This window comes from Helicoverpa armigera, chromosome 28, assembly GCF_030705265.1.
Source record: "Helicoverpa armigera isolate CAAS_96S chromosome 28, ASM3070526v1, whole genome shotgun sequence".
NCBI lineage: Eukaryota > Metazoa > Arthropoda > Insecta > Lepidoptera > Noctuidae > Helicoverpa > Helicoverpa armigera.
The window spans coordinates 4,135,097-4,279,275 of NC_087147.1; the positions used below are offsets into that span (position 1 = coordinate 4,135,097).

At 35.9% G+C, this 144,179-nt stretch overlaps 5 protein-coding genes and 2 long non-coding RNA genes across 13 annotated transcripts in view; 3 read left to right on the forward strand and 4 right to left on the reverse strand.

The window, feature by feature from the left end:
- Nucleotides 1-23,414: 23,414 nt before the first annotated feature.
- Nucleotides 23,415-27,376, forward strand: LOC110381371 (uncharacterized). Its single transcript, XM_021341677.3, has 3 exons — nucleotides 23,415-23,525; nucleotides 25,742-26,634; nucleotides 27,247-27,376. The coding sequence occupies exons 2-3, from the start codon at nucleotides 25,742-25,744 to the stop codon at nucleotides 27,341-27,343; spliced, it is 990 nt and encodes a 329-aa protein (XP_021197352.3). The 5' UTR covers nucleotides 23,415-23,525; the 3' UTR covers nucleotides 27,344-27,376.
- A 937-nt stretch (nucleotides 27,377-28,313) lies between these two features.
- Nucleotides 28,314-103,389, forward strand: LOC110381365 (E3 ubiquitin-protein ligase CBL). 4 transcript variants are annotated; one of them, XM_064042298.1, is made up of 13 exons: nucleotides 28,314-29,109; nucleotides 84,665-84,811; nucleotides 85,804-85,947; nucleotides 87,093-87,218; nucleotides 87,710-87,825; nucleotides 88,269-88,375; nucleotides 88,864-88,973; nucleotides 89,727-89,803; nucleotides 90,142-90,233; nucleotides 95,086-95,329; nucleotides 97,187-97,305; nucleotides 97,594-98,380; nucleotides 98,720-103,389. In XM_064042298.1, exons 1-13 carry the CDS (start codon nucleotides 28,568-28,570, stop codon nucleotides 98,935-98,937), a joined length of 2,829 nt encoding a protein of 942 aa, XP_063898368.1. In that variant the 5' UTR covers nucleotides 28,314-28,567; the 3' UTR covers nucleotides 98,938-103,389. The 4 variants fall into 4 exon arrangements, with proteins under 4 accessions (XP_063898368.1, XP_063898371.1, XP_063898370.1 ...); XM_064042301.1 differs by lacking the exons at nucleotides 97,187-97,305; nucleotides 97,594-98,380; nucleotides 98,720-103,389 and having other exon boundaries at nucleotides 28,315-29,109; nucleotides 90,126-90,233; nucleotides 95,086-95,223; XM_064042300.1 differs by lacking the exons at nucleotides 95,086-95,329; nucleotides 97,187-97,305; nucleotides 97,594-98,380; nucleotides 98,720-103,389 and adding an exon at nucleotides 91,647-93,647 and having other exon boundaries at nucleotides 28,315-29,109; nucleotides 90,126-90,233.
- LOC126056901 (uncharacterized) lies at nucleotides 36,509-45,633 on the reverse strand. Its single transcript, XR_007512334.2, has 2 exons — nucleotides 45,396-45,633; nucleotides 36,509-36,990 (listed from the first exon to the last, which is right to left on the reverse strand). It is a non-coding gene; the product is annotated as an uncharacterized LOC126056901 (long non-coding RNA).
- A 460-nt stretch (nucleotides 103,390-103,849) lies between the features above and the next one.
- On the forward strand, nucleotides 103,850-104,811 carry LOC135119022 (uncharacterized). Its single transcript, XM_064042281.1, has 2 exons — nucleotides 103,850-103,943; nucleotides 104,078-104,811. The coding sequence occupies exons 1-2, from the start codon at nucleotides 103,908-103,910 to the stop codon at nucleotides 104,753-104,755; spliced, it is 714 nt and encodes a 237-aa protein (XP_063898351.1). The 5' UTR covers nucleotides 103,850-103,907; the 3' UTR covers nucleotides 104,756-104,811.
- A 3,624-nt stretch (nucleotides 104,812-108,435) lies between these two features.
- On the reverse strand, nucleotides 108,436-110,273 carry LOC110381366 (uncharacterized). The gene is made up of 2 exons (XR_002429884.3): nucleotides 109,676-110,273; nucleotides 108,436-108,933 (listed from the first exon to the last, which is right to left on the reverse strand). It is a non-coding gene; the product is annotated as an uncharacterized LOC110381366 (long non-coding RNA).
- Nucleotides 110,274-112,260: 1,987 nt separating this feature from the next.
- Nucleotides 112,261-132,378, reverse strand: LOC110381372 (uncharacterized). Of its 4 annotated transcripts, XM_049851479.2 has the most exons (29): nucleotides 130,570-132,378; nucleotides 129,418-129,560; nucleotides 128,172-128,333; nucleotides 127,668-127,866; nucleotides 124,787-126,967; nucleotides 124,258-124,398; nucleotides 123,999-124,139; nucleotides 123,795-123,928; nucleotides 123,564-123,634; nucleotides 122,168-122,259; nucleotides 121,781-122,041; nucleotides 121,181-121,369; nucleotides 120,749-120,873; nucleotides 119,623-119,784; nucleotides 119,402-119,488; nucleotides 119,123-119,321; nucleotides 118,854-118,979; nucleotides 118,345-118,473; nucleotides 117,888-118,097; nucleotides 117,511-117,717; nucleotides 117,122-117,215; nucleotides 116,804-116,896; nucleotides 116,390-116,538; nucleotides 115,786-116,026; nucleotides 115,313-115,480; nucleotides 115,097-115,184; nucleotides 113,615-113,720; nucleotides 113,195-113,316; nucleotides 112,263-112,719 (listed from the first exon to the last, which is right to left on the reverse strand). In XM_049851479.2, exons 1-29 carry the CDS (start codon nucleotides 130,771-130,773, stop codon nucleotides 112,683-112,685), a joined length of 6,261 nt encoding a protein of 2,086 aa, XP_049707436.2. In that variant the 5' UTR covers nucleotides 130,774-132,378; the 3' UTR covers nucleotides 112,263-112,682. The 4 variants fall into 4 exon arrangements, with proteins under 4 accessions (XP_049707439.2, XP_049707436.2, XP_049707440.2 ...); XM_049851482.2 differs by lacking the exon at nucleotides 123,999-124,139 and having other exon boundaries at nucleotides 112,261-112,719; nucleotides 124,201-124,398; XM_049851483.2 differs by lacking the exon at nucleotides 129,418-129,560.
- Nucleotides 132,379-140,755: 8,377 nt separating this feature from the next.
- The window catches only part of LOC135116572 (uncharacterized), a 24,036-nt gene continuing 20,612 nt past the window's right edge, over nucleotides 140,756-144,179 (reverse strand). The window contains exons 24-29 of the mRNA XM_049851481.2: nucleotides 143,905-144,145; nucleotides 143,453-143,620; nucleotides 142,966-143,053; nucleotides 142,197-142,302; nucleotides 141,794-141,915; nucleotides 140,756-140,973 (exon numbers count right to left, since the gene is read on the reverse strand). Of these exons, the coding sequence (XP_049707438.2) occupies nucleotides 140,937-140,973; nucleotides 141,794-141,915; nucleotides 142,197-142,302; nucleotides 142,966-143,053; nucleotides 143,453-143,620; nucleotides 143,905-144,145 (762 nt within the window). The 3' untranslated portion in view covers nucleotides 140,756-140,936. The remainder of the gene's footprint in view (nucleotides 140,974-141,793; nucleotides 141,916-142,196; nucleotides 142,303-142,965; nucleotides 143,054-143,452; nucleotides 143,621-143,904; nucleotides 144,146-144,179) is intronic.

Genomic DNA, 144,179 nt, shown 5'->3' on the forward strand with positions numbered 1-144,179 from the left:
AGGTATACATTGGTCGATAGCACTTTAACCAAAAGCTAAGTTGATATACTAGATATACTACGACGGTGGACTGGTCGTAGAGACGCGAGTGGTTTGCGGTATCCAGCTCTATGCTAAGTCTACATTCATTCCAAAATTACGTACGTTTAAGGAGAATACTCGACGGGAATAGGAGATACGGGCGTGGCTGTTAAACAAGCGGGAATTCCTTTATCTATACTAATATTATAAAGCTGAAGAGTTTGTTTGTTTGAACGCGCTAATCTCAGGAACTACTGGTCCGATTTGAACAATTCTTTCGGTGTTAGATAGCGCATTCATCGAGGAAGGCTATAGGCTACTTTTTATTCGGGTTCGTGCAGAGGTTCCCATGGGATGCGGGTGAAACCGCTGGCAGAAGCTAGTGATTAGATAAGCTTTTTTATGAAATGACGATACGATGGTACGACACTGTGACTCTCACAAATGTTTCTTCTGGGGCCCGATTCTCCTAAGTTAATAATGTCAGAATAGAAATTGAATCGCAATAGCAGATTTAACCATATCGGGCATTCTGCTACTAATATAAGACCAATCGTGTTCCAACGACATTCGATTGGTTTGCTCTCTTATATACTCTCTTATGTACTCCTCTTACGTACTCTCTTATGTACTTTCTTAAGTACGCTCTTATATACTCTCTTATGTACTCACTTATGTACTCTCTTATATACTCTCTTATGTATATAGTCGTGGTGGCCTAGTGGGTAAAGGACCAACCTCTCAAGTATAAGGGCGCGGGTTCGATCCCAGGTCAGGCAAGTACCAATGCAACTTTTCTAAGTTTGTATGTACTTTCTAAGTATACCATTGACTGTGTTTCGGATGGCACGTTAAACTGTAGGTCCCGTCTGTCATTGAACATCCTTGGCAGTCGTTACGGGTAGTCAGAAGCCAGTAAGTCTGACACCAGTCTAACCAAGGGGTATCGGGTTGCCCAGGCAACTGGGTTGAGGAGGTCAGATAGGCAGTCGCTTCTTGTAAAGCACTGGTACTCAGCTGAATCCGGTTAGACTGGAAGCCGACCCCAACATGATTGGGAAAAGGCTCGGAGGATGATGATGTACTCTCTTAATTTATGTTCTCTTTTCCGACCATCAAAAAGTTACTTGAGAAATTGATTGAGAAGTGTTGAAGCATGTTTATCTTTTGGAATTCACTTTGGTGGTATCCCACCATTTAGTGGGCCCCCATTATATCGCTGTTTTAGTGGCCACACATAAAGTTTACTCAGTCACTATGTTAGTCTGATTACGTTATCGAAGTCGGTAGATTCGCACTGGCAAATATTATTTGGACTAAATGTGTGTGTTAGAAAGGATATGATTCACTGCTTTATTCTATTACTAGATGTGCCACGCGGTTTTACCCGCATCCCGGAAGACCTACTTCCCGCACCAGGATAAAGAGCGGTTCGAAATGTTTGGCATCAAAGTACAAATAATAATCAGGCTGAGTTACTTTTATATTCGTTTTTTTGCCATATGACGGTTGACAACGACAGATATTAGAGTCGGTACCTGCCCGGAGAAATACACGGGGCACTCGATTTTCCAAGAAATAATGGCAAAGACGAAATCCCGTTAAGACCTAATGCTGAACGTAATGAAAACTTTAAGACCCAGCCTGATGCTTCGACAAATTAAACTGCATAGTTAACATAAACTACAGACGTTTATTGCACTAGATGTCGCCACAAGCAAGACACGACCTAAAAACATAGATGGCGACACTTTAGACCGTTAAACTCAATTACAACATGGCTGAACACTTCAAAATTTGTGTCGGCTTTGTCTAATTTTATCACGCAGTTGTAGACTATGAGAAAGTCAGGACAGTGTTAAAGATAACTTCATCACCTACGGATAAGTAGTGGTTAACTTATTTTGCAAATATTTTTGTGGGAATGGTTTTGGTATGGAATTAGATCAATAGTTGAGGTCATCCCTTGTCAATTAATTCTTCTTATATGGTAACAGGTTTGCCAAGGTTTTTTTGAGGTGGGAAATTATGAGATCATTCTATCATCCCGAGGGAGTGTCAGACTTTTGATGACTAAACTCTCCTAGATTTCTTCTGGAGCCCATTGTGCACCAGGGCTTCATCGCAGATCACAGTTTACGAAAAATAGTTTTCAGCTGTAGAACTTATTCGATGGAATTAAGTTCATGTAGATTCTCTCAAAGAATAAATATTTACATACTACTTTAATATACACCACCTCATATTTATCTAAATATAGAGAGATATCTGTATTTAAGATTATATATTCAAAATTCACGCCATTCTCTGTAAGGCTTAGCCTGTAACAGGGCATAAAGCTTAACACTGTAGATTTAAACTAAAACTTAGTTAAACTTTGCTATAATACCAGGAATTGTATTGACTAACCGCTGATCTGAGTGAGTTCCCAGAATTCAGTTCAAGTCCAACTTGTTCTACTGATTGATTGAAAGGCAACTGACAAATAGTGATTTAGTTAACTTGACTTGTTCTAGAAACTGTTTCCTCGTACCTACTTGTTGTTGGTTTATCTGTGAGGTATAATTTCTTGAATCTAATAGTATCTACTTTTGTGTATTTTATTTGTCACAAGCTGTTTCCCCGCGGTTTCACCCGCGTGCCTCAGGAACTATTGCCCGTGCCCGGACAAAATATGGTCTATGTTACTAGGGGATAATGTAGCTTCCTATAAGTGATTTTTTTTTTTAATCGGCCCAGTAGTTTCGGAGCCTTTAGGATATAAACAATCAAACGAAACATATTTCCTCTTTATTAAAGTACCTATGGAAAAGTATAGATATCTTAACACTCAAAGGGATGGCAAAATTTTGATGCTGTCGCCTTAGGTGTTTTCTCTGCTTATTTCTCCAAGAAACTAAGTTCGATTTCCTTAAAAAATAAATTAATACTCTAATGATTTATGACAATAACTATTTTGATATGGTTATTCTTTAATAGTGGATGAAATAATAAAAACAAAACCAGCCACCTTGATGCACTTTCATACTTGTTTGGTTAAGAAGACAGATCAATAAGACCGAAGCTTGCTAGTGTGATAGTTAAATCAATTGAACGCATTACAGTAATGGCGTCGTATTCCGATGCTCGTAATACCCACCAGATTAGTACTTTAGATTTTGTGGAGTAACTGTCGAGCTGGAGCGAGAAACAAATGAGAAAATGCAGTTCTATTTCTGACATTAAGTATCTGCCTAAATTCATAGGTAAAGCAGACCCGTGAATTTAGGCCGGAGTAGGACAGCATTGGGCACATCTGTGTAAGACTGTGTCAGCCCGCCCGTTTAGACAGTTGCCGCTGAGCTCATTCTTGCTGGCAGATAGCTATTATATAACAAAAAAATAATTCCTGCTACTTTAGTTTTTACTCGATACCTATATCATTATCCGGATGCAGGAAGGAGTTCCCTCTGGACCTGGAACCCCCCTTGAATCCCTCTGGAACTGAAATCGAGGGGAATAGCTAGTTCATAAAAGGAGTACAAAGGTGTTTTTGCTTTCTTTGAAAAAGAATGGATGAAAGAACTGTGGATTTTAATAATAATTTAATTAATTAGAAATCTTTTACGGATAGTGAACACAAATATTACTCTCTGAAACAGATTATCTATCTCAGCATACTAATAGCTTAACTAAGCTTTGAAACAGACTTAAGAGCGTGTACGCTCGGCGCGCGATGTCAACTTTAGGTAATTCAACGCAAAAAACCGCGCAGACTAGCGTCGCGGCTGTGTGCGTGCCTATCATACTTCCCGTATAGTCACACAAACCATTTTGATCCTTTCGAGTGAAATTGGTAGAACAAAAAATATATTATTTAGTAAATAGTTGATAGCGGGAAAATAGTGTAAGTCTATGGATGTCTAAAATATAAAAGCATGAAAATAAGTCGTTAATACTTACACTCTTTTGCAAAAAAATCGGGCACCTACGAAAACCTTGGTTTTGAGGACTTTCTTTATATTACATACAATTGTCAACAGTACTAAATAGTCGACTGATGATTAATGACAATGTTAAGAGTTTCTGTATTTTAACCGATTTCAAAAAAAGAAAGGAGGAGGTTTCAATTAGATTGTTTTGTGATTGTTCTCAATTTGATTGTTCTCGATTTCTCAAAGACGCCTGGACCGATTTGAAAAATGAAAAAAAAGAAAATATAGCTCGATTGGTAACAGACATCTGCAATAAGTGATTTCTAGCCTAAGGAGTCCGCCATATTGGATTTAGACTCGCGACACATTTTTTTTCGAGTTATTCATAGCAAGCCCTTTCATTTGATACCCATATCGTAGGAATGCATTAAAAACATTTTTTTCTCCATCTTGGGTATACCGCCATATTGGATATAGAATCATACATTGTCATTAAAACTGAACATTCAAACAAAATTTCAACTCAATCGATAAAAAAAATATGCTTCAAAATTGAGCTTTAAATAAAATAGTAAAGGTGTCTACACACCAAAGCCGCTGATGCCGGCGGCACAGCCCGGCGGCCCAACCCGCCGGCCGTATTTTGTACAATCATGCCGCCGGCTTTCATAGAGTATTTGACAATTACTAGAACACCACATGCCGCGGCAGTCGTGCCGCCGGGCTGTGCCGCCGGGTCAGCGGCTTTGGTGTGTAGATCCCTTAATGTATCAAGATTTGTTGGTCGCGCTTGAAATGTACTCTATTCTCGGTATCCACGGCAGAGGTTATTCACCCTACGCGATGTGACGGAGCGACACGTCCTCTCTCTGTGAAGCCTTGCGGCGGTCTGGTTTGAGTTGACTCGCGTGCAGCGTTTTATAGTAGTTTTAAATAATTTATAAAAAATAAAACGAGAGATTAAATTATAATATAAAGTTTATGTTTTAAAGAAAGAGTTATATTACTATAGTAAATAATTGTTATATTAAATTAAGTAAGATAGATAGGTAAAAAAAGCATTTGAAATTCACAATTTTTCACATTGTTAAAATATTTTTTTCTGAAAGATAGAGACCTAAATCAAAAAATGTTTTCAACTAACTATAGGCATGGGGATTTCGTCTATGAGTAAAAAAATAAATATGATTAGATTTGCCACAGTTTTCACATGAATTTAAGCTTCGAAATAGACGCTGAACGGGAATTTTATAAAACATCTGTTACGTTATAGGGGTTTTAAGTATTTAAACTACACAAATTGAAATTTATGTTCTATTAACTATATAGACAGTGAAATTACCTTGCGTTATTAAAAAATAACATAGTTATAGGATAAGTAGTTACTGAGAAACAGTGGTTTGAAAAGTACCATTTTACGCCAAATGGCGCGCGGTTGACGTACACGCTCTTAATGGCTTAGTAAAAAGATCTTAGGATTTGTTACCCTAAGAACCATCCCAAAACTAAATAAATCGCGTGCACCTCAAATTTGTACCACACAAACTCTGATTACCCGCCCCAGGTACAACTGACGCTAAGTATTATCTATACCACTATACTATACATTGCTCTTCCCACATACCACTTTACCATTACGACCGGTTACTACAACGCAATGTATTCAAAAATTATTAACGATCAATGTTTATAAGTCGTATATTTTTCTTTTTTTTAAAGGTAAAATTGTTAGTGTGTTGTGTTCGCATTTTTGCACGTTTCTGGGTAAGTAGGGTGGAATTATTTTTATCTGGTATTCTTAGTTTTTGATTGTTTGTCTTTGTATGAACTGAGGGAACAGTGATTATTTTTTTTGAATTAACAGATTAAACTTTCTTATCGAAGTCGTAGTTTTAGTGTTATTAAACTGCTTTTCTTTGTATGATTTGATTTCTATTGTATGTCACTAAATGTTTTTCCCGAGTAGCTGTTGTTGTGAACTAATTTCCGAACCGGGATAAACCATGGCCGATGTACTTTTTCTGTAACTTTCTTCTTTAAATATGAGTAAGGATACAATTTGTGAATTAATATCAGACCTTCCTAAAGATAAAAATCAATTTCTGGCTATTTATTTCATAAGATCAGAAGATAAGGTAGGCAATATTCTTTTTCTTTTATATAATTTATTTTGATAAATCGGAAATTACTATAGAAATTGACATTTACAAGTTACGTAAGATAAATTGATCTGATCCCGTCAGATATCCACTTCATTTTATCGAGAGAGAAAAAAATATACTTAATTTGAAATTTCAATCAAATCGGTTCATTGCTCCGCGAGAAAATTGCTTTTACAAATAGGTATACCTTACTTATAATTATAGTGATTTCCTTTAAGATATACAAGAAGCTATAGTATAAGCTACCTGTTCCTCACCGTTCCCGCTGCGATCTATGGTCATTAGGATGCTCTCCAGCAAATGGTGGCCTATGGCCCTTCTTTCAGTTTCTAGATTATCTGTGTACCAAACATTGAAAGCGATTCAGATACATACTGCACCGATTTGAATGTTTTAATGCTAAACAAATAGTTATTCTATATAGTGTTATTCTCATTTATAGTGGTAATAACTTAATTCGATAAGATTTTAGCGGATTAGCCACCGTGTCTTAATCAATAAATGAAAAAATACTGTGTCCCTCACCAGCCGATGATTAATGAAGAAGATGCCCGATGCTAGGCCCAGTTTTGACCCCGATTGAACTTACTTTAGTGGAAATAATGTAAGTAGATATAATTATACGGCAGGCTTGTCAGGCCAGCTAAACAATACCACTATGTAATAGTACACCAGCTACAGCGAGACGAGACACGACGAAATGTACGAGATGCAGAAAATTGAGGGAAAATGTATCACATTACGAGTAGTTTTTATGTCATACTATTTATCATTGGAATTTATACTATTTACGTAACACTTGTTAATCCAAAAAATTTTTGTCGTTTTGTCGATATGGTTTATCGGAAGAGGCATAATCCTTATTAATATGAATTTGAAATTAATTCTTTCTGTCGCGTTTTGTGCCCAAGACTACTAAATCAATTTAAATATTTGACACAGACAGTCTGTACTTTTTATCCGGGTGCAGGAAAAAGTTCCCTCGTGAAGAATCGCGGGTTGCATGTAGTCTCATAATTGAAGCTTTTCGGAACAAATGCCTCGTTTTGTTTATTTACAATTTCTTCGTATTATCTCAATCTGAGAAAATTATGTTATTCAAAAATAAATTGAAATAAAACTACCTTGCTATCGTTACTTCTTAAAGAATAAAAAAACCTAGTGCAAGGAAGAAAAGTTCCCGGTTTTTCTGTATTTTGTGCAAGAAGCCTGCGAGCTTAATCATGCACAAGATAAGCAGGTCGTTTTAGGGCTGTCGCGAGGTATTTCAAATAATGACAATTTTAAAGTTATAAAGTGATAGGATAATAGGACTGACCAAATCAAAATGCTTATATAGTGCTCTATATACTTAATCAATATTGCTGTTAGGTTTCGTTCAATCAATTCAGTGGTTCTTGTGTAAAAGTGTAACCAAAATTCATCTATACTACCTTACATATTTTCGCGTTTATAATATTAGCAATATTTTTATAGTCTTTGGTAGTACCTTAATACCCCTTCAATTTTTTGCAATATAGTCACTCATATTTGTAGTATGACATTTAAATTGCATGGAGTGCATTCACGAATTCAATAAAATGGTTAGAAAAGTTACCTAAGATTCACAATTATGTAAGTGCCTACCTGCTAACACAATGAACACAATCTACATTTCTACGTTTAATTATGGCGTCTTTTTTCATTCAAATGAACAAACATTTTACACCCAAAAACAGCCAACCCTACCAAAAAATTTCGGACGCTACTTACGAAACCGGAGCGAACCTTTTGTGAGAACCAATTCAATTTAGTGATAAGGGGGCAGAAATACTTTCGATAAACACTAAGACAAATAAAGTGGCTATCGATTGAAACAAGAGGTCAGGGCGTTAAGGAAAAATGGTGCTCGTGAGCCGAATAGAAAGTGCTTCATCTAATACTGAGAATTAATGACTGCTAGGCGTTTGGGATTGGTTAGATACAAATCTAGATAGTATTGATTAAGGTTGTGTAACGAATATTGAAAAAGAGCTGTTAGTTATCTGAGGCAGAACTTATAGTGGTCAGGCCATCAAATAAGAAATGTTTGGTGCGATCTGTTTGTGGGTGGGTGAATAAAGAGTTCCTCCGTATTTTGAAAACTCCGACATTAATTTGTTCATCTTTGGCGTGGCATTTGAGAAGTCAGAAGCTAGAAAGTCTGACCACCAGTTTATCTAGGGGTATTGTGCTGCATGGTTGAGGAGGTCAGATGGGCAGTGACTCCATATAAAATACGGTCAACTGCATCTTATCACACTTCAAACCGACCCCAACAAATTAAAATTGATGTACCTAATCAATTAAAAGAGAACAAACCAACTCTTCCTAAAGAATATTAGTATCTACAAATTTGACTTGCTGCAAATCTTTGCAGCAAGATTTTGGGTATCTACCCAAAATCACACATAACGCTAAATCTAGCTGAAAAAATATTTGTTACACTGTACATAAACATAAGAATGAACAACAAAGAAGAAAAATAAATAAAATACATTTCGATTGAAATAAAAGAAAGGTCAGTATTATATAACGGATCGTGCTTAGAATGGCAACACTGCTTATTAATGTCCCAGTGTTGCTATATCTTTGCGAATAACTTATTGGCTTTACGATTGTTCTTTTATCTTTACGCCTACCCTCTTTTGGGGTTCGCAGGATTCTCAAAGAAATTGTTATCCGTCCGATCGTGCAATATTTTGAGGAAAATTCAGTTATTTCATGTCCTTGTAACACAGGGTAAGGAAATATGAGCGGAGATGCCTTAATGCAGGTAGATCAGACGCCTTCTACTAGATCAAATAGGTGGGCATGACCAAAAAGATCAGTTTCTAGTGCAGTGACGAGACGTCTGTCAACGATTTTTCGTATTACAAAAATTGTTGGGTCCATCGCATTTTGGCGCGCTACAGTCTTACATTTTCCATTATGACATCTTCGAAAGTCTTTTGTTCTCCATGCCTTGTACCATTTCTAGCTAGTATACATGGTCTGGGCATGAAGGCAGAAAATGATTTCAATCTTAAGACATGCTACTAAAACAATGCATTCATTTAAATTATTACATGGCCAAATAGGTCTCGATAAACCCAGAATCAACACAGCAAAATATCAAATATCCTTAATTATTCACTACAAAACTGCCGCTAATTTCCAAATAAAATAATTGATGAATGCCATTATTTTATTACGTACAAAATAACCAACAAACAATAGAAATCAGTGGCCAACATTTTGCGAAACTCATTAATTAAACAAAATTCGGATGCGACTAAACGTATCCGATTAAAATCGAGTTATCAGGACAAATGTGCGACAATCGAAATGATCGAATGACCCATTTGAATCGACTAAATACCGATTCGATATCATTGAATAGTATCGAGTTTAATACCGATTGTTTATCGTGAACATGGATCGGTATTGTAGGCCAGTCGACGATGAATAATGGGATTCGAGTACCACTGATAGTCTAAAATCGAATTATGATATTATCGCGGTAATATGCGTTGTAAGGGAAATGTGTTTGGTTACAAGTGCCATATTTGTTTTCTGATTTTTAGAGTGATGTATTTATTTTCGAATTAGATATTTATGTGTCTGACAAATCTATACTTACTAATATTATAAATCTAAAGATTGTTAGTTTGTGTATGTCAGGCAGCAATGGTCAGTTTTTTAAATAATGTTTTAGTGTTAGATATCCATGACCATTTTTATTGATAAAAACTCATAATCCTGTAGCTTGTAGTAATTGTGTAAGATAACTCAAAATACAATTACAAAAAAAACAAGGATTAATTGAAACTGAAACAAGAAAGTTATCTCGACATTAAGCGAGCCAGATTTTCAAAAAAATGTCGTACATTATATACTTAATTAAATTAGTTTTTTAAGTCTATTTTTTAACAGATCTTCCACTAGCAAAGGTGCAGACAAAAGTCGCGTTTCAAAACTAGTGTAAGTTATTTACGTCCGGGACAGACTTACGTTTTTTTTACCGTCTCGTAACTGATAGTTAAGATCCGTAGCCGGCGGATAATCGCCGGATGTTCGACCGAAAATCGCGTCGTTAGTGTGCGCCCGGTCTTAAGAAGAGATATGGTAGTGTGGAGAAGCATATACTTGAGTATTATTGTCTACTTTTATACATAATATAAAGAACGTAGGGGGAAATTGTTATTCAATAGGTATCTATGTAGTTTAAAAATCATAATGCACCTCATAATAAAGTCAATAGTGAACATAGCAATGAAAATTAATATGTAAATATTTATTTAAATACTTTCAGCTGATATACCAACTTCATTAATTATCACCTTATATAAATTCAATAGCGTATTTACCATCTGGCCACTTATGTACAATCATATTATAGCGTCAATAGTTTGCTTTTTACATTTCTATTTCGCCCATCACCAACTTCTAACGTTTAGATTTTTTTCGAATCTATTAATAATTTGATTAAGAAAAAATCTAAATAATATTAAACCTTCTCCATACAACAGAACCATAATTTACTTAGACGAAGCTACCATACGCATCTAAAACAGTGACAGCACAAAAAAACTAAAAAAATTTGACTACAATTTGTAATGAAAGGCCTCGTTTTTGATACACAGACGAACAAACGGACGTACGTAGTTACTAGACGATGTTCCACCAAATTTGAGGAGCGTGAGGGATCGAAAATTTTTGGACTACGTAATAAGTATATTTGTTTTCTTTTACTCTCAAATATCTAATTATGAATTGTTTTGTTTAATTGTGTTGTGTTTGTGTATGTAAAACTTTGTGTTTTCCCACGGTATCTACGTATTTTGTTTGTCAATGTAGTTAATCATCAAAAATGATACAAAAGAGATACTTCGTGATGCAAGGAACGGGACTGTGGAAAGGAATAAAAAATTAAAACCTGAGCAAAAATAAATTTAAACCAAATCTAGAGCTCAACCTATAAAACAATTTTGGCAAGCATTTTCTCAAACTTTAGATCATCATCATCCTCCGAGCCTTTTCCCAATCATGTTGGGGTCGGCTTCCAGTCTAACCAGATTCAGCTGAGTACCAGTGCTTTACAAGAAGCGACTGCCTATCTGACCTCCTCAACCCAGTTACCCGGGCAACCCGATACCCCTTGGTTAGACTGGTGTCAGACTGACTGGCTTCTGACTACCCGTAACGACTGCCAAGGATGTTCAATGACAGCCGGGACCTACAGTTTAACGTGCCATCCGAAACACAGCCAATGGTGTCTAAGATATACTTAGAAAGTACATACAAACTTAGAAAAGTTGCATTGGTACTTGCCTGACCTGGGATCGAACCCGCGCCCTCATACTTGAGAGGTTGGTCCTTTACCCACTGGGCCACCACGACTTTTTCTTTACTTTTCTTAAACTTTTCTTAAACTTTAGATCATAATTATAAATATTGAAAACTTTTAAGCTTGATACACTTTTATTATTTTTTAGTTACTCAAGATTTTTTGTTTACCATATTACAACTTTCTAGACAGTTTTTCTACAACAAAACTTTATAAACAAAGAACCAAATAATGAAAACAAAATAGAATTAAAAATAATAGTGTAAATACAGCAGTTTTGTAGTGCTAACAAAGTATTGAGCTCGATTCGCTACAGTACACTGAATTGAACACTGCCAAAATGGAACACTTTTATTAGTTTTAATTTCATTGGAAAAACCTTTATTGGTTTGCATATTGATTTTAGAGTGAAATTTAAACTTTTTGGAGGTGCTGTTTTTATGTCGGTGGACTTTAACATACTCAGTTTTTTTTTTTGCTTAGCCTTAGACTCTTATCCTTTTGTAAAGCTAGCGGAATTCAATGTCAGAATTTACAAGTTTGATTCAAATGGTGTTAATTATGATCTATACGTAGTAACTATTAAGTAACCTGTGCTATTACAAACAAAGGATGATTGATAACAAAGTATTTTATTTAATGAAATACATGCCAAAGACATTGCACATTGCAAACACTTGCAAGAGATGAGTCTGAGTGCGTTTAAGTTATAAAACCGACATTAATTTATTTGCGTAAAAATTGAAAAATGGGACGGATAAAAATGTATGAAGCTTTTTGAATAAATGTTGATTTAGCATTTGGTGGTGCTTTGTAATGAGCAAAGATAAGCGCTGTTTTAAGTGTGTCAATGTCATTGCAAAACACGGTTCAGTTACGAATAATTATTATTAGGTACACCAATGGAGTTTCAGAATCCCTTAATTTTAAAATACTTAGTTCAATTATAGAGTTCGGACTTTCGGAAATCAAGATTTCCAGGTAGGTTTGTATTCTTGATCAGGCTTTAACGGGTAGTATATGGAACAAAACCAACAGAAATTAGGACCGATAAATTAAGTCTTGATCTGCGTATAGACTTCAAAGTGTACCTAGTATGTAACGTGGAATAAAGCTAACATAACAGCACAGAACAAAGTTAACACCGATAAATTAATTATTCTATGAATATTGCAAATGATAACAAACCATAACCTTTACTATAACATAAATTAAGTAGCAAAAAGTTTTAACTACAGCAACAATAATGAGCGTTATCAAATTAACTTGTATGCTGATTAAATAAATACTCTTATCAATTCTGCTAGTTATTTTAAAAGCAGTCTAACTAATGTTATTGTAAAAACCACACGCATTGATATTAACCAAAAACTGACCAATGTCAGATTTTATACAGTTAACGCAAAACTAATAAAGTATTAAAATGTAACCAGTGCCAATTTTAACGTAAGTGAAAAATTTGATGTGGAAAGTTTCAGTGAAAAACTAACTACTAATAAAAAGGATATTGACAAAATGACAGAAAAAGAAATAAGGGACGTTACAACAGAAACATGGAACTATACAACAGAAACTTGGAAGGTCACGACAGAACAAGAATATACTTTATACGAAGATGTGGTAAACGAAACAATGAACGAAGAGGAATATGATTACCATGGAATGAATATAACACTTCCAGCTGAAGTCACATTCATATATCCTTGGTGTTTCACAGCTTTATCCATTTGCATAGCTTCCCTGTTCATATACACGGCAGTATTCTCAAAATTCCCAGAAGAATTGTTTCGAAAACTCTCTCTGCAACATATAGTATCAGGATACTACCACGTACTATGCCTAACTTTCGCCAACTCAGCTTTGACTCAAGACATACCATTTTTGAGTTCTGTGCTAGAAGAAACATACTCTTCTTTGGATCTGGTTATAACATTCACAACAGGCTGTTTATCTTGGATTGTGTTTTTAAGGGTATTTTTATTCAGAAATGGTGAGAAATTATACACTATGAAACAAATCATGTTGTTTTCTACACTTTCCTTAACAGTTATCGAGATTTACGAATTCCTGATGGGAATTGTAAATGTATCAGGGAAATTACTTTCTGCTTTAAGATTGACTTCCATTTTGTTAATAATGAGTGTTCCTATTATAGTTGTGTTGTTGTTAGTAAAATCTTTACTGTCAAGTAATACTGAAGTGCCTAAATTTCAGGCGTTGTTCTTTATAGGTTATCTGTCTCTGTTTATTTCGTGCGATATATTTTTACTAAGATTTAATTTGTATTGTGAATCGAGTTTTGTGTTGCTCTGGAGTATATTTTTGTATGTCAGGTTGTTCGTTGAGACCATTTTCTATGTAATTTTCGATCGATGTCTGTCACATTTTTTTGTGCAATAACTCTCAATTACATGCGTGTGTATTCTCTTTGTTTTGGTTTTATTTACTTTCCATAAGCTGACATTTTTACCAACATTACCGTTAATGCTATTTTAAACAACACACTCTCTAGCTATACACATACATATTCCATTACAAACCAAAGATTCTTCCGCTAAACTTAACAAACAAACGTACAGTCGTAAACGAAATACCTTTACCCCATACATCAGAGAGCAAAGGCTCAAATGTTAACAGTTTACATACAACACAGACTAAGAATGTCGGGCTTGTAATTCTTCAGGGCACATTACATTAACGACCCCGCTAAAAGTTCCGCCGCAACGCAAACTCTATGGTGAAAGTTTACAAGTCAAGTTCTTCGGGTGTCGGCCGAAACGATTTATCGATCCTGTTTAAAATGGTTGAAAATCGGAGAGTTTCGGGAGATTGTCGACGAATTTTATCATTGAATCTCTTTAGGTGTTTAATTGTGAAATTAAGCTTTGATATCTGGGAAGTTTTATTCTTATTTGTTTAATAATCAATTCTATGGCACATCTAAAGTTAGAGCTGCCGCACACTGTTCTCCAATGGTTGGTTGATAGTTTATTTTTATTGGTAATCGTGATTCCAATTAAAGTTTTTAGCGACTTAAATACCGGCCGCAAACCCGGTCGTTGTAATAATTGTATGCTTAGAACAAAGATCAAACTAGCTAGGACTAAAAGTTTGCTCTTAAAACTAACGAAGGTGGTCACTTTTTAACATATAAATCGATACAGTGAAAGCATGGTTAGTTTAAAAATGAAATAGACAATACGGAAATAAAAGCGCCCTTTGATCACCACGTAGCGTAAAGGAAAAGACAAGGAACCCGAACGCCTCATTAGTTCTAGTAACTGATTACGCCTTCCGAACGTTACTTTGACCTACAAGAAGGCGCCTGACCTACCTTCCTGATGGCATCTCTGCTATCTTTCCTTCTTCGGTGGATAAAACAAATTGATTGACCAACAAACCCTAAAGTCAGAAATAATGAAACTGTGAACTGCAGCTCAATATTAATCTGCTAGAACTGATATAGCTTAATAATCGTTCTGTCATAGTTAATGCCGTGGCTATCGTCAAATTTGTGGCTTTGCGTTCCCATTGATGGTAATTCGATTATTATTTTATTTGTTCCAGTAGAATTGGATTACTGTTGACCGGTTTTATAATTTGGTGTAGCTTTAGTTAATTTGTTGGTTTATTAGGGCGTAGTAATAAGCGTTTGTATGGCAAGATGGGGTGATGATGTGTAAATTTTTTTAAGAAAAAAAAAGCGTTAATCTAAGGATCCAGTCATACATACATACTACATTATTCATACATACTTAGTAAAAGTAAGTGTGGTTATGTAGGTGAATAAAATGATAGGTATTATACAGGCTGATCCTGATAGAATTTAAATGTCATTTTAAGGGTTTGAAAATTCTCTAGTTACTGAATAATTCTAAAAATAAATAAAAGCTCTTGAAAGGGTAGTCAACAAAATGATGATATTGGCCCGTGCAAGATGACTGACACTCAAAAAAACTTAAAAGTTATAAAGCTTCCAAAGTAAGGTCACTGAAAAACATTATCATTGAAGATAACTTATTTTGAATCGATTCATTATGATTATGTTACTGTTACAGCCTTTTTATCGTCCCACTGCTGGGCACAGGCCTCCTCTCACACGGAGAAGGATTGAGCATTAATCACCACGCTTGCTCAATGCGGGTGATGATTATGGAAAACTTTAATTTATTATGACACATAAGCAAAACTGATCGACTGATCACGGTTATCGGGGCTACCGTGATTAATCATAGGTTTTATGCAATTATTCATGGTTTTCATTCGCTGATTATCGCTTGTGTTTTATAGTAGATTTAAATTAAGGGGCCCGATTCTGCTTAGTTAATAATGTGAAAATTGAATAACAATTGAATCGAAATAGCAGTTTTAACCTTAGTGGGCATTCTGCTACTAATATAAGACCAATCGTATTCCAATGACATTCGATTGGTTTGTCATTGGTCTACCATTAGGTCTATAGGGTAGTCTGCTCTACAATCATGTTGAAATCGTAAATCATTTGCAGATAATATGACCCATCATTGAATCACAGAAACGGATAAAAACTTTTTAACATTTTAAAGAAAAAAATGCGGAATGCCACATACGCTTCAATCGTCATTGAGTCGTGATTGGATCTCAGTTGGATGTGAATCGTATGTCGCTTACGTAAAATTAGTAGAATCGCCCCCAGTTTCTTAGTGGTCATTGAATTTTGCAACTTTAATTGAATAACTTTATTGTGAGAATAGGTCTGTTATGTGGTACCGTAGGCTCAATGTAATATAGTAAGTGCTGAGGTAGTTATACTTTAAAGTTTATAATAGAACTGTCTCTCAAGAACGAGTGGATTCGATTCTAGGTCAGGCAAGTATCAATATGTAACTTTTATAAGCTTCCTTTCTAAGTATATGTCCTAAAAACTCTAAGGGCTTTCACTCCAATGACTGAGTAAAAATAATAACTACTTTCTCTTATACTTGATTTCAGCTGTAACCTACATATAAATCTATAATTAATATTTTTCGACACCTATTTGACTAGGTAGTCAAATTAAACAGTAAAGAACTAACAACTGAGAGGTTAAGTTGACCTCACAATAGTTCAAATAATAATATATAACATAGTGTATACGTTGGCGCGACTCGTAACACAGATTTGGCCTTATTTGGCGACACCTACGCAAATTCTACTAGATTTTTTGTTGGTTTCTCGTCTAGTTTAGTGTGGATATGCGGTGATTTTTAATTATGGAGATGTTTCGTATTGTTAGGTATTAAAATGGTTATAATTTTAGAAGAAACAAAGGTGTTCCAGAATTTCCAAAAAAAGGAAAAAGTATTTCTTTATTTAAGTGCAGTTACAAAACATTATTGTTAGATATTTAAATGGTTGTAATAGGTACCTACATTCAGGAGACACAAAAATATCCCAGGATAATTTCTAGAGGAAAAAAGGAGTCAAACATAAAATAAAGTCCTAGCAATCGTATGTCTGGTAAACACTCTATAGCAGAATATAAAAAAAGATGTTGGGATGTCACATACGCCTGCTCAAGGATTTTCGAGCCTTATCCTTATCTACTATTCAACTTACTATTCTAATCTAATTTTAATTTTTCATATTTTAACAACAATGTCCCATAAATTAACAATCCAAAAATACCCAATAAGAAATAAGAAAAAAAAACAGATTTAAGTCAAAATATCTAATCCATATTAAACCGTTCGTATCCGCTTGCGCTCGCGCCGTTTGGCGCCAGAAAGTCGCGGCTACATCGCAAACACACCGTTACGGAGTCGCAAACACGAGACATAGGAGGCAGCGGAAGCGGGTATATGTATAGATTGATGGTCTTAGATTCTATGTAGATATTGATATTAAGGTCAGGATGTGAAAGTCATGTTGGATGAGATGGATTAAATATGTCGAAGAAGAAAGCAAAAGTAGCTTAACTTTGTAGTTAAAAAAAAGCATCCCATTTACGAAGTTCTTTCTCAAGTAATAATTACATGTAAACGTTTACAGAAAGCAACAAACTAGAATTAAAAAAGATTCCAGTACTACTAGAAGTCACTACTAGAAAACCTCTAACACTCGGGCTATTACAAAACCTATTAACCCTAATAAACCTGGTACGCTAGTCTAAACTGATCGTCTATCATAATCAAACCTGATTTAGAGCGAACAACCAACAAAAGTGTATGTTAAACATTAATTGAACTACTAACTAGACATGAGAACAAACACTAACAAATAGTGCATTAAACATTATTTGAACTGAAATTACATTTAGGAAAAAAACAATTTTGTGCACCAGACTTACGAAATACCTGTATTATTTTGTAATTTAACCTATATTTATTTATATCCATCCATCCTCCGGGCCTTTTCCCAATCATGTTGGGGTCGGCTTCCAGTCTCACTGGATTCAGCTGGGTACTTTACAAGAAGCGACTATCTGACCTCCTCAACCCAGTTACCCGGGCAACCCGATACCCCTTGGTTAGACTGGTGTCAGACTTACTGGCTTCTGACTACCCGTAACGACCGCCAAGGATGTTCAATGACAGCCAGGACCTACAGTTTAACCTATATTTATTTATAAACACCGCCTTAGTCACTTGATCTACAAAACAATCTAGCTAAACAGATCTTAAAATCTCTCACTTTAACTCAACAAACTCCGTCATCTTCAAGATTCCTATCTCTATCAACAAAACAAAAGCTAAACTTATAAGAACTAAAAACTATTCTATCTAACCTCGTTCTAGTTCAAAAGTTCATAACTTGTTCCGTCCACTATGGTCGATGATTTGTAGTATATTACCAACTTATGTTGTCTTATGCAAGAATTTTGGAATAATTGAATATACTTAAGATTGATTGAAAACGGTGTCAATAAGCTGAGGTAAAGTTTGCTCATGTAAATTTAATTTTGCTGTAGTAGAAGCCAATTAGTTAAGGATGCATTAGTATATAAGTAGGTAGGTACATATGTTATTAAATCAGTATTGTTATAATTGCTGTAAAAATGTCGGCAGGTTGGTTAACCGCAAAAGTTGATGTTGGTAGTTGTTGCTGTAATTGGTAAATGACATTAATAATTTTTAATTTTTAGTACCTAGTGGTCGACAAGTTTGAATCGTGTTAGTAACCCAGTGACATAAGTCACAGACTAACTTACCTATACCTAAGAAATTATATCGATCTTGCAAAAATGCCTACCTAATGATGTACTTCATTAGGTTCTCACTATTATAATCAATGTTACAGTATTGCCTACTATTGTACAACTATTACCTACTATTCAAACCTTAAGAATTCGACTTAATATGACCTTTCAATTTAACAAAAACCAACCTATATATACACCCAAAACAAATCAACGCCAGCAAAACTTACAACTTCCATCAATGCAGCCGCAAAAATAACTTCAACCCACTCTTTACAAAACTACCCCCATTTTGCAAAACTTGACGAATACATACAAATACATTTCCCCCTTCCCCCATTCGAAACAAATCCGATGTACGCAGCAATTCCCCATTCCCGGGACAAATAAATAAAACTTATATTTTTCCATTCAAATCCTGCAATGGCGAAATTTAATCTAAACTTGTGGAATATTCAAATAGTATTTTTCTATTTTGTTTCACTTCGTATGGAGGAAATCAAGTTTCTGATTTCGTCGGGGAATTATATTGAATGAGGTTTTCAATAAAAGGGGAGATGAAGATTAAGCTAATGTTGTTTTTTCTTAAGATTTTGATGTTCTTTCGATAATCTCGACTACTCCAATTTCCAGTTTGGTTCATGTGTGGTTGTCTGTGGCACTCTTTCTTTTTAAACGATTTAGATGCTGTTTTAGCTTAAAACTGATTTGCTTTTCGTAAAAATGGATTTAACTGTTTTAAAGTTATTAGCTGTTTTGTTATGTTGCTGTATAGTATGTAGAATAGCTACTTAAAAGGTAGCCATATAACAAAGACATTAAATAAATATGCTTGAAATGTAAAACATCAGGGATTTTTTTTTTTCAAACTGAACCTAGAAGAATCACGATGTTTTAATCTTACTCAAACTCAGAGTTTATGTCGAAATAGACCTTACGATCAACTTAAGCACAGACTTACTTTTTATTGATTCCATGGCCGTTCAGTATACCTACTCCTATTAATCCGGCGCCAGTAGTTAACTTACTAATAATACCAAAAGTGACAGAATTAAGGAAATTCGTGTCGAAAATATAAGTACCGTGTCTCAAGACCATTGGGTGTACAGAGTATATTTAGATCGTAATATCAAGGTGATTGTAAGCTTAGACGCCCACGTGGGATTGGTAACGTATTGCATTGTTATCATTTCTCATTGTCAGTGTTCCTGCCAATTGGGTGTTTGAAATGTTTGTGAATCGCGGTGGTTCAGTTAAAGAACCTGCCTCTCAAGTAAGAGGGGGCACGTAAAAGTCATGCAAGCATTAATGTCACTTTTCTAAGTTTCTGCGTCATACATCAATTATTACTGAAGAAATACACTATGATAAAAAATGGTTTTAAAAATCATAATTCGTCAACTTTTATTGAACGAGCACAATGCAGCAAGAAAACTAAAGAGTTTTATGGATATGAAATTGTGTTGTCTTTAGGTAGGTACTGAAGTATTGATAATTATGGGAAAGTGACAGTCAAATACAAATCAGATTTTAATGATCATCCATGTCAGAGGTCGTCGCCAGGCGAATTAGATGAGTTAGGTTAATAAACCAGTCCGGATCGGTTTAACCCTTTTACCATGAGGTTCCTAAGAAACAGATATGATTTCCGTGAAATTCTGAAAGTTTTTGGTCCCACCCAGTTCAGTTACCAAGGTAACTGTAGATAGGTATTCTTTAGGTAAGTATCTAAAAAAAGAACAAACATCTTGACACACAAGCTCATAAGTAAACTCAAGCACAAAACCTCAAGATTTTTTTGTTCTCCAAACTTACTTACCGCAGTCCCACATGTGTGTGCAGTTTCCTCGAAGTTTCTAGAACCCGACCAACATAATATTACTGTTTAAACAAAAACAGGCCTCTGTCAAAGGCTTCTAACATTATTATGTAATCGCATTAGGTTTTTGTGTTCGCGTAAGGAATTTCAGATTAGAACGTAAGTTCGTTAACATATTGTGGTGGAAAGGAGTACAGTTTAGAATTCCTTGGTAAGGTTTTTATTATTATGCCTGCTGTGTAAAATTTTCGCTTCATTTTACCTGAAAATCTTTAAAGTTCCTACGTTCCAACTTAGGTAAACATTTTTTGTCAAGCTAAAGGAAAATGTACATAAGAAACGAAGCATTATAGTAGTAGAAGATACTTAAATATAACAACCGTATGCTATTTTCTTATGTATACTATGTGCATGGAGGATATCTAGATTTAAATGAAGAATTGTGTACCCTAGCCAACGATTAAATATAAAAAACGGGAACCTTTAAAAATAAAGTGGATGAGAAATGATGAGAAAAAAAGGTAACTAACACATTAAGACTAAGAAATTAATTATTGAACAGCTATCTCAAGTGAGAAACGTCTATTGACGAACATGGACCAGCAGACTTTCGGAAAACATCTTTTGAACATAACACAATTTTCCGACCACCAATCTTGTAAGACCCGTCTGACCTTCAAGATGTTTTAAAAACTCAAAGTTGATCTACTACTTTGGCAGGTCTAAGTATGCTAGACAACATAACATTATAGAAACATATAGGTGCTGTGCTACATAAAATTCACCCTTGTGCACTTGGAAATAAGATTGATTTTCAGTTGGGAGGGTACATGGATTGAGATCCATTCATTAGGTACCTGACATGGCCTGATGAAAAATGATGTCCCCTAAACCTTACTAAGATGATGAAAAGAACAGTTTATGCGAGATGTAACCATAAAATGAATGAGCCGACATTTTTCTTAAAATACTGTTATAAGTTTTTGTCACATTGAAAATGTTCGCGATGGAAATTTCGTTTTATTTGATGGCTTATTTTTCATTGTAGGAAGAAGGCTTTTAGTTAGTTATAATAAGGGATGAAGTAAGTTAAGTCCGGGATAATACTTTATATCATATCTTACTTAACTTTTCGCAGTGTTTCTTGGACCATTTCTAAGTGTCTCTTGGATTACAAAAACTGAGTAAAGGTCAAGGAAAACCTCTAGGTACTTTAAAGTTGGAAATTAATAACACGCCTTGAGCAAACGTGGTGATTAACGTTCATTCCTTCTCTGTATGAAAAGAGGCATGTGCCTTGCAGTGGGACAACGAGAAGGCTGGTAATGATGGATGATAAACCTGGGCTATCTACCCTAGTCTCAATAAAACGAGAAATCATTATATCAAAGACTAGCTGTTGCCCGCGGCTTCGCTCCCGTCAACTGACTTCTCTACTTTAACCTATTTTTTCATAAGAATGTTCTCCTGACAATAACAAACACAACAAAAAAAGAATTAGCCAAATTGGTCCAGGCGTTGTTGAGTTATGCGCTTACCAACACATTTTGCGATTCATTTTATATTATAGATTAAGAACACGTCTTTACAAACTCTCTTAAACTAGGTAACTACTCCGCAAATACTAAGTTATAATAAGTTACGTCAGTTTATGCTAAGTTACGGCAACTTATATGCCTACCTGCTAAACTACCCTATTGTTGGTAATTCTCGAAGTTAGGGGCTCCTTATTGATGAAACCTGGCCTCGGCTGACAAATACATGATTAAAGTTAGCTTGGCTTGGAACGTAACATCCATTTATCATGAATTTGCGTCGATACTTAGATTATTATTGAGGGTTAATGTTAAATGGATATGAAACGGAAAAGAAAAATGGGAGTTCTTTCTACTTATATTTTTGGGGTTGTATTTCCAAAGGGTAGAAACTGGACCTACCTTGTCACTAAGACAATCTGTCCATCCGACTGTCACCAAGCAAAATTCTTATGCACTGTTATTGCTTACAATTTTCGCATTTGCTAAAAGCCCTTTTCGCTATTGATTATGATCTCCTTTTATGCATAGTTCTATAATCCTTCCTATTCACATAAAGACTAAAATTGAACTATATCACTTTTTAACCGATGCAAATCGTATCTCCCTACCAAATTGCTACTTAGTATTGTTACACACTTCCACTACTCTACAGATAAGCAACCAACTAAAATGATTTCACCAAAAGATAGCTCACATAATAATTCAGCAAAACAATAAACAATATTAAGTAACTGTCAAAGTATTTCCTCTACAGATTGACTAATCACGAACATAATCGTTGAAATATGTTCTGCTACTGAGATCATTGAACCAACTGGATATAGGTACCTCTGTCAGAGATTCGAGATCGCTGCCGGTAAAACTTCTACCCGTACCCGGATAAAATATAGCCTGTGTTACTCGGGGATAGTCTGGCCAAAAACTGAAAGAATTTTTTAAATCGATCCTGTAGTTTCGGAGGCTTTAATACAAACAAACAATCCAAAATGTTTCTTCTTTATTATGTAGGTTCTTCAAGTTTATGCTTGTGTTCGTCAATTTTCAGTCGTATCATCGTCCCATTGCCGAGCACAGTGAGCTCAGACCTTCTATCACACAGCGAAGCACAGATTGCGAACTTAAGGTGGTTAGTGATAGCAGACTTTATCGTGCAGATTTTCTCGAGATATTTTCCTTCACCTTTAATCCGTCATTTAGGAAGTACATACAAACTCAGAATAGTTACATTGCCTGATCTGGAGTCGAAACCACACTCTCTATGCTAGAGAGGTTGATCTTTTACCCACTAGGCCACCACAACCACGTGCTAGTGCAACGATATGATAGAAAACATAAGTGACAGCTATCACTATTGATTTGTTGTAAGTGCTCGTGGCGGCTCCAGCCAGTTACATGCTCTGCGCTCTGTTATTGTTTTACTTAAACGTTTATACAATGTATGATAACAAAATAATTATTTAGTTATATATAAGGAGATATGAATGTTCGCTGGTAGTTCACAGTGAAATGTGTGAGTGATACAGTTGTGAACTGTGTTTCTATAACGGGATTTTTGGCTGTAAACAAAGGTTGGTTATAGTTAATTTTGCTGTAAATAATAATCTGGAAGAGAGGACACTTGATGTGACAGTGATTTCCAATTTGAAGATACCTTTTATGTTATTAAAGTGTAAATTAGAGTCAACTTGAGTAAGTTTATTGAGACAGTTTAAAAAATAAATAGGCACTGAATTTCAATTATATTTTAAACTAGCCTTTTTCCCGCGGTTTCACCCGCGTCCCGTGGGAGCTACTGCCCGCACCGGGATTAAATATAGCCTATGTTACTCGCAGATAATATAGCTCTCTAATGGTAAAAGAATATTTAAAATCGGTCCAGTAGTTTTTGAGTTTATCCATTTCAACCAAACAAACAAACAAAGCTTTCTTCTTTATAATATTGGTATAGAGTTACTGTCACGTAAATAAATTCATGAGTTTGGTAAGAATTCAGCAAACAAAAGGTTAAAGGTTCAAGTAAGGTAAAATACCCACCCACCTTCAACATTTAGGTTTTGTAAATACGTGTTTACATACATATATACTTAGTTACCTATGTACTTAATAGCAATCGCATTATTTTTATCAATTTCGATCGCGTATGTTCAAAGAAAACATCATAAACAATGTCTTCAGCTTATTAAAAACATACAAACATTACCTGTAGCCAAAGTAGGTTCCTTTAAAAGAAAGTACATGCCTATTATTATTTAGGAAAATATCAACTTTAAGTATATTTTATGTATACTTAAGCTTCTTGCCTCTTCGCAAAGATCACAAAAAAGGAATCTATTAAAATATAATTCAGTTCTTGTACTTACGTAGGTAAAGATGGTTTTACATTTATCAAAGATCTTGTTCCAATGTAGGTACATATTGAGTACCTACTTTATAAATGCATTGGACCACATGAAGATATTCATCTCATGAAGAAAATCAAAGTCTATAACAAAAATATGTAGTTGATAATATCAATGACTAAATCTACATTACCTCTAGAAGTTAAATAAAAAGTTCAACAGTTTGTTCGACTTTGAACGCGCTCATCTACTAAGACCATTTCAAAAAATCTTTCAGGGTTAGATAGCTCATTTATCAATGAAGGCTACGTATAGATTACTTTTTATCTGGGTGCATAAGTTACTTACTACCCACTGAAACCTCTGGCTGTAGCTAGTCAAAGTATAGGTAATAGAAGATAAAGGCAAAAGCATAGGTTTTTAAATAAATTCTTAAAAGCAAGTCACAAAAGAAATCTATGCCCAAGATAAGTGTAACGCCACCTTTAACTTAAGCGAAGGAAGAGAAAACATTATGAGTACAGTGGAGCGTTAAATTTTCCACGAGTAAGCCGCTCCTGGGAAAATTAACAACGTATATAATTGAAATTCTATTACTACATCTCTGTTTTAACGTTAGGAAATCATGGAGGATGGCTTTAGGTTTATTTTTTTCATGACATGGTGGATGGCTTTAGACTAGTCAGGTTTATTTCTTTCTTGATACCAAACATACAAATTCGTTTTTATTTTTCAAAAGCATGTAATCCGAAGTTTAATATTTACCTCTTTGATGACGACTGAGATTTTCGTTTAGCATGTTCATAGAGTGATGTGTTGTAGAAAAAGTTTAAACTACACTAATATACCTACATCTAAATCATTTTACTATGCTAGAGATTTAAAAGACATATATTAACAGTGCCATAGTAGGTAAGGCCTATGTCCTATGTCGAACTTACAATGATTTTGATGTTGAGGTGGGTCTAAATCACAGCTAAATATGTAGTTTATAAGTATGTCTTCTTTTCATGACAACAAACGATAATCAGGGCAATTATCGGATAGAAATTGTAAGCAAATACAAACATACAATGATGTTACTAGGCGTGGTTCTAAGAATCTAAATAATAATCATCGGAAACTGAATCTGTTGGTAAACAAGGTCGTTTCCAATAAATAGTTCTTACAATATTATCACCCATGAAAATATCTTCACAATGTATGTATTGCCGAAAATATCGTTGACCTTGGGTGCTTTTCAAATAGAAACGAAAACCAGAAAATTAGCCAAACATCAATAAAACATTTAATAGTAATTGCTTTCTAACTAATTTGCAATTTACGAGTCATAACATTACCACTTATTATTAAGATAATACCTAATTGCATTAGTAAACGCGAAGGCAGCCGCTTCTAAAGTTATAACTCCTGAACAAAAATGACGATTCCATATTTCATTTCAGATGGAGAAAGTCCTGCTAATCCTGCTGTCATTAGCGACAGCAATCAGCTCAAAGCCAGTAACGACGAGACTAAGTCTCCAACAGCAGAAAACAAGAGAACAATTCTGCGCCAACATACTAAATTTCAACCACTTCTACTACGGTTTAGAAGACCAAAAGAACGTGTCTGGTATACCAGCAGACATGAGCATCCATTGGAAGACGGGGAACATATATTTTACTCTGATAAGCGACGAAATGAAAATGAGTCTGCAAGTCCTACGCCCTAGTGGAGAATTTGACGTTATAAAAGTAGCTGGACTCGGTCAGTCTACTTGCGTCGATAACCTCAACGACATCGTGTATTTAGCCACTGATAACGGTGTCTATAAATACAAGGATGACGGTTCAATAGAACTGTATACAGCTTTAGGTGAAGATGTGATGTATATTGCTGTTAACAGTGATGGTAGTTCGATGTACATCGCAACTTGGCCGCAGAACAGAGTGCATAGAATTACCAATGATGGTCAGAAACAAGAGACGTTTACAGGCATTCCAAATGGACATGGCTTAACTGTTGATACGAGGAATAATATTTACTTTGTAGCTACTAAAACTTCGTATATCCTCAAGAGTGGATACTCCATTCCGATAAAGATTAAAGGTTTGCCAAGCGATAAAATGACAGGGGTTTTCGTCTCCCGTTCAGATGAAGTCTTTGCGATGGATGAGAACAGTAATTTGTATGTTGTTGATGCTGAAAACGCCAGTGCAAGACATCTAGGCACGTTTAGCGTTACAGGAGTCAATTCATTTGCCATGGATTCGGCTGATAATGTGATCATTGGAGTGAAAGGCGCCATTTTGAAATTCAACGCTTTCGAAAAGAGTCCTTGTCCGGAATTTGACAAGTAATTTACGTGTTCTGTGTATAATTAAACTGTTGTTATTGTTTGTAAATAAAATATTTTTGTATTTAACTAACTTTCTTTACCTATCTATTCTTCAGTACTCTTCTTCGTATATTTTCTTATACCTTAAAACATTCAGCACTAAAGTTGTTTTCTTACATACCTAGTTATTTAGTTCTATTTTAACCCATGCCTAATATGCTAAATCCACTGATGTAGATACTTAGTATTTTACCAACTCTGATCGAATTATTCCTTAGTAACTACCTATACACAGATATGCAGCTTTATCTTGCACCTATAATTTAAAATGGCAGATTTTAATTTAAACGTCTCTTGATATTAAAGAAAGATCATGCTATTAAGAGGAAATAGTTAAAAATCATCACTATCCTTCTGCCTCTTATCCCAATTTTATTACGATCTATTAGGTATATAGCGGGCTATAAACCTTAGCCAAAAACATTACCAGAAAAATTGCGAAAATCAATATTTAGGTATAGGAAATAAAAGTAAAAAAAAGCATTTTGAAAAAAAAAGACTTAGTTACTTAAATAAATAAATAAATGTATCTGTTTTAAATAAACTAAAATATTTTGTATTGTCCTTTAGAACCACCAAGAAAGGCAAAAGGCACAGCCGCAAGCGAAAGACCAAGAAACGAACAACTACCACTACTGAGCCCTTCGAAGAAGAAGAGGAGGAATAAACTATTTTATACATAAAATAACTATCTTTCTTTTAATTACCACGGTCTTCGTATTAATGGATTCTATGACTATAATTTTTCGCTACGAAAATAAACGTTCCTGTTCAAATCTTGTTTCAGTGCCATCTATGCATTGTTGAAAGAACTAATTACTCAGGCGTTTTAATGCTAGCGCCATCTGTTAAGACAATATAGAACTACTTACTACATAAATTCGTAACACTTACTCACTAGATGGCATGACATGTTAAACTGGTTTAGTGGAATTTTATTGAAATGATGACACTCTATTATTGTATATTTTTTTACAAAAGACATATCTATTTTATAAAAGAAACCTATTGATAACATATTGATAATCAAACTTTCAAAGATATCTATGAAACAAAACGCGATGCTCAAAGCAGTATCAAAACGCAATGCGTCTCAGTGTTGCCATATAATTATTTTCTTCAAAATATGGGTAAAAATAATGTCTGTGGGTAACAGTTATAACTTTCCTAAGAAACTAAGGCACGGAACACGAAATTTTGATGGAAATCAATTTCAATAGAGAAACTGAATGGACATTACATTCAATTGTAATAATTAGTTAGCACACATAAACATCAAGAATCAAGCTGTATACATATTGCATTTTTTGTTTTATATCGCCAGAATATTTATTTTCTGCGACTCTTTTAATGATCAACTCTTTCATATAATCTGTCTATTTTTACCCGACTACATGAGTCAACTGGGCCTATGTCCTTTCTTACACCATGACAAACGCTAGATTTTTCAGTAAAATAGTTCTCTCTAACGATATGATAAATGTCTGCAAAGAATTAAATTTTCTTAACAGTGAATAAAATAATAATACTGCAACAGTTCTTGCGGCTTATCAATTTACTAGTCATTTTGTTAAATTGAACTCCAAAACAACAACGATGGGTAAAATAAGTTGTAAATGGCAACACAAGCTCGTCCTCCAAAACCAACCTATTTTCTTTTCTGTCACTCGGTTCATTCATTCATGTATTTGTCAAATTGTCATACGCGTCGCCGATGTGTCAGTGGTCGATCGTTGTATAGTGTGTTATTTGTGTCGTAAATGTGGTTCGATTATGTGATAATGAGAAGACACGCGCTTTACAACATTATTATTAAGTGATGCATGTGTTTTGAGTTTAGCATCGTGTTAAAAAACGTTGTTTTCATTTGTATGTCATTGGACTCTTCAATATGGCGGCCCCTCGTCACAAATCACAACAGAAAAATATATCTTCGTTAATTTCGAAGTTGCACGGGGCGTTCTCGGATGCAGTATGCCCTACTAAACTTGCGACCGATAAAAGGACATTGGATAAGACTTGGAAGTTGATGGATAAAGTGGTGAAACTGTGTCAGCATCATAAGATGAATTTGAAAAACAGTCCGCCGTTTATCCTGGACATACTGCCGGATACGTACCAACGTTTGCGTGTGATATACTCGAAGTACGAGGACAACATGCAGGCGTTGAATAGCAACGAACATTTTAACATATTTATAATTAATTTGATAAGGAAATGTAAGCAGGCTATAAAGTTGTTTAAAGAGGGAAAGGAGAAGATGTTTGATGAGAACTCTCACTACAGACGTAACTTGACGAAGCTGAGTTTGGTGTTCAGCCACATGCTGAGCGAGCTGAAGGCGATGTTCCCTAACGGGACGTTCGCCGGCGATCAGTTCCGCATCACCAAGAGCGACGCCGCTGACTTCTGGAGAACAAACTTTGGAAACAGGTAAGATCACTGATGTAATATACAAATTAAGTTACGCTAGTTTACATCTAAGACAGCCCGTGAAGGGCAAACTTTGCATTAGTTTGAATACTTAATTATGTTAAATTGTAAGATGTAAAAAAAATAATTGTTGTGGGTGTTTTTTACCATCAAATAAGCATTCATCTTATAAAGATCAACATATTTGGTACACTTGTTCTGTTTCACATATTTATTTGGCAAAAAGTTTTTCAGATTATGGTTATGACAAAAACTATAGCCAGTACTATAAATTATCACTACAACACATAATTTATTCTTAAATGTGTGATGAACACATAATTTCCATGCTCCATACAGCTTTTTATGTACTATATTCATGTGTTGAAAATAATAATACAATCAAAATCATGATAACAATTTCAATGCTGTTCATTTACAGGTTTTCCTTAAAATAATTTATTCTAAAACATTGCCTATGAACAATAATAATAATTTATAACTACAAATAAATTTAATTCCATGAAAAGTCTAGTTATATGTCATGTTTTCCTATGGAAATGTAAAAACCATGTTATATATGTAATAGTGTTTAGTTAGATCATCACATCTAAATAAGTTAGTACTGTTGGTATGTAGGTAATAAAGTAAAAAATAGCTCTATCAATACTAAAGGATAATACATTTATTTTGCATACTTATCTATGTAGAAAAGCAGTTGTTCCCTGCGGATCCAACCATGTTCTAAAGAAACTACTTGCTATACAAGTAAAAATATTATGTCCTTTCGGAGTCTTCAGATTGGCTGTGTAAAAGTAATGAAACAATTTAACCTAACTTTGGGTAAGCGTAAATTGTCATTTTTTCTTGGTGTGAAAGCACAACATGCAGACAAAGTTACTTTCCCATTTACTTATAATATTAGTACATTTTGAAGAACCACTGCTGATTAAATTGAAGTATACCAACAAAACTTTTCAATAAATTGCAATTGTACTCCAACAAAATAGTATTGTGCCAATGATGTAGGTCAAATAAGTCGAATATCAATGATTCTGAATACATACATTATACCTACTAACAACAAATACAAAACCACATGTGGTTTTCTCTATTGTGTACTTAAACAGACTGCATTTCAATAACTGACAATTAGAATAAACAAATTGCAACAAAAATTTATCCCTAATCCGTGTGTAAATAAATGGTCTCATGATCATCATGCTCATGCCCTTATCCCAATTATATGTATTTGGGATTAGCAGCATATCTTTATATTACATTATTCCCGGTCTGATGTCATCTCACTAGTTGAATTCTTTATTTTAATATTATCTTTCTTATAATCCATCCATCGACTTTCATGCTCAAAACCATTCTTTGCTCTAAAATAAACCTGTTAACCAAAGCCAGCAACAGTCAAAGTCAAAAACGTTTATTGAAAGTAGGCTAGTTTTTAGCACTTTTTCAAGTCAAATTTAGAAAAGGACAGCACCCCCATTATGCCACTTCTTAGTGTTATGGCTGGGAAGAAGTCTTGTGGTTATAAAGTTGTGTCTGACAATCGAAAGTTCTAAATGTAAATTGCTGTATGGGGAAGGAAAGTATTGAAATTGGCAATGTTACAGAAGTATTTTACTAGTAACTGTTTTTATAAACTGAATTTATTAATAACAATGGGTTTTTAATATAATTCTTATTATGTAATTTAAACAATTAATATGTACCTAAAAATATTTATCCTTATAACATAATAAATAATGTTACTATGGTACTTTCCAAGAAAATAAAAAGCCTATTGCATTCATTTTATTAAAAACTTTATGCTCATAAAATATGTTTTCATTCAGGAAAGATTCTTTATACTATATTGACTGCGAGAGATAAATGCGGTACCTACTTATTACTATTAATTGACACAACAGTCTCTCAAAACCCTACTAAACAAGAAAGCATCAAAAAAGAAAATAAACAAAAACACTATGCTTTATTTCCTAGCTCATAAACAAGCAATCTAGTCATTTAGCTGTCTAAGCTACACCCCATTGTCTAGAATCTCTCTGACAATTAATACTAAGTGCGAAAGACAATAGAGGTTTTATTTCTCACATATCATGCCATGCTTCCTTAATGAATGTCATAGCTTTCTCATGGGAAGACGTGGTTGCTTTTTATTTGTGAACATAACAATTTGTAACTTGAAGTAGTAGGTATAACAAGGGTGCAGTATTGTTTGAGAGCATAGAGGCCTTGGTTCTCAGAGGGCCGTAGAACGAATTATTATTATGTCCATTATAACTGTAACCTGTGTAGATACATATATTCATTCCATTCTTTTACTTTTAAAAAGTTTCCTGTTTTTAAAGTTGTCCAAACCAGAAATGTTTAAAGGGTTTTACCAAAAATGCGATTCAGACAGATGTTACACATTGAGTACATCAGTACTTTGAACTTATTAATGCGGCTCGGATAGTGAGGATTATAGATAAAATCCTCAAAGATATCATATTGTAATTAAATATCTTTAATAGATAATTTACGTAATCAATTCCTGCTGTATAAGTCGGTACATATTTCGTATTCATTCACGAATAAAATATCGACGTATTTTTATGAATGAGCCGAATTATCAGTTTTTTTTTTATCAAGGAAACACTTTTTTATTGATACCGATAAAAATGTTATCAGAATACTTGGAAATTGTAAAACGCAAAGTCAGCTGTAACTGACATATTGCCTATTATGTGAAATTCTAAATCATTTCCTTTTGTTAACCTTATCAGTTTATCGGTTGTTGGGTAGGTACTCGGTTTTGTAGCAATCTGAATTGTTTTTATTTCACCGGATGTAGGTACTGTTTATCTTTTTTCGCATTTCGATAGGTGTTCTGATTAGGTGTAATAGCAGTAAACAGGTGGTGAAGGATTATGTCCAATTGCTAAACTCACGTAACGCCGAATTTCCAGATAAACTAGGTACAGTACCTAATCGTTTTTTAGCCTCTTTAACCCTTGTAGGTTTAATACTACGCCTCCACCCAAAGCTATTTGATAAAAATATTATATTTAGATACGAAATTACTCATATCACCTCAAAACTTCCCCGAAATAAAACTAGATAAATCCCCATTTGCAGAAAGCCAACGCAAAAGCCAGGCAAACCGCATATTCTGCAGTTTTGAAGCTCAAATTTTACGAAACATATTTGACTGTCGTAGTTCTAATTTATTTGTTTTATTTACCTACCCTAGTTCAGGTTGAATTTTCGGAATCGTTTGAACTAAGCTTTAGGTTTGGCAGTTTTGTTTATCATTTTTCTTTTGGCATCCAGGTGTGCAAATACTTAATGTACAGTTGACTAACTATATTTTGTTGATTTTTATATATAAAATTTTGGGTAGTTATTTGTAATTTTTATCCTCACCTTACTGTGTACGGAGCACGGGAAAATGTTGTGTTGGACTATGTAAATAGATAATGTAAGGAAAGTGGTCTCCAAAGTAAACTAGGATAAGGAAAGAAGGATGTAGTTGATTTTCTCACATACTATGCTATTTTGTGGGTAGACCAAGCAATACAAATCAGGTGTTTATTCGGACCACAGGACCAAAATCAAAAGAAAATATTAAATCTCCAATCATTGTATAATCAGCTTCGAATGTTACAGAGACGTAAAGCGGGTATCAAGACCCACACATCGACCCACTCAGTTTATAAATATACATAGAAATATTATTAAATGATACAAATACACTTCATATAACAGAAGTGTATCCATAATGTTCCAGAAGAAAATGAAAAAGTTCACGAGTTTTCTTTGGATAAAGGTACTTCAAGTATAGTTAGGTACTCGGATGAAAGTCATTAATTAAAATCACTGGCGTTCCGACCGGAGAGATGCGGCCACGATCGAACAAGAAACAAGATTAATCTACCTGACATTGAATGTTTCTGCTTGTTTTTCGTTGTAGCTAAGGTAAAGTAAAATGCTCTTAAGATTGAGGGTATGACATGCGAAATTACTGGTGTGTTCAATCGTACCATAAATAGGTCGTTATTGCAAAAGTCGACTCAAAAGTCTTCTAAGAATCCTTGCCGAAGTCAAGATTTGCAATCGAATATCGTTTCAGAATCGAAGGGACCTAAATGTCTTTAGGGACTCTTCGCAATGTCTTATCATTCCACCTGCCCATTACGTGTTCCAGATTAAGTAACTTAACACAACATATCGGAAACCAGTTGATACATTACTGTTGTTCAAGCCCATCCAACCATGTCGTTTCCAATCCAGTGACATGACAACGCACACGTTAATGTCTGTTCAAAACTATACTATAGTACTTCGAATGTACTTAATGGTCTGAACGTCTGATTAAGTATTCGTATCAATTTCTCAACACGAGAACCGAAATGGCTCCGATCGATGCTTGACGATAGTCACTTCAGATATGCCGAATTAATCCAGAATGTTCCAATTTCATGGAAAGAAAGATAATTTACCTGTAAAAAAGCACAGACACAGGTCTTCTAGTGAAAATCGATGATTCGTACGTCGTTGTCAGCTAAGGCGATTACTGGGTGTAATTCTCAGAAAACAGGGAAATTTTTCAGTCACGTTTCTTTATAAAATTAAAGGGGCACAAAAGTCAACATTCAACAGCTAATTTCGATTGAACGTGATGTCGGAAGCTGAGTGATCTGCTTGACTGTACCGTGCAAGAGTGACGGCGTGCAGAACGAATTTGCAAAAAGTAAATTTGCTCTCGCAGCCATATCGAAGCGTCCCAAAAAAGCTCTGATGTAATGCTGGAAATAAGAACTCATGCATGCTATTTTGCATTGGTATTTTTAAGTGCTGATTAAATACGAGGAATATTTTTATTAATTAATGATAGACTGGAATATTAATAAATAATTCGTATTTTCCCTCTCGATGAAATATTAAACTGACTATCATAAAATTCAGCATGGTTTTCCCGAATCGCCTCTCAGAAGGGTAGCTTTAGTTTCACCACGACCCGGATAACATAAGGTGTTACACGAAAACATAAAGTAATTCCCTCGAAATGTGTTATAAGCTCTGTAACATACTTTTTGTGTCAGAGCACTGAGGGGTGCAAATAATTTCCCTGACATGAAATTATGTCGGAAGCGAATAATTCCCTACATTTTCCTGACGTGTCACCTAAAAGCTTATTCTACGTGAAATTTAATTTACAAAGAGGTTTTGCCTTTCGAATGTATTTCATTATTCTGTGTAACAAGTACAGTCAACCGAAAATTTCCTCTGCGATCATGCAAATCCTTGTTAAACTCCTTTTCATTACAACTGTTTTCCGTCTAGAAGACGTATGACATTTTAACTTTAAATAATGGAACAGTTCAGTTTTCCGAGAGTATGAAAGAATTCGCACGTCATTCAGATTTCCGAGGAACAACTTTGAGCATGTTTCAAAGAACTCTAATTTATTCTATTAAATAATTACAGGGGCTTCTGAGCCTTATTCAATGAATCAGAAACCAGGTCAACGCCTTCGGAGGCCGGCGTATATACAACTGCGTCGTTTTATGACAGACGAAATGTATCAAAACTCAATTAAGCTGATTCGGAGGAATCGAAAAAAGTATGAAGTTATTACAATTTCTCGGCAGCTTGTACTTCATTTTTAACATTGTAAGGTCATTAACCAGTGGGAATATCAAGCATGACGGCAATACCGTTAGTTTTTGCAAAAGTCATTAAGGAAGTCTTAAACAGGATGACAGGTGTACTTTGAACACCTTTGTAGTCATTAAGGGGAAAGTAAAGTGCCCCCACTGGAAAGTTTCTAAAGGGCTATTACGATGGCAACCAGTTCGCGAATAAATGAAAATATAAAAATATCACCGAGTTCATTATCTTTTAAACTATAGGACTTTTAACTTATTCAAGACGTTGAAGGAATTAATGCGACTTTTTCATCGGTAGCACGTGATCTCCGTGGTAAGCAGTCAAATCAATTCTGGAAACTTTTTGTGCCGCTTTAAGGGTGTCTTGGGACTGGATCGGAGTTAGTAGTCTAAAAATACCTTCGTAAACTTAAGAGTGGGTTAATAGAGAATTACTGAAGGTCTTACCTTTTTTTAGAAATTGGAGCATTATTAAACAGTTCGAATGTAAAGATCACGTTCGTCTACAGATCATGCATTTTTTTGGAGTGTTATGATGAAAATCGTATTATATTATATGTGATTCTCTCAACCTATTTTATCATCACTGGTATCATCTTTCATAATCTCGCCAAGAATGGCCGGTAGCAAAAAGGCATGGCTATAAGCGGACGGATACGCAGACATTCCTTACATAGCTATCGTTGATTCCATAATTCTCGAGATTTCCGTTTATTCTCTAAGAAATTATCATTGAATATAATTTCCTTTATCATTATTGTGGCCATTAGTAACTTCTTTTTTATTGTGTTGAGTAACGTAATCTGTTTCTTTTATGCAATACTTTTTTTCTTGGCAATACATCACCCTTTTTCCCTTAATTGTTTTAGTCATTTGGTATTCGAAATAATACAATTCATCTACTGTGGTAATTAATTGTTTGCTTTAATGAACCGCCCATTAATTACGATACCGTGGCAATTTTAGATTCAATAGAATATTTGCGTAGTTTCATAATTGTCCTAGTCCACATATTGCTTTAAACTAGACACAACACAGCACCCCTAAACACTTTATGATCAAAGACATCCTTTTCTGCAAAGAAAAGCGCAATTTCAGCTATCTGTAAACTGTCATTGTAAGTGACAACTGTCGTATTATCGGCCTGGAGGCGAGACAAGCAATTGATAGAACTCCCCGAGACGAGCTCAAACACTTTGCTTTTAGTACCACTTTGGGTGAACTTTGTGTAGTAAAGGGTTTCTGCATGTGTTCGATTTGTTTTTATCATGTAAATGCTTTAACTTTGACGCGTATGGCACTTTTCTGGTTTCTATAAGACCTTATTAGGAGAAATATGTAGTGTTTTTTGTTAAGTAGTATGATAGGAACTGGTCTCTTTTTAAACGCAATACGTTATGGTAATTTTCGTTTAATTGACGTCAGACGTTAATGTGACCTTTGCTAAACTATCAATAGATCAATTTTGCGACGATGCCGTGCAAAATATAATCTCTCATCTAGCGTGTTACTCGTTAAAATCATTAAAAAGCGGCTAACGAAGATAGCTAAAAATAAAACTGCAAATAATGATATCGTAGTACAAGTAGTTAAACACGGCTAACTCCATCACGCGTGGACGGCGGATGGGATAATTAAAGGTCTGTTTATTGTCCTAAAAGGGTAAAAACAGGGTACACAGTCGTCCGACCAAACAATGTCACATTCCTATTTTTGGACGACATTTTTATTTTAATAAACAATGCGGCATCTCTATTTGTGAAGTTTATTTTTATTTTTCACGTTACGTTTTGCTTAATCATTGTAATGACATCGAAAATTTCGTTTTCGCACGCAAGGTTGCCGCCTACGCTTACATTAAATCTCGTAATACCATGTTATTTTTATTAGTTAAATTAAGGTAGGCCATTTATTTAAAATACTCCACATTTATCAATGTATTCTGCTGTTGCGGTAAATACACAATAAGTTGGTCCATTAGGCAACAATTTTTACAGATATTCCACTTTAAGATTATCCAAATATTCCACAACCTGGTTTTATACCTGAAATCTGTGTATAACATACAAAATCACTCGGTACTAGTCTAGTGTACAATTGCAGGGTCAAATCAGGATCCTGACGTCACACTAACAATCGCCAGTCTAAATGGGGTCGTTTAGTCTCCCGGATGCTTCGCACTCCATGTACGAAGCAAATACACAACGACTGAGTTTGGTCTCCCATAGCTGACCTGAAAATATATAAATGTCATGAGAATTTCCATCGTCTAATCCAAAGAACCTAGATATCTCAATTACTTCACCTTGAATAAATAATTCTAACGAGCTGCTATTGGTATCCTATGACCTTCTATTCTGAAAAGGATGAAGTAAGGAGTGATGGAGAAATTTCCGTAATTTGCCCTTATGGAATTGCTCCCTTCCCTAGAAATTGCAATGCGTTTAATGGAGATAAGAGAATTAGTATTAGGTATCCGAACTGTTTCTCCTCCATGGCCGGATGTTTTGAGCGGCTAACACCCGGACGGATTCCGTCAGGATGCCAGTTTTAGATGGAGTTTTATTTTCGGTGTTCCGCACCGGACCGGAATTGTGTAAACGGAACTTTTGTCGGCGTAAATGTCTGACTTTTATTAATGATTTTTTGGGAAACAAACATAGTCTGAAATTAGATGGAGTGATGATACGTGCCAAAATGTATTGTTTTGTTATCAGGTTCGTTGATGTTTTGAATAAAATGTATCACGGATAATTTTGATGATTAAGGATAACGAGAGATTTTCCGCCAAAATTCTATGCTCCGATAGCTTTAGAGGACGAAAGGTCAAAATGATAGCCATCTATTTGTGGCGTGAATATGAAACGTGATATAGATTGATGCTTCTCTTGGTAAACAGTGTCAGAATTTTTGGCGAAGACTCCATTGACGGTAAATTGCCTGTCTACTAAAGAATGTTTATTTTTCTTAATTAGATTGATGTTTACTTTGCCATTAATCATATTTTATTGACGAGAGATCGTCGTTCCGGCCAGAGTTAAGAGCTTTTTAACTTTGTTATTTTTTTGCTTTTTTGTTGTACTTGTACTTTGATTGAAAAACAAGACTGTAATTGCTAAGTATACAATACTTTTAATTTGTTAAAAATTATCGCATTCTGGCTGAAATTAATAGAAAATTAATTCGCAAAGTATAGATACTTGGATCTACACTTTATTCCACCATAATTCTAAGACCCTACCTAGATTGGAATCGGAATTACTACCTACCCAGATATAGCTATAATTTCTCACAATTTCCCGGCATCTAACGCAAATATTAGATTCTAGCGCAATCAGCTTCAGGAAATGAAACCCTTGAAAGTTATGATGTTATTTGCGCTTCATTGGCTTGGATTTCTTTCAGAGCTGGATATGGAAGAGTAAATAAAGTACTATTCATGATTACAACTGGGAAATACTAAGGCCACCTTCCACGCAATAAGTTCTCTGTTGAAGATGCCGCGAAAAAATGTGTACGTTCGTCCATTTTCATTTGTGCCAAAGCAGGATGAACAGTATTTATTTTGTTTGTAATTCGTCTCTTATATTGAGGCTTAAAACTTAAAATCTTAAGCCAATGATTCACAGAATGCCTATCAAACAGTTTCCGCTTAATATTCGTGAACTTGTAAGTACGCACTCCTATAAACGACTTCATAATAGCGCGAGTGGGCGACCCTTACCGCTTCCCTTTATTCCAAGGCTTTGACGTAGCAAATATAACAAACGAAGTAATTTATCGTTAGGATATATCGTTATCTTGTTTGTTCAGCTATATTTTTGTTAATACTGTAGGTATAAGAAAAACGCTGTGTTTGCGTAACACCGTCTACCGTTGTGATGTTTTCGGGAAAATTGGCTGTTTGTTGCTCCGAAATATTTCTGAATGAGACTGCTTTAAAAAGAAAATAGAAATACAAATAAACACAAAAGGGAGTAAATGTGACTAATCCTATCGACCATGAAGATTAGAAATGTGCCAGTCGTTGCTGATTTTAAGTCTTTTACCCGATTGCTAAGACGAGTTATGCTTTTATAGGCTGTATACTTTCTTGGATGGCTCTTTACTGGCTTTGCTGTATATAGACCATGTGTCAATCATATTGGAAAATACCTAAATCAAAACCATACCATCACGTGGTTACCTGATCTAAAAGAAGAGTTACAAACTAGAAGTTCTAAACAAAAACCACTATAAAATCAAATAAATCGTCATATCCAAACAAAATTATCTTAAAATGAGCCAAGTTGTTTCCACTACGCGACCCAAAATCCCTGCGGCTGCTTCGCTTAGGTTACAGTACAAGTTGTCAAACTTTGACACTTGGCAACTTCAGACATGTTCAGAGCGCGATTACTTGACGCTTTTGATGCCAGAATTTATGACAGCGTTGCCTTAAATGCTGCATTATTAATTTGTGTGTTAATTATGGTTTTAGCCTTGTCATCTATGGGTTTTTTGTTTGTTTAAAAGTTCTCTAAAAAGGTTTGGTTGTCATGTGTGATGTCTTTTTCTTTTAATTGTCTGGTGTTTCTCAAGTCGTGATTGAATTGATATTATCACGACCTCTGTTGGCGGTTAATCCTTGATATTATCAAACATTGTTTGAATGGTCGAAAGAGGTTGTATTCGTTGATGACATTCTGATTTGCGCGGTCACATCCTGTTGTAGCTGCAAGTATTCTGCAAGACTTTATGTTATTGCCTTTGTGTAAAGGCACCTGGAATTCAATTAGGTACACTGTGTAGATTTAATAATATCTACTCTTTATGTATCTAAATCAACTAAGTTACCTGATGATGATGATGAAAGCATAAAACTAGGTTCACATAGAAACAAATTCTATAACATTATTAGACACAGTAGGTACGAAATATCCAATATTGATAAAAATACCATAATCTTTTACGATCCACATTTTATTGATCCTCAAACAGTTAAGTTATGAAACGGTTACTTGCACATCATAAGATATTATTGGAGCAATTTTATAACGCACTAAACGTTAGCGGCGCTCGTGATCGGGTAAATGTCAAGTTGTGTGCTGACATTTGAGATCGTCCACTCGCTTGGAAAATGTTGGTGTACATCGATATGCTTTAATGTGCTCAAGGCTTTGTCTGCTGAGACTGGTGATGGTAATATTAAGTACTGTTTGCATAGAATGTTTTAACTTTGATTGGGTGAGATATGAAGTAGCTTTTTCTTCTTGAACATTTGAATGTTTGTCGTTGCAAGGCTTTTCTTCAATAGCGATAATGACCTTAAAGTTCGCCATAATCCCAAAGGGATGAATTAAAGCAAAATCAGTTTGAGTCGGACTACAATAGATTTGGCTCTTAAATATTTTCCGACCACAAATGATAACACCAGTCATTTGTTCCCAAAACAACTATCCAATACGAACAATCATTGTGATGTTGCCTAATAGATAACAAATAATATAGAGTATAGACCACTACCATTATACCTCCTTCGTGAAAGGTCCTTTCTCGACTGTGTACGAGATTGCCAACATAATCAGATTTGCTCTCAGATATGAATAGGTGGAAACACGACTATAATAATTACACGAAGGCGTACCGTATTCAGATATTTATGTTCGTAATTGAAAGGAAAGCAAAGAATTGAAATTATTTTTTCTTGTATACTAGTGAATGTTTGGATATCTCTTTCATATGATTGTGTAGGAACAGTACATTCCTTAAACATGAGATTATCATTTGTTGTGTTATTTTTGCCTTTCATTTGCATATTCATTTTAGTCAATAAAATCACATAGTCAAAAGTGGCCTTAACTGCACAAAACCCAGAATGTCATCCACATAGAGTAAAACTTTTAAAGGTGTCAAAATTATAAAGACTCAAAAAATCCATTGATAATATTTAAATGGAGTCCTTGATATCGATACTGACATTCCACTGGACGAATTTAAACCGTTAGATAACTCTGTTATCCCATCAATTGATTTGGGATGAAAAACAATTTTACCTCTCTTATCGGATTTGGCGATAGCTTTTATTTTGTGACGTACGGATTTTGTATTTCATTTTTGGTTTGCAATTCATTGAAAGCTATATATGTTTGAAATAATACTTCTGAATTGAGTGGTCTAGCGATCGGTCGGTTTTTAGTCAGTTTGTCATCAATGCTTTCGAATTTGGCTTTGTCCCGTGTACCTTCGTCATAATATTTATTTATCGATCCTTTCGTTTTAATGTTTGCAGTTTTGTTTTTCAATTTCCGTTGCAATTTCACATATTTTCGGAATTGCTCGTTAACATTCGCTAATTAATTTTACATTATGTTGCGAGCATGTTAATAGCACTCGGCTCCTGCCTGTTTGTTATTAGCATTTTCATTACCTACTCGTGTTAATGCCGTATTAAATTCGATCTTTTGAGCACTTCGAATTAATTACCTCAGTTCCGTTTTTTATAAATTGGGTGCCTCTGGATGGTAATTGCTTTTCACTGTTTCAGAGGTGTTGTCAAATTATATCCTCTTAAACTACATTGGGTTTGGATACATATGGGCAGCATCATAACGAAAAGTTATTTGTAGCTAAAGAATAAGAAATATTAAATATTATGTAATCAGCCTGTGAAATCCTTTTCTATTGTGAAACCGGGCCCTTCCAATTTTGCTTTCATTCAAATCATATGGCCTAATATTTGTTTTCTTACACAGATATTAGAATTGATATAAATGTAAATATCCTCCAGTGACGTTATCACTTACGTCATACGCTTTTACGACGCAGTAAATTCTTTTTTGCTCTAATGTTTAAAGATGTGGCAAAGTGAATAAAGTCTTCCTTTCTTGTCCCCATGGGTATCGTATGTGAGACGACATAGGCTTCAGATAATACATTTGTTGTTGTTGTTTTACGCATGTGTATGGAATTTCCATTGTTCGATTTACTGAACAAGAAGACCAAGTCTGAGGAAAACAGGATATAATCAAACTCATTGGCTGAAACTTCTTAGAAATCGCACCTCGTTATTACTAGTTATTATGAGCCTAAGCAATAGATAATGCCGAAAGTATCGATACTAGTATCATTTACTATGTCCTATCTGAAAATCAGTTTCCAAGGCTTTCTGATGACTGATCGAGCATAGAAACAATTTTGGGCTATCTATTAATTCGAGTTCAATCATTCGTATCAAACCACTAACTCAATCTCTTGCCTGTACATCGATGGTCAGAAATATCAGCACTGACTCCCGCTAAGCAATAAAGCAATTGAGTTCGCCTGTATGAACTTGACCCCTCGTAAAATTGTAACGATACGTTCTGCTTGCAATTTTTAACCCATCTCGTTGTCAGTCGAATGTCGTCTTTGTCTCTAGAAGCTTAAGTTCGATTTTGTATCAAGATTATTTCGGGATTTCAGGCCAGTTTTCACGCCATGCCATTCCCGACTTTATTCCTTGTTAAATTTAGTACAGTTTCAGTCACGTCATGTTTGGCGTTCATTGATTCCTTTATTCTACCTTGTGTCTTGAATGGAATATTTTTGCTACCATTGTGGGTACTTCATGTGTCGTACTGGACTCGTGCCAAGGGATTTCCGTTATCGAATACAAACGCCACTTTTATATATTTTTTTAGTTTTCGTTATTTATGTTTATTGTAGTCAGCTCGCAGATTTGAGTGTGCGAATAAATGTATATTCGGACACAGTGGATTGGTTTGGGTAAAGCCTTTGATCAATTCAATGAACGTTTGGATAAAAGAAAGCCATGGAAAAGCTATTTTTTATTTTAGAATTCAGAACTTTATCAACGGTATCCACAATGCCGAAGAGGGGACTATAACATAATAATTTACACCCGATTTCAGTACCACTTAATAGATATGTACCTTAAACCGCCACAAATGCCCTTCCCTACAGGTTTATTGAGAATAACAGCTTTATGGATGATGCTCTAAGTGCAGAACCAGACACTGCTATTTATAGTTCATTAAACGGGGATTTAGTGAGAGCGAGCGACAGGTGATACTTTGTGGGTGCCTGGTCACTAAAAGTGATCTTTCTTAACGAACTCGATTATTGTTAAATGTTCTATTTGTCGTGAAAGATACAATATTGAGTTCATTGCAAGGCAACTATCTCAAAAATAAGTATTTATATATACTGTTAACTGCCAGTCTTTCAAGATTGTGAATGAAGTAGGAGACGCCGAGGTGATGTTATTTCTGTCCAGGTTGATAAAACTGACCACACACACGTCATAATCCCTTACTCGCTTCACACCACACCCACGGAGAATCTTATTCTCAGACGAAAGCCAAGATTTCCCTCAGAACTCTTATAATTCTCATCGAAATGATAAGCGCCGTCATGTTTTCATTCATTTCTTCAGCCAAAACACTCGAAGGAAACATTTATAACCTTGTTCCGAAGCAAGCAAACTCAAAATGATTTGAAGCCAATATCTACTCAGAATTCTAGTCTAAAAATACTCGTGTTATGTTGTGCTTATAGTAAATAGCTATCAATGTTTCACTCGTGCTTCACATCAGTAAATATGCTCCAATATAACGAGTTGTGACGTAATCACTACGTAAACAAAACAGAAAAATGCGCATAAAAGATAACGGTGATACAGGAAAATGAGATGTGTTAAGAATATTTCAGCTTGATCTATATGTATTAATAGTGGCAGGAAACGTACATGTCTATCGTAGGCGCCCTTGAATCGACTTTCGCGGTTTTGAACGCGCGCTCGCTCATGAATGGTACAGTTTCATTGATACGAGCGAAGGGGCGTGTCTTGTGTATTAATATCTTTATTCGACGCACCCATATCAATAATATTATAATTGTTTATCATTCATTCAGTTCCATTCCATTCATTAGTATGGTTGTTCTAGAGACATTAGCATTGAAAATAGGTCCGTCTTTTATGATAAACTTTGTTTGAAAAACAATATTTAGACATCAATTCCTGTTTGAAAAAAATTGTTTATTCTGAATCGCAATCCTGTTTGATGCTTGTTTACGAGAAAATGTTATTTTGTCGTTTTCTGTGACACGGCATAAATCAATCACTGTTAATGTATGTCAAGCACTTTCCTTTAACTTTGTTAGACTCAACAATCACAAAAACATTATGAAAAGTTTTGTGCGCTCAGGTTCAGACCGAAAACTGTTTATCCATTTCGTATGAAAACTTCACTGTTTGTGTATTAGTGGCGGCTTGGCCATGGTCGTTTAGAATTAGCCTGAAATTAGTGGTTCACAGCTTTGCTATTATTTGGCTTCTCTAAAAGAGTTAATCCATTATCTGCTCTTATTCTATTCTTTTCCTTAAACATGATTTTTGTTATAACTTCTAGCTCGTCCTATGGATTGGATATAGAATCGCAATAGCATACAAGTGCTTTCTGATAAAATGATAAGATTATTCATTCAAGTGCCTGACTCACTTCCGTTTAGTCAACTTTCCAATTGACATTGACTGATATAATATCCTGTAGGTATATTTTTGCATGTACAAATTGTCACGTAGTTACCTAAAGCTTTAATATTATAACATAATACTACATTTCCAGGAATTATCCGTTTGTGACTATGCCTTACCTAGGTCGACTTTAGAAAAATCTCAAAAATATTTTCAATATCTACGTGTCTACATCTTCATTTTTATTGAGTTTTGAAACTACACAATATCTCAAAGATTGTACTTTTTCTATAGGTATAATTGTATATTACACGGAAATGATATAAAATGACCAAACTGTTGATACTATTTTTTCGTTTATACCTCTATTCCGCAGTAACGATTCGCTTTGTTTACAGACTACGCGGAAATGAAGTTAATCGCTGATGGATCGATAATTATTGTTTGCTATTATAATGTTGTTTTGTCAATATAAAAGAGAGCTTTTCATGGGGGATTTATGCATTGGATATGAGTATTTGTACAATTCTCAGGATACTGGTCCAATTCTTTGTTACATTTCAGTGTTAGATAGCCTTTTGACCAGAAAGGCCATGTACTTTATTCGGACTCAATTGACGTGAGTGAACCGCTGACGAAAGCTAGTATATTTTTCATAATAATATTCTTCATTCAAAACGATTACGTATCGTTTCAGTATTAGGTATTTGTTATATAATTAAGTGAATGATAAAGCAGTTTAAATAATGCGATAATATTCAATTAAGAACACCTAAATTTCATATCAGAGATAAAACAATCATAATTTCGATAATATTTCATTGACTTCCAAAAGACCTCGAGCAAAATGTGCCTACTCTGAAACTTCGATCATAGAAATCTTGTTGACGTCTTCTCAGTAAACGCAGGAACTTTTATTTTAATAGAACGTTGAAATAAGGTTGTTAGTGACAGTGTTACGTAAGAGGAAGTGGACCGGAGTTAGTGTCTTGACCGTGACCTAATGAGGAGAAAAATATTGTTCTAACTATTTATGGGCTAAAATGGAGGCCAAGTTATGTGTCCATGACATGCTGAGAAGATTTTGTTGGGCAGATAATACATGCAGTGGGAATATAAGGTTTCTGAACCGAAATGAGGGCGGATTTTAGCATCTAGTTGTATTGTAGTGATTGGCTCACCTTTGAAGAAAAGATTCATATTTTATCACCACATTTGCCCACGCAGCTGACCCGTCATAACCTCGAAAACACCATTGTAAAACCGTAAAACAGCCACATACCCAGTGTTGTGGTATCAATAAAATTTCGGATGTTTGAAATCAACCCACACTCGATTATTACGATCCCAGGATGTTACTATTTGATAAAACGCAACTACTCGCGTGGGATATCGGTTGATTGTTTACGTCCTACCGGGGCGCCATCTTGGATTTTTGTGTTTTTATTTTCACGAGTGAGCGATTTGGATGAATGAACGAGTGAGTCATCCGTGGGAATTGTTTTAAGCCAATTGAAGCAATTGAGATGAATATTTTTTGCGCTGTGACTGTTGCAATATGACGTTGTGTGAATATTTTTTGCGCATGGACTGTTGCAATATGACGTTGTGTGACTAAAGATTCTCAGCAATATTTTTCGTAAGTTAAAATGTCCGCCGTAGCTTTGAGATCAATAGTCCATTTCATATTTATCCTCCGACATTCATTGAAAGAGAAAGCAAAATACATTATTTAAAAACCCCTGGCTTTATTTGAGTAATGGCTTTATTAAAAAAAAACGGTAACTGGAATACTCCGGGCTTTTCTCCTTCAGTGCGGGCTTAATAGAAAATGTTTGCATTTCAAGCTCGTTTCTAAATGAATAGGAAAAACAATGAATTCTTTTTTGTTTCCGAACCAGCAGAATTAATTTGGTCGCTCTGGTCTATTAAGCCACAATAGAAAATCGATATGGTTTGTCGAAACTTTAGACGAGTTTTCTTTAAACCGCAGACCGACGAAGGTTTTCTTGTTTATGTGTTGTACAACAACTGGTATAAAATATAAGAGTATTTTGCTATGGATGTTTTTTTGCTTAAACTATTTCCTGACTACTCAGTTCCCTACTACAATGAAGAAAAGTTATAGTTGCGTATAATTGCGCAAATTAGCGCAGTACTATAGGAAACAAATACAGAAGTACAGATAGACAAAGCAGAGGAAATCCGTCCAAATACAAACAGCACAACATTCGGAATGCTGATTGATTACAATGATCACATCAAAAAGCACGTGCTATCTAATAATATCTAGACAGCTGAACTGTAGCAGTCTAGACTCGAATTCCAACACCGCATGAATGGTCCTACACAACACATTCGCTGTTTTGTACGCACTCAACCTTGCACGAGAAACTTGCCAATCGGATGTTACTATTTTAGTTTAGTAGGTCATTAAACGAACGTGAAGCCAGCTCTGGCACGTTTTTGGGGTTGGTAAGTATTTTTATGACGTCGTCGGGTTGGTGTATGTAGTTCATGAATGAACGGTGTTAGTTGCGAAAATTATGCAATACTTGGGTTTTTGCTTTTTGAAGATACAGCTTTTTCTGTCCTAGAATTTTTGAAGGTCATTGAAATTACTTGAATGTATATGTAGTTTGAACTCTTCTTGATGGCATATTCACAAACATTTTTAGGAATATTTGTTCGTACATCGCAAAAATGCCCCTTTCCTGTTAAAATTACAATATTGTATTAGAACATTAACTGTCACAGTAATAGCCGATAAAATTACAATAGAAATAGCACCAACGCCAATATGCTAATAGGGAGTGCTAAAATAGATTACACATAGTTATGCTGTAGCAACATTTACGTCCGGCCCACCTATATGTAATCAGGATAATTGAAACATGATTTTATGTTAATTACTTCGACCCTGACTTTCGCGTTCATGTTTGAAAGCAGTGACTAATGCCTCTTGTGTTTAACATGTGCTACTTGAAGTAATTAATGGTCATTGAGGCTTTAGAGCACAAATTATACGCTCTAACGAAAGCCCTTTTTATTTTTTTCCCAATCGGATCCTTCCTTTACAATTGTGAAGGGTATTCTGACTTTGGCACCTACGAGCCGAGCTGACCGTTTGAGCCAAATAAGTGTTTTCCTGTTGCAAAGTTTCGAAAAGGTCAACGAGACTCTTTGAAATTTCTGAAAGGTGAAACTCATATTCTTCAAGAAAACAGTTGAAGATCCCTTTGATTTCTTGGCCTTTGTAATGTTCTAAAATAACAAAAATGTACGCTCAATTATATTAGTGCGGATACTTCAGTTCAATGTATAGTCAGAGAAGAATAAATTGAAGCCGGAACGAACGCAAAACACTGTGCCACAAATTGGCAATAGCTTTTTTTGTTTGACAAGCGAAATCAAGATCGATTGATTCCCACAATACAGTTCATTCAAACCGAGCGCTATGTGGGAGAGTAAAAAGGATTGCAGCAATTTGTGTGTCGATGATAAACGCGACGTATTTAAAAACAAATAAAATGAACCGACGCCCTTGCATTTACTCTCACGCGGCGGTTGAACACGCAACGCTTTCCAATTGCAAACACAGTGTCGTCGTAGTAAAATTCTGACTTGTTGGCTATTCTGTTTGAACTGAAGAATACTGCTTACTCGTTCCTTTAAGCTGAGTAATTCAGAAAGACTTCGAGTTGTCCAGTGATTCTAGATATAAATGTTTGTCAGACTCAGACAAGAGAAACATTCCGACTTGATTGCTTATTGATGATACAGCTTGCTTTTTTTGCACATTCTGCAGGTTATTTCAATAAAACTAACTATACATTTCATCGTATGAACTCATTCACAAGCTTCAACCGATAAAAAAAGAAATCAATGAGCTGCACTCGAAATAAACACAGTGCAACTCATCGTAACGCAAAGGTCACGCACTGTTCAGCCTCCCGCCAAAAAAGCAAAAAGGCGCGACCGGTAATGGTCGCGTTCGCCGTCATCTGCTCGACGCTCGCTGTTTCCGCCGACGCCATGTTGGATTTATGGTAGTAAACTAAAAGTGTTGGCATCCGTGTAGATCTTGTTATAATTCAATAAATTGAATTGTTTGTTATTAACGAGCACACGAAGGCTAACGTTAAAAACGATAGCAATCTCCGCTTCAAAAGAGCACAACATTTTATTCGTATAAATTAGTTTCCTACTGCCATTAATTTGGTAGCAACGGCTATATCAGACGGTGGTAATTTAACGGTAGCACTTAATAACCCTGAATATAAAAATGAATGTTAACTCACAGAAAGATCAAACACACCTGTCAGTGTTCGTTGCAGTTATAATTAATGAGCTGTTTCGTAAAAAGTATCATCATCCTTTTTTATTCATGCTTTTGTATGAAGAGTTAGTCATCGGTTAACTGGTGCTCAATGACCCAAAAATGAAAAAGGCACAGTTTCCCGCCAAAAGAACAAAAAGATGGCCGGTAATGGACGCGTTCAGCGTCATCTGTTCGACGCTATGAATGCATACGTCCGGTTCCGCTGCAGCCGTATTAAGTTTATGGTATGCTCATGACCGCTATCCTGTAGGTATCCTGTCATCAGATCTCAACGATGATCATTTTGTTGTGAATTCACAGGGGTATTTACTCGCTTTTTTATAGCATCGTCATCAGCTCTGACGAAGCACTAGTTTCTACCTTGAATTTCTCGTTTGCATTATTTGTTTGCAATGCCATAAGCAATTACTTTACAAAGCATGCAACATAAAATTATAGGTACCATTGTAGAGAAGAAATAACCAGCTATTTTCATAGAAAACACTACAATTTTCTTGAAACAAAACAGGAAGATATTGAAAGTAAACAATTCCTCGTAGAATTTTAAAATAAATCGATTTTAAAATCGATTTCGTTAACTATGTGAACTGGATCGCGTGTTGGATGTTCGCAAGACGATTCTTTGTTCGGATATTAAGTAGAGCTCTAATTAGAATCGTTTCGCCGACAATAGGTATGTTGCATGATTGTTCTCAGAACAACGGAGAGATGTTTATTTTTTTATTCGATATACACGTCTTTGTGTTTTTTGGTTTGTATGTGGTTGTAGACTTTGTTGTTCAAATTGTGTGCGTACAAAGCAATTATATGTTTTATTATTTTAACTAATTTTTATTCTGATCTTTAAAAAAAGATAAATAAAAATACTGTTGCCAATTTTAAACCCTCTGCAGTATTGTATCTACTCTGCTGTACATATAAGCATTATGGCTTAATGCTTTTGGGATGAAACAGCAGATTTCAAAGCATCATGACATTTAATCCAAGCTGCAATGTGCAGTGCTCGCTAATTAAACGCTGACAAACGTTGTCTGACATGACTAATGGGTTCTTGTAAAAGTAATTCCCACCAGATGATACAACTGACCCACTTAGCATTGCATTCTCATTATCCAAATTCAATGACCTCTTCATTCGCAGTAATTAGTAATGTCACACCCATTGTTTGTGTTGTAATATCTTTGATAGGCAATGTCTTATGTAAATAAAGCACTTCAAGCAATGTCCTCATTACTGACTAGCAACCTGAAGAAAGTGGGAGTTCCGATAGTCAGAGATGTGATGACAGGGATGATCAATTCCATAAAGTAGAAACTTGAACAAATTGACGAAACGTGGGCTCGCTCTTTGACATAAATTGTGAAGATCGCGTAGGTATACATAAAAGAGATTTAAGTGGTTTATGTTTATGCTCCTTGGGAGGCATAACATGATGGATTTGCATCTACAGAGGATGTTTAATAAAGTTTAATTTACTAATTAGGATGAAGTCTGACATCGGATGTAGTTTTGCTTAATAAGCAGCGCACATCAATCTGATGTATATGCAACATGGCAACCGACCCAAGGTACAATCAGTCATTGTTACAAATGCAGTTGCATCAACACCACACAATACCCTTGCGCAAGTGCTAACTGATACCGCCTAATTAAATGCATTTGCGCAACTTTCTGTAACATTCCTCAGACTGTAGCGTTTAAGTTAATTTCTTCTTAGGAAACGAATAACTTAAAAAAAAATAGAAAGATCCATAGGGACCTCAAAAACACCAATCCAATTTACATCGTTTGTATTTATTTCTTTTCGTTCAGGTTAATTTTCTTTATGCTAGAAATTAAGTGGCCACTTTAAAGATGCAATACGCAAAGTTCAAATAATCTCATTGTTTGCATTGAACAACAACAATAGCAACCTTATTAGTATTGTAATTACTATTCTAAATAAGTAAACGCATCTCAAAGCGGCATACAAGGTCTTTTGATACCAACTAGTTGTAATTCTACTCGCACTCTATTGATTGACCATGCATCATTAAATTAGCAAATATTATCATGTTAATCAACTATTATTATATCTGCGTCGGTAAATGCATGAATGCGTGGAGGTTGCGTGTCCGTTGCGCTTGTTAGACTCGATTCTGCAATACTTAGGCATTATCTGCAATTTTGCTTTTATCCTCATCTTCGTCCAAATTCGGTAAACCATGTCTAACGACTCAAATCACTTCCATTGAAAAGTCTGAATCGTGTCCTTTGTTATATTTTTCCATGGCAATAGAGATTTTGAGAAAGACATTTAAGAGAAATTCTAAAGATTTCGAATTGTGCTCAAAATAAATAAAAGTCAGTAGACTTGAAAACGACAATGGTAAATGGAATCCCGCCATGCAATGGAAGTAATTCTAATTCACAATGACTTATTTGTCGTTTTGTAATGCAAGCCTAAGAACAAGAAGTGAAGATCTCTAATCTTAACTCGAAATTGGTTGTTTAAACAAAGATGATTTTCTAAACAAAGCTGAATAACGAATCAAAGGCTACTTGTTAATTAAACAGGCTCTTGGGGCGATGAGTATACGCCTGTTATCTTTGTTGATACTCTCGCCTCGATTTTATGAAATCTAAACTTTATCTGCTATAGCACGAGTACCTTGATGAAAGTACGTTTTTGAGAATATTAGGCGAACTTTCTTTTCGCTCACTTTGTCGTGTAATCCTTATTGGCAAGAAACGGTTTATCTTTTAAAGGCTGAATTAACTATTTATGGACCATTGGCGGAAAATGCTTCGTACTTGTCAAAAGTATATATTATTCAATTGTAACTGTACGGAAAATGTTAACTGAAAAAGTAAGGCGGGTGTCGAATCCCAAGCGAAAGCTTTCAACTCTTTGACGTTTGAATTTTTCTTCCAAACATTTTATTCAGACACATTTTGTGCTCGTGTATCTCGTCCCGCTACTTCATTATTATTTAAATATGAAATACTTTTTACCTTCTATATACATTTATCAACCACGAATTTTACTCTTTCAGTAAACGAGAAATAACAAGCTGAATCCTTTTTTTGCTACACAACTATACCTGCTTCGACAATTCATTGCACGGTCCCTGATTCCCAAATTGAAAACAAAAGTCAATATTGTTCCTAGCGTGACGAAAGTGAATTGACTAACGCAGCTTAATAGTATTCTCGTTCAATTTATTCTGTTACCGTAAAAGTAATTTTTGTCCCCCCAGAGCGAACATATTCCGAATGATTTCTCCAGAGGATCCAAAAAGCCAGGGGCAAATGGCTGTGAAATTTATCTTGGTGAATTATTTAACGATTGTGTTCGATATTTCTGGCGCGTTTACCATAGTTGGACATTAAAAGGAATTTAATGTCGGTATCAAGATTTGCTTTAAGCTCGGATGAGTTTTGGCGAATTTTTGCGCGTTGAAAAGAATTTACGTGATTATTTTTTCTTTTCTGGTTGGAGCTTCTTAGAAACCCTCATATTTATGTTTTTCTTTATTTGTTTCAGGTATGCACTTGCTCAAGTTAGAATAATTCTGCGTTATGCCGAAATAAGGTTTGTGAGTGTTGAAATGCCGTACATACAAGCTATTTTCACAAACTTCTCCTTAGGGTCTTCCAAAAGTTAATGAGAAAGTTTAAAAATAGCATGTTCTCTTATATAAGAGAAATATCTAAATTGCCAAACTTTATCCGAGCCTACACTGTCTTAATTGGGACACTGATTTGCATACCGTGACGTTGTACCGCCCTAATATAATTAAAACTCATGTTAAATAATACCCTAAACACATGAATCAACTTTGTATAGCTAAATTCTATATAGGGCAAGAAGTAGACAAATTCATTATTGAAGTACTGACTTCTTAATTACCCAGAAGTCAATCTTTAGTTCCACCGTGGTTTCAAACCACCTTTACGTCTTATGCACCCTCGCCAACAAGAAACTTTAGAACTTCTAACAGTAATCAGCTTAACTCTGATTCGAATATCTGCGTCTGAACACGAGCTTCAAAGTTTGTAATAAGCTGTGTAGAACTGAGAAACTGTGTCATGTATCGTCGAACCCCTGGGTTGCACGTCAATGTGTTTTAGCCTGCAAACTTTGTTAGAACATCTTGGAACATGGCAGACCGAGCCAAGTTGAAGTACCTAGAGTTAGATGTTTGGGAATATTTGATAATGGTTGATGTTATTTCCTATTGATCAGCTTCTGTCCGTTATTTATCTCTCAGGAAAATCCAGCTTTTATTTCAGAGATAGATTTTAAAAAACTTTTTCGGTAATTCCAAAGCCTCTCAAATTTTATTTGAGAAAGATGTTGTCATTTTAAAGGACTCCAAATGATAATATAAGATCTAAGGCTCCATGAAATAAAATCGTGTTTTTCTTTTATCAAAAGATAACTACTCAGCTCATCACAAACACCGCCCCCCTGTCAAACATAGTTTCCCTGTTCTCATAACATTGTTACTACATTATACTAGTGTTGTCGACGGCAACTTGACGTAAACTGATTTACGCCGTGCAATGCGGATTAGCTCAACTTTGACGTCTATTGATAGCTAGTTAGGTGTGTAACTACTCTTATTTGTTAGCGTCTTGGGAGTCTTAATTGAGTTCCTGTTTACATAGACGACATTCTGCGCGGTTTGTATCCTAGGAGAAATTTAGCTTTAGGAGTAATGACTGTAATTACGAAACTGAGCTTAATTTTCCATTGTGCTTTATGTTCCTGAAATATAATTTCAGTGAAATTGCCACAGCGTTTTAAAACGTCTAATTTTCTTTCTCTTGCCATTTTCAGTTTTACCCTGATCCCGTTTGTTAAATTAACTGTCTAACGACTTTAACCTCTCTTTAACCTATTTTCAAAGCCTTGTTTTTTCCTTTGTCGCATTAAACTCTCGTTATTACGGCGAACCTTTTGTTTAACTGTAATGTTATTGGGTTCGTTATATAAATGTCATATTTTCTTTTGTGCGTTGTTATATTTTCTGGGGGTTCGTTTGTGCCACAGATTATTGTGGTGGTTACAGAAGTCACAGTGTATCATAAGTACCTATCAAGAAAAAAAATAACCAGTAAAGAATGCATTTCTTCGTGTTTGTTAAAAAAATATATAACCCACTATATGAATTCCAACTAGATCTATATTAATCTCTTTATTTGTTTGTGATGGAAAAGAATATTCCTGTCAGGAGATATTTTTGGTATTTAGACCGTATTTTAACCATTCACTTGCGGAAAACTGACATTTGTAACATCGCACAATGAATATTATTAAATCGTAATAGATTTTGTATTATCATCGTTTGATTTAAAGTCTCTGTACCATTTTAGGGTCACAAGCGTCCTGAAATGGCTTTGTGTCTGTCCATAAAAACTTACTACGAGTACCTACCTCATTAACTGATGGCTTAGAAACGTTAACGGATGTACGGCTAATTATAAAGTATAATAAGTAATTTTAATTGATGCGTTATTTTTATATTCTAATACTCTTGTGAATAATGCACGGTATGTTTAAAGTAGAAAAAGTACTATCAGAACACACCTGTTCTCTCTGATTCATTGGGTCACGTGCGGCGGCGTGCTTAATCGTTCATAGATTACTAGCTGGTCCCGCATATCTAGGGAACTTGCAGCACTCTGTTCAAATAAATTATTTTATTAATTTATTGAAACAAAAGCCAACATGGACCAATTACAAATTATAACATAAAATAATCATAAATATACATAAAGTTCAAAAATAATACATTTAAAATAATATTTCCACGTTAGCCCGTACATGTACCATGTCACAGTGATACACGTACAGGCAGTCGAAACGCTCTGCAAAAGCAGCTCGAGTCCTTTCTCAGACTCCACATAGATTGTTCCGAATTTCATCGGTTCAGTCGTTTTGTTATGAACGAATGATAGACAGATAGTTTCTTTCGCATTTTTATTATCAGTAAGGATGATTCTTCTGAGATCTCCGTTTGTTGTTGGTTCTGTGGCATTTCAGGTAGGTAATTGGTCAGATTTTCTACCGAACGATTGGGGTTATTATTTTGTTTCGTTGTAATGTCTGCTTTTGACAAACATTTTGTTAGGTTTTAATTAATGTATGTTTTGTCCTTATTGTGAACATTGTTTGTTTAGTCTGTACTTTTTACCTGGTTTTATATACCATGTCTACCACTTGTTACCAGTGTTAGTGTGTCTCATACTTCACGTAAGTAAATATTTACCCTACTTGACTGTTGCTGAGAGTTAATTTTGCAAGTCTTTTCCTTTCGACACCAAAAAAGGTCTTGTGTGCGAATGCATAAGTGCTTTTTCGTACTTTGTCAAGTATAACTTCAGTACCTAACCAATAAACATACGACATACAACCACGTATATACCAAACGTATCAGAAACCGCATTATCGCGACACAATCCTACCCACCATTCCCTTCGAACCTGACACTTATTTACTCTACAAGATAAGCTCTCGACACTCCGTTTTTCATTCCTCAGTAAGCACGGAAATTCGTGACTGTCGATTACCCCATAATAGTCCCATAGAGCTATTATCGTGACGTAATGTTGGTACTAGTTTGGCGGAGAATGTTGGTACCCTTGCTATGTCTTCATTAATGTCTGTTGGTACTACGGATTTAGGTGATTGATGGGTATTTTGATTTAGTGCTTCTTGCGTTAGAAGTTAATTTTGATATGGACTTCCTTCGAGGGTAGAATGTTCTAAATTATGAAAAAAAAAGGTTCTGTAATGGTTTATTGAATTGTAGCAAAAGTTACAAAGAGCTTTTGTGTTATTTTGCAAATGTTTATTGAAAATAGAAACTCGTGTTTTGACATAGGTACTCGTAAAAGTCTAAAAATAGATTATCCTTTTTACGTGGGACGCCAGCAAAGGGATTTGGGTAGACTGACAGTTAACCTACATACTTCAGATTTTGTAGTCTGAATATTTTGTTTTAAAAAATACCAAGGTTCAGAGAAAATACGGGTACCATTACCCTCCAAATTTATTTAGAGTGTAATGTTTAAAGTGAAAGATATTGAGACAAACAGACGACAAATAGGATTTGTATAGGTCAGGATTGGGCCCTGCAATTGGCATAGGCTTAGCAAGAACATACCTTCGTGTTTTAATAATAAGGGTTAATCTTCCCTGATCTATGAACTTAAAAGAAACTACGCCCCGATTCAATCACCAGAACAAACAAAAGAAAGCTCATCTTAGTTCCCAACCTGTCTGGATGTAGTGTTTACGACGCAATCAAAGCTTAAGTGGGTTAGACACTAGCGCACAATGGGCGGTCTTCCTCAGTTGTCAATCCTAGCAAATTGCTTCGGGTAACGACTTTCACTTCCTTGATTATGGTCTGTTTTGTAACAAATAGCTGGGATGGTGTCGAAACTAATTTGTGACTTACGGTGTTCCTGTACTCCCATTGCTAGGTATTTTTGGGTTTCATTAAAAAGAAGATTGTTGCCCTGAACCTTAAATTGTGATCCTTGGCTGGCACTAACAAAGTTTTGTAAATATCCTCCAAATCATTCTCCAAAACTAGATCTTGCGAATTGAATCCAAAAAGTAAAAGTACTTCGATCTGTATTATTTTTCCTACAATATCATTAAAACTTATTAAATGTGCTTATTTGAAGTACAACTTGAAACCTTACAATGAAAATACTTATCGTTAGTAAGAAAATACTCGCGTATTTTCTTGAATAAAACACTCATGGTAGCTAAGTTGAGGAAGTTTTTTTTTTAATATTCTGACCTCCTTTTCTTCTGTTACCCGTGTAAAATAACTCCCAACTTCCCACAGATTTTTCCACTTAACGTTACTTGAATTCTCGGTACGAGAGGTTTTATCTATTTATATTATTTTACCTTTGGTTTTGTAACCATTGAAATATATTTATTTTTGTATCATTTATGATATTTGGACAGGCGGATTTGTTTGAGGTACTTTTAGATTTTTGTATAACTCCATTAACAAAAGGTTGCTATTCGAAAAGGAAACAATACACAATACTTAGTATTTCTTATCTAGAAGTAGGTGTTGACTTTACCTCTTCTGAAGTACCCCGAATACAACTTTTACATAGTATAAAGATACTTTAATCTACACTTCCAAAGTACATACTACCTTTGGGGCATACATTTTTTAATGAAAAGCAAATCACGGTAAGTAATGTCTTCGTTAAAATTACGTAATTAAAATGAAAAGGAGTTTTTAATAAACCCTTTTCTTAATTTGATGACGGCATGTCAAGTTAACTAAAATTTATTGCTTGAAAGGGCTCATTAAGAAGTTATTGCCTCGGTAGTAAATCAAAACCCCGGAGAGGTGAAATCACTTGAGATTCTTACAGAATATACAGTCTGTGATGACCGATATAATAGCCTGAAAATATTAGATCATAATCATACCTCTCTTATTTTAATTTTTATTTTGGGCTCGATGCAGCATAGTAAAAAAATAGCAATGGTAATAAAATTTCTGAAATGGGGTCCAGTGAAGAGGAGTGTTTAAAAATTCAAAATATTTAACCGCCTTATAGAGTCGCCACTTGTGGTGAATTTCTATAACCGACCGATCCGTTCACTTGAGATTAGGGATTGAATTTTGATATGAGCTCCATACAAATTATGCCAAATTGCTGACTCTAACTCAAAACAATGGATAGATCGGTTATGGAAATCCTCAGTTAGAAATTTTCTCAATCAGTCTGAAAAGAAAACACTCCCTTTACATTACTTGCCTTTAACACACACCCCTTCGTGGTGGACCATAATGAAATCTTATGTAGCCATTTAAAGAGTGTAATTGATTTCATAGTCGCCTAGAGTGAGCGTAAAAGTGTCGTTTCGGTTTTTATTGTTGTGCATTCTGTGGTTTTATTAAAGTTTCGCTTTGTTTTGACGATTGTCTTTTATTTGTTGTTGTAAGTGGATCTTGGAGGATTTGGTTTCTTTGATGTGCGGGTGTTGTCTGTTCTTCAGCTTGCTTTCTTAGTGTATTGTTTTTGTTTACTTTGTTACCTACTCCTTTAAAACTAAAGATTTTCCTGTCCATTTTTAAACTGTAAGTCATTGATTGGGGCCTTGGTCTATTTACATATTTGTGCTGCTGATTTTATTATTTTTATGCTTAGTTGTCTTAAATGCAATAGCTAGATTATATTTATGTCTCCTTCCTACTTAGCATAAATTATTAGCAATAAAGAATGCGTCTAATGCCAAAAACCGGTCACAGAGTCGCTGACACCAAAAAAATGTCATAGTAAAAAACCTTTTAAACTTTAGGTATGCAGTCAAAAAAGCGGTCTTGTTTTTGACAAATATTTATTATCGATCGATCTGGGTCTATTCTTGGTTATTAATTGGTAATTAAGATGTTTAAATGATAAGTATTTATTTGATTTTCGCATAAAACCGGGTTCTTCAGGACACCTGTGGTGTAAAAAAATGTATTAAGATATCGTAATTATAATAACGTGATACATATTCGCAACTAGCTTTATTTTACCTCACAAAAATAAAATGGTCCCGGATGGGTAGAAAGGGTCAATGACCAAGATTGGTCAATAGAGTTACCTCTCTGGTACACTAGAACTCCAGATAAAACATGGGTATGATATATTCGGTAAGAATCTGGCACTCCTTTCAAAAACCAAAACATTATATGTAACCTATATTATATTATAAACATTATATGTATATACCTATATTATAAACATTATATGTATATACCTATATTATAAACATTATATGTAACATATATAAATAATTATATGTAACCAGGTCCTCTTCAATGGCCACCAAATCTTATAACCACTTCAGCTTTCTAACTCAGGAAGCTCTACCATTGACTCTTTGCTTTTTCTGAGTAAAATCATTTTTGATCTTTCAAAGTATCAATTTTCGCCAAGCCTGTTGAGCTTTCTAACATCATTTCTGATCTTTCAAGAAATCAAATTCCTTTTGGTACTTAACCACAATTTTCAACTAGATCATGTCCAAAACGGCCACATCAAAAACCATTACGAAACCGCAAAAGTACGAAGCAATTTCAAAATTTCTTACAATCATAATAACTTAATACAATGAACTAATAAACCTTGTTATGTGAACGGTGAACCGGCAATGGATGTATTAGCCAATGGATATTACTGACATCCTCGCGACCGCAAACCGCGATATGGCCGTATAACTCTAATTAATTGTGATCAGCATACTTGTGGAATCTAATTTGTTAGGTTATTGAATGAGCATGAGCGTAATTGGTAGTGAAAACTTTGTGAATGAGCAACGAAATGTTATGAGACTGGTGGAAAGTTGGAACTGCAGTTTGTTATAGGTTGATGATTTCATTGTTTGTAAAAAAAAATAGAGAAAAGCTAGCACGGTAACATTTGCTGAAGCTCAAAGTACATCATCCAGTATATTTTGTACATTGGCCCATTTTACAAAATTGTATGCCATTTCAAATGTTTACAGACTAACGTACTGTGAAAGTACTAATAAATTCATGGAAAACTACAGTGGATGTCAATCCAAATGCAATGGCATTTGCGTGTGCGACGGGTATGTGTGACTATTGCATGACTGCACCCGTAATTATGGTATTTCTGAGTAAACATACCGTGTTTACTATCATATGCATTGTTTGACATTCCTTCAAGTTATAAAAGTATTGTTTCCTCTTTGATGTATGACAAAAATGTTGTGGACAGTGTAAAACATAATATTATGATAATCTGAAACTAAATGTTAATAGGTGACTTGCGAAAGCTGCCACTATTGGCAATATATCCTGACTGCGAAAATTACGTGTTAATATTGAAATTGCTCATTTAAAACCAGTAGGATTCTCATCCATCATAACTTAGTCCTCATGACATTTCAAAAGGCAGCCAATTATCTTTAAATCGTGTACCATAACTGGTATCATCGAGTTGTTGACCGCTGTATCTATTCCTGTCGCCGTTGCATCGATTGCCAACCACCTATCAGACAGACCTACCTTGCAATACCAGTTTCCTGCAAGTCTAACTGTGCCATCTTTACCGTTACCCCTCTCAAACCAATATGGGTTTTATTGCTCAAAATTTACGATAGCATTTTGCGTACGATCGTACCGGCTATAAAAATTCGCGGTCTATTCGAAAGTAATTGAGTTTATGTTTTATGGAAACGGGTTGCTTGTTTTTCCGATTTTTTAAATAAATTGTCACATCGCTGGTCCTCTGGGAGTCAACTTTTTTGTTTTCTAACTATTTTATTTCTAACTATTTTATTTGGCCAAAAATTGAAGGGTTTCAAAATAATTTCTTTCAAAATTATTTTCCACGAAAGAACACATTCCCAAAAATACATATATTTCCTGTATATCTATCCATTTAGATCCTTTGGTTCAATGTATATAGAGACAACATACAGTATTGTACCTGTTGGCAGGTTTATGCCAGTTTCATAGCCGCCACGATTACATACGTTTTACGTCTACATAAGAGTTTTATTGTTTCTGTCCTGTAAAAGGGGTTTACTGCACAATCTCATTTTTATTTACCACCATTTCTCTTGCTACAAAAGGAAATACATTTTCTAAGGAAAAGCAATACTTTTTGCTGGTAATGTTTGCCATCAACTAGATGTGTTATCACTTCGGTGAACTGCTGAACGTTATAGGACAGTTATTGAAGTAGGGAAGCTAGTACTCTACTAGATTAATTCTGGGATACCTGGTGTAGCTATTGGCTAATGGGACTCGCCCTCAATGAATGGGATTTGGATACAGCTAAATAGCAATGGAGTAGCCATTTAACAGGAATGAGTAGGCTACTTCGCCACTTCTAGGCAAGCGTGCTTCACCTTCGACCACATCGTTGCTTACCATCAGGTGAGATTGATAGTGGTCTAAATAGGGCCCTAAAAGGAGACTTAAACATAACTAAGTACATTTTATGTGTAAGATTATAACAGTCATGGTCGTTTGGCTAATTATTGTCAGTCTAAAACTAAGCTACAACAATTATGTTATGGTGTAAGATACCCTACGATCTTGCGCTTTAAATGCTCAGCAATTTGGAGCCCTAACGATGCCGGATCTGTAATCTAACTTCTGTATCTCGGATTGAAGAACCACCTAACCCTTTTTAAGTACAAATCGAGAATAAATTAGCAATAATTCTTCTCGATACCGTCTTATTTGCATACCGTTAGTATATTATCATACGATTAGTTCGTTCTATGTTCGTTCCGTGTTTTGTGTTTATCAATCAATTTCAATTACATTACCGGTCTTTTATTTTATGAGGTTTTAGTTACATAATTGAAGAGGTTTGTTTTGTTTAAAGTAATGGCCTTAATGTCTTTCTTTCTTGTTTTTCATGGGATGTGTAAGCAATTAAGGAATAACGTGAAAGATCAATAACTTTATGGTGACTTCGATAGTCATTATAATGGCCTAGTTACCAAGCCATGAGAAGATGCAGTGCAATAGAGCTGGGTGATTTAGTTTTGAGAATATGCACAGCTCATTCCTACCTCTTTTTCATCAGTCGAACCAAGTCATCAACATAAAAAATAACGTATCAATACAAAAATCGACACTAAAAACGAGGCCAAGCAAAGATTCTCAAGCTCCCGTTAAAATTAACAGTTCAATTAAGCTGAGTCATACTCATAATTTCTCCGAGTTAATTTAGTGACTGTCCACTTTCAATGTCGTTTTATTTATTTGCTTCAAGAGAGAAGCTATAAAGATTAAGTGGGGTACTTCAATATTTTTCATTTAGTTGTTTTTCTGGTTTATTTAAAGTCTTCTGCCCACATTGCACCTTGTTTCAGCACGTGGGAGTCGCAAGATTTAACTGGATAGCTTTTCTTGGGAATATCCTTGAAAATTGTTTGTTGGGAAAAGGGTGGTACTATTCGCTTGATGACTGGTTTTCATAACAATTTTAAAAATATTATTGATTTGATGAAATTATTGTAAAATTATCATCTGCTTCACCTGGGGAGCCCGATACTTCTTGGTGAGACAAGCAATATTCTAAGATTCCATATATTTTTTCCCTAAATAGCATTCGCGGAATTGAATTCCAATTAAGAATACATCCTTTAGCTAGCGTGTTATTCTCAGCAGCTATTTGAGTATTTCTCCTAAATTCGAACAGCTGTTTTGAGAAGTTCTAAAACATACGATGATACGGTGTAAATAATAAGTTAATAACATCTCGCTTGTTTTCCTAGAAGGGTTACCATAAATAGGATTCACCCACTGAATCGGTATGCTGAGTAGGATACTACAGAGAAATTATTCATGAATAACCCAGAAACACTTTACCCGAGAACGGAACCCGGTCACTTGTATACCACTAACGTAGTCTTAGTGAATAGCCACTCAAATTGATAGAGAGGGGGCTAAGTTTGTACTTCAAACATGAAATCCAATATCAAGCGCAGTTCGAAACTCCTCTTTGAAACTGAGATTTTCTTCTAGAAATATTAAATAAACTATTCTAGTAGGGAATCTCATATTAAATAAAGCATAATGGAAAATTCATAATGAAAAGTGCACCATAACACACTTTAAGTGCAAATCAATTCATTAAATATTACGCCCTTTTAAGAACTCAAACAACATATTGCATTATGTATCTTATCTTGAAAATAATATCAAAAACAAGTTACGTCCCACGCAGTTCGTAGCTTATAGAGACGTTATAGGCAGAGATTTTGATGCGGAAACAGACTTAGCTTACGCTACGCCAATTACGTGGGCCGTGACGGCGACCTCAACTAATGGATTACGTTCCTAATAAAATTATCTGTGTTTGTGTTTCACGGTGTTTAATTGCAGTCTGTAACTAAGTTGCTTTGTAGTTTTCAAAAATCTTTTTCTTCAGAGAAGGTTTGTTATGAATATTATTATGAAGAAAACATACCCCTGTGTTCTTCGAAAGGTACACCCACATTCTACCCACGTTTTGTTGGGTATATTTAAGTCGCTTGTAATAGTGAGGGCATTACCTAACAATAAACAAACAATACATGTAGCTGACACCAGGATAAAGGAAAGTAATGGCTACTTTACGGATTGTCACATAACAAAGCACACGTGTAGCGTTTAAAATATGAATAAATGCTGATTTTATTACATCTGCCATTTTACCTACTTAGACACTTAAAATATCTGACATCATTAAAATGAATATTTTCAAATTGATTGTAAAACACTAAAATAAAGCTCATTTCGACGACGCGGCTCTCGTTCTGGTAAAGTTAGCTAGGTATACCGTTGTATACGACGCGAGATGCGCGCATAACGGTGCCTTACATTAATTGATACCAGTAAACGGTGCCGGGGAACGGAATCGCGCACTTTACTATAATGCGCCTGGTAATACTGTAATGTGCTGTATTGTTTTGTGGGGTAACGGGTACTAAGTTTGTATTGTGGAAGGTGCTTTGTCTAGCTGATGATAGTTTTATGTACCTGGTAATGAAAGCTGGGAACACATTTTGGTTTTTATATTTAAAGACCTGTAAAATAGTACTTATCTTGAATAATAGTGGCCCCTTAATATTTATGCATTTCGTCAAAATCATCTACCTATCTGCAACCTAATACCAGTCCAATTTGTTAACGTTCAGCATGCTATACTTAACTAAGTAATAAAAAACTTTCAATTGCGTGCTGTCCAAAATTACCAAATAATTTTTAATGTTTTACTCGATTAAAATTTAACAACACTACTATTATAAAACACTTTACGAGCTCATCAAGAGAATCACGAATTACTTACCTTTGTTAACCGATAATTAAGCTCTTAAACTTCAATGTATTTAAGCAGAGCAATACGGGTCTCATTTGTCAGTTGAAACATAAATAATAAAATAATAAATAATAAAGCTTTATTTATTCCATGCATAGTAAATAACTAAATAAAAACGATAGTACACGATAACAATTAGATTACAATTAATGCTCTAAATAAATTTCCTTACTAATTATGAATTATTTTTCCAATTGTATACATTAAATTTATATTTATTTTAGTTTGTCGGCAACCTATATGATGCCAGTTGAAACATTGGTATATGATAATTATGGACGGCGTGTAAATGAATAGAGTGTACACCATTTGCAAGCATCTTGTGGTCTATCAATCACAAATATGGCCATATACAGCCTGCCATTTGAGGGTGTGTTTAAACCAGACGAGTGAATGCTCATTCTATCCCCACTTATTAAATTATGTTAGGGAGAACTAGAATGTATAAACTGAGAAATTAGTATAGCAAAGGAAGCCTGAAAGTGGCGCCAGTTACAGAAATAATGATATGTTTGTCGTGGTATGAGAATGTAATCGGAAGGTATGAAATACATGCTACTGAAAAAATGGAAACGGAATCCATATTGCAACTACCCCAAATGACTTAGGGATGGTCTGAAAGAAAAATAAGAACGAAAATATGCTCTGTGTTTTTGTAGGTACATCAAAAGTATTTAAAAGAGAAAAGATACTGAAATGCCGCGAAAGATGTACTCTTGATCTAATTTCCGAATCTTTAGGCCACTGAGACAAACGTATGACAAAGTTTTGTGTTCTTAATGAAACCAAGATAACATTCAGTTTGTAAACAATGACCCATAATCCCCTAAACCTTTTACTACGAAGTCGATAATTATGAATGACTTAAGTGAGTTAAGTATTAGTGCTAGTAGCTCGACGGCTATGAACTTTCGCTTCGTCGGTCACTGGGGTATGACCTCATTGATACCGTCGCTGCAGTCATGTTTATTGGTGTTTGTTCGCGATTTTATGCAGTTTTGCTTAGGTGTGGCTACGATATTGGTGATTTTTTATTAGAAATTGAAGTAGATATTATTTTTTGGTGAAGGTCCATTCTAAGATACACTTAGAATGGATTTTGTGACTCTAAAATGTGAAGTCGTTTTGGTCTTTGCATTGTATGGATTTAGGATACATACGACAACAAATCTGAAGAATGCTAAAACAAGGATAAAAGTTGTACAAATCAGTGACTATCCTACCAAAAGGCTTGCAAAACTAAAACTATGGTCGTAATTAGTATTAAGATTGCTAAAGTAACTTTTTTGTTTTTTTGATTTAATTTGCAAGATCTCAGCATGATAATGATAGATCTAGAATGTTCCCACATGATAAAACAAGAATCATTAACGTAGAAGTTATGGTGAGATTCCCTTTATTGACTAGCTGCAACCATTGCAGGCTAAATGGCACAAAAACTTGCCTTATGCGTGCTGTAATTAGAGAAATAAGGTTCCTTACGCAGTGTTTGATAAAAGCTTTGAACAAAATATTTTTCTATATGAGCTTGGTTTCTATCTAACCGCCTTACCGTTTTTTTACCGTCTTCCCAAAAAGGAGGACGTTCTCAATTATTCTGTTTGTATTTTTTATATTTTGGGATCCAAAATTCACGACATTTTTTGGAAAAAAATCGAAGCTTGCAACAAAAAATCCCCAATAGACGTGAATGGTAAGTAGGTACAGTAAAAAAATCCTGCAGGAATATAAGTTACGGAACCCACAGTAAAATCACCAATGGTCTTCATTAGTTATACAATATTATGCGTTTGCATAAAAAATGCGAAAACAACCAGTTTCACATGTCTCGTGTTTGCTGTGGGAAATCTAATATGAGCGGTAGTTGAATATTCAGATTGCATGTTCATAACAAATATGCATGACATGTTGTTTGTTAGTCGTTAGGCGTTTTGATGTACTTAATTTACCATGGAAGAGTTAGTTCTTTCATTGAATGCTGAGATTTTTCTCGATCAGATACCGTTTATCAATTAGCATACTGATTGCATCTTTGAAAAAATCTTAATATATATTTAGATTGATCGATTACTGAATAACAACTCAAGTAATTAAAAATAATGATTTTTCAAAAACATCATTTATATTTTTTTATACTTTTTATGTTATGATCTTCCGCGGCTATCCTTTTCATGATTCCATATTGTTAAGAAGCATTGTTTTGAGACAGGAACAAAGAAACTATGAGCAACAGATACTTGTAGAAAGTTGCACGAATATCAGTTAGGCAATTACACAGTAACAAATTTTAATACAGACGTTCCAATTTATAATAAGAGGTTGAGAATTATAGCGGCCATCAATTTTATTTATGCATTCTAGGTTGTAAAACTTAGGTGTGGTTCTAATGCAAATACCAGGATGATATTTAGAGACCTGTTATTTATTGCATCTGTTATTCGAAAAGGAATTGGTGAATTTAACTATGTTGTCAAACTACTAATAAATTGTAAAAGTATGTCAATGCTTTCTGCACCAGATGAAATATTAATTGAGTAGTGACGATATTTGTATTGTGCCGAAAATATAAACTTCTTTAACCTGAACATAAGAACATCTAGATTTTTAGTACAGTAGACCGAACATGATCAGACCGTAAAACTATGTTTGCCTCTAAGAAAAGCGTGCCCAATCTACTACCATAACATAAACTTACTAGCATCAAGAAAATTATGCTTTAACGAAATTGCTCTAAGATATCATCCTGTATAAACTGACACACATACTATTACAAATATCTATCTTCTAATACAATGCACAGTTTGAGTCAGTTGCAAACACCACAGTTACCACATAACATCTGCATTTGTACTAATCTATTCACATATAGGACAAGCTGGTTGGTTTGTCTCCATAATCCACACCTCTCTTCTTATAGGTCTATAGATACAATATCCTAAGGTGCCTTTAATATTGTTGTCGTACCAACAGTGGACCAATTGTTGGTTACGGCAGCTGTTCTTGAAGAATATTAATGTATTGTACAGGATATATAGAAGCGAAGCAGTCACAATGTGCACTCCTTATTTCCTTACTCTCATATTCTGATGGGATGGCAATCCTACATGACCGGACAGAGACCAGACGCAGGTCGTTACAATGATACATAAGCTTCATCCTTATCTATCCGTATATTATTTGCGGTCGCCGTAATATGTTTATCTTCTCGATTTTTACCTGAAGCTATGAAATTATTCGGTCCCTCATATCAAATTCAGAGCCCTTTTTGCTCATCTTATCTGTCCATTCACATTTGTGTTCGCTTGCGGATTTACCTTTTATTATCCCTCCGCAGTACATCATCCATGTAATCACCATTTTTATGGGAGCCCCATAGTTTTGTAAGAAACAGTTAAGTGTAAGTAAAATATGCACCTCTGCTGCACCTTTACGAATGTTTTTCTTTAGCAAATCAAATATGAGTACGAATGACGCAGATACTGTGATTATATTTCCATACGATTTCGGGGTTGGTAAGTCCTACTGTTACGGGAAATCCCTCTTGTGTACCAAAATGTATGTAACTTTCCCTCATTTCCCCGCTCTATACAAATGTTTCATGATTACGTTTTTGTTTCAGGTAATTCATGAATTTCACATTCTGCCTAGCCGATATTGTTCGAGTCCCCGGTGAGTTCTTGTTTCGCCAACCCTTTGTTGTGTTTCAGGTATAATTTGTACAATATCTCAGTATTATTATAACGTAATATTTTGTGATAATTCCTCTGACAAAAAGATTTTTCCTTTGTTAAAAAACTCAATTTTCAGGTATTTGTTAAATTTTCGTCAGCTCAGTTAAAACAGCTAGTATTGGAACTACGTGCTTCCGTAACCATTTGACGGATTAACGTGCCAGTTAATTGCTATTGCGACAATCAGTTAAAATTCAGGTCGCGTTAACTCGTACGTTAATGTTTTTCCCACCTTTTGTTTTGTTATCGTCACTGGTTCACCTTATATTGTATACTCAGAAGACCAAAGAGTAGAAAAAGCAGTAAGACAGCTCCGAGAAAATGTCTTCACGGAGTCGGAACGATCGGAAACCATTAAAACTTATTGTCAATGTTTTTGTTAATATCCATGAAAACATACTCTTCACAACACATGACCTTAAAGAATTCGTAACATTCGTTGAGATCATTAAATAAAGAAACTTTCATCTAATGATATAACAAATATTTTTCATAAAATAAAACGTTAGTTTCCTTCTAATTTCTCACTTCTTGACATTATTCTGTAATACTGTACACTATGTCTAAACCAAATCCGTGTGGGAGGTTTTACTATTATATTACGAGTGATGTGACGCTATCCGAAAAAATTATACGTGTCGTGTTTATCGATAACAATCAAGATTTTCTTATACATAGGTGGGATAAAACCTGTATATACTGTCGCGAGTTTATTTAGCTAAACTTCCTGCATGTTGATTGTTGGCAATGTCTTGTTATTTGAACTCATTGTTCATTCATATCTACTGGTACATTAAACATATCATGTACCGGTTGTTTGAATGTTCTAATCTCAAGAAGTCTTGGTCCGATGTGAAAAACTATTTCATTGTTAGACTGCCCACTTAACGAGGATGGCTATAGGCTACTTTTTATCCTGATGATCGGAGTAGTTTCCATGAGACACTATTGAAACTGTTGGTGGATGCTGATGTTTTTAATGCCTGTGTGTGATTGCTCAACCTTACATGGGACTTAAAAAGAAATCAATGAGGTAGTGTCAGCCAGGAATGATTCTGTTCTTTTTAATAATATTTACTTATGCCGCTCAATGTTATTGTATACTGTACAAACGTTAATAATAAATATATTGCCGTGTTGTAGTACGCCTCTTAATTTATTCATTGCAAGAGGCTTTGACCGATCGCCTGTATAAAATGCACTGGGCATACATACATACATGTTAAATGCGTACATACTGTTTGTTTTTGCTTCGTCATTTTTGTTGTTTGGAAGAGTTTTTTTGCAATACTTAAGTATGTACCTGCAGCTATTTTTTAAGGTTCGTGAAAATTAACAGGTATCATGCGAAATTTCTTGAGAGAAAAAGCCTGTTGTATTAGACGACCTGATTCTCAAAATAGAATTAAGTACATCCAGCAGAACCTCCCAGACGTTTTAATCCAGAGTATTGAAATTCCAAAAGCAGCCGTCTCAACTTTTCAAACAATCTCAGCTAAACCTTCAAAGGATTCTCTAAGTAAATAGGCATAGTTTCATAATTATACAACACCCCTTGAACAACGTATGCCTTCATTGTCACATACATACATTTTCATACAGATGCTCTGAATGGATCGTTTAGTTAATTCGGTCGGGGTTCCCTAAAGTCCTGCGATTATGCTAAATGAAACCTTTATGGAATATTATGACAGTTTCGCGCTAGTTGGAAAGCTGAATACTGGAAAGATTGATGATCCTGTTTCTACAAATGTGCATATGTTACCAGACTCTTTCTAGGATCAAGAAGGATCATTTTCAGGGTCAAAAACATTGCAAAAGCATGTTAAAAGGACCTTCTGAAGAAGAAGCTTCTCGAAACTAAAGTCTTCTACCTCAAGTATTTTTTCTAATTATAATTTCTAAAGTATACCTAATTGTTTACTTTTATGGAAGATAAGCTTCAGACACTCCTACGCTATACCACCTACTGTCACTCAATACGGGGGTAGTCTTCATAATTTCGTAGAAACTTTACTTTTCATCTTATAAATAGTTTGAAGATCAAGGCTTCATTTCCATACAAGCTCCTAATTTTTTCCACGTAATTGTAAACTTGAACGAGTCTAAATATGTAGGTATATTCAGATTTGCTTAAAATTCGCAGTAACTATTATTCAAAGTAGGTTGGGCATGATGAGGAATTTCATACATCATATGTTCCGAAAAACTTATAAAGACGTTTTCTAGAAACTAACGTATCAATTTATGTAGCCTAAAAACTAAAGTAAAGAGAAACTATGACAGGTTAAACCTACATCTTACGGCCTTTAAAATGGAATATCACACTTCATACTCAAGCGCAGGACCTAAGACTCCTTTTAAAATCATTTCATATTCTAAGGCGCACTTCTAAAGCCATATAGGACCCAGAAATCCGGACAAGGTTTTATTGCAAAAATGCTTTTAAAAAGTAGCGCAACAAAGTGCACCAGATCGACTTTCAAGCATTTTTGTGTTTTATCCAACGTGCATAGATATGAAACTGCATTGCCTAAGTACCTACTTGTTGATATCGGCTTTCACGTGAATGGCGCCAAGCCAAACGGGGCATGTAAGCAACATTAACATTTTAATATAGACTGTTATTAAATACAGTTTAGTTTAGGCTGTGCTGTGAAACTGGCAAGCGGTATAAAGGCAGTTGATTAACTTTATTTAATGCTTACCTTTTGAGGACAAAAATACAACATAGGAACACGCTGGATACGCCTTTCGTCAGTTCTTTTTGTAAAGACTGGAAGGAAGCGATGATCGACAGCTTCTTTCTAAGCCTGTATCACTCTTACCTTCACCAATCCATGCTAAAAATGCTATTTCATGGACAGTTAGTGAATTCTTCCGCCAAATAATAGATTTTTTTTATTGGACACGACATCTAAATTCTTTACTTATTTTTCGGTTCGCCAATTCAAAACAATCTGCAAGCACTCCTTTCCTTCGACCCGGCAACTCGATACCTGTAATTGCCATAATCAAACGATTAATTACGTTAAACAGCCCATAAAATCTAGGAGTGGCCCTACTTATTCATCCACGCCCTAAGCTAAGAAAGGTAAAACGATAAATTTTAATATATTTTCACTTGATTAGACAGCACAAGCATTTTAAGGGCTAATTGTAGAATTAAACTTGCAAAGAAGCTACGCAAGTTTGTTGTTGACAATTTACACCTTTCTTGAGTACTTTCAATCTTTTGTTATGTATTTCTCAAACAGATATAGGTTATCTCATCACATATTAAAGAATAAAATTACCCTTTCTATAGCATCTCCATGGATTAGCAAAACACCGAAATATATGAACGGAAATTACAACCATGAACTTCATTGAAATCAAGTTTCGTGATCCAAAATTAGATCGTGTCGGTTAAATATTGCATTGTCTTCCGGAATACATACATATACTTAGTCGACTTCCAAGATTTACGTAGCAATAGCTCAAAAGCTTCCTTAAATCCAAACTTCCATTTTAATATCCCTGACGATATTATTTAGTTCCTGTCTTCCAAGATTGCTACGCATGACAACATCCAGTGCGCTCCAGTAGAGTTTATGACTGATATTTTTAGTATACCAGTTTATTGCTTTATCGATGGAGTGACGCGAGCTCAGTAAAAGAAGGTTATGTGCTCGTGCTGTGATTGTGTGGGCGGCACTTAGGAGAAACATAGGATATAAGCTAACAATAATGTAATAAAACTGTACTAACTTATTATTAAAATGCTCTAACATTAAGTAAGTTGATATTCAGGGTCCTTGTCAGCAATCCTTGTAGAAATACTGGGTGTAACTTTGACATGCTTGACAAAGGCTAGAGACATTCAAAAAGTTCACAGAACAGATCACTCTTTACAGAAACCCTCCCTTAGTAAATAGGCTTTCTAGCACTGAAATAATATTGCAAGCCAGACCTCTAGACCCTGAAATTAGCGCGTTCAAACAGACAAACTCTTCAGCTTTTTTATTTTAGGAAAGACATAATTTTGTTTGTCTATGTTTTTTACTCGTGTATCGTCCCTTTTTGGATATGCTCAAACATATGACCCAATATTCTCGCACTCACGAGATAACCTACAAATTGTACAAGCCACAACTTGACAGCTCCTAAGGGACTAATACAAATCTGATCCGTTAAATCTCTTTGCAATCTATCTCCCGAGATTGTATCTGACAGTATCGATCCAAGCTGTAGCTGCTTCATCCAGTAGCTTGGTAATCCTTTCATGATTACGTACATTTATGTGTTCTTACTTCGGGCAGTTTTTGCGTCAGTATATTTTCATAATCTTATACTGTTGTGAAGCTGTTTACCGCGATCATTCGGTAGTGATGAACTGTGCATTCTTAGAGCAAATTTCATAAGTGAGAAAATAAGGAATGTCTGTTGTCACTGGGTTCTTAGTTCAAGATGACTGCCTGAAAATAACTGCAATATCAACACTAGAAGTTAGTTTAGAGTTACCTCATCCATTACTCGTAGAGTTGTGCCTGAACTTTTCAAATATATCGATAAAGTTCTAAGAGGAAATGTTCAATTAATTACTTTAGTTGTTTTAAGTTCATACGGTTTCCTAGTTTTAATTAAGTTATTTACTTAAAAGGACTTGGATTGTATGGTACATATTTATGAGGTAGTCAAGTAAAGTCACGAGGATATATAGGAACGTCGATGGGCATTTTGTTTTAATACCATTAACGTAGCTATGTACTGATCAGGAATAATTTACGATCACTTACTAATGTTACTTAAATAATATTGACTGCTGGGACAAACAATTAAATTAAGTGTCCATTCACCAATTGATTCTGATAACACTTGTGTTCTCAAGTCATAAAATTTATCACACGGTACATATTGTACAAACCTGTAATATAATTGGAATATAGTGTTAATGTTATTGTTAAAATCATTAACCTCATCTATATTTTGTTATCCTTTAAACTAGATATTTGTGTCACGGCGTACATTATCCTCTTTCTGCTATGTGGAACTGTTATTGAAATTAATAATTTCATTTACCATTTCCTCTTAAAAATGCTGTTCTTTCTTTCCCTATTATTTATCCATACATGTTTGATACCTTCACAAAGGCACGCAATCCATAACTTACAATACCTCCGCATGATGTATTGTGAAACATGAACACACGACAATTGTCTTTGTCATTTATGTCTTGTAATAATCTTGTTTTATTCATGTGGAAAATCATGCAAAACACCAAGGCAAACGTGTGGAGATGCAATTTACTTAATAAATTCTATTTATCATCCGCGTAGCGTACATCATTTCGTATGAAAATCATGTGCAAATTGTATAAAACAAAGGATGTACGCGAAATTAATGGAAAATTACGATCCATGTACTCGTCCGCTTTTGCTGCGAAGTTTTTGAATTTGCCGGAAGGTGGGAAAGTTTTTGCTAACTTAGCACTTACTGGTTTTAATCAACTTTTAATAGCTTTTTCTCAAATCCTTCATTGTATTAACATTAAAGAAAACTTAACAGACAAGGAGATATTTCTTAGAGACACCATATTCACCACAACATACCTTAATTTAAGTCAAGCACTAACGAGCGAAATGAACATTTATCGACACGTCCCAGCCCTCAGACTGCTCGTGTCTGCTCACAAGACACCCGTACACAACATTATACCTTTTGACCCACTTCCAACCGTCTTCAACTACGATAGCGTTTTTGAAATGGATCCTGCTTCCTACCCCCTTTTTGTTCAGTTTCGTGTTTCCAAGATGCTTTCTAGACGAATGTAGTTGGGTCTTGTTTATCGACTACACTAAAAGACGTACTTTGCTCCGTCATTTTTAGAGTTGTAGTTTTGTTTAATCTTCTTCAGGTTTTCTATTTAAATTAAAAGAAGTGGATTGTTATGTTTTGAAGCCGTATATAATACATCCGTTACTTCGTATCTTGTTCATCACCAGAGGAAGCATGGTGACCAATGCTCGTTTGCACCTTTTTTGATGAATATTAGCAATATTAAATGAAACATCCAATGAGTAAGTGTCTAGGCCATATCTAGTACAGATCATATACCTATGACGTACGCACGTACAGACAGTTACTTTACAACTTAATCCTTTTTAGAATTAGCTTTTTTAATTTCTACTCAACCATCCATCGTGCCCGTTGACTCTAAACTATTGCACTTTCTTATCGTTACCCCCAACACTCGCCTCGGATTCGTTGTTCTTCGCCATCAAGCCGACACTACAATTAATTAACCAGCCAATTTGCGTTTTGTTTATTTTTCTATTGTTTATAGCTGAGATTTTTCTTGTTGTACTAACAAGGTCTTCAAGTTGACATTGAAAATGCAAATAATGTGCTTTCATCAAATAGAGCAGATACTGTTTCTGAAAACAGCAAAAATTAAAAGCTGTATTTGAATGTATTTCTAATGATTATCAAAATCCAAGCTTTTGCATGTATTTTAACAAATTGTTTCCTCTTATTTTCAATGAGTTGTTCGAATAATTCGGAGAATATACCAATTCGTGTTTTAATGAGTATGTAATTTTTGTTTGTACCGTTTGTTTTATTTAACTGTTGTATGTTTTGTTTGAGAGAAAGTATTCGAATATTCATGGAATGTTGTCTCGTTAAACTTCTGATTAAAATCCTTTATACGACAATGCAACTTTAGTAAATCCTCTTAGCAATCTAAATTCAAAGGTAGACCAACCCAATCCCGGCTTAAAAACTTTTCCAGTCTTATTCGCGCCCAAGGAAATCCCGGACGAACGGAACGTCTAAAAATTCATTCTAGAAATTCAAAAGGCTGGGAGAGTAGTCCGTCGATAGTTCGGAAAGTGGGTCAGACTACGTATTCTGGTGTTGGATTTACACTTTAAACCTTTGATCTGAAAGTTCTGGACACGTTATTAAGTTTTGTCTGTGTATCTTTTGGTTAGTTCAGACTTGAAAGGAAATTGAATCTTGACGTATTAGCTAGAGATAGGATATTGAAAATTTTGGTGTCACTTGGGCACGTTTTCGTCTTTCATATGGATTTGTAAATAAGTAATTCTTAACTTGTTGACTACACTTCTTATCGCCTAGTATTTTCTGTTAAGCAGTAGCCTTTGGATACCATAACATTTTCAATTCAGAACAACAAAAAATTGAGCTCCTCTTTTCAATTCCTAACACGACAAAATTCCATCCATGAGAAAATTGCCTTTCGTCGCAAAGCTAAAGGTTATCTCATAACATCCTCTTGCTCCAAATACAAGCTTGTCCTACATCTAGAATATGGCACACTGAAGAGCGTGCTATGCAATCCTTCACTGCACTTCATGTAGTATGCTAATGCTGAATACATTATCAGACTTGCGTAACTTCAGCTCTCGTAGTTTAATACCTACCAGTCTCGACGTGGCCTGATTAATCTGCATTTCAATTATATGTGTTGGATATGAACTAAGATTTCTGGAATTGAAACTTTGAGCTGTTTTCGGTTGAACCGCTTTCTGATTATGTAGCTTGTGCTGTTGGCATACTACGTCTTGAAGCAGTTTTACAGGGATTTTTGACATGCAACTATAAACTTAATGTGGTTGTCAAAATGTGTTTTTAGAGATCAAGTATCGTAACACTGATGAAAAACGTCTTGATCAGATAATTTCCTCAATTCTCTAATTACTATGAAGATCTTCTTGAGAATGTAGAAAATTCACTATTCAGTGCAATGCTGAGAAAATCGACGTATTGAATTTCAATTTTCTATATTGAACTGGTTCTCGTTATTCGAATGTCAAACTAGGAATGCTTTGTTTATCTGCAATGGAATTGAGAATATTCTGGCGAATTCCATTTGCGGTCCTGTCCTTAGACATCAATAAATAAAAAGTTATTGAGTGACGCTATGGCTTTGTAGATTCCCATTTTCCTGTAGTTTTCCTCGTGTTTGCTGTTATATTTTTTTATATTTTCTCGTCAATGCTTACAGTTTCTTTCATACTGTTGAATCTGGGTCAGAACACCCGGGAATATTGGTGTAAAAATATTGAAAGCATCCCCTAAGACAATAGCTGAAATATTTTTTCATCATTTGCTGGCATTTTTGTGCGATGATATTTTATACAGGCTGGCGGATTTTGCGTTTATCTTTTTAAAAGAAATGGTACGGATATCTTACTTATTTTTTTGACGTCTAACCATCCCTCAGGATAGCAAATTTTCCGGGTAATCACGAATAAAATTGGTCCTAATGGAAGATAAACAGTTTATGATCATGAATTTGTATCTTTTCTGAGAGTTAAAAGATTTTAGTATGATATATACTATTAAATTACTTACCAGTGTTTAGTACGTATACGGAGATCGTTAAATAATTCAAAGAATTATAAAGTTTTTCAGTTGACGCAATCTCGTCAGGTCATTTTAAGTTAGCTCACTTACGTAAGGTAACTCCTTCAAGTTTTGCATAACGTGGTATTTTCGGTCCGAGTTGGCGCCCTGCCAAGGCTGGTGGAAACTTGAGGAGTCACACTGTCATAACATCCTCTTGCCAGCCCTTCAAACTTTGTTGCTCACGATATCAGGGTTGTTATGAATGTTTTGAGGGCATCACATATATCACGGTCTCGAGAAAATGTTTGAAAACTACGTAGTGAAAATTTTACATAAGTAACTGGACTTGTCACAAATGTTTTACATGGAATAGATAAAAACTTTAAAGCTAAAACTCCAAATTATAAACTAAACAAGTGCCTAGTTTCCTATCTACCTAGGTAGTAAATAAAAGGTTTTATTGATTTCAAAATGGACTGTTAAAGACGAGTTGATATAATATTCCCGGTTCAGGATTTCAGTTTTTCAAACAAAAACAAACCAAACCTTCAACCCATTGACAGTATTAAAATACCAAGTATTTCTGCAGTTCTGCAATACAAAACATGTAAAACAAACACGACACCAACATATTTGTGTATTGCAGATATTTGTATGTGCGCTGAACATTGTTTGGGAAACACTCCGCATTCCTGTAGTGGCGATGTATCGTCATTGTCAAGTGTTCGACAACTGTCCTTTGAGTTTGAGTATTTATGGAGTTATGTATTTCGTGTATTTACTTAAACAGAGGCAAAACGCTAAAATATTTGTATTTTATATACAAAAAATCAAAAAGGTTGAAAAACTTTTTTGAACATCAGATCTCGATCGTTGAGATTTCATCTGCCTCCTGGACTACTTACCATACCCGGATAAAATATAGCCTATTGTTAAAATAATTTTGCAGAGATTACTCTTAGGTTTCAAAACTTCATAAACACACAAACTTCAACCATGGTACTAGTATTGAATAATACAAATGTCTTAATGCAGTTACGACGTGCAATAGATTTGCAACAAAAAAGATCAATCAAGGAGTTGACTTAGTTCCTTTCAAATGCTCTGAATTCACTAGACCAAATCAATCTCCGATCTAAAGGCCTAAAACACATAAGCGAAGAAACAAAACGAATAGGCGAAACACGTTTATACCTTCAATTTGAATAAAAAGAAACGAAAAACAAGTTTAACCAATTTGATTGGGATATTCACACGATACGACGGAACTAATCGAATTATTTGCACGATTTGACGTAGTATGACACATCGGTCGCTGGGCCAATTCGTGCGTGACCAAGTGCGACGAAAAGGTATGCAGGTAATTCTGAGGGCATTCATCTTTAACACCTGCATGTCTTGCAGTAAATACGAGTACCTTTACAAGTGTAAAAGATAAAAGATTAGTCGTGCGATGCCAAAGAGACAGGAAATATCGTGTGAACATTTTAGTCAGTATTATAAAGTTCATGTACAGGTTTCAACAACAATAATTCTTAAATCAAGAAAATTCTCATCTCTGCATTGTTCATTGTCCAGTAGACTTGCTATTTCCTCATAGTTATTTATTGTTAGTGTTAGAAAGATCGTAAAGCAATCATAAAGCACAAAACATTTCCTTGTATGATCTGCCTCTTAGACAATTACTAAGAAACTGTACACATGACCAATTCTATACCGTGTAACAATAACACTTCAACGAAGCATTGGCCTATAATACCCCGAAACAGGAATAACTGTGAATCAAAATCATACTTTTCCAAGTACAAAAAAATACCTTCACATTTCTTATCGTTTTCCCGAGTGGCGAAGACGATTAGTGGTCGTTACGCATTTTGCGACACGCTACGCTTCGGTGCTGGTCGCCATTAAGCTCTCGGCCTAAAGTTCATTCACCTTCACACTTTATCGCCTTGTAAACTCTATGGATTAGCCTAATCTCGGTCAGTTGGTGTTATAAGTCCAGAAGTATAATCTTTAAGCCTGACTATTATAATTGTGAATGTAACGTCTGGCTTTCACGCCAAACCTACTTTGAAGACGGTAAGCCTAATACCTATACACTAAGAGTTGTGATTTCTAAATTTAGTATTTTAAATCTTGAAGATCACAATCATATCTATGCAATGACCTACCTTAACAATGAGCTCAACAACGCTATCGATATACAAAAGCAAAATTAAACCATACCTCAATACAGCACTTTGTCACAAGTACACTCGGTGCTATTTCAATAACCTAATGTACTAATGAGTCGACCTTCTACCTTATCTGTGCCGCGATAAACACTTAATACAGCCATTCATCTTCAGCTATCTATACTGATATATTATCTATGTAATCTCTGTTACGAGCAACACATCAGCTGTTTTATCTCCGCTTGTAAAAGTTATTGGGATCTTCCTATAGATATTGCTTTTGATAATCCGCTTCCTTTCTGATAGTGTGATGTATCAATGAATTTTTTTGGTGTTCACTTTCTTTTGTTTTATCAATGTTGTCCTGTTTAGGGAAAATGTTATTGTACCTTAAATCGAATCGTCGAGGTATAGTGTGAACATTCACCACCATCAAATGATTTTGCTTTTCTGAAGATCGTTATTTGTTATTAAGTGTTCCGTTCGTACATTTCGTCAATAGTAGCTGACTTCGGAGCGACATTTTTTGACGAGAACTGTAATAAAGTTCCGAAAACAATTATTAAGGTTTTATGTATGTGTCGGTCTATATCATAACAACTGAACGGATGGACCGATTTGATTACAGTGTTTTTAACACAACGTCCTCAATCAATGGTAATCAATGTAGGCATAATGTTGTTGATTATGATGTTAGCACCTCATTTATATTCCACGCGAAGTAATTTGTCTTGAAAACAATGCTACTGTTAGGTGGATTTTCTAGAAGAAACATATCAATTTCTATCGTTTAATATGTTAGCTATAACTCATTATCACCTCCCGAACCTTTTCCCAACTATCTTGGGGTTGGCTTCCAGACTAACCGGATTCAGCTGAGTACCAGAGTTTTACAAGGAACGACTGCCCCATCTGATCTCCTCAACCCAGTTACGCGGGCAACCCAATACCCCTTGGGTAAGACAGATGTCAGACGTACTGGCTTCTAATTTTATTTTTGCTACTAACTATTTCGAAAATAATCTAGAATGTTCGAGCCGTGAATAAAACTATTAACAAATATTAATTAGCTTGGAACATTTCACACTACATGAGTCACGGGCTTGCAATATGAATCTATGTCACGTTGTTTCTCTATAAGGTGCACGCCATTAGGAATTCATACCATACTCTGAGTTAACACAGAGTGGGTAGCAAATGGAGAGCTGACCAAGTCTTGCCTTTTCTTCTTAAATTGATCGGTTGGATACAGGCTTACTTGTGGAGAAGAGGAATCTTCCGAGCATTAAATTTTGTGGGAAGACTTATCAAACTTAGTTCGTAAAGGCGAATTTTGCTAAGATACCCTTCGCTAGGCATTATCAAAATAATCATGGTCAAAAGTAAAAAAATGGAATTCTGAAATATTCTGGGAAAATTGTGTTCGCGACGCAGTTCACCATATATGACACACCTGAGTACTCCATTTTAAAGCTAATCCGTGTCTCCTACCGTATAAAGTCAGAGCGAGCAGCTTGTGCAACAATAGGCGTCGGATTAATATAACGTAGCCTCACAATGCGATATTATACATGCAAACTGATAAGCGTGTTCCTAATGTATGGTATTTCTATTCGTTTGGCGTGGTAACCACCTATATCTTGCATACTTAGTTACAGTTGATAAAATAGCACGACTAGCCATTTTCGTAAATTCCCAGCAAGACGAGAATTGGTCCCAAAGTATTATCACATTTATTATATTGCCCCTAGCATAATTAGAATCAGAATTCATTCAATGGTATCCCTATTATTCAGTCTAATAAGTGCGAGTGTTTGTGAAAGTTCTTGTGTACTAAATTGTACCAACCGTCTTTGCATCAAAGGATCACAAAAGTTCCACCAATCGATAGCTATCAGACGATAATATTATTGTATTGAAATAATACCGTACTGTCTACCAGGTATGTTCTGGAAACCGCAAATAAAGTTTGTGAACGAAACAATAACTTTATCCCAACTAACATTGCTCTGTGGTTCGATTGTTCAGCCAACGCTGGAAATGTATTTGATTGAATCAATATTTGGCGATAGAAACAATTCATTCGGAGTGCCTAAGTTCAGAACAATAGGTGTGCTAAAACTTACATGACACATTCATAGTTGAAATTCGCACCTGAATATTAGTTACTTAATTTTGTGAGCTATTCAAATGTCATGTTACCACACTTACAAAATCACGTACGGAAAAATAATACTGAGTACGGTCTAACAATTTAAGTATGTAGCAACTGCAATCTTCAGTTGCAAAATAAAATATTTACAGCATTCTGTACCAGTTCTTTATTTGTACACTTAAAATATTCCAAACCACACTTTATTCCATTTGCAGAATAGATTGATGATGAACATCTACAGGGGACGGACGCACCGAATGGGCTAAACGAATCGAAATCAAGGGTGACCCGCGCACTTATCCGGACCGAACTCCCGGAAATCGTTTCTATTTCCTTTAAACCGGTCATACACAGCTCTTAACCGCGTCGAATTTGATGACCTCATCTGAAAATCTCTCATTTCTGGATTTGGATGATTTTTCGCGCGCACACTTTCACAACATTACATATAAAGGATATAAAAATTCGTCCATTCGGCACGTTCGATACCGGTAGTCTACTTACAGTTCAGTATATAGCGTTATGTTCTCTACAGTACATAGGTACAGCATATACTTAACTATTTTCGTGTGGTGTCACATTCGTCTCTCAGGTCACAGCTATTCCAATGACAGAGTCCTCTAAACCGCTAAAACTCTCAAACCAAATTGAAAATATCCAAACTGAATTGAAAGTAAGGGAGTTTACACGTGTTGCAAAAATTTCAAGTGCATTCACGTTTGATTCAGGCAATGTATAGGAATGCAAATGGGAGTGGGAGAGTCCCCTCGTTCAGTGCGTCGAAGCCACGTACGAAATATTTATGTGTATGCGTCTATTCGACGTATGTTTATGTGATGTTTCGCCCCGGGGGTCTATTTTTCGGGAACTGTGCATTTTCCGGTATCGACATCTACGATATTGATGTGGGCTGATCCAAAAACTATCCAAGCAATAAACTTAAACGTGGTGCTAAAAATGTACCGCCTTTAGTGCTAGGTTTAGACCATAATCTTGAAACTGTTAAAATCTAGCACTAAAACGGTCCTTTTTATGACCACGTTTTATGACAAGGAAGAAGGACAAGTTTAATATTTAATGCTGAAATATTTTTAATGTAACTGATTCTAATTAATTGCTCCTACCTCAGTTTGGGTCGTGTTAATTGACGCGTCAAACAAACTGCATGTATGAAATGACAAAGATATATAACGATATTGAACGAACCGCTTTCCATTAACCTTTTCCATGCATCCGTAAAGTATCTTCATACAAATTGACGGTTATTAATGAGAAATTGAGTAAAGCATAATAAGTATACTTCAGAAAATTCCCTGTCAAAGAAAATTGAACCTTAGCTCCTAAAAATAAGGTTGTAAGTTGAAAAGGAAGTTTATCAAGTGCGCCATTGCCTCTAAAGAAAATATTGAGGTAGTCCTATACGTAGGAATTTATCACATGTCGGAATATCGTATGTGAGCTGAATATGTTCGGGATTATCCTGCCTGGGATCAGTGAAATGCTTGCGATTGGCACGTATTGCGTCTTCAGCCATGTTGACGATAATACAAATTTTTTGCTGCATTATTTATATTGGTTTTCGCATAAAACATTTTTTGGGTAACTGACAGAATAGGTACGCCTCTTGATCTTCAAGTATTATATGTATAGCGGTACCCTTAAAAGTATAGGAGGTGTATTTTCCTGAATGATATCCGCCATAAGGAATTAATTCTCTCATATGGATACTAAAACTAGTACTGCCAAGTCTCATCAAAATCCATTCAGTGATTTTTGTGTAAAAGAGGAAAAAACATACATTCTTATAAACTTTCGCGTTTATAATAATAGGATTTGTTACAAACATTGTTTTATAAATAGGCTTGAAAAACAATGTTATGATCATATTACCTGCATTCATTGCAGGAAAACTGCGCTCGGCTATTATATTTAATTACGAGGAAAATGTATGTTGATTTTCGTACCTAATACAGCTGATTTATGTATGTTTGAATATTATTAGAGTTTTTTTTTTCGTAATAGTAAGAGAAAGCAAAAACGTTAGTGGTAAGTACCTAGAAGATTAGATATAGGTATGCTTGATAAAGTTTTCTTCAAAATTTCGTAATTGACCTGAACCAGTAAGAAAACCAAAAATCCTGAAACTGCTACTAAAAAATATTAACAAAAAGAGTTACATCAGGCCTCTGTCACTCGACGTACTTGCGCGCGATAAATGCCTACCGCTCGCTGGGTTACCGGTAGCCCCACGCGGCTCAGGGGCGCACAACAGTCACACGCGCCGCGCGCGCTCCAATATTATTATTTTTATTTCGTGGCATGTTATGCTGTTGGTTTTTATTAGGTTTTTTAAGCTACCTCACAAATTGATGGATTATTTTGAGTTGTGTTGGTTTATATGCGACTATTGTAAGATTTAGCAACATTTTATATGTATGAACTTATCTAGTCATTCTATTTTTTTTTTAAATAAATTAATACTTATCTACTTTATGATTTTAACAACAGAGATCATTAGGTACTTATTTTACTTTAGATACCTACTTAGTTATATGAACTGTATTGTGAGTTTTGTAGCTCAAAACACATCTCGAGTGTAAGTAGGTATAGTTCTGGTCCAACTTAATGACGACTCGGAACATTACTCGTGTCGCTATTACACTCGACGGAGTTGTACCATATGGGGTATGGCACTTGTGCTCGAAAAATAGTTGGAAACCGCCTTTGATTTTGACGAAAGCTTTACTTAAGTATATACCTATGCATACGTATTAGTTAATATATAGTAATATGTACTCATACTCCATTTTAGTATTCAATACAATAGTTAACTAAAGAAAAATATTCTTGATATTACATTACTTTTTATTTAAAAACTCAGTTTTAAAATATCTAATAGTTTTATAATTTTTATAATCTTAAAATAAGCGTAACTTTGTTTTCCTACTTAAATATTAATAAGTTGTAAGAAGCAACCCTAAGCACGGCCACGGCACGGTTGCGGTCACTGAACTGTGGGCTATCGCATTGGAGTAACAATCAAGCGCTCGAGCTTTTAAGGTTCATTTTATAATGCAGCTAGGAATTTGTAGGTAGTTGGGGAACTTGTAGGTGCTTATAACAGTAGGTATGGACTTTTTTGTATGGAGTGATTTATCTGTTACGTAGTAACTATTATATAATCTGTGGTTACATACCTACTTCATTTTTAAATACGTATAGTTTTGTCAGCATAAAACATCAGTTCTAAATCAATACACCTTGATGCATATTCAAGGGAACAGCAACCAGCTCGCTAGTCCGTTTTGCCATTGAATATGCAAACTGAGCAAAAGTTGACGCTGCCGTGAAATATGCACGCTAGTGTAATGTACTACGCTGGCTTTGCGCTTTACTTAAATAAGTAAGCTTTTATGTATACATAATGCTGGTCTAGTTACTTTTATATGCTTTTCAGGGATTATTCAGAGTTTTCTATTCAATTTGGTTTAGTTACCTCGAAATACTCGAACTTCACTTAACTTTAAGTTCTACTTAAAAGTATATCCTTCGCAGTTTAAGTAAATGTGTCAGAAATAGACTGATGTTCAAATCCTTAAAATCGAGTGGCGTTAAAGTGTTCGGCCGTTGAACTTTATATACAACGCTCCCTAAACAGCATATTTATCCATCCCTTATGCCATTCCATATGGAATCAGGATACAATTATTATCAGAAGTATTCTTCTTCCATAAAAATTGTCCTCCTACTCTTTAAACAACACGACTCGACTCATAGAACGGGGCTATTGAATACCATTTCATCTCAGCTATGTAGGTACATAATATCCCCTCGAATATACAAAGGGGATGGCAAAATAATCGTTACGTCTGCCCACTGTCAATGCCAACCGGCCCCCTCAATTGAATATAGGAAATTAATTCAGCTAATTGGAAAACACGCGCCGTCCCACTCCCATTAACATTTTGTATGGAAACCGTTACGTAGGTGACTCCAGAAGGTCTAAGAAGATATAGTTGGTGAAGTAACAGAAAAAAATCCATGGTAAAGGACTCATATTGTCTTAAATCGCACTTTAATCGCAGAATTTTTCAGTTGAAAATTAGGTTTAAAAAAAGGCTCATGGCAAGCTGAAACGATTTTTCTTGTAACTTATGCAGGCTACTGCAGACCCGGTATTTTCATTTTCAAATTACCGGTACGTTTTATCCTGTCCTATCAACGTGCCTGCCTTATGACTATTGTTAACTGATTTCAAAACAAGGAAAAGGTTTTCAATTCGCCGGTATTTTTTTTTTTGTGATTCTTTATTTTTCCATTCTTATCAGGCTGTGCTGTAAAAAGTAATCCTTCTGCTTATAAACTTTTATACAATAATATCGCCAGACGAGCGTGGTCACGTATCGACTTATCGATTGCCACTTGTTCTGACTTGGCATGTTTGACTTCGATATTGTCACTTTGAATGGATGCACCACCAAGTGTCAGTTCGGTAAATATTATTGTGACTATAAGGACCATTCTGAGCCTTTCTTGTAATACCTCAGAAATGTACCTTTACACTGGCTCGGCCTAAAAGTTTTCGAAACGATTTCCCAGAAGTGTTATAGGGTTTATACAAAGTCTTATATAGAATCTTTGAAGTTTTTTTATGGACCGGGAATCCTATGTTATTGATCCTATGTATATATACGCGGTTTTGAAACTGGACTAGTCCATGTTTTGAAAACAACATTTACCTTGTTCTGAAAGCTAATCTGTGGCATGCGTGTTTTCCTTTATTCGAAATTTTAATTTTCACATTTCTCTCTATCCACAGTACACTGGTGCCATGGAAGATATTCCGCGAGGAGTTAAACAACGTGCATCCCATATCATCAGGGCTCGAGACGATGGCGCTCAAGACCACCATAGACCTCACGTGTAACGACTTCATATCCAACTTCGAGTTTGATGTATTTACGAGGTAAGACATGGTCTTCAAGAACTTGCATGTAATTAAAAGCTTTCAAAATAACTGCAACATCGTGCACGTCTTAACATAAACTGCCTGTCTTTTTTTAACGACGTCAAAAATCATCAGATGACCCCTCCCGCTGTAGGTTAGCACCGGTGAGGGAATGTCAGACTCTTACTGACTAAAAATCGACGTATTCCGTCGTAGGCCTTTTATGTACCAGGGCCGCTGTAACTCTTTCGAACAATCCCGTAGCATTAACTGCCTGTCTGACCTCCTCAACTTAGTAACTCGGCCACCCGATACCTCTTGGTAAGACTCTCAGACTCCAAGTATACCCAAATGACAGCCGGGTCCTACAAATTGAACATGTCTTCCGAAACACAGGAACTCGTTATAACATAATGTATGGTCATCTATTCACGGACCCTTTACCCTATGACCGATCGATCGACTGTCACGTAGCCTCCTCTTGGATAACCTCTGACTAGGAATAATTAATAAACTGAGATGTTCATGGTACACCAATATTGCGGAGTATATCTCTATTAGATTATATAAATGAAGCTTCATCGAGCTTCAGCTTTGAGTAATAATTCAGTTATTGAAGACACGCTTCATGGTTTGTTTAGAAGCAGACAAATTAAGCTTAACAAATTCACAAACGCTGCCAGTTTGAAATAGTATATTGAACTTATAGTTAGCAATGTATTTGGGCACTACTTACTTATTTACAGCGTTGAATATTACAAAAGTAGTCAAGACCGATTTCACTGTAAAAGAGTAGCGGTGTTCTTGGCCAATCTTTCCCCATAGGACTCACTTTTGTGGAACAATGCTCCTAGTTTCCAAGTTGTATAAATTAAATAATTGTTCAAGGTGTATCCATAATAAGTCTACGTAAAACAAAATTGTCCTGACTTCGACTTGACAATTCCCCAACTCCTTTTCACTCCTCGCCAATATTTTCTCCCAGTAACTCTTGATTCCAACAATTCCAGGTTATTCCAACCGTGGAGTACACTGCTCCGCAACTGGCAACTCCTGGCGGTGACGCACCCAGGCTACGTGGCGTTCCTCACGTACGACGAGGTCAAGGCGAGGCTCCAAAAGTATATACATAAGGCTGGCAGTTATGTGTTTAGGTGAGTCAAGTTCTCAGGTCTTGGAGAGACAGGTTACTCTAGTTTACAGCATTTTTACTTCTTTAAGATTATTCGACACTGAATTGAAGTCAAGCAAAGTTGCTCTAGCACTTTGGGCATCTGTGAAATATTGACAAAAAAAATATTACATAATAAATTTTCCTAGTTTCCTTTGGAAGAGGCTTTAAAAAGGCAAAGTTGTTTTTGGTTGAAAAGAAAAATACCTACATTGATTAGGAGTTGAGTTATTATCTTAGCTAAGGTATCCTTAAGGTCCAGTAAATATAATCGAAAGTACATAAACTGTGACATAAACCATTAAATCACACTTCTAACAAAACAGCATAATGAATTATAAAGACCATTGACAAACGTTTACACTCGCTTTCCCAACGTATGAATTATCTGCCCGTCATAATTTAGCAGCAACAAGAATATCAGTTTCCGAATACAGTCCATTCATGGCAAACCGTTATCTAAACTGACACCTATCATTATAAATGTATTATCAGTACGGGGCCTAAATCCCATACCCTATTCATAGAAATTTAGAACTTATTTGCATAAGCTTAGAGTTCAAATTTGATTGCTCAGCCTCGAAATATGAAAATGCACTGGCAATTTGTATAACCTGGTCGGTTTGACCTTTACTCTCATTTGTCAATGGATAATGTTATGTGACCGTCAATGTGGTTTAATTTTGTATTAATACACCTTTGAGCGAAACTCCCACGCAGTTTTGGTGTGAACTTTGGTGTGAACCAATTTGGTATTGCAGTTTATCATTAGTGAATTATATGTATTTCCGCTTAAATATTTATAAAAAGTCAATAATGGAAGTTACAAAAAATACCCAATGCCAATAGCCAAAAAAAATTATAAATTGGATTCGCAATTCGGTCACGTCGGGAGTACTTAGGTTATAAAAAAACCGTTATACGTTTGGGACACATTTGAGAATCCGACCCCAACATAGTTGAGAAAAGGCTCGGAAGATGATGATGACGTTTGGGACATATGAAGTTATACCAACATATTTTTCCAATAAAAGAAGTTTTTTTAAATTGTTTTGAATGAAATCTGTTTTGTAATCAATATTTTTTAAATTAAGTTCCAATCCTTATTCAACAATGTTCTGTTTCCAGGTTATCATGTACACGGCTAGGGCAATGGGCGATAGGCTACGTGACAGTCGACGGTGAAATCCTGCAGACGATACCGCAGAACAAAAGCCTAGTGCAAGCGCTTTTAGACGGCTATAGAGAGGGATTGTAAGTATTACGATTATTTATTTATTTACATGCTATCATTACGTGAAATATCAATGCAATAGCAACAACAATTTGAAGTAACTGATTGTAGTAGAACTGGTCTTTGCCAGCGGTTTTACTCGCGTAACGAGGCATCTTCTCTGCACTCCCGGATAAAAATTATTTAATGGTTTTCCTCGATAAATAGGTTCTCTAACACTGAAATAATTTTTCAAATCGGACCAGTCTTCTTGAGATTAACATGTTCAAACAAACTAGAATCGTTCGGAATTAACTGCCTGAAGTTCCATACTACATATCGACAAACGCCTGTATAATACAATTGTATATATTAATATAACCTCTGATTTAAAAGTGGTCATATTTATATTGAGTTTTAATTTTGCATGACTTGATAATCTTCTATCTAAAAATGTTAAACTCAAATTGTCATCCTGTCAAAATAATAGAATAGTACGAATGAATAAGCAAAGCCGGTACCACGCTTTCAGCTACCTGTACCCTGACGGCCGGGACGTGAACCCGGACCTGAGCAGTGCCATCATATCGCCGGCCGAAGACCATATCACGGTCACTCAGGAGCAGTACGAGTTGTACTGTGAAATGGGTGAGTTGGAAAAAACTATGTTTTACGTCGTTTCTTGGTCTAGTAATTACAGTAACTGGATTATTATCCCGTCTATTTTAAAAGTATATCTATTTCAGTTTATAAAGTCCCGCTCTTTGTACTATAAAAATGCACCTACATAGTTGATAGGAATATTTTTAAGTAGAAGTAGAATACCATTTGAGTATCTCAAGATACATATGTTTTGTTTTTAATAAGTTAATCAAAGCACAAAGATTTAATATTGCAGTAAAATACATAATTTAAGTTATACTGAGATTTTTATCGTTGTTTTTGTATGTAAAAATATTTATAAAGAGGTAATTATAGTTTGCTTTCTCAAGCATTTATTATGTCCAGAAACAACCTATTTAACATAATTTCCAGCACAGTTTTTGGTTCTTCAATTGATTTTACTAATTGTTATTTTCTCAAAATTCCAGGTAGCACGTTTCAACTATGTAAGATTTGCGCGGAAAACGACAAGGACATCAGGATAGAGCCCTGCGGACATCTACTATGTACGCCGTGTCTAACTGCCTGGCAAATTGTGAGTCTAACATCCTTTCATTATCTGCTTAAACTTTTCATAGTTCCAAAAAAAATATTATCCAAGTATGTTACAATGTTGGGATTGACTTCTGGTCTAACCACATGCAGCTGAGTACCAGTGTTTTACAAGGAGCGACTGCCTATCTGACCTCCTCAACCCATTTACCCGGGCAACCTAATACCTCTTGATTAGACTGGTGTTAGACTTACTGGCTTCTGATTACCTGTCACGACTACCGAAGATGTTCACTGAGAGCTGGTACCTATAGTTTAAGGTGCCATCCGAAGTCATTGGTGTCCAAGATATAGAAAAGTTTCATTGGTACTTGAACTTGGCTTGACCTGGAATCGAACCCACAACCTCATAAGCTAGAGGTTGGTTCTTTACCCACTAGGCCACAATATCTTATAATATTCAATAAGATATACATCCTAACAGAGAGAAAGCTATAGAAATATTGTAAACAGCACTGTGTATGTGGTCAGGACTCGGAGGGTCAGGGCTGCCCCTTCTGCCGCGCGGAGATCAAGGGCACCGAGCAGGTCGTCGTCGACGCCTTCGTGCCGCCACGACCGCCTAATACTACACAAGACAAGTAAGTTTATTTTGGATTCAAATATTTATTTCTTAACTAGCTTTTGCCCGCAACTTCGTTCGCGTGGAATAGTGACTACCAGCAGATTTTTGATTTGACCAATAGATGGCGCTATATGTCCGGAATAATTTTATTTTTATTTTTTTTTTTGTAATAAAAACTATCCTATGTCCTTTCTCAAGTTTCAAACTATGTCTATACCAAATTTCACACAAATCGGTTCAGTAGTTTAGGCGTGAAGAAAAGACAGACAGACAGACAGAGTTACTTTCGCATTTATAATATTAGTTTGGATGGCTCTTTTTGTCGGTTCCATAACGAGGAAATGTTGCCCGACCATGAAAGTACCTAGTTTAATTTTTAAGCATCGGTGATAATTTGGAAAATTTCTTGAAATTTTTGTACTGCAATATTACGAATGTTATTCTGATGTGTCCTATGTACTACCAAGTTACATTGAAATACGTTCAGTTCCGTCTGTTTATCCTTATGCCGGTGAAAAAGTAACAAACATACATACAACCTTTCGCCTTTATAATATTAGTATAGGTATGCAGCATACCTATACTAATATTATAAAGTCATTGTAGCTTATACTAGCAGCTAGTATAAGCTACAATGACTATATACAATTCATTTAAATCGGTGCAGTACTAATTGCATTAAATTGCAACAGACAGACAGATAAACTTTCAGATAATATGAGTAAAGTTTTAAATGGCACATATAATAAAAACTTAATAATGGTTTCAGGAACACAAAGACTGCAGTTAAACAGGTGTCATCAAATTCGTCCGGTTCATCCGGATCGTCCGGATGTAACGGATCCAGTAAGTACGCTTTCTTTCGATATAATATTTTATCGATATCTATATTTTTGTATAGGTACATCACTAAGTATTAACAAATATTGTTTTCGCAAAAATAAAAATGTATGTGAATTATTAAAATATGTAGATATTTGTTGATCATAATCCTGTAATTATTTACCGGTGATTTTATTTTATGTGGAGCCCCTTTTTTCTTTACAATATTCTATGAGTTTGTATGTAAATATAATCAACTATGAAAAAATAAATTGTGCAAGATAACATATACCTAAATATGTTTTATTCCACAGTTATTAAAGAACTCTTGCTTTTTTAAATATAGGGACGTTGGTTTCCAGGTGTAGAAACATCGATATCCGGCAACTCGAACGGCTGGGCGTCTAGGAACGCGACATTCAACGGACTTACCGACGATATTGACGATGCAGAGGTAAAAATAGCTTTATTTTCTATTAATTTTACTTCTTCAAATTAAATAAAAAATATCGGCCAAATTGGACGTGTTTTTTCAAGATAAGAATGAGTTCCAAAAATTTTATCGATATCGACAACGGCTTTTTTTTGACAAATCCTTTTGTTTACAAAATAATTGTTAATTAAAGATAAATTATATTAATTGGGTTAATCAAATTGATAAGAAATCGCAGGAAGCGATAAAAGTTCGTATTGCATTATAATCTGATCGATGGATTTTATCGATAACGAATAGCCAATAGGATATGCTTTTACGATATCATCGTTATTTAGCAAATGCAATCTAAATCTACCCTTTAACCATCACGCCGGAAAAATGTGATAATAATATATTACATTATTGGGGAATACCTCGAAACTATATACATTCGATAAAAATGGTATGTGGCCACAGAAATGGTATAGTCCCTTGTTGAAGGGTTGTAGCACAATATCAACTTAACAAGGAATTGTCGTCTTATTTATTCAAAAACAAAGATGTAAATCTTTGTTTTGTTCGAAACAATATGGCGATACTATTACGATCTGTTTCCGAGTTACTTTTTTTTACAACGCTTCTATTGAAAGCAGAGTCAACAAAGTTGGTTTCGATCCAAAACATCAGATAGGCCGTTTATAATTATGTAGTAGATAAAACGTAAAAAAATACTGTGTCTGGGTTTCAAATCGCGCATTTTTTAAACTTTTTTTTATTAGTGATTGAATTCGTCTTCAGAAAATATAAAGAAGTTAGTAGTGAATTTTTCTATATTTGTATCACATCATCATGTTTTCTATACATACATATAAATGTAGCATGGTTTGCATTGTGTTTGGCCGACTGGCATGTTTGTTTCGTTACAGCTTGTATTTATGTGTTTATCCATTTTTTTTTTTTAATAATAAAAACAAATAACAAGGAGTTTCCCATATATTTGCAATTTGAAAGATTTTAATTTCGACGTTATGATACAGAAAATAAGACTCAAATTGGTGTAGGTATACGGGACTGTCCTTGATTTTTGTTTGTATGTTTATTTTATTTTTAATTCATTTTTTTAAAAGGGTCGGTGATTATTTGTGACTTTTTCGTTTAAAAAATAATTAAAATTTAAAATATAATGAGTTGTGCTTCAGTACCATTAGAATACAGTCTTATTTTAGAGTTATAGAATATACTTAGTTTGTATTTAATTATTTTTTTTTTTTTGCTTAACACGCTCAAATATAAATATTTGCGAAATAGTAATCGATTCCCTAAATAAAAATGTTATTCCGGATCGATACCTGACACAGTTAATTTCTCATAGTTTCTCATTTTTAAGTCACAAATATTCACGTTCCCATGCATGCGTACACATAAGAACATAATATGTATATTTGTTTGCAGAGGCCGCGGCGGAAATCTCCGCTCGCTTAGCTTGTATGCGGATCCCTACGGAATACATTCCCTTGTCATTTTGTATTGTTCTTTTTGTGTGTTTAAACTGTGGATGTCGGGTCTTTATGGGTGATAATTGAATCGCGTAATATGGGTATATAGTGTTGTTTGAAAGTGTTGGCGTATTAAATGGTTTTAAAAAAGAAAAGGTCTGAAATAAAATATTACTCAAAATCTCAACCTTCACTGGTGACAGTGCCACTATCTATTGCAACATACCTATAATATGGGCAATCAAAAATATTGTAAGGCTTTTTGAATTTCAGATTCTTTAAATTTCGTTTTAACGCTTCTTCTGAACTATATTTCCATGCCCCTCCTCATCAAATACATGAATAAAAAAGTGCCTTAATACGACCAATGTTTATGAATCTTACGCTTATATGCCATGGCTCTCACAAAAATTACTACTTACGACCATTGAGAGCCCATCCACATTGTGACGTAAGCTTTAGTTTGTGAAGCATGATGTTATGTGAATGTTATCATTTGGGTGAACTATGTCTCTTCAGTTACTTATGTTTGTCGCCTATCAATGGGTAAGTTGTGATGGTGGGAAATATAATGATTATACGTTGTATTATAATTTGCGTGTGAATTATACAAAAAAGAAATGAAGTTTTTTAACAAAACGTTCCCGTCCTTTATTCTGTGAATGACATAAAGCACGGTGAAAATTGATATTAAAAATCTTGTACATATTTTGAATAATTGCAAGATGTTTTTCTACCTGAACTTATTGATTGTTAAAGCGTAAAATGATCGCACACATACCTTTAATAATATACCCTTAAATTAAAGATGTTACAGTTTAAAAAATAATGTCGTTCTAAATTTGTTAAAATAGTAGACAAAAAAGCTTTTTGAAATGTGGGAGTTTAATTTTCTACCATCACAACTCCATCCTCGCTTGTGGTTGTAACATAGTTTCTTTGTATGTATATTATTTTTAGTTATTTTAGAAATCATGTTACAACTTAGTCGTGATTGTGTTTGTCCAAAATTAAGTGACTTTTTGGGTTGAAAAAAATCTTTATATCCAGTTTAGTAAGGGCAAAAATAAAGGGGTTTTAATAATATTGGGGATATAAGCACATAAAAAAATTTGCACAAATTCGTATGTAGCTTTATGGTGCTTTTTTCGATATTCGCGTTTTTTTCATATTAAAATAACGCAAAAAAGTCACTTATCGTATGTGGATGCAGTCATAATGAATTATTTATTGGCATGCTTAAATGCAAGAGTGATATAATATGCATGCAACCAAGTTTCTATGTGCTTTTAAAAGCTTAAAGAAGAGTGATAAAAAAACCTTTTTCTATTCAAAGTTATATCACAAATATTTCACAAAGTTATATCACTTTTGCAGCCAATAACAGACAAATCATTATTTATTTTTATAATTTAAGTCACTTTTTTGTCTTTTTTTTGTTTTATGCTTTTCGTATATAGAGCACAAGATGCAATAGTCTTAATTAATTTATGATCTACCTATATTCGTGACTTTGTTGTTTTAGTTAAATTAAAATCGAGATGATTTGTATATAAAGTTCTTAAGGCCTTTTGGCCGTTTTAAATGTAGTTAATTTCCAAGAAAATTGTTTGTTTGTTTAATGATAGAAATATCAAATGCTTTGAAGTCAGAGAGCATATGAATTACGTAAAAAAAATGGTTTCTGTACTTATAATGGACCTAAATGAGACACGTCCCATTTTTCTCTTTTCAATGTTTTTTTTTTCTTGTTGTATTTTTAATGAGTCCTTTAATTAAAATCAATTATGATATTAATGTTTTGGGACAATTCGTTTTGTTTACGCTTAGCTCGTATTATTTGACATTAAGCAATAATTTAATTATTATTATTTTACGTAGTATTTTGACGATACAATGATTTATTTATTTGTAAGTGTATTTTTTTATGTTGAAAATATACGCTTGGTGATATGTGCTTTGTGTTTTTGTTTTTTTGCCTGACTTTGTTTTTGGTTCTGTTTTTACATGCCTACATAATACTGAATGCATCATGCAAATGCATGTTTGTGCATGCATATTTTTGGTTCTACATTCCAGTCATAGAATCATTGCATGCATTGAAAATATAGCCTGTTTCAAGTGTAGCATTGTGGGTAGTTTTTCAAGGGGTATCGTACCATCCTTATCAAAAGGGGGCTGAGGTAGTTATATCTATAGGCAACCGCTCCAAGTTAAACTCTGTTACAGCTGCATCCGGTTAGAATGTGAAGTAAACCCCAACAATGCCCAACATAGTAAAAAACATTATTTATTTATTTACTTAACCATAATAACGTCAAGAGGCCAGCTCCATATTAAAAAAAAGGCATTCGCTCGCTCATCGCAGAGAACATAATAAATAGTTGTTGTAAGAAAAACTTATTTTGACGGTGTTAATGGGCCTTAGTTACTCAAAGGTACGTTCACGTCTACTAGATAGTGTGCCCAGCACGTAACGTAACAGACACGCCAGGTAACTTTTTTCACCAAAGAGCAAATAAATACATCAGAAGTCGAAAACAGGGATGGATCCTTTAAAGAGTTGTGGGCACATCACCACATAGGGGGGAAAGGAAAAAATAAGGGAATATTTAGGGGGAGAGTGTAGATGGTGGAGTACCGAAAGCAGTAAGGAAGTACATAATGGAGTATACGAAGGGATCAGAAGACAGTATATAGGGGACTGCGTAAGGAAATAAATAGGGGGAGTAAATGTTTATTATCTTTTACGATATGTGGTCCATCAACATGTCTCAAGTGTGGTACAAGTAAATTAGCCTACAGCGCGTAGGTAAAAGGGTAGATCACACACCACATGTTCGAGTTAGTATTTAAATGTCCAGACCTACATAATCTCGAACATTCCAGGGGGTACCCAACACTTATTTAGTAATTACAATATCAGATATTGAGAACATGTCACAAACTACGTCTTTGTTCGAGTATTGTCTATTGACAATATTATGTGTTGTTCTATGTAGTACATAATATGTTGCTGTTACTGGTAGTCGTTCAAATTAATAGCTCTTTGACTGACTACGTCGTTACACATCTGTAAGCTGTGTTGTTGAATGAAACTTTCGACTTTCAGCACTACAACTAGAGGTAGAAGTGGTTTGTTTAACATTACAACTAGGCAACTGGTAAGTAGGTAATTCATGACATCTCGGCTCGGAGAGACTGTCTCCGGTTTATTAGGTTTTTTTTAAATACCCAGAAGAAGTAAATAGAAAGCGCGGTTCCATCGAAATTATAATTGCAAAATACTCTCGTGGTAAAACTTTCTCGTGGTAGGAAAAAAGTCTGAAGAAAATGCAACTAGCATCGCCGGTGGTATGCGAAAACTGTAGCCTAAAAATACCAAACATTTCCAGGACTGGGCTGAATTCAACGCGGCAACATCCACAATAGACGCACTACGCCCCTCAGTCCGCTCTCCCCTCGCGTCCCCGCGTCAGTCGCCCCGCAGCACGCGGCGCGGCGCGGGGCGGCCGGAGAACGCGTACGGCGAGCTGCGCGCGCCGCCGCTGCCGCCGCGCAAGAGCCTGTCACCCGCCGAGCCCGCCATCCTAGCCGCGCTCAGCGTGCAGGATATAGCGGCTGCTAGTAGTGCTCATGGTGGGTCTATATAGGAAAATCACAAAACCATTTTTCCATATTTTCTTCTTTTCAGTCGTAACATTTTTTGCAAAGCTGAAGGCATCACAAACATTTCCACATTTATCACTTCTTTTCAGTCGTACCTATAACACTTTACAAAACGGTCTTGGTTCAACATTGAGTGTTAAAGGACATTGCTCTGCGTCCATACATAGTTGGCCCTGGAGCCAAGAGCATCGGATAATTATGTATTGTATTCTTTATCATTAGTAGATTCCTAGAAGATCTTGTAGTTATAGCGGACTAGCTGCAAAAAAGATATATTTCAAAAAAAGTATCAGATTTTGAGGTTATAATCTAACCATAACAACGCATATAATGCTACGTTCACACGCGCGCCGCGCAGCCCGGCGGGCTGCCCGTCGCGGGCAGGCGGACATTCAAGCTGTTCACACGCGCGCCGTCGTATCAGTCAGTGCAAGAATGGCGAGAAGCGAGGATCTCGGTGTTGTTGCTGTCATAGCCTTTGGCTTAACTTATTTTTATTGGAAAAAGAAACAAAATGATGAACGACGTTGATCAGTTCGCCAAAAAACCGACACTCGCCCGATTCGCGGCATTCACGGGCACGGGCGCGTTCACGGGCTCGGCCGTACCGTTTACACGCACGTGAACGTGACTGTGCCCGTTGAATGTCGATTTGAACGCGCGCGTGTGAACGTACCATTAAATGTAGGTACCTACCTACCTATGATTTTTCATAGCTTTGAGTGATTTTTAAGAAACTGAAAAGTAGGTAATATCTTAATACCTACCTAGATAATAGGTACCTATGCAGTTGTTTTTCTAAAAAGTGGATGAAGTACAAAAATAAAATGACATATAACATTAATAACATCAATGACGGACGACGTGACGTTCACAGCAAAACTAGGGATGTAGTACAACACCACACCAATAATCGATTTTTTCGATTAAGATTTACTGTGGTCTTTAAATTATTTCAAACTGTCTATTACATCACCTTTGTCATATAAACATTACAAGTAGGTATTTATGACAATGGTTTATTTTACGCCGAAAAATAAATGTTATTTTTGTATTAATTGTCGTAAAAAATGAATAAGTTGTTTTAATGATTGTATAGAAATAAAAAGTTTTGATTACTGTATGATATTATTCTTACTACCTATTTAAATTGGAGTATGACTGCATTCATAAAGTATTTTTTTTTAGGTTTAAAAGAAAGCACTAGAAAAGAAAACACAATCGATCGATTAATAATTCAATCAATAGATTATAATTGATTGGACATCCCTATTGGACTTCCGACATGACATGACATTAGGCGAAGATGGCGATCTAATTTTATTAGTCGCGTTAAATTCTATTAAAAGTTTATTTTGGAATACAGCTAGTCCGTGATACAGGAGTATTTGCAACTTACATAATAAAATAGGCGATTAATTATCGTATATTCTGATACTCTTTACTGCACAGGGCCAATTTGGACATTGTCCTTTACATCTCACTCGATCACCCACCATTTTTCTCTGTTGCTAGACGCTCTTATAATTTACGAATGATATTTATAACTCACCTCACCTAAAGCAATTTTTGAGACAATAAGGTCGAAATTCAGCATGCACTGCAATAAGGCAAATATACTCATCGATTTTTTTACAAAATGGGTCAAACATGTCATTGGTCGATAGTACTATTATTATAAATCGTAAATTCATGCAAAAGATAGCCAATGTTGTTTATCTGGTCGATCCCCCGATTTTATGGTCTAATGCCTTCCACTTTACCCTACGACGCCTTTAGACTTTCAATATTTACTTTAATATCATAAAATAAAAATCCTGTTTCCAGTCCCGGAGCCCAGAAGACGTTCGTCGTTAGAACCGGAGCCGGACTCGCGGCATCGGCTGACTTCCATCATCACGGGGTCCACGGAAACTATCACTGGCGTCATTGACACCAGACATGAGGTATGTGGGGGAAAGAAAATATAATAATAATTAATAAAATACTTTAGTTTAAGCTCAAAACTGTGCTTAAACTAAAAACTTTTTACTGATTGTGTGTAGATTTGCTCTTTTTCAAAGCTCGTATGAAAAAACAACAAGCAAAATGATGAAGGCTATGATAGTAAAGACCATTACAACTATTCGTTTTGCGCAACGATTACGTAAATAGGAATAAATAGGAATTTTAGGAGAGTATCTGAAACTGTTGTTTTTTTGAAACATGAAAACCTAAGAAAAATCTTGTTTCAGGTGCCACCCGACCCCAGAGCCTTCGAGAAGCCCCGTCGCGCGTGCACCCCACAGTCCAACAGCCGCCCCCTCCCCGCACCCCCGCCCGAACGTCCTTCCGACACACCCACCCCCACCGAACCCAAACCCGAAATCCGATACAACTCGGACCGACCAGAACCCTTGCCGAACAGACAAGAAAACCAGACCAGACAACTCCCAAACCCACCTGAAAACAGACAGCCACCTAACCCCCCCGAAAACAGACAGCCTCCAGAAACCAGACAGCCACTCAACCCACCAGACAATAGACACCATGTGCCAGAAAATAGGCCAAACACACACATGCAAGAAAGACAAGAGAGGCACATGCAAGACAATAGGCAAGAGAGACCAGAACGTTGCGAGAGTCGGCAAGAACGACACATCCCCACCCCAGACTTAAGACAAGAAAACAAACACGAAATTCGCGTCATAGACAATCGTCAAGACCGACACGTGCCAGAGAATAGAGAAAAGTCAGAAAGACATCTTCCTATGTCGGACAGTCGGCACACGGATTTCCGTCTACCCCCCGAAAGACCGCCGGAAAAACCGGATAGGATAATAGAATCTAGGTGTAGTTTTGACCGGGAGACTAGGCTAGAAAATAGGGCTCCGCCTAGGCAAAGATCTTTGCCGGCGACCACTAGTGGGAGTGTAGACCAGCCTACTAAGTCTACGACTATGCCTAAATTCCCTTCGGAAGATATAAAAGACCCACCGTATGAAAATGTGGCTGTGGAGAAAAATGAGTTGGCTGTTGCAGGTGAGTCTATATTTCATTATTATCATTTCTCAGTCCAAAATTGTATTACATAAATAAATTAGTTGACAAAAGTGATCGATAGACTTTGATGTTTGAAAAAATGTTTTACTTTACAACGTTGAACGAATATGCGTCCGCCTTTGTACTCCAAAGTTAATCAAACTTAATTTTGTAGTTTTTTTTTGTTTGCATTTTGTTTCGAAGTTAATTTATTATTCTTTGAACATAGGATTTATAAAAAATACATTATTAAAGAATGTAAAAATTATTGGCGAGAAGGCTACTCTAGATACTTACTTTATTACTTTTTACTAAAGCATTTTTCTTATCTTGTTATAGCAAAGAAAATCAACCCCCTAACTCACGACAAACACGGTAGGAAATACGGCGACAACGTATCGTACGAAAACATAAATTTAGACTACATTGCGCGCTTAGTAGGGGAAGGTTATCCCAAAGACATAGTTGTACGCGCATTGGGCATCACCAGGAACGATTTAGAAATGGCCTGCGATATATTACACGAGTTTGGATCTAAAGTACCTAATAAGTGTTAATGGTAGGTAGTTTGTTCTTTGAATTGTACGCTTTGGTGGTGTTAATGGTCGTTTTGGAGATTAACCGGTCAATGTGCAAAATTGTTCATTTTATTTTAGATCGATGACTTGATAAGACAAACATCTCATTTTTAACCGACTTCCCAAAAAGGAAGATGTTCTCATTTAGTCAGGATTAAAAAAAAAACAGTATGCAAAGACGGCCATTTACATCATCAAATCGTTACTAACAGGTTTAGAATTCATACCTTATGAACTAAATATAAGTCTGATTTTAACTTGTACATATTTCAGTGTCATCGTTTGGTAAAACTTTTCATAGTAAACTGACCTTTATTGCTTATGAAATAACCACTATTTCACTTTGAACAATAGCAGCGAATATTCCTATAGTCAGTAATTTGCTACGGGTTTTATTTGAGCACAAAGATATATACAAATTAATATATCCATTATTTTTTCTGTATGTTATGTCGCTCTATCAAAATGGCTGACAACGTGCATCTGTCAAACACTAATGACATCTATGTTTTACGGCTAATGTGCGAAATGACTGGCAAAGTGCAGAGTACCGAAGCTTTCGATAATGAGTTTTTAACTTGATAACATATACCTATTCATATGTAGGTACTCATGTTTAAACGTATATTTTGCAATCAATAAATATTTAAAGTTTGATTATATTTCTTATACAAGAACATTAAAACGGACTTCAAAATAATATCAGCTTCTTTGAATATCCATTATCCAGCGTTTTGCATAACATGCTGAGAAACGCAACTGAATTTCAATCGAAGTCTTTTTTGTGAATTCGCTAAACAGATATTTAATCCCCGGATCCACTAAAGTGGAGCAGAGAGATTTAAAAAAAAACTTCTATTTGATTCCTTAAACACTCCTCCACTCCTATCCGCATTGGTGGAATATTTGCCTTTGTTGTAACATAGATGTCATTGCGATCAAACACTAAAATTAACCTTAAACACATAGAAATAAAGCACAAATTCCAAGCACAAGCCATGACGAATCTTCCGAAATCCTGAATTTATACTGTATTGTTCTTAGGTGCGTATGAACATAGGATGGTAGCACAAAATTGACCTAACGTTTCAATGTAGGTACAGAAAAACAGTAGAAATTTTCTATAGAAGAGGTCGGTTGCACCATATAATTAAAACGATATTCAAACTATAACCAGTCGTCAAATTGATGAAAATTAAGGCTCAAATGCATCGACAACATAGACAGTTTTTTTACGTGTTTCAAAATGAGCATTTATTTGCTTAAGGAAAAAATGACGTTTATATTGTCGTTGAAACTGAGCCTAAATCGGCGATTTGACTGTTGGTTATGGTTCGGTTAGCGGTTAGTTTAATAGTGCAACCAACTCGAAAACTTCATTTTTTAATCTGCATTTAATATTATGAACACAAATCTTCGTTAGGACAATTTTGTGCAAACCAACTGAAATATACTATTACTCTAGAATACGTTTACGATCATTAGTATAGCTAAAAATATCACTAAAGTTGAATTTGTTATAAACAAGCGTCATACTATTAACTTTAAGTAAAAACTAAACTTCAGTAACGGTAAGTAATTTTAATAGGTAATTATTTGGCGCAGTAGTGTTAACATAATGTCTAAAAATCGACGCAAAGTCAGCATTGTCCGGTCAAAGTAGACAATGCCTTTCACTCCCTGGCAATTACGAGGAATGGCTAAATAATGTTTAGCTGCTAATGGGGGGGAAATATTGATTGCTTAGCTGTGATTTTCAAGTCTGCATTGTCAGGCAAAGTAATTAATATAAACTTTTTATGGCTCTCGTACACAAATGAAAAATGTATGCAAGAGTCAAAATGTGACAGATTGGCGAACTGTCAATATAGATGGTGTTCATAATTATGACCTTTATCGCCACAAAACAACATCCTGTCGTGTAAATCTAAAATCGTGATAGTATTACATAGATCAATATAATAAACTTATATTTAAGGCACATTTAATGTATTTATTTCGCATCATTTTAGTGACACTAAAACTTATTCCAGTGTTTTCTTTTATTTTATCAGTATTCATTTTAACTCAATATATTTTTCATTGATTAATTAAATAAAGCTTTGTAAATAGTTACTTGTACGAATAAATAATGCCTATATTTTCATATAAAATCGCTGTCTCATAATGTTTACTTAATAGTGGTTCATATAGAATATATTTTTTCATATTTATGTCATATTTCTGTATGAGATAATACAAATTTTGACACTTCGACTTATGACACTTGCAATATTTAATGTCTAGTATAACACTTAAAATTGTTGATGTAAATAATAATTAATATTTATATTTTTTTGGATATAAAATAAACTCGTACGTGTTGCATTGATCTTCCTTTTTGGTATAATATTAGAAAAAAAGATGTAGTTAGTTTGATAAGTTTTTACTAAAAACAAATTCTTTTTGAAATTCGAAGAGCTTACGATGGCACCAACGTTTCCTGATATTGTTCTTCGTATTTTTCTATACAAAAAAAAAATATTTTGTAAAAGTGCAATTTTCATAATTGTTCGTCTTTTCTTTTTTATATTGCTTATACAACTTGTAAGAAAACTGCTTCAGATCTTATTAATTTTACTTTTTCAAATGTTACTTTTTTGGCTTATTCCCAGTTGAATTACGAAACAATTTTGACGCAGTTTTCTCAAGACAATTATTGTGCTTAGTGAATGACTTGACTGAATTTTTAGGTTATAATCTATCTAGTCTTAATATTTCACTTTTTTGCTAATTTCATCTGTTCGTTTATAATAGTTAATTAAATGAGGATGCTAATAAATTGTAATTAATGCCAATAATTCTTAATATTACAACTTTAATGATATAGTTCGTAGTTTCCACTGACGTTTTAGGTACCTACCTATTAATTATGAGTGAATACATATCCACCACACTACTAGTCAAGATTCACTTTTTTTATAAAAATGTTTTGCATATTTTGCTTATACATTTTTATTTAAAAAGATGTAATGTTATACTCTATCCACGGAAGCAAGAGCTAAAAGGTAAACAAAGAATGACACTTTTTCAAGATGGCGGTATAACCCGACCGATGACAAAACGTCACATTTTTGTGTAAAATGTTCGCAGTATCTGTGATTTTGTCATCGGTCGGGTTATACCGCCATCTTGAAAAAGTGTCATTCTTTGTTTACCTTTTAGCTCTTGCTTCCGTGGATAGGGTATAGTATTTTGTGATTAACAGGTTGAGTGTACATTTGAGGATTTCAAGTATAAAATAAAACTTTTATACTAATGTCATTGTTATGCACACTACACAAGTCCATGATTAAAGCAGGGATATCTATTAAATAATAAGCAAAATTCATGTTGAAACATAAATCACTACGAACATTATTGACCACGGAGCTTACCTCATTGTGAAATCCTGAAATGTACACCTACCCTTATTGTAATTCCCTTATAACTTAAATTTTCGAATACGCGAGCTGTAATAATCATAATTTCCTTTTAAAGCGCGTATTGCTTCTTATTAAATTAGTTTTACAACAAAATATTAGTAATTATTTATATTTAGTCAAATAATTGTTTATAATCTCACGAGCATCACAAAATATGATTGTTTCAAATTAATTAATTTAACGAAATAATTATTTTTTCAATAAAACCAGCGAATGAATGATTTCAATCAAAATACCGTAATGGTCTAAACATTTTTCATAACATTGACTGGTCATTATCAGAAATGACCACTTTAAATGCTAGCTAAAGTGGGTTTTTGATTGTTACCATTCAAGAGAATGTACCTACAGTTATTTATTATTATTTTTTTCCAAAAGAGAGAGATTCAAAAACAAGTAGATATTCATATCATGGGACAATATTTTGCGGTTGACATATACCTTGATGTACAATGCACTTTTACCAGTGTTAGTTGTTACTGGCTAATGTTATTAATATTATGAGGGTGCTGGAGAAACTGTGTAATGGCATTGTTAGATAATGACTAGAAGGAAAGTTGCGAAAAGTCTTAGAAAAAACATTTATTTTTCTTTTTTAATTCGTATATTTCAATGTATTGACATTTTTGGTGAGAATATGTAATCTTAATTTTGACACATCTGATTCTTTAATGTTTTTTTTTGTATGAAAATTATTTGTACCTAATCATATTGTTATTATTTTGTTTATTTGCGTTATAAATTGATGTTTCTTTTGGTGGATTGTATGAATTGTATAGGTTTGTAAAAATATTATTGCGATGATAATATCAGTTGTCTTATACATTGATGAAATTGTAAAATATTATTTTTTGAAAATAAAGCGCCATCTAACGGATGAATTGTCAACGGAATGTTTTGGGGAGGCTACGTTTTGTTTTACGCTTTAGTAAAAATACGTTGCTAAATATATTTAAGTAAAATTATATTTTGGTGTTTTATTACTTTTATTTAACCCTGCTATTTCAGAAATTATTAAAATAAATATCGCGACATCTTCACACGCGGTTGATTAGCTCCATGATAAGCTATTTATTAGCTTGTGCTAGGGGTGCTACAACAACTGAACAACTACAAATACTTATAAATGTATATAATATCACCCACACCACAACCAACAAGCACGCTCATCATACAAATGTTGACTGTACCGGGAATCGAACCCGGGACCATCGGTCGATTCGGCAGTCTGGCATGGTGATAGTAACAAATTGTGCTGGAACACTTCGTAAATATTTTTAGAAATATTGCTTGTGATCAAATTCTTGTCTTTTAATAGAGCATTTTACCTGCACAAATCATAAAGTTTATTTGATTAAATCTCTAGTTGATTAAAATCATTTATTGCTCTATGCGTCAAGTACTTTCTTAAATGGCATGACAATGAATTGAGTTCCAGTTAATCAGTAGGTATTTTTTTATCATGAACTTATAAAATCACTTAAAATGATTTTTGTTGTATTATGCATTTTTATTTTGGAGGTAAATATTCTTTTGTTTTGGTTAATAAAAAAAATGACAGTCGGTCACATTCCAAGGGATTTTCAAAAGAAAATCTTTTGTCGTCAATCTCGGTATAAACAAAAAAAAAACTCATGATATTTTCCTAATTTCAGTTCCAAGAATCAGTATCACAATTTCCAAGTCATATGGACTTACAAAAAGTCGGTGATGTGATATTCAACAACGAAAAATACAACATACTTAAGCCAACAGTGCACGTAATCACAGATTATTTCAAGGACCATGTGTTAAGAACCGAGAATAAGGATCCTGGTGCCAGAATTTTCATTGACCACAATGGCTTCAGACATACTTGGACGGGTTTCGGTAAGAAAACAAAAAGTTTGAGAAAAACTGATCTAGATCACAAGGATGGAGATGTTGAAGACACTGACGTGAAATCAAATGACGATGTTGAAATAACAAGCACTGTTGCCACCGTCAACTCAAGCGAAGATAGTAACCATAGCAACGAAACAAATGAACAACAAGGCAATAAAACTTCTGAGGAAAATAAAGAAGATAGTGCTAATGGTGGCGCCGAAAGTAAAAACACAACAACAACCCTTAATATAATAACAGAGAATAAAGGCTCGAAGGTCCTAGGCCTAAAACACAAAATGAGACAAGTCGGATCAACTAAAAGTGTTGTACGAAATGCACCTAAAAACGAGAAAACTGAAAATGACCCTAAAATTGAATCAAAGGCGGGTAAAGACAGAACTGTAGCAAAAACAACATTTTTCTGTCCCTTCCTAGGGGTTATCACCATGTCAGCGTTTATTGATTGAAGTGATACGAATTCAGCAACTAAATAACATTTTAATAAAGATTTTAGTATGAAAATTCCGACTTGACACACACATTAGTAAAGTTTTTACGTTTTTTGCGGAGGCTTTCTGTGAACCAAATAAGACATCATACTATTATTGTGTCGAAAGAGTCAACCCCTTTTTTATCCTTTGTTCTTGAGGTAGGGGCTATCTATCACCTACAAGATCCATCAGATGACATGATACATTAGATGACCCGCTGTGGGTGCAGCATGAGGGATTGTCAGACTTTTACTGACTTAACGTCGCCTTTGCTCTTTCTGCACCAGGATCGTGATACATTTCGAATAACCCCACATGTTGATGCCTTATCGTATAAAAGCGTATCGGTTTCCATGGTTTACCAATATTTAGGTTTATTAGAAGCAAAAATATACTTGCTTTGCTTGTCTGCGTTGCTCTGCTCTTAGGTTGATCATAACTTTCGTACATGGCAATCATAAAATATAACTGCCATGAAAAAAACCATCGACAGCAGTTATAAAACTAAGGGTATAAAAAACAACATAAAAATATAACGCTTTATTAAACGTCAGGATTTTCTGTTGCCCTTCCTTTCTTGACATTATCATCATTCATGAATCTTCTATTAAACCGTCTTGTCATATATGGGTCGTAGTCTTCTTCTACTTTGTACTTGTCGAATGTACTCAGAAAACTACTCATAGCTGTCTGAAAGGCTCTCCTGTAGCTGGTTACAGGCATTTTCTCTTTCAACATGACTACTGGCTCAAAAGGGATTACTAACCCTGCTGCTGATGCAATCAGAGGCATGAAAGGAGCTGGTAGATAGTAGGAGAATAACTCCATAGCTCCGTTCACAACACAAGTTCCTATATTCCTTAATACTGCGTTCACTTTGGGAGCTCTCACAGCTCTTAGCAAAGGTTCTGCAACGAATTTGTACACTTTGACAGTGAAGCTGACTTCTGGTACTGCTATTTGTTGATAAGTTACTTTTTCTTTAGTTATTTCAACTGGATTTTGAACTGTTTCATATGTTTCTGTAACATGCTCTTGGACCGACTGATTTTGTGGACTTGAATAGTTAGAAGGTGAAACAACGCCTGGATGTTCAGTTACTAAATCGGTTATTTGATATTGGTCGTTTTCTGGCTGTTGAGGCTAATGTAAATGGGAAAAAGGATTAGTGAGTTGCTAATAGTTATATAAAGGAACCTCACAGAGTTTATGACTGTTCGTATGTGGCAATCTATAACTGCGCTTCTATCCCTACTTATCCCTTGAAATACCATATGTTAGGAATATCTACAGATGCAGAATTCAATAACTTATGTTATTTGCTTGAAGCTATTGAGTTACCAAATGTTATAAATAATTACAATTCTACTGACGTCAGTATTGAGTTGACAAGAAGGGATGAATTTTCCCTAATTATTTCTACTGTTTACAATAAACTCACTGCTGATAATGTTGTAGATAACAATGAAACGACAATGGCAGTAATAAATACTCCCATTTTTAAGTTCGCAGTACTTGACACTCACATTACTTTTGTATGAAACATTACGTATGTTCTGTTTGTTCTAGAATCGAATAACTATAAATAAGGCGACGATAAAAGTAATTTTATTGATATTTCCTTCGATATCAACGGATTCGTCGATTTGTTACGCACTGCGATTGAACAATCTACTTTGAATTGAAGGACTATCCCTGAAATTATGTTTAAATTTTAGAATTATGGAAAATTTATTTGAGTTAGATACCCTTACAAATAATCTAGGAGCATCATAACTAGATTTACCTGATCTCAACGATCTTTAGATCTCTGAATTTAATGAATGATTGAGCAAAATCCATAGAAAGGTACATTTTTTTTTTTTTTACAGCCTATTTATCGTCCCACTGCTGGGCACAGGCCTCCTCTCACACGGAGAAGGATTGAGCATTAATCACCACGCTTGCTCAATGCGGGTTGGTGATTTCAGACTATATAGTCCAGGTTTCCTCAAGATGTTTTCCTTCACCTTTTTATCAGCCATTGGTGTCTAAGATATACTTAGAAAGTACATACAAACTTAGAAAAGTTTCATTGGTACTTGCCTGACCTGGATTCGAACCCGCGCCCTCATACTCGAGAGGTTGGTTCTTTGCCCACTAGGCCACCACGACTCTTTTAAAACATAATTAACCTTTTCAAGGTAAATTATGAGCCTAGATAGCATATTAATGTCTTCATAAAACTTCAATCACAATTCATGGGGAACAAGAGAAAACAAAAGCCATAAAAGAAGTTGAAATAAAAGATTTTTAAGAGCAATAAAATCGCCCAGTTTCGCTATAAAGCCTTGCGAGGTACTTTAATTAAAGTCTAGTGAAAAGGCGAACGTTCTCTAAAAATGGTACCGCTGTATTTGTTTGTAACTTGTGTTTTGTTGTTTAGCACTGTGGAATCTGCACCACAGGTATGGGCTTTAAGTTCTTAGTAATATGTATTTTTGATCATCGAAAGCACGTACTGTAAATAAGTACCAAAATGAATTCTTCCGTGTTTTGGGAAGCACGTTAAATTGATGATCTCGGCTGTCATTTGAACATCTTGGCCGTCGTTACGGGTAGTCAGAAGCCAAAAAATATGACAATTAGTCAACCAAGTGGTTGCCCGGGTTAATGGTTGAGTTATCCTTTATTTTATGTTAGGTAAATAAATTTATAGGTTTATCTACAAGTTTTACAGCTATGAGATTCGTTCGAGCCTTTCTCCGATAGCCTTTTTCCCGTACTAGATATACTATGTTGGATCGGCTTCCAGTCAAGTTGATGCAGCTGAGTAGATACTGTACATGGAATGAGCCTATCGGACATTTCGGCAAGACTGGTTAGATTGGTTGACGATTGACAATAAGTCGAATATAATGAGCTCATATTGATATTTTTGTCGACCATGTTTTAATGTAGATTATACCTGTATTCGAATAAATAAATTAATTCAACTTAAAAGATTAATGAAGGAACTTGTTACCACAGAAATGGTCATCCATACTAGGGCCTATCACGCCCAATGGAACATCGGTCGACACGAACAGTTTTGTACATTTCCACGTGTATTTTAAACATGGGAGATATAATACATATTGGATATAATGGCTTCGATTTTGGTAAATGTTTTTTATAGAAAGCTAAATATTGAAAAGAGTAAACTTTCCTAGGTCCCCTACGACTACATCCCCATAGGCCGGCGCGATGGCAACGCGGGTCACCCTCACGACGTGAATCTCAACTATGAGCGTCTCTTCCCGGCTCGGCGCAAGTACATCGACTCACCAGCCGCGCACATCGATCCAGGACTAGATTTCTTTAAGAAGTGATTAAATAGGTTTTTAATTAAATAAGATTGTTGTTTTTTCTTGGAAACTGAAAAATGCTGCAAGGCCCTTGCAGCATCATGATTTACAAAGCCTTTTCTCAACCGTGTCGGATGCAACTGAGTACCAGTGTTTTCTTTGAGGCGACTGCCTATGTATCGGACCTCGTCAATCCAGTTATCTGGGCAACCCAATACAAATGGGGACTTGCAACATCTATGGCAAGTTTTTGACTATGGTCAAATTAATAAAATATTTTTTTTTGAAATGTGATAACTACACCATGAAGAAATGAAATAAAACAAAAAAGACGAGCGAACTTATACTATAATATACAAATACATACAGATTCAAAGCGGTCCACACTTTTGATCAATTAACACGATCATAAATTAAATAAACTAATCAATAATACAAAATTATGAATAATAATTCCAATTAAAATGCGGCATTAGTGGGCAATGCCAATGATATGACCACATTACGGATAATTCTTATATGAATATTGAAATAAATGCGTTATTTTTAACATGAATGTAACTGGCAAACATTTTGGAAAGCGATCGGTATTACTTAAGAAATTGTGGTCGTAAACTCAAAAACTGTTGATAGTTAATTTTTTCAGGAACAAGTTGGTAGTTTTCAGGAGTTATGCTGGTTTACTGGTGTAGCTTAGTGGCGTCCAGCTGCTGCTAAGGAAGCCAGTAGGTCCTGAACATTGACGTGAGAGGGGACAGGAGACGCCAGCTCGGCATACCTGCTGGTGTAGTCAGTGCCACCCCGTAACTCTTGGGACTGGTCGTCAGCCTGTGGAATATGTAACTCCTTCTTTATACTTGCTACCTTAAAGACATAGTTTAATAGGAATTGAAAGAGTAATGCGGGTTGTTACGAGAGCGTATAGAACGAGGAATGACTGCAAGAGGAAGTTTGAAAATGGCACCGGTAAAATGATGGATGGATATTGTGTGAAATACGATATGTCTGGAAATAATGTTACAAATGAGATGACATCAAATAGCAATATGAGAAAAATGAGATATTGGGGTGAGGTTTGAAACGCTTTTGTTGAGGCGTTTGTTCGATGATTAGAGATCGATGTTTTTCATTGGGTCAAGTAAAATCGAACTATAATGTGGATCTGCCCCAAGGGAACTAAGCAGAGGAGACAATAGCCCTCAGCCGCTTTATTGACTGCTTGTTACATTTGCATCCCACGATGTAGCTACATTTTTATCTCGATGACTTTATCTCGTGTTCGACAAAGACCCCAAAATGTATGTACATCTTATATTACAACTTATACTAAATAGATATATTTCTCTGTTCTGTATACCTATTTGTGTTTTACAAATTAATTATGTTTATATGAATTACAAGCCGTTTTCCCGCGTCCCGCGGGAACTACTGCTCGTACCAGGATAAAATATAGCGTATGGTATTCAGAAACATTGTAGCTATCTATCAGTGAATTTTGGAAATCCGACCAGCGATATCAAAGATCTTTATAAAATTAGGTTAGAAAAACTAGATATATAAAATAACTTACCATAACTAGCATCACGCTGAGGATCAGACAAAGTAACGCTAGCCACTTCATGATGCTACCGAACAACCTGTTCAGCTACCACGGCTACCACTCCACTTATATACCACACGACACAATTTCATTAACTCTTAATGTCCAAAGAAAACGAATCGATTTGCTACGAGATTTTGTTTATTGATTTTAATGCGTTATTTTTATTCGCTTTTCTACTTCTGGTAGGCTGTAGGTAGTTGCTTTACTTACTTACCTACTGTTAAAATTACTTGAATACACTTTTGTGGGCTAAACGTCATGTCACACATGAGCAGGCACGTCGTATCTCATATAATAATATGTCGAAAAAACATTGTTCTAAGCGATATCGTCATTGGTGGTTGCAGGCTTAGTGGGCGTCTTTGGGGTACAAACAAAATACAATGTCCACAGTTTCACATTTAACACACGCTGTTTTATTACTTCACACAAAAGTCTAAACGAAAAATGATTAATATTATGACCGAGCAGCGGATTCGGGGCTCAGATTTTGATTATATTTTCTGCACTACACAATGCAACAGTTTACCGGGATCTCACTCGATCATGTTCCCGCTCAAAACAATGTCACATTAAGAACTGTCAAGAGTCATAGACAAGATGGCACCTCGATCCCGCTCAGGCATATCCTCGGCTCTGATTGGTCATTAATCAACTCATTCGAAAGTACACTGTATTAGTTTTAAGTTGTATATATGTTACCGGCCGAACCCGATTTTAGGACAAACCAGTTTTGCCTAGGCTCAACTAGTTCTTCCTATAAGCGTTAGGATTAACTAGTATAGCCTAGTCCAAACTAATTTGTCCTAAGCCCGATAGGACGGACCAGTTTAGGCTAGGCAAAACTAGTTGATCCTGATATAAGTACGCACACTCTAGGATAAACTGGTATAGCCTAGTCAAAACATATACATTTCTAAAAGTCTAAATAAATAGATGAACTAAATAAATACTCCGTGTTAGAAAAATAATCATCTTTATTAAACTATAATGATTCGTCGTTATGGATAAATTAATAATACGAACAATCATACTACATATATGTAGCAAACTAACAAATAATAGGTAAGTATTTTTTTTTTAATAGAAGCAATAATCAAATCTCAAATTAAAATTGTTGTCCTTGAAAGTTATGGATAATAATTGGTAATACAAACAATCACACTATAAAAAATTATACTGTTTTTTTTTTTAAGAAGCAATAATCATACGAGTATTATGTTAATTATTAAAATTGTTATTTATTTTACACGGTTTGCTTTGGTGGCACTTAGAATTGCAGAGTATCATTGCCTTCTTGCACTGGCATCTGTTTGTGGAACAGTTCTTGTTGCAGCTGCATCTCACAAAACCTTGGCCTGATCCAACAGAATGTTTCGTAGCTGCAGTTCTCAACGATATTTCAGAGTCTTGGTTTACATTTACTACCTCTAAAAAATTTTGACTACATAGGCCATACCAGTTTATCCTAGAGTGTGCGTATTGATATTAGGATCAACTAGTTTTGCCTAGCCTAAACTGGTCCGTCCTATCGGGCTTAGGATAAATTAGTTTGGACTAGGCTATACTAGTTAATCCTAACGCTTATAGGAAGAACTAGTTGAGCCTAGGCAAAACTGGTTTGTCCTAAAATCGGGTTCGGCCGGTAACATATATATAAGTTTATTTGTATTTTTTTTCAATTAATATTCGAAAGTTACAATATTCATGACGTTATAATTTTACTACCGTTTTTTATTCATAGAAAGATTCAAAAAATCCAAGTGTGCCATGACCATAATGGAGTTGAATTTATATCTAAGCTGAAGAGTTTGTTTGATTGAATTTATATCTTCGGGAGGATAGGCTAGGCCCCGATTTCAAAAAATATTTCAGTGTAGCAATAACGCTCACTAAAATATGTGAACGCGTACTTGTTACGCAAAACAAAGCATAATTACGCGCGGCCAACTCCGCTAGTGTAAAAATGCACTAAGAATAACAGATCTGCCGATAGCGATATCTATGCAATACAATTTACAAACCAAATTATAGATATTTAGAAACACCGATAAATCTTTTGAATGGTGCGTAATATAATAACCATATTTTCACGGATTTTACACGGTTTTAATTAAAAACTCTCAGATAAGTATATGCGTCATATACTAAGATTTATGTACCTTTATACTTTTATGTACCGTTATACCTACTTATACCATGTAAACACAATTGAGATGTTTTAGATTAGATATTTTTTAAGTTCTTTGTTTTGTTACCTAAGTTTTTATCTTTAACTCTTTCGACTGCAAAGTCAAAGTAGGTAGGTTTTTGTCTTTTGTAAAATATAGGTAAAATAAAATGTAGACATTAAAAATAAGTTCCTATAGTGCGCTATGTTCTGTCTATGGTGAGTCGTACGGTAGACCGCACATCAGTGGTGACTGCCATGCACCTTAACTCAATAGTAATAAGTACGATTTTCCTATAAAACTGTTACCACTGACCTGAAGTTGACTGTACAACTGAATGGATTTAAAAAATAAAAACTTTGTTCAGTACATAAAATCATATAATATGATCTTTATAACGAGTTACAAACTAATAACAAATAATAATTTAAGTAAGTTTAAAGCTACTTACTAGTTTTACATTAATTATAAAATGTTAATACTAATTATACTAAAATGATTTACATTTAATATTAAAAGTTGATCAATAAACATTTTGTAAGCACCATACCAATTAATACCAATTGTTATCCTCAACATTTTATGACAATTCAATTTTTTACTCAAAAACTGTCAAAACTAATGGAAATATTCTAATAAAATACTAAAACTAATTAAATTAAGTAAATATTAAAGGTTAAAAAATAATTTTCGATTTATCCAAGAGTGCCAAGAGGCATACAGGAGAAATGCCTTTCCAAGCTCTGTCTCCAATTCTGATCTCCAGATTATACTCATTTAAAAAAATATCCGTAAAACTGTAATCAGTAAACTATGGACGACGCCGCTGACCGCCCAGGGCTGAAATATAAACAGAATAAATATAGGTATTTATGTCGAAGCCAACTGGATAAAATGAAAAAGGCATCGGAGGCCGATTTCGGCCAGGGCGGCTGTTCTCATTTAGAGAGATCAGCCAGTTGTGCAGGACATGTGATCAAGCATTCGCGCAGACACAGGTGCTCTCTCTATTCCTTCAGTCTTATAGCCCGATGGGACACAATCAGACTCTACCGGAGAGCGATTTGCTTCAGTACTCTCCGATGCACGGGTGTATCAAGCACCAACTATCAGATTCCAGGCTGTATTTTGAAAGTCCGTCAATTCCACAAAGCGGTTTCGACCAAACCTAGGAATCGAACCCGAAACCTCGTGCAGACCAGTCATGCTACGCGACTAGATGGATATAGCCGTTTACACAAACGGCTAAGTAGCCTTTTGACTGACAAAAGCCGTTCAATCACTCGTCTGACTATCTAAGAACAAAAAGTCTTACTGAGTCTTGGTGACATCACTCCTAAACGCCTTAGTGGACTCATAGAGCATCATCTTAACTTCTGGGTAGCATTCCAATAAGTCTGACCAATTGTCAAGGTGTAAATACACTAGGTCTACAACCTGTGGGAGATAGATAGATATTTACTTTATAAGTTACACAAATTTTACATAATGGGCGGTCTTATTGCTAAGAGCGATCTCTTCCAGACAACCTTAGGATGGATTGAGACGAGAAACAAAAAAAATATATATGGTAGGCAGTCAGGCAAAGTGTACACTTGCTTCTGCAATTTACGTATCTATTAATACTTCTCTCTTACTTAATCTACTTAGCAATTAGCATAGATTATAATTTATGGACATTTATTTCAACCTGTATTAATTTGCCTCAAAAACCATGTTTCGATAAAATACTTACAGTTCGCGAGTAATAGGAGAAATAGAAACCCACGTTGACGAAGAGGCCAGAAACGCATCCAAAATATCCATTCGTGTACAACACTGATATCAATTTACTTTCACCACTGCAACAAGTATACGGACTTCATTATTATTCATCGTTTCCATCAGCCTTTTTTTACTATTGAATTGGCATCATCACAAGGGCGGATCCACCGTTGTGGGCACGATGGGCATGCCCACAACCTTAATAGACTTTTGACTCAAAAGTCTTCGCTTCGCTCGCGGTTTTTTTCTTTACATATTTTTATTCTGCTTTTACTTTTTGAGTCCTCAATCTAACAAAAAGTTGAGGCACAGAAGTGACAAAAATTACTGGTGCTGAGTTTAATTTGAGAGTCCTGGAACCAACATTTACAAAAAAATCTTTAAGGTGGTTTCATGTAAGCGGTCCAGGTACTTTTGTGATCCAAAACTCAAAAAATTTCGCGCTCGCTACGCTTGCGTCTTTTCCACTTTACAGTGTTTTCTTTTAACTGCTTGCTTTGGGTACTTTTGTATCCCATAACTCAAAAAATTTCGCGCTCGCTGCGCTCGCGTCTTTTCCGCTTTACACAAGTTTCTTTTAATTTGTTTGGGTATATTTGTGTCCCAAAAACTCAAAAAATTTCACACGGCACTGATGGTACGTATACATATACATTGTATGCGTTGATATATAATCCATAAAAAAAAATTGGCGTGCTCAATAGGTAGCCGGGTAGATAGCCACCCCATGCTACGGCGCCACTGGCTGTGACCACAACCTTTTTTGAGGGCTGGATCCGCGCTTGCATCATCATTATCAGACTTTTTTGTCCCATTGCAGGGCGCAGGCCTTACCTCACACATGGATTGAGCATTAATAACCACGCTTGCACAAAGAGGGTTGGTGATTTCATACTTTATGTAGGTACAGGTTTCCTCAAATTTTCTTTCAGCCTAAATCAGTCCAAGATACGAGTATACTTATTTGGAAATTGCATACAAACTTAGAAAAGTTGCATTGGCACTTTGCAAATGCCTTTTCTCACGCGGAGAAGGATTGAGCGTTAATCCCACGCTTGGTTTAGATGTGTACGGGGAAAAGCACCATTTAACTATAACGATTTTCAGACCAATAGGCAATAGTCTCACCTATGTATACTCTATGTACTCCCCTATGTACTTCCTTATGTACACTCTATGAACTGCCCTATGTATTTTCTTATGTACGCTCTGTGAACTCCCCTAAGTATTTCCTTATGTACGCTCTATGAATTCCCCTATATATTTTCTTATGTACACTCTACTACCTCCCCTTAGTATTTCCTTATGTACACCATATGAACTCCCCTATGTATTTCCTTATGTACGCTCTGTGATCACCCCTAAGTATTTCCTTATGTACATTATGAACTCCCTTATGTATTTCCTTAAGAACACTCTATGAACTCTATGTTCCCTGTGTATAAGTGCTCACTTTTTGTCAGTTTGATACTTCTCCACTTCACCTTCATGTATGAAATAAGTGACATTAAACGTGTCGCCTTCTCGCACAATGCACTTCCCTGAAACAAACTTAAAATAGTACTTTGTTCACCTATTATAAGTCGGCCGTTAGTTTGTGGGGGCTCATAAATCAGTATGGAGATGGATGGTATCAGCAGTGTGTGGGTACTAAGCAAATGATTCTTACCGGGAAATACTGTCATTCGATTAAGTCTGGCCGCTAACTGGCGCTTGAAGAAATAAGGCAGTTGCCTGAACGTCGCCGGGGCTTCTAAATGATGTATGTACAACTCACTAAACAAATCATGCCTCAGACACGTTGGAGCTTTGTACGCTAAATCCGGTAGTCTCTCACCTAAAAAGAGTTATTTTAATATCTTATGGTGCATTTCCATCAAACGACCGAGTGCTGTTTAACAAAAATCTCTCTCATTTAGAAGAAAACGAGTCCAAATTTCTTCTTCATCCTTTCTTATCATTTCACACATCATCATTGGTATAGTAGGAACATCACCATTGGTGCAGTCCAAATGCTCGTGCACAATAATATGTCCTGCGCAGCTGACTGATCTCCTGATATGAGAACAGCCGCCGTGGCCGAAATCGGCCGTGGACGCCATTATTATAGTACATAGTCATAAAAAGTATCAAAAACGAAACCTTTTTGCCTATCCCAAAGTTGATGCGTATACGCCAAAATACTATCCGATAAAGATTTGCACAGTCCACAATTATTCAAATATATAAGCATTTTCTTGACAGCTGCATCATATAGGTACTGCTCACGATATTTGGTGCGGGCAAAGTTAAGCGCCATAGCCATTACATACAAATCCACTAGTTGTAGCACAAAGGTCATGAACACCTTGTAATATACCTCATTTATAGTCAGTGGCATTACCTAAAACAAAACGTTAAAGGCTCGGTTAGAACACGCGTGTAAAAAGCTTATTATTTTCACAAGATTCAAATACGTTCATGTCGGTCCTGTGTCGGATTGCCGGCCCATTACACTATGTGAGTGAAGGAATGCGAAGGGCACCTGTGCCCTCTCGTGATCTCCTTACATGCGAGCAGCCGCTACGGCCGACTATAACTGAGTATAACTTGGTTAGGACGCCATTTTAACAAGATGTTTTTCGTTTTTGTCCGCGCAAAACTCAAGCAAGTCAAATTACGACACCTTATATTTTCGTACTTATTCTGTTGTCTACTCCACATCAACAGCTAACTCCAAGTATAAAAACAAGTAATTAGAACTTACCGTGTCTAAATTAGTTAGCGTTTGCGTCATCAAGATATAAGTGAATGCTAAAACGTAATCGTGGGCCCAATGCCTTGGAACCACAAATGTTGGCAAAAACACTTCCGGGTCATCTTTATCGGGAACATCTCTACTAACCCGAGCACAACCTGCATACATACGGAAATACACACTAAAACATTATAAATAAGCGGCTGCTTTAGGAGGCGGAATCAACACTTTTTGAAAGCCAACGACAGCCCCAAAAATGTCTGTCCTTCACCACTTCCTATGTTTTTAGCCAGGTAGAAGACATGATGGAACAAACTCCTCAGCAATACAATTCTGTCTGTATGGTTAAAGCACAAGTACTGGCTTCACAAATAATGATTTGCATTAGAGTGACTCTTTGTTCTGATGAAAATCAAATATTACCTTCGCCTCGATCATCAGGGTGCATCCACATGCTTAAGTCAATTATGTTTGAAAAATTGCGCACGTCTAAAAGGCGGACGGGGAATTTACCCTCTGGAAAATAATTACTTTGTTGAAAAGAATTAGCAAACTATCAGTGAGTATCAACTGGGGGGGCCACTAGATTCACCACGTCATGCTGAGTTAATCCGTATTTCGGGAGACACAAAGGAACGTTGGAACCGCGTGGTGAGATCTTATAGCCGTTCCCAATATTACTTCTGTTGGGAACGGCGCGAGCGGGTAAAACACAGCAATTATTAAAATGATGAAACTCACCACGTCTGCACGCGATGTACACCCATCCACAGGTAAAGCTGTGCATTATCAGCAATATAATAGAAATTTTCAAAATGACAGGGGTTAGTTGTCTCTAAAATTATACAAATTATTATTTAAATTCAACTTATCGTAGGTAATTATAGGTACGTGTTTGCGTAGGCCCTGCCTACGCAAGACTAAGCAATTCTTATCATAGCCGACATCAAATTAAACAGTCTAATAAAAAATAGTAGTCCCCCACTAGATGGACGATCTGGCCTTGGTCTTCGGGAAGCAGTGTATGCGGGTTACTGAAGATCGAGCAAGATGGCGAAGCCAAGACGTCCAGCAGTGGACGTCTTTCAGCTGAAACGACGATACAAAACTCCAAAAATCAAGGGCCATACCTTAAAACTCTTACAGAAATTACGATGAAAGTCCCAGAAGGACTTCAATCTTAGTATTCTACCGTATTGAAATCTCCAATCATTGTTAACGATCGTACCCAATGGTATGAGGAAAGTCAACAAATCTACGTACAACCCCCAGCGCTTGAATATTTTAAGGCCAACGCGTTGATGCGCGCACTTATTTTTTAAGACAACAAGCTCAATCTGAAAATTGAAGTAAATAGTATTATATACCGGCAGATATCTTTACATGTACGCTATGTTAATGTAGTAGAGAAGAAAAAAAACAGTTAATCTGGGATATTAAAAGCTCCGGAACATTTAAATACTACTAAAAAAACAAAACCACTAAACAACAAAAACTGAAATCTTACCTCGTAAAATTCACTAAGGAAGTTAATTAAATGTACCGCGTCGAATATAAATAGCAGCACATACATCCGCACCCAGAGATTGTGTCCAGTAGGCAGGACAAACAAAGTGTGCACTATCATGGCCGTGACTAGAGGGCCCACGAACCACGTCAGGTGCAAAAAATACACGTACCAGTTGGCACCTCGAGCTTCTGTTGGGTAACGGCTCCACTGAGAAAAATAATATTCTCTGTATGAAAATCATTTATTCAAACTTGGCTGAAAAACAGCACTTAATGAACGTTAAAATTTGTAAAAGACAGCCCCGATGGGCGTGTCGGGCCGTCTTTAAAAGTTTTTTCTTTGTTGTCTTTAGTAGTTGGGGAAAGGCTAGCCGATGATGCTGATGATTTAGGTAGAAATCTTATAATATATTTCCACGGTACCCTTACTTGCTCGTATAGAACAGTGTTCTTACCGGAAACCTGATGGTTTTGCGTCCTCGAAGCAAATATTGTACCGTATCGTAGGGGTTCTCAACGAAGATGTTCTTCGTAGCCATGAAGTCGCTCTTTTGTTGTGGATTGCGCGTGATCGTTCGTCTCACCTAGAGCCAAAAAGTTTAGCTCCTAACTACGTGAAGATAAAACCATATCGAACTAAGTAATATACCTACAAATAAATATGTTATAAGCTGCTTTTGATCTGTTACGGTGAGTTGCACCGTTTAATTATTATAACGGTAACCCAAACATTTCCAGTTGTCAGATCACCGATTTGACCAATGGACGGCAAGTAGAGGGCTGGTTATGGTTTGATTATCTGTATACCTGTAGGTAGTGACCAGTTAAAGGGTGCAACTGACCCTTAAACAGTATTGCAAAATTCACAAGATCATAGAGTTTTAAGGGGGATTACTTTGTATCTTGAGGGGACTAGTTAATGTTATTTTGGTAGTAGGAAATAAAAAAACACCAAGTTATGTACCGGCTCTGTAATAGTACTCTGAAACGCTTTGAGGTTGATATGTAGCACGTCAACAAAATCTTCAGCTGTAGCTGTCACGCGAACAGGTCGTACTTTAGTGCCCAGGAGCTGTCCAAATATGTCTCCCTAGAAGTAACACAAATAATTAATAATGTGCCAGTGCATTCATCACTGAAATCTTAAAATTGCTAGCTGTAACTTAATTAAAATTTGTCTCGCATTCGACACGATCATTACACTTAGTACAAAATAATTTTAGGCGGACTCACTTTACTGAGAGTAATAAGCTTCTGACCATTTTTACTAAGCGCGACCCTTCCTCGATGGACAACACATAAGTAATCGATCATATTTTGTTCTCTAAATATGTCGTGGCCTGGCAGAAAGAAATGTATGATGCTGTTGCTCGCCAGCTGTCTTTGCATCTGTTCGCCTCCTTTAAGTATCGAGTCCAAAATGCTAAATGTTCTATAAGAAGAACATAATAATTTTAGCAATTACATCACCCTTACCAAATGGTAAGCAATTCACATTTATTTTTGACTTACTTTCTGTAGAAATAAGAATTGAGATCCTGTCTAAAAACAGTATTGATACTCTCGTTATTGAGCTGGGCCAATTCTACACCCATAGTTCTGTGGAGTACAAATTATTTAGTAGGCAATCCATTGTTTTTGAAACTATGAGTAAATTAAAGACACTTATTTGTAACATCATTGAAAAGGATCTACATACATTCATCACAATTGATATGAAATTAGGCACCAACCTTTTCCAAGAGTACTTAAAATGAAGGACAGATCTCTCAATAATGGCCTTGTCAACTCTTTCGGATTTAAGAAAATGTTCGAGTTGATTAACAGAATGCTGGAACTCATAGTCTCCTCCGACATCCAACACCAAAAGCGTTAGAGAATAAGCTGAAATGAACCTACAAGACATAATTATTTTAAGCTGTGTGATCTTGTAAAAGCTACGAATATTTGATCCAAAATTCAGGTGGAATACTTATAAGGCCTAACTCATACTTTCAACTTTCAAGTTTTAGTTGAACAACTATGCATAAAATACATTATTTTCGTCTTTTATTCAATAGTTTTAAAATACATAGTTTATGGTGTTTTATACCTAAGTTTAAGGCAATAAATCGGGCAATAAATATGTCGTACCTAATCACATTAAATCCTGTCAGATATACTTTATGATGGCGAATTGTAAAAAAATAACCTCGTCCATTCAGTGGTTTGGCCACAGGAGTCATTTTTCGTTTTCATAATTTACATTATCATTAAAGCAGACATATAGTTAGGAGTATTGAATGTTTTGACCAGTTGACAGCTGTCAGCTTTCAAGGGAGAATTGCCGTTGTATGTAACATAGAGGTTTGTAATGACTGAATTCCTGTATGGTGTTCTAATTCTTGCACATTTTTATTCTATTCTCGCACATTTTTATGATAAAACTTGGTAATTTAGTTCTTGATTTCAAATATCGACTAAACAGTTTAGTCGATGAAAATGAATGAGTGGGCTAGCCCCAGGCAGGACGAAAAGACCGCGGAGATGCCATAAGGAAGGTAGATTGACGCCTTGTTGTATGTCAAGTAACGAACGGTAGGTCGGGTTCCTTGTCAAATCAAAACCAATCTGCCAAAGATTGGTCTTGAGTAATTGGTGATTTTATTTTGATAATAATGGGCGGGTCCCATAGAAAACATGTAAGGGTGGAGCTAATAACGTGCCTCGACTCTCGAACACCCGCTTTTTGGCACACTTCTTTCTTAGGAGATTTTGTGTTATGACATCTCCACTAGTCATTTTGTTCTCCTTGGCCCTTGGCTAGCCCTAACTGAGCGTTTTTGACTTGAACGACAAAATAAAACGAACTGCACATACCAATAAAGAAAGCCTATAAACATGAGACAAATTCCAACACCGATGTTCTCTCGGTCGATTATAAATCTTCCAAAATGTAAACCCAACATGCCGTTTTCAGCAAGACTTAGGCTTTCAGCAAAGATCTGAAATGGTGAGGATGTTACGTCTACAAACTAACGAAATAAGGTCGAACTGCGGATTGCATTAACCTATCCATCCGATTGGAGCTTGGTTTTGGACATCAGCTTCATATAAATTATTATGTCAAAGGAGACTCAATGGCTGTTTGAAGGTAAAAGAAAAGCATCTCGAGGAAACCTGGACTATAAAGTCTGAAATCACTAACCCGCTATGTTCTCAGCGTTCTCAGTTCTGGTCTGTGTGAGAGGAGGCCTGTGCCCAACAGTGGGACAGTATAAAGGCTGATGATGACAGTAATCAATAAATTACCAAATGCAAGTCGTCCCAGCTCAAATCAATTGGCAACTGTATAACGTCAGGCATCCAACAAGTGTTTCGGAGCGTAACCTCCAATAGTCGCATACTTTTTGATTCAAAGTCGAACTTCACACAGCTCACCATGAAATAGTGACTGGCTCCAAGTACAACTAAGCTGTTTACCAGTTGCCATTTAATGATCTGAAATAAAAGGTTCAATATCATCTGCCTAGCCTTTTCCCGACTACATATGTACATTGGGGTCGGCTTTCCGTCTAACTGGACGTAGCTGAGTAGGTACCGTTTCTTACATTGAGCTACTGCCTATCTCCTCACCACCCCGTCAGCTATCCACAGAACGACCGCGGCGAGCTTTGCTTAACCTTAATAACGATCGATCGACCTTCTCTGCTTTGACTTAACCCCAAGTTCTTCGACGAGTAAAGCGGAATGGAGAAGTCTTTAAATAACCAATGGAATTTCTCCGCTCATTACCTCTCGCAACAAATACCAATGAGCAGGCGGAGTTAAGATGTGAATAATGTTTAATTCTATTGGTTGATTAAAATACCTTTGTTAAGCAGCTAGTACAATAAATAAAACGAAACTTACATTGATAAAAGTTCCGTTCACGGTTGGAATATCACTAATGTATTGAAAATAAGCAAATATAATATAAATATGCGCAAACTTGCACAACGTGTTCATAAGAAAGCTGGTATCATCGTCGATTTCTGATTCGAGAATAGATTTGATGACGTCGAACCAGGGCACGGCATCGATTACGTCCAAAACAAATGCTTTTGATGCGTAATTGAGGAAGCATTTCTGCCTGTCAGTTATTAAAATACCGCGGTTGTCATAATAAGGCATCTGAAAGAGCACAAACGATTATCTCAAGCAGTGTGAACTATCTGCTTCTAAGCCAAGTTCAGTTTTCTTAACTTGGGCCGTATGCCCGTCATAACACTGTCACTTATGTTACTAGTAGATACTCACACAAAGTTTCATTATAATATCAATCCAGGAAATGCAGTCACAGAATCCACTGATCATCGTAAACACCCATCGACTGACAGCTCCAATGCCACCTTAAACCGAAGCATTAACTTACGTCACTAAAATATTCTATTATCCACGTCCAGACCAAAATGTCCAATATGAAGTATAATTGTCTAATTAAGAATATAATATCGGTCAATCCTGGCTGGTTTCAGCCGCAGCGAGTTGGATTTGTGCTTATTACTGAGAGATAGATAGATAGATATATTCTTTATTATGCACACCAATTAACAATCAACCAGAACAAACAAAAATTTTGAAGTCGGTGACACAATGGGCGGTCTTATCGCTAAAAGCGATCTCTTACAGACAACCTTTGGAGAGAGCTGCGCTGGTGTGGTCTCCAGTGACTGATAAAGCCAAGTTTTGGAATGAATGTATGATCACATTCACTGCAAATCAGCCCGCCTCTTATATAAGTGTATGGCATGGCCGCAGGTGGTCGGGCCTTCAGCTCGTCTCGTCTCTTCTGTGCGCCGTGTCTCGAACTAGCATACCTTGTCCCTGACAGTCTGCCTCCATTGTGCTCTATCCGCTGCCATTGCCTTCCAGTGTGAGGGATGTAAGTCACATCTCTTCATGTGGCGTTTAAGCACGTCTTTGTACCGCAGGCGCCACCCTGCTTACGTTTGCCATTTTGCAGTTTTTGAGTAGAGGATGCGGTTTGCTATGCTACCCTTTCTTCAGAAGACCGTGAGACATTCCCGGCCCATCGCAGCTGTCAACGCATCAGATAAGTATCGATACCGCTAACACTAGCTCGTCTGAGTACTTCCGTACTACAAACACGGTCCGACCACTGGATGTTCAAAATGTCACGTAGGCATTCCAGGTGGAATCTATCAATTGTTCGAATATGTTTACGGCACAGGCACGGCATCTCCGAGGCAAGAAGATTTGATTCTGATTTGAGATTGCCATGTACATTTTTGTAGAGAGCTTTATGTCATACGGGCGGAGCTCATGCACCTTGGCTCACAGTCCACTGCTGCAGTAGCTGCTTCTGTTCGTTTTTTATCTTCTTTATCAAGGATGGATGTCAGGCCCGCCCGAGTCACACCGGAATGGCAGCGGGCGGCAGCAACGGGGCGAGCACTTTCAGTGTGAAATAATTTTAAACTTCAACTACCTACATACGTTTCACCATAAATAGGAATTGTAAGGAAAGACACGATATTTATTAAACTATATTACTGTGGTTTTCGATTCAAATCATTATTTTAATGGAATCCTGCAATTTCTTTTAAAAGAGCTTTAAACCAGTTTGCAAGTTTTTTTCTCTCGGTACGGTGAAGTGTGGAAGCCAAATAGTCTTATAACATTATTTTCGTACCCAACACAGCGGCGGAAGCAATGGATACGTAAACAATAATGCATCTAAACGTCAACCAGGATTGCATAAACCTGAAAAGAGGAATTTCAATCGATTAGGACCAAATATCTAAAGTGCAGGTCATATCAGTTCCTACTGCTAAATTAATCTAAGACTTGTCCATCCAATTTTGTTATTTATGTGGAATTTCTTATGCTACGCTTGCTTAGGTAAAATTAACGTTTAACTCACCTAGATTCCGGATCTCCCCAGAGTTCCCCTTCAAAGGGTAACGAACGCTGTTCTTGTATATCCGGCATTACTTTTGAAGTCGCCACCATAGACATCCTTGTGCTATAAATCCTGTCCCTAAGTTTATGTTGATACTAAAAAAGAAAATGCCAATTATAATTTTGTAAAAAGCTTTTAATATGTGTAAACTGTGTGTATACTCACATCTCTATGTTTCAGTATACATTTTTTAAACATTTCATCGAACTGTCTTCCAAATTCTGTTGTACAAACTTGCAAGAATTCGTATTCAATTTTATAGCGCTTATAGATTTCAAAGAACCGGTGGATAGGTATGAATATGGCCTGAATAAAAAATGATAATCCAAATTAAATTCTTATTTGGTTAATTAAGGTGCATTCATACCTTCTTAGGAGATTTTGCGTTATGACATCTCCGTTGGTGATTTTCTTCTCCACATACCTCGCAATCAGTGTATGTACTATAGGTGCTTAGCGACACTCGACCGAAGAACACTGAACTAATAGCCAGCATGTTGCCGGGACCATAATACGTAATCAGCAGTTCGCCAGTCTCATCATAATGCTCCGATTTTACATAACCCTGAAATTACAAAATTATTGCAACTTCAACATTACAGAAGTCAGTAGGTCAACCTATCTGTCTTTTACCAATAAATTGATCATACTAGCAATTTCTTTCGTTTACCTGTGGTTTGCACAGTACAGTTTCAATGATATAATAAGAATAGTTAACAAGAAACGAGCAACATAATAAAGAATGACAAAACACGTGGCACAATATAGCAATATTATAGCTCCTGCCAAACTTTTTGGCGCCACGAAACAACAAGGGAGTCGCTGTGCTGAACCTATTTTAGGGTATTACGGTGGTAGTGTAGAATGAGACACATTCGTCCTTGTACTCGGAACTAAGTTGCGGGCTGCATTGAGTTCGGGGAAAACCGTATGTAAAGAAAATTAATTCTCACCTGCACAATCCAAGTAACATTCTTACATGGAATTCCAAACATGACTAAGTTTGTGAGTTTCGGCAGCACCAAAAACTTAGCTTCGCAAGCTAACTCCCTGATGAGCGCGGGGTCAGCGTGCGTGAATGCACCCGACTCCCCGATCACTGTCTGAGCCACCTCGCCTTGCGCCTTCCAGTACACCTCCGTCGGTTCGTCTTTTAAAGAGTTCGAGTACATTACGTCCGCGCCCTGGTAGTACTTCCAATGACATATGAAATATCTGTCAAGTCTCTTCAACAAGTCTAAATGTATTTTATAATGTTCGTAATACTTCTTCAGATTTGAAACAAATATCTGATAGTGCTGGGCGCATCGATATTTTAAATACATGTATGATACAAAATTTCCTTTATTGAAAATGAATAAAACAAAATTCATAAAGGTGACAAACATTCCCACATACATATCTGGAAGATTTTCCGGAGAGAATTCACAGAACACCCATTCGAATTCCCATGCAACAAGGACTCCGACCACAGGGTGAATTGCGCGACAGTCAGATTTTACTGTCCTAATACACATTATTTCTCCGAAAAAATACTTCATATTTAACGTCATGTAGTTTGACATATCCAAAATTACGTGGCTGCACACCATTTGAATTGTGAAATAGGTTAGTATAAGTTTTCGGCACAAAACCACGAATGGATTTTTAATTATTAAATCCCAATTCAAATAAACACCTCGAAATAGGACGTAACATTTTAGCAATCGGTTGAACTGGAGAGTATTGTACATTGCTTCAGATGTTCCAGCTATAGAGAATATATCTTCAAACCAAAGCGTTGAGATTACATCAAGCAGAAAGGTAAAAGTCTTGAATCGTTCAAACATTACTGTTGCAAAACCGTCTGTAGACATGTCTAGTTTATCTACAGCGGTGAAAAGAGACACCCCTATATCTAGAATATAAACGGTGTCTGAATAAAATGTGAAATAAACAAACCACACGGGCAACACAGGTTTAACTAGATTCGTCGGAAATGTACACAAGACCAATAGCACAGTGATTGCCACAATTCTATACCATGCGTGACCAAAATTAGAGATCGGATTTAATATCCACGGGAACGAGTATCTAGTGAACATGGATTGTGTCTGAAGCTCTGACGGGGCGCACAGCACCAGTTGTCCGATATATTTGGCGCAGTGGTATATAGATTCTTCTCGAGGCAAATCACATCTGACCTGCTCTTTAGTCTTCCCGCTTTGTCTGGACCACTTTTGAACCACATCGTGTATTTCCCACCAACGCCTTTTGATCCATGCAATACCTTCGTCTTCATTTCTATCGATGCCCCTTATCAGGGCTTTACAAGAATACAGCTTTTTTGCATGTTCAAGGCGAGCATGAGTTGCCCGCATGATAATATTTCGATCCGAAGGGTATCTATGTAGTGCTCTTATAAAAAGACTTCTTTTCACATAATATATTTCACAAAATGTTAAGCATCGTGTAATTACTTTTCTATTGTTATTAGGTGTATAGAAATTAGTGTCTCCGAATATTGTACCACTTGTTACAGACAGTATCGGGGTAGTTCCGTCGTCTGTTGACAGGAGCTCAACTATGCCTGACTTTAAGTAATACAAAGTACCCGAAGAATCAGCCCCTGTAAAAAATCTTTCCCCTGGCATCTTATATGATATGATTATAAAGTCACTCAGCCATCGCCGTATAGCTAAGGATGTCTTCCGTAAGGTAGGACTGTGATAAAATATTGGCCAAAGTAAATCTTGTTTAATTTCTAGTCTTAAATATCGTGGTATTTCTTCGTCATAAATACTAGGCATTTCATGAATTCCTTTTTGCTTTCTCCAAATCGTTACATAATATTCTTCCACTTTTTTATGAGCATTTTTCGATACATTTCTTCTCTTAGTGTCTTCAATAATTTTTTGTGTGATTGGATATCGGGTACAAATCCAACGAAGTCTCATCAAAGCTTCACCAAAGAATTTTGGTGTTAATAGGAAATGGTTACATATATAACAAATGATGGCAAATAGGCAGCAAATATAAAATTCTACCATTGTAGTAGGTATGATTTCATCGGAATAAAAGCTATTCTCAGTAAAAGAAAATACAAAACTAAATGCATATATGTAGGTACCATATCCCTCATCAGTTTCATTGAGCTGAAAAAAAAAACATTATTTAGAATTGAATTGAGGAGGCCTTTGCCCAGCAGTGGGACATTATAGGCTAGTAATAAATAATAAACAAGCAAGCTCCTTAGGGACACTCCCATGGGGCACGAAGGGAGCGGGGCGTAATCAGCGAGGGTAGACGGGCACACGGGACGGTGACAGCTGATAGGACTGTCAAAGGTGGGTTATTACACTGCTACGTTTCCTTTAATTAAAAATAATTATCTGCCTAGCCTTTTCCCAACCACGTTGTGGTCAGCTTTCAGTCTAACCAGATGCAGCTGTGAGCTGAGTACCAGTGTTTTACAAGATGCTTATCTGGCCTATCTGACTTCCTCAACCCGGTTACCCAGGCAACCCAATACTCCTAGGTAAGATTGGTCGTGAGACATATTATAGTACTGACTACCCTTAACGACTGTCAAAGATGTTATCATCCGTGTTTCGGAAGAACTCGTTATATCACGATGGTCACCCATTAACGGACCGACCGCGCCATAAGCTTCGCTTAACCTTATAATCGATTGATCCTTTAACTTAGCCAAGAGCTCTTCTTCTTATTCAAAATATTAATATTATTGCAATATTTCGGAAGTAGGACATTATTGACAGTAACGGATAACTAATCAAACATTTCATTGACTAGGAATCGTAATTAATTTATAAAAATCCACATTAAAGTAAGTACCTTATGTTTGATAAAATCTCGCCAATCATAATACTTTCCTGGAATTTTGCAATTTTCACATAAACCTTCTGCAGTTAACAACAACCAAAAACAAGTTACACAGTTCAAAGTCATCAGCAAAACGATTGTGTAACCCGATAGGAGATTTTTATATGAATGTGTAGTAACCAAAGAGAAATAAAATCCAATCCTATAAATGCTGTAAAGAAGAAAGATTTTACTTTGACAGGTTTATGGTTTACCAATTTAATGTTGCCTGTGTCTGACCGTCAAACTCTTTGTAGTGTGCGTTGCACTATTCTATTAGTGATATTGTGCCAGTTTCTATCAGCGATCAATGTTATCTATTTTTCTTTTACTAAAATCGGTGACTGCTTATCGGACGTGGACGGGCAGCTTAAATCTGTAGTTAGAGCATGAATGCACCAAGCCATGAACTAAGTCTGCTAATTGAAGCGAGGTGTCACATATCTGACCACATCATTCTATGAACATGGTACTTACACTAGATATTCATTGAATGCTAGTATATTTGGCCATAATTGAACAGGGGGACAAGTTTCTGATGTCAGGTGAAACATCGGAATCAATGAGATTATATCTATTAGCAGTAATCCGGCTGATTTGGGCAGATGTTCGCGCCGCATTGCTTTGTCCGTCACTTGTCTGGGAATGGAAAACGAAATAAATAAATCTTAAAAAGTTCTGAAAGAATTGGTGGAAAAATAAACTTTGAATGTCGTTCCTTCGTTTGCAGGTAAGGTAGTGTACATAGTAGTACGTACCTACATACTATGTAGATGTTTTGTTTGATAAAACTTGAAATTAATAGAATAAAACTTTTAAGCCCAGTTTCCACCGCGAGCGGAACGGACCCATTAATGACTTCGTTAAACTCGCAAATGCAAAATGCATACTTGTATTTCCACCAACAAATAGTCGGACGGAAAGAGCCGAGCGTGTAGAAAGAGTAGAAATGAGCTCGCTCAGTTCTAGGGAGCGGAGCGGAGTACTTACGGACTCCGCTCAACTCGAAATTACAATTTACATAGTAGCGTTTCCACACAGAAAGTGGTGAGCGGAGCGGATTCAGCGAGTAAAAAGAAATTGAAAAGAGTCCGCTGCGCAAGGCCTGCACCGACTAGTTCAGAACGGACTCGCTCGCTGTCTGCCTAAATTCCCCTTTTAATTTACAATCTTGAATATGCTGGCACAGCCAAAATCTTCTTTTAGCGCGTTTTTTTTTTCTATAAATAAGATACAACAATGCGTTCTTGTTTTTTTCTGTATACCATAATCACTGTCATCGCTCGATTCCGTGTCACTCGATAACATCGCAACAACACGACCACACACAAACAGCTCAAAACTTCAACTGAACTCGTTCTCTGTGGAAATTATCTATTCGTTTTTCATTTCTCATTTTCCGTTCTGCTCAGTCCGCTCATTTCTCTATCTCAGTTTCACTTTGTAGTGGATATCAAATGATCAACTCTTCGTTGGTGGAAACGCAAACCTATTTCATTAAAAAGGGGTCCGTTACGCCTAAACAATTTCCGCACATTAATCCCTTTCGCAGTGGAAACCGGGCTTGTTTCCAGATGCAACACATTCGTTTATTTTATCCTAAACCATAACATATGGTCGTATAATAAGTATATAAATACCTAACTGGCTGTTTTCCCTTGCGTAAAAACAAACCAACAAACAAAAAATGTTTCTTTCATATTATATTTGAATATATTATTACCTATGCACAATATGTAGAAATGTGTCGATACCATAAAGTGAATCACAAAAGTACAGATAAAAATATTTGATAAACGTTAAAAACGAATGTTTCTCCATGAGCTCACTACAGTACACTATTGGATATACCGCTTGTATTGGACCCTGCGAACAAAAATTATAAAAAAATAGTTTAAAAAACACTAGAACAACATGCTTTTGTAGATGCACTCAAAAATCATAACTAGACTTTTCTAACAAGTCCCAAAACAGCTATGATATGATGTTCCATCAAGAAGTTCCAGTTCATATATTCTGACTCCATTGTCTGATCCGTTCAACAGTGCCACAATATTGTATTGTCACCAGAACTACATACAGATTTTTTGCATACAGCGGTAAGCATAGTGTTGGCAGGCTATTTGAACCAATGGAAACCACTAAAGACTGTTTGAGTTACGTTTAATAAAAGAAACACGGGAATAACATGAACAGTTACACAGTTGGACAACAACTAAGAACGTTACAAACTAACTAAACCCTAAGTTGAAACAATATGGCGAGCCGTGTATTCAGCTACGTGACGAGACTCGATCAAGGGGCACCCGACCCGACACACAAATGCAAGCAATGGTGGCGTGCGCGGCTGCGCGAAGTGCGCGATGCCGCGTCCCAGACTCCGCGCCCTCTTGCGGCGCGTCTAACAAACAGGATGACAAACTACATGCGCGGCATACAGCCACACACTATAGCTGTAATTTTCATGACGCTGCGATTGGAAGATGGAAGATAATCATCAGCCTATAGCAGTCCACTGCTGGACATAGGCCTCTCCAAGTGCACGCCACTGAGATCGATTTTCGGCTTCTCGCATCCAAATCCAGCTCCAGGAAGATGGAAGATGATAATTCCATAACGTAGTTAGTTACACAAGGTCAACCTAATAAAAGCGTGCTAAACAAAGCGAACAGGTTCTTAAAACATTAAACGCTACTACCTATTACAATACAATACATGAAAGTTAAAAATAGACTATTAACTTTAGCTTTTATAAAACCTCATATTCTATTTGTAACGCTAAAGCCCGATTAGTACAGCTTGTACTTTAATACATTGTTTATTAAACATATAGAACACCTTGACGAGCAATAAAATATTTTTAATTTCAACTTACCAAGATGACTTTTATACAAACTCCGAACACAATGAACATCTCGAAAATTGGATGGAATGGCAGAAATATCAGGTTGCTCCATTGTATACCCGGCTCTTGCAGAGAGACAGACTTGGCTTCAGATATTTTCCCCGGAACTGGTAATTTCTCATGAGATTTCTGTTTCAAAGGGTCATCGTATGCCTCACTCCTTCTAATCGGCATTTTAAAATACAATATCAATAAATATTTATCTAAAATATTTATTTTGGAATAAAAAATAATTTCATGACAGATTTCTAAATAGAATCTGTCAATGTGTCATTATTTTTTTGAGCATTTTCTTTTTTTTTTTTATAGCCGTCTGCCGCAATTTACGGCATCTTCTGCCAGACTCGCGTAGCTAACTTGATACCTACTTGAGAAAGAAACACTGCGATGTTAGTATCGCAGTGTTTCAAAAAAACCTACTGCCAAGGCTGAGCAAAATACATGTAGGTAAGTATTGCTTTAATGCCAGCGTGAACAATGCGACGACGTTTGCTTACGTACAAGAGAAACAATAAGCTGTGTGCAAACCAAACTGACTGTCAGCCGCCGAATGTGAGCGAACGTTACCTTAGTATGTCAATGCGTTACCTACGCTGTTTATTGTATTTCCATACATATTTCACTTTTTCGTTCACACCTAACCGACGATACATTATGTTAATGACATTCGGCGGCTGAGACTGAGGCATGGTTAAAACCAAACTAATTGTCAGCCGCAGAATGTGAGGGAACATTAGGTAGGCAGTTTATTTTTTTCTTTTGAACAAAAATAAAGTACCTATGCATATACTACTGTTTTCAGTTTTCAGCATCAAAATGCAAATACAATTTTAAGTACGTGTACGAAGTGTGTATACTTAGTCGTTCACTACTCAGGTAAAACAAGGTTTTAAAAAATATTGTAGGTATCTTTTTTAAATTAAAAATTGTTATAATGTTTAATTATGTGTACCTACTGTTCATTTCTCTAAAATAGTGTTTAATATTTTTCGTACACCTGAATATACCTGCTTTATTTCTTGTAAAAAAAGTTGGCAGCCGTAAAACTGTAGTAGGTAGGCATACTGTACCTATAACATCGATATACATTCTGTCGTCTCGTTGAATTCATAGACGCGGATGGTGAATCTAGAATCTAAACACTATGGTCAGTTGGCGGGAAACTGTGAGACTGTGGCACGGAGGACGATATGCATGCAAGTGAACCGATATGATATCTTACTTAATTAACGGATGGTAATTACCTACAGAGATACAGGTGGGACCAACACTACATTTGGCGACGAGTGAAAATATTATATTGGCGGCTTGTCTGTAGGTAAATAGCGAACTTTATCTCATAACTTTTGAAAAGGCAGGAAGGTTTTAGTAGGTACCTACGTTAAGTTCAGTTTGCGGCCTAAACAGCCGAAATCTGAACAAATTAGCTGTGTGTCCAAAAACGTTAAATTAAATACCTATCTATAAAAGGATGCTGGTATTGTATCCAGTCACCGAGGCGGCTATAAAATGTATGAGGCTTCAAAGAATTCACATGAAAGAAAATTGTGATTACAAGAATTTACACGGGTGGTCGAGTCCGAGTTTTACTTGAAAAAGTTTAACTGTGTGTTCTTTTAAGGATAGGTACCTACGTAAGTAATTGTGATGTGTATTTATCATAGGGTTTTTCAGAATGCCAGTAGCATCATATTGTTATCAAGTTACGTAGGTATGAAATTCATGTGTTTCCCACGAACTGAAAATAGAACATTCATTTGTTTTAAGATTTGTGCCAATCCTAAGGGCCAGGCCACAACAGTGCGTTGCGGCGTCGCATCGCAAAAATCAACGACGCATATCATATTAATCGCATAGCTGTGCAATGTTGTTTTTGCGATGCGACGCCGCAACGCACTGTTGTGGCCTGGCCCTAAGTAAATCGTTTTTCGTTCGTTTCGTTATCGTTGTGAACTCCTATTTACAAATATAAAAGGAAATATTAAAACTATGCATCAAAATATGGATATTCATCAATTTATCAAAATTTTTGTTTCAATTGAATATAAAAGTGAGAAAGTACCTACTCAATAACTGGGAATGCAATATTATTTTATGATTTAGTTTCAAACAAATTTACCTATAACTTGTATTTTATTTTAAATAGTGAGTGGATCTCATAATATATATTATAATGATTTCTAGATCAATTAATGTTTATTTTACAATGAATAAAATATATTATAAAACATATAAATAAAATAACTTATGCTTCATGATGAAATATTTGGTAAACAAAGTACAAAATCTTGTAAATAAATACATTGAGTTTCTCACAAACTCCCTACAACATTAATTAAGTAGCTATTTGTAATGGTACAGTAACCATTTATTTTGAATATTTGAAAGTTTTTGACGGGTACTTTAAATCTTGATTTATTTCAGATTTTCTTTTGCCTGTAATTTGGACCTTATAAAGTTTTCAAATTTACATTCAAAGCATCTAGATAACTACTTACCTACTGTTTTGTTTCAGTACCAACTTACTTCAAGAGGCTTGCTTACAATATGCACTAACAAACTGGTGGTTTATAAGAAAGATAAACATTGCAAACGACAAACATGTGCTAGGCATCCAGTTAAACAAATAGCACATTGAGGGATTGTGGTAAGTAGGATCATGTATGTTCCAGTACTTGCCCAGCTATACTAGTATGTATGCACCTATTCACAACATCTACACCCATCAACACCTCCGGTAGGTTTGTGGGTTGATTAACTAGTGAATGTTAATTATAACGGTTGCTCAGTCACCCTGGATCTCTTATCTAATCCTTTTTAATATAGACAATCTAGATTTCCTAGACAACCTAGATTTCCCAGAAGGTATAGAACAGTATCATGCTGCAATATTAGCTGAAAAGTGTGGATCAAAAGTTTTGGTATTCAATAAACATGCTAACTCATAATCCTAATTTCAGTATTTTAACTGGTATGTATATAGTCAATGTGATAAAAAGTATATGGAACTTACCAATGGAGCATTTTGTATGCTTTATTTACCCAACTGGTGCTTAATATTTGGTGCTTAAAATTCAAAATTCAAGCTTGAGTGGATTTTAATTGGTATCACAATTGATTTGTATGAGGTGCTGGTTGAATAGTTCCAGAGTAGCAATCATTATAATACTGTGATTTGCAAATTATTTATATATTCCAGCTTTGCAATGCCCAACAAAATTTTTAGTGTAGGTAAACTTAGAAAGCTGTTTGATGAATGTGCTTTCCTAGTGGCAAATAACCTTACCGAGACATCAAATAGAATCCATTTATTGATTTTAGTTTAATACATCTATCTATCATCTTGAAGTAGGTAGGTACCTACAAACTTAATGTTCACTTAATGTGTAGGTAGTCTTTTCAGTTAAAAAAGCTACAACTGTTCTTGGCATACTGATTGTTGTTGTTACTTTGTTCTTGTCTGTTTTTATCATCCACTGGTAAGCCCCTAAGACGACCCACTGACCAAACCTTGGGATACCACTGACCAAACAGTTACAGTATGTAATTTGTTTGTCCAAAGTAGGTAGTTGTCCTGTAGCTGCTACATCTTGTTTGTAGGACTCGGTTGTTCACTAAAGTATTCGACGTCGGTGGACACATAGATTTAGAATCCCTCAACTATCTATGGGTAGACGGAGGCTGTAGAAAGGTTAACAATAGTTTGTGCAAAAGGAAAACTGCATCGACGGGAACACTGTTTGTTAGTTGCTTTTCACATTTTTGAAATAAAGTGGAGCAGAAAGAAAGTAGTTAAGCGTCTTGGAGTCTCTTCTATATTATGGTCTTTGTAATACGCGTCGTCTGCTTATGATTGTTTGAATTGTTCCATAGTATAATATACAAAGTAAACAAAGTAGTGCATTAGTGTGACATTACCGTGTCAGTCAAATGAGGGTTTTTGAATTTTTTTCTGCCACCGGGTGGCGCCACGTATGCGTCTGGTCCAAACAGCTGTCAAATAGTATGGAATTGTAGGTGCCGAACTTATTGTTTATTGAAATTCTGTTATATTGGAAGTGTTATTGATTTTATTATGGACTACGGTCAGAATAAGGTTTCCGAACTAAAAATTACGTTTCATTATACGTCTTCAAAATTAATAGACCTTCTTTCGTGTCGATGACATGTCTTATATAAGGTGCTTTCATATTACCTGCCAGGACTTGAATGGGGGGTAGTATTGCGTTTATAGATTACAATAGTGAAGAAATTTCGTTCCCCGGAACAGTCAATTCAATTTGAGACATTAAACAAGTTAAATTAACATTGGCTCTACTCTGCATAACGTGGTTCACAAATTACGTTCGTAGTATCGCTCCGTCAATGAAAACAACTGCTACCTCTTTCTATCTGTTCTGTGAATGAAAACTGAAATCAGCTGACTAGTTTGGACTCTACCTAAGAAGTGTTTCAAATGTGTAATTACTTACCAGATAACGCATTCTTCCAAAAAACTGACGTAAATAAGATGATAATCTTCCCATCACACTTAAAACAGGCTTTGGACTGACAAGTTAGTGTAAAGAATCACATTTGTTTAAACTATCGAGAACGATTATTATCAAATGACGATAAATTACGTGTGGCGACAATTGTCGCTCACATTGATGACACGAGCTGCATCCCTGGTACTCGCAAGAGGATGACGCCGGAAGAAATCCAGCACTTGCTCTTCAAGATGGGCAGAATATGGAGGCCTGCTTACGTCAACGGGTGGCGGGTCAAAGCGGCCGTGTTCACTGAACCTGTACACGGCATTCAAAATGGTGTGATGGCTCACTCGCACACCAAACCTCAGCTGAAACAAGTTCACTGCATGCGCAGATACGGAGTTAGACTCGAGGTAGCACAATACCATTTCAAGGTATTCTTGGTTGGAATACCGTCTCGGAGGCATTTTAAAAGGTAGCCGCAAACCGAAACCGCTAAAAAGTTACTTCCGAGCGGGCGGGCGGCGGGTCGCGACTAGCGAGCTGTCGCGGGCGGTCGGCTGGCGCGTGCGACGAACGGGGTAGTGCGGGTGAGGGTGGGGGCGCGCGGGGCTGCGCGTTGACGACAGTCTGTCTAGCCGCAGCCCCGCGCGCCTCACCTACCTCGCATGGGCGCCAGCGCCAGCGCCATCCTGGCGGGGCTGCGCGTTGACGACAGTCTGTCTAGCCGCCGCGCGCCGGCGCCGTCTGATAAGTATGGCAACAGTGTATGAAAGGCGCCGCCGCGCTTTTTGCGAAATAAATTGAAAAGAATTCGGTGCGGAGCGGCAACGCGGTAACTCCACTGGATGGTTTTATACTAATAAATTAAGTCAAAGGACCATGGGCAAAAATGTATGAAGCCTGGGCTCACCCACCAACAGATATGAGACCACTTTGAATATACTTGTAAAGCACTAAATATAAAGATTTTAACTCATTTTTGCGAAGAATCCATGGGGTTATTTTGCTATAAATATTTTTCTCCGACCATAAATAAACTAATATTCTGCAAAAAGTAGTGCTGTTATGGCATTGTAGGTTTTGTTATTGAACACCTTTAACTAGTTTTAATTCCAGGTTTAATGTACCTATACATAAAAAATAAAACAACTGCTAACAGTTAAAATTATTTTTGTTAAGATTTCAATCAATATCAATAATAATGTCGTCTAAATATCCTGCCGGTGGATTAAATTGTGTGTGCCTGCCTAACCCTAGATACCATATTATTGAAATGATATGAGCACAACTTCCTACTGTGCGTCTACCTGTTAGACACGAGCAGTAAGGGTCATGGCACAGTATAGCGGCACCGCAACAGCACGGCTCCACACCAGCATAAGTTGTCATTCAATATAGAGCATTAAATCGTGTATATTATAATATATTTCGTAATGTCAATATGAAAAAGCCAACGGCGAGCAGTCAGCGCGCTTGCCGCTACCACACAACTCGGCTCGCAGCCCGCGTGCTGCAAGCGAGCGGACCTCAAGCGTACAGCGTGCCGACGGCACGCTCATTACGCGCCGACTCCGAGTCGGCAGCGAAACAACGTCATTACGTAGTTTATTCATTAAACATTGTCTGGCTATTGCAAGTTTTCGTTCCAGTATTCGGCGAGATATATTAAACAATGTTGACAATCTCTCGTTTGATTCTCCTGTTCTTAATTTCGTCATATAGATACCGAGGACAGTCCGTGGACGATTTCTTCTTTGTGCTAGAGATGGAGTCTCCTGTCTCCTATGGATGTTCCTGAGTTTATACGCCACCGACTCCTATGCCGATGCACCTAAGAATAGTTTTTTTTTTGCTTTTCAGTGTTTTTGGGAGTCAGTTTTACTTTTTTGGAAAAAGTTTTTTATTTTTGGTTTTTCAGTGACAAGCATAGTTGTCACTATCCGCATTTGTGGAAAGTTCTCATCAATACGAATAATATAAGCCCAAACACGAGGTAGTTTACATATTCAGTTGTCGAGTTCCCTCGACCTTCTCCGGTCTCCATCATCAGGTCAGCTCCAAACCTTCACTGTTGCATAGTGTTATCAAACGTACACCTGATTGTCAAGTTTTTAACCTATGCACGCCTACAATTTTCGAAAGTTGCCCTCGATTTCTCAGGGTTTCCATCATCAGATCCTGACCTGGTGATGAAGGTGGTCCCATAATCCTAGCATAATCAAATCCTGCGAATTAGGTTTTATGTCATGAACAACCAAGCGCACTACGACTCCTAACAATTGTCCTTTTCTACAAAACCTATTTAAGTGCATATCTTTTTTTTGCCATGGAATTGAAGGTAGTGCCCATAGTAACAATTTTAGTACAAACAAAAACCTTCACAACGGCATATGCTATAACTCTGTTGGACAATGAGCCCAATTTGTCTCATGGTCCTTTATACGTATTTTGTTTTTAAACGGTTTTATTTAGCTCACCCCGTTTGTTTTATTATTTATTCATTCTTGGGTCAAATTTAGAAATTGAAATTTCAGTGCCTTCCTGTTGTCAGATTGATCTGAAATTTGGTACACACCTTTATTTCCGATGACAATACAATATAGTAATATCAATAACATTGCAAATCCAAGATGGCCGCCGGTACAAAATGGCGGATAACGTAGGTTTTATCAATCCCGTCAATGTGGGTATCAAATGAAAGTGCTCAACCAGTAGAATACAATGTACTATATAAAATTCAAATCCAAGATGGCGGCCTCTACAAAATGGCGGATAACTTAGGTTTTATCAATCCCATCAACATGGGTATCAAATGAAAGGGTTCAACAAGTAGAATACAATTTACTATGCAAAATTGAAATCTAAGATGGCCGCCGCTACCAAATGGCTGATAACAATTTTTAAACGGTTTTATTTAGCTCATCCCGTTTGTTTTATTCTTGGGTCAAATTTAGTAATTCAAATTTCACCCTCTTCATGTCAACCGATTAATATGAAATTTTGTATACATCTTTTATTCCGATGACAATACAATATAGAAATATCAATAACATTGTAAATCTAATATGGCCCCCGGCACAAAATGGCGGATTACATATTTTTCCACAACCCCCTCAATATGGGTATCAAATGAAAGGGCTACACAAGTAGAATACTGTCAGCAACCCCAGCGGGGCCCAACAGGGCCAAGGCCTGCCTGGGCTGCGGGATTGTTCGAAAGAGTTACCGTGGCCCTGGTACATAAAAGGCCTACGACGAAACATAACTATTTTTAGTCAGTAAGAGTCTGGCACTCCCTTACCCAGGGAGGGGTCACTTGATGATTTTTGGCGTCGTTAAAAAAATGACTTTTAAAAAAATTTGATTGTAATAAATTATCATATAAGAGACCGTGTAATAATGATGCACTAAATGAATTAGATAGAATGAGGAAAATTCGGTAGGCATTTTCATTAAATACTAAAAACTAGAAAATAAAAAATCGGTAAAAAAACTTTTAAGTCAAACGGTTTTATCTTATGTGCACTGAAAACTAGAAAATAAAAAAATAGTTACTTACTTGTCAACCTACGTAGGTGGTCTTGGTCATATTAGACTAAAATAAAAACGTGGGGCCCCTCTGAAATCCTACCTATGGCAAAGCATATCTTTATACTTTGGTAGATCATGAGCTCGGCGTTCGCTGGTGAAGCCGCTACGGCTGATTATTGATTGTCAAAATCTCCAGTTACGATTATAGTAAGTCGATGCAATCCACACTTATTATACCACTAGAAGAAAGTACTACAGCAACAGTTAATGGGCCCCACGTTTTTATTTTAGTCTAATATGACCAAGACCACCTACGTAGGTTGACAAGTAAGTAACTATTTTTTTATTTTCTAGTTTTTGTATGAAAAAAAATATGACAAATAATCAATTATTTATCTTTACTATTGTGATCTATAAACGCAATACTACCCCCCATTCAAGTCCTGGCAGGTAATATTAAAGCACCCTAGGTATAATATAGTGAGACTACACTGTCAGCTCAATATGCCGCCACAGTGAGAACACGGCCGGATGCGATCGTTAGGTCCTGCCGCGAGCAAGTTTCAGGGCGCATGGGACATGGTCTGCACAGCAGCCCCGCACTCGCACTCAAGGTCCGCCCCGCCCGTGAAACCCCACCTGAACCGATTGTCTTTGCTCCGGCCGACCTGCGTTCAGACTTTTATAAGATAATACCGTTCCGGCTTCGCACGGGATGACAGTATTTCCCTACTATTAAATGTATGTTATTATACATATGAACCTTCCTCTTCAATCACTCTATCTATCTTGAAAAAACCGCATGAAAATCGGTTACGTAGTTTTAAAAATTTAAGCGTACAAAGGGACATAGGGACAGAAAAAGCGACTTTATTTTATCCTATTTACTGATTACGCTCCGTTCCTTGCAGTCACGTACAAAGATCATCTAAGCATCAGCTAGGAAAAGAATGAAAAAGAAAATTCCACATTGAAATCTGATAGTATTGTTGCTGTATAGCATTACAAATAAAACGTATTCATGGCAATAAAAAGCATACCATCAGACCATTCCTGGCTAGGTAGGTTCTTACTAAGGTGATCTTCACACTGCCCCGCATCACGCTGCATCTTGCGTGTCGACGCACCTACGCGCGTTCCTGCGGGAGTGCAGATCTGCATCATCGTGCGGGTTTTTCGCGCACTCACGCGCGTAGGTGCGTTTAGTAGATTCACGCACGGCGGCTCTCATCGAGTTCCATTTTCAAATATACACGTCACGCCCATTCAAAATCACGCGCGGCACTGCGGGATCAGTGTGCCATACCATGCGTCTCGCCCCGCACCTACGCGCGGGGGTGCGTGTTTCTCCGCATGTATGTGCGTGATCCGCATGAACGCGCGTGGATGCATTTTCAGTGTGTTGGACTATGCGTGTTTTCCATACAAACGGAGATATTTCCATACAACGGAAAAAAACGCATCCACGCACCACGCTGCATCATGCGGGGCAGTGTGATAATCGCCTTATTGGAAATTATATTGTGAAAAACAAACAAACATAAAGCGCATAAAATTTTCTAGTGGTAATAGCGATATAATAATATGCTGGCAGGCCCCCGGACGGCCTCCGAACTAGGACAAATCCGGGGAAACCCGGACGGATGGCAGCCCTACTTATACATACCTACGTTTATGAATGTGGTCATTGATTATATTGTAGGTGAATGGGTTTAAAAAATTAAAACTTCGGTCAGTAGATAAGATCATGTAATATGATTTTAAGAACGATTTACAAACTAATAACAAATAATAATTTTAAGTAAGTTTAAAGCTACTTACTAGTTTTACATTAATTATAAAATGTTAATACTAATTATACTAAAATGATTTACATTTAATATTAAAAGTTGAAAATTGATACCAATTGTCAAACATTACATTTTATAACAATTAAATTTATGACTCGCGTACTATCAAAAAATATGGAAACATTATTATAAATAGGTACTAAAATTAATTAAATTAAATTAATGTTAAAGATAAAAAAGTAATAATTTTTGATTCGTCTTGAGAATGACATTATCATCGTAGGCGAAATACTTGTGTTGTCCGTGACAACGACCTTGTAGGTAAGGGTTTGTGTTTGTAGCGATTATGAGTTCATTTGATAATTTTACCATTCACTATTACAATTATTATCACAACACTCTATAATTGCGAACTTTGAACCTGTTGCGGAATCCACTACCTACTCTATGGTAAAACATGGGTGCCAAAAGGCATAGGTACCTACAGGATAAATATATATGTATATTTTTTACTTTGAGGAATTATTTAAGCAAATTGTAATCAGTAAATCGTAGACGACGTCGGTGACCGGGAAGGGCTGAAAAATAAACAGAATAAATATAGGTATTTATTTAAAAGTCTGGAAGAAGTAAAGTTCGAAGGTTGAAATGAAAAACGCGTCGAAAAATTTCAGCCACGGTGGCTGTTCTCATTTAAGGAGTTCATCAGTTGCGTGGGACGTGTGCACAATCATTCGCGCAGACACAGGTGCTCTCTCCACTCCTTCAGTCTTAAAGCCCAATGGGACACAATCTGACGCGACCGGAGAGAGATCTGGGGCCCGATTCTCCTATGTTAATAATGTCAAAATTGAATAGAAATTGAATCGCACTAGCAGTTTTAACCATATCGGGCATTCTGCTACTCATATAAGACCAATCGTATTCCAACGACATTCGATTGGTCTGCTATTTTGGTGATTTTGGTCTATACGGTAGTTTGCTCTACAATCATATTGCAATCGTAAATCATTTGCAGACAAAATGATTCATTATTGAATGACACAAAGGATAAAAACGTTTATTTCAAAGAAAAATAGCGGAATGCCACATACGCTTCAATGGCAATTGAGTCGGGATTGGATCTCAGTCGGATGTGACTGAGCCGACCGAGAAATAAACGTTTTTATCATTTTCTGTCATTCAATAATGAATCATTTTATCAGCGGAATCGTGTCCCAGGGCCACGATTATAATTTAATCATTGAGACGTTTGACTCAAAACGTTCAACATTTATGAAATAGGTATACACTCTCAAGCCTGAAAAGTACATAGGTTTTTTATCCAGGTGGTGGAAGTAGTTCCTGTGGACACGAGTGGAATCCAGGGGAACAGCTACTAAGAACAAAAAGTCTTACTGGGCCTTGGTAACTTCACTCCTAAACTTCTTAGTGGACTCATAGAGCATCATCTTAACTTCTGGGTAGCATTCCAATAAGTCTTTCCAATTGTCCAGGCTTAAATACACTAGGTCTACAACCTGTGGGAGATAAATAATCAACTCAATGGTGGAACTGTTTTGATTCCTAATTATGTGGCTAAATGTATGTTGATGAAACTTGACAGTTATATATTATCAGAAAAGTATATAGGCTACTTTATTTTATCCTGGTGAAGAATAAAGTCGGGCCGCTCTGTTGAAACTGCTAACAAAATATGTTTTGCATACATTTTGTGAAATCTATTTAGCTATACAGATTATATTATTTACGGGTTTTTATTTCAATTCGCTTCAAAAACTCGCCTCGATTAAATACTTACAGTTCGCGAGTAATAGGAGAAATAGAAACCCACGTTGATGAAGAGCCCGGAAACGCATCCAAAATATCCATTCGTGTACAACACAGATACCAACTTACTCTCACCACTGCAACAAGTATACGGACTTCATTATTATTCATCATCATCATCGTCGCCGTTGCCATCAGAACAATTAATATCGCTAACCAAATGCGAACCCCGACCAGCTAAGTCCGGCCTTTCTTTTTTTCTTTCTTTTTTCAAAAAACCCGCGTTCCGTCTGACCTCAGTTGCCAGTTCTCAAAACCTTTTTCGACCGAAAGAGTATTTAAACACTATTAAATTGAAGAAACCTTGCAATTATCAGACTTTTGTCCCACTGCAGCGCAAAGGCCTCCCCTCACACATGAGTACATTCTCACACAGAAGGAATGAGCGTTACTCTCCCTTAGATTGATGTTGTGGATACCTATGACATAAATTCAAAATACTTGCAGTGCAATTTCAATTTAAATAGTCTTTAACAAGGCCACAAAGAACGATCATCATCTGCCTAGAATTTTCCCAACGGGAATGTTGGGGTCGGCTTCCAGTGTAACCAGGTACACCTGAGAGTACCAGTGTTTAACAAGGGGCGACTGCCTATCTGACCTCCTCAACCCAGCAGTAACCAGGCCAACCCAATACAACTTGGTAAGACTGGTTGTCAAACTTTATGATCGATGGATCCGCGCGGCCTTCGAATTTAATGGGCGTAAGACGCTACGAGGCTTATTAGATAAGTGCTCACTTTTTGTCACTATACCACTTCTCCACTTCACCTTCATGTATGAAATAAGTGACATTAAATGTGTCGCCTTCTCGCACAATGCACTTCCCTGAAACAAACGTCAAACAGTACTTTAAGAGGTATTTTCTAATGGGAATATGTATGTTGCGCATTAGGCACATCAAGAAAAAAGAAATCAAAAGAAAAGATTAAGTAAGTACCCGCACACTGCAAACTTTTGGTCGGGCGATAGTTTGTGTGGGCTCATGAATCAGTATGGAGATGGATGGTAATAACTCTCATTACAAACGATCAGGAGGAAGGAAGTTCAGGAGTTGGCGCTGGATAGGTGTAAATGGAAGGAGCTGCACCGACAAGAGCTGGGCTCTTAAATTAATGATGACAACGATCAGATATTTAGTCGGAATCAGACCGACTGAACCATCGTGTCGAGTGTCTACCGACTAATTAGTCAGCAGCGTGTGGGTACTAAGCAAATGATTCTTACCGGGAAATACTGTCATTCGATTAAGTCTGGCCGCTAACTGGCGCTTGAAGAAATAAGGCAGTTGCCTGAACGTCGCTGGGGCTTCTAAATGATGTATGTACAACTCACTAAACAAATCATGCCTCAGACTCGTTGGAGCTTTGTACGCTAAATCCGGTAGTCTCTCACCTAAAAAGTTTTTTTATATCTTAGAATACATTTACATCAAACGACCGACTGTCGTTTCCCAAAAAAAAGAAAGAAGAAAACGGGCCCAAATGTCGTCTTCATCTTTTCTCATCATTTCACACATCACCATTGGTGTAGTCCAAATGCTCGTGCACAATAATATGTCCTGCGAAGCTGGGTGATCTCCTGATATGAGACCAGCCGCCGCGTGGCCGAAATCGGTCGTGGACGCCATTAATATATGTAGAACATAATAATAAAAAGTACCAAAAAACGAAACTAGCCTTTTTGCCTATCCCAAAGTTGATGCGTATACGCCAAAATACTGTCCGATAATGATTTGCACAGTCCACAATTGCTCAAATATATAAGCATTTTCTTGACAGCTTCGTCATACAAGTACAGCTCACGATATTTGGTGCGGGCAAAGTTGAGCGCCATAGCCAATACATACAAATCCACTAGTTGTAGCACAAAGGTCATGAACACCTTGTAATATACCTCATTTATAGTTAGTGGCATTACCTAAAACAAAACGTCAAAGACTCGGTTAGAACAC

Bases quoted from the DNA above. Each gene is read 5' to 3' on its own strand.
- LOC110381371 (XM_021341677.3), top strand. From the start codon at position 25,742: ATGGAGAAAGTCCTGCTAATCCTGCTGTCATTAGCGACAGCAATCAGC. The intron at 26,635-27,246 runs GTAATTTACGTG...ATTGTCCTTTAG, and splicing joins CCTTGTCCGGAATTTGACAA to AACCACCAAGAAAGGCAAAA.
- LOC110381372 (XM_049851479.2), bottom strand. From the start codon at position 130,773: ATGCCGATTAGAAGGAGTGAGGCATACGATGACCCTTTGAAACAGAAA. The intron at 117,216-117,510 runs GTATGGCCCTTG...GTATAATTTTAG, and splicing joins ATTTCTGTAAGAGTTTTAAG to AGACAACTAACCCCTGTCAT. The intron at 116,027-116,389 runs GTAAGTTCTAAT...GTTTTGTTTTAG, and splicing joins CGCTAACTAATTTAGACACG to GTAATGCCACTGACTATAAA.
- LOC110381365 (XM_064042298.1), top strand. From the start codon at position 28,568: ATGGCGGCCCCTCGTCACAAATCACAACAGAAAAATATATCTTCGTTA. The intron at 84,812-85,803 runs GTAAGACATGGT...CAACAATTCCAG, and splicing joins GAGTTTGATGTATTTACGAG to GTTATTCCAACCGTGGAGTA. The intron at 88,376-88,863 runs GTGAGTCTAACA...GTATGTGGTCAG, and splicing joins GTCTAACTGCCTGGCAAATT to GACTCGGAGGGTCAGGGCTG.
- LOC135119022 (XM_064042281.1), top strand. From the start codon at position 103,908: ATGATTTTTGTTGTATTATGCATTTTTATTTTGGAG. The intron at 103,944-104,077 runs GTAAATATTCTT...TCCTAATTTCAG, and splicing joins TATGCATTTTTATTTTGGAG to TTCCAAGAATCAGTATCACA.